This window comes from Mauremys mutica, chromosome 2 (assembly GCF_020497125.1).
Source record: "Mauremys mutica isolate MM-2020 ecotype Southern chromosome 2, ASM2049712v1, whole genome shotgun sequence".
Lineage (NCBI taxonomy): Eukaryota > Metazoa > Chordata > Testudines > Geoemydidae > Mauremys > Mauremys mutica.
Window position 1 is genome coordinate 29,480,752 of NC_059073.1, and position 144,179 is coordinate 29,624,930.

The window sequence follows — 144,179 nt, forward strand, 5'->3', positions numbered from 1 at the left end:
ATTCAATCTACCCAACTTTCCCCTGCAGTTTCAATTGATATAGTGTTCTTAATTTTCTCCCCTAAACAATTGTGTAGCAATTCTGTGTAAGTAAAAAGTTACTGGTTTAACCTTCAGGATAGCTGCATTTCATTGGTGGAAATCCCCTATATTTGTAAAGTGCTTTAGAATTTTTTAGTTTATCTGGAACAGTCTAAATGTAGGGGTGAAGGGCACAAGGCCTGAAGGAGTAAATTAGGCCGCTTACCATTAGGCTGCACCTGGAGAAACCTAGGGAGTGCTAGGGCCTAATTGCTGATGTAGTCCAGCTGAGGGAGGAGTTGGGTGGGATCTATAAAGAGAGGGAGTTGGTAGGCTGCAAGGGGGGGGGGGGCGGAAACCTGTGGTCTGACTCACTGTACAAGGGGGAAGAACAGGAAGGTGTAATGACAGACTAGGAAGCAGTCCAGGCAAGGAACAATAAGGGCTGGGAGAGTAAAAGCCCAGAGCTGCTGGCTTGAGGACTGGCTGGAAACACTTTGATGGTACCCTGCAAGCGGGGAGAACTTCTGGATGACTTAGGTGGAGGGCTAAGCCATGAATAGGAAAGTGCTGCAGCTCCAGTTGAAAGAGGCCATGGAGTGAGTGAGTAGAATAATGTAACTGTAGGAAGGGGTGTCAGAGATAATTCCCCAGATGAGCCATAAGGAGGTGCTTCCGAGCAGTGAGCAGAGCAGACACTGTCACAGTTGGATATTGTAAATGCCCTTAGACTCTTTTCACAGCGTTTCCATTCACTGGCCATATCAGTTGCTCTGTTAGACTAGTGCTGCTTCCTATGTGGCATCTCAATTACTTGAGATTTGCACGCATGGTAGCCCATTCTATATGATCCTCTGCTAAAATCTTTGTGGAAGAATATTCCTTTTGATCTACCCAGGTGTGACAAAGTGGGATTTTTCTGTAATATTTGTATGAATACTGAGGGGAAATTGAGACTGACAATGTGCTGCATGGTAAACTAGGTGCTGGGAAAAGGCTGTTTACTCTTGGGCAGGCTACAACAAAGGTGCAAATGGCATCTAGTTTTCTTGGGTTTGGGGCCCTGGTCAATGGAGGGTCCATGAAGACAATAGCAAATCCATCAGATGTTTACTTTTCTAGAATGTCTCTTTTGCTTGTGCTAATCTGCTGCTGACTTCACTATCCAATCTTCCACTTTCTGTAATGATGCTTCTTAGGTAGCAATAGTCTCTCACTTGCTGTATGGGTGTGTCATTCACTAGAATCTTGGATGTTTCCGCAGGATCATTGCAGATCACCATGGTTTTTGTCTTGTCTACATTCCACTCTAGACCATGTTCATATATAATCTCCACTAACTTCATCAGACCACCTTCTAAATAGCCAACAGCATTGTCATCTGCATAATGATTGTTGTTCATCCAGAGTAATTTTGTTTATTTACAAAAAATTACATAAAGTCCCTTTCCCTTTGGACACAGTAGAAATAAACAGCACATCCTGTAGGATAGTACTGTATTTAGCACCGCACTTCATGTTGACTCTCAGGGTATGGCTATGCTGCAGGGGGGAAAAAAAGTGGCAGTGCACCTCAGGACCCAGTCAACAGACTTGGGCTCATGGGGCTTTCGCTATCAGGCTTAAAATAGCAGTAGAGACGTTCCCTCAGGCAGAAGCCCAGGCTCTGAAACCTAGTGAGCGAGGAGGGTCTCAGAACCTGGATTTCAGCCTGAGCAGGAACATCTACACTGGTATCTTTAGCCCCATAGCACCAGACCCACAAGCCCAAGTTAGTTGACCCAGGCTCTGAAACTTGCTGCTGCATCTCCACCCCCCCCCCAATGTAGACGTATCCTCACTGACTCTCTCACAAAAGGAGATGGGAATTAGTCCCAAAAAAGTGGGGGAGAGAATACATCCATGGTAGATGGCAGCAGCATCAGTACTTCATTTCACTTCCAATTGGTAATAAAATCAGTTTCACAAAACATTGCCTCAGTCACTACTGAACTACTACATAGGTCACTATACCTCGTTTCCTGCTGCAGATGACACTGGACTGTCAAGAGCCCTGGCGCTCTCACCTGTTCTTTTCCCCCTTTGAATTCTTGCAGAATTTGCTTTATATTTATGGCATTTTCCTAAACACATACATAGTATGATTGGGTGGGAAATAGTAAAAATAAAACGCACCCTATTTCCAAGTGCACTTTTTAATATACAGTCTCTTATATCAAAGCCTTGTTTCCATATTATTAAAGCAAATAAAATGAGTAAATCTCACAGTCTGAGTAAAACAGGTGATTTCACTAAGAATAATTGGTATTCACAGACAAGATGAGCATTTTCATCCACCTAATAATGAGCAAGTTAAAAGACACCTAGTGAGTTGTCTTAACACAATTACCAAACGTAAAAGGAACTAATTACCACTTGATTCATCCAGAATACAAAATTGCATTAGCAATGGTCTGTCTACCTGATGCTATGTAGACTATGGAGCAAAGAAACTGAGCAGGTACCTGGTGATCAAACACTCTGTCCTTACTGATGGCTTTGGCAGTGGTATGCTCTCATGGTTAATGGGGGACTTTTTAATATATTCTATATAGGTGCTTAGCGCATGCTCTGTACTGACTTCCAGTAGTGCATTAAACAATGCGACTAATATCTATCATGTGTCTGTTTTCTCCTCCTGTCCCCAGGGAAAGAAGTATAGATGAATAAAAAAGAACATAAACACAAAGGGTGGGTCTACACTGCATCTGGGAGCTAGCTTCTCAGCATGGGTCCACAGCTTCTCTAGTCCACCCTCACTGTCCCAGCCTCAGAGCCCAGCTCATACCCAGCCCATATACAGAGGGACAAATTCAGACCTGGTATGAGCAAGTGTGACTCACTGAAGTCAATAGATCTGCCCCTGCTATGATATATTTGAATCTGGAACAGAGACCAACATTATTCTCTGTAAAGTAAAAAAACCTCAGCAGGGGTTGCACATCTATAAAGGAAAGCAGAATTTGAGCCTTGCAAGCACTTTTCAAAATATGCACTTTTATCTGTGATTGAGATTATTGAGCACATGTATTTAGAGGTACACAAGCAAACATGCATGCAGAAAATCAGCGTGAGAGTGAGCTACACTGGCCTTCTGCCTACTGAATTCTAAAACTTTAACTAATAATAGGGTATAATACCAGTTCCTCACTTAGGACAAAGCCTGCTTTGGTTCTTTGGGGCTTCTTTTGGAAGCAGTAGTCTAGGGTATATTTATGAGGCATGGAATAGCCAAGCATGTGGGCCCCCCTCCCAAAGGTGCTTTGTGGAAGAACACCAGAAACTGTCTGCATAACCTACAATACATGTGCACAGATGATCTAAAATTTAACAGTTCTGGGAAGTCAGGAATACATACTGAAATAAGAAGTAGGATTTTACCTCAGCTGCCAGAATGTGCTGACTACCTTCCCACAAATCACCGTGGCATTCTAAGCTAAACGCACACACACTCCTTTGAAGTCCTGGAACGTCATAGATGTGGGTCTGGATGTTGAGAGGAAATGGTGAATGTGACTGGTTGATATACTGAGTACAGATCAAAACAAATTGTGTTGCTTCACAGTCCCCACTTCTGTGGGGTTTGTTTTTTTTCCCCATCTGACCAGGCTAGGATAGTTTTAGGCTGTGACTAGATGGATTTGATAAATAAATGAATATTGTTGCATCTTTGGCCCATGTGGTTAGCACTCAGTCTTGCAGGTTTGTGGAGATGTCAATCATATGAGTCAGGCATGTTCTCAGAGTAATCTTGTTTATTTACAAAAAATTACATAAAGTCTCTTTCCCTTTGGACACAGTAGAAATAAACAGCAGGCAGTTTCCTTGCTTTGAAATCCCCAAGTATGTCACTCTAGCAATCTCTGTGTCCAAGAAGCTCTGTCTTTCAGTGTCATCTGAGGTGCCATTCACAACTACTTCTCCAGGCTTTCTGTTGGCTCTTTGCCTCTCAGGACATGTTTACGCTGGAGCTATAATTTCCAACTCCAGTAGACGTACCCATGCTAGCTTGCTAAAAATAGGAATGTGGCTGGTGTTGCATAGGCTAGCCACCCCGAGTGCAATCCCATCTGAAACCCTCCATGCATACATGGGATGGTTATCCCACCCCAACACCCAGCCAACCACAGCAATGCTGCTATTTTTAGCCTGCTAGCCTGATGAGTGCTAATGCAGGTATGTCTACCAGAGCTGGAAATTACACATCCTGCTCCAGTGTAGACTCACACTCTTATTCCCTGACTTTGCTACCAGCCAAACATCAAGGCCCAGACTATGTAGCTACGCGCTGCCATGCAACCTATCATCTTGTGTGGTCTCCACCCCATTGTTTCCAGCTGTCATTACTACATAACAGGATTTTAATTGTCAGGCTCAGAGGAAACAGCAAAGAGTCCATAGCATACCCATGGGCTTTAAGGAGGTCTACGATTGTCTTTGGATCAAAGATGCACTTGATGGTAGCCATTAGCTCCTGCCATTGTAACAACAGGCTCAAATCCTAGAGGTCAGGTCCCTATGAGCCTAATCCAAAACCCACTGAAGTCAGATAGAACCTTTCCATTTATTTCAATGGGCTCTGAATTAGGAACTATACTAATTTAACTAACCTGCCTAATTTACCCTAAACTACCAATTTTCACTAAAATCAGTACACAAAGATGTGGGCTGCTCACAGGACTTGCAGCACAGTTCTAATCCCAGTTCACTGACCCCCACTGTGGTTTTGGGAAAATGTATTTATCTTTTTGTTTCTACTTTTGCAAAATGGGGATAATATTTACATCATGGGGTGGTATTCTGCGGATTAATTGATTAATGTTTGTAAAGCTTATGTGAAGAATTTGGAGATGAAAAGCACTCCACCAGTGTTAATTATTATTAATTATTATTAATTATTGGTGTAGCTGTTGGTATGCAAAGCCTGGACCTTGGGGCTGTTCACAAGCTGTGAATTCCAGCAGGCCAGGTCTCCGGATCCTTCCAGGATAGGTTACTCCCTTTCAGGGTGTGACAGATTCCCCCATGCCACAGGGGTGCCACCGGGAACTGGAGTACTGATGAGCCCTCTGACCCATCAGCCTGGGCTTCCTCACACACTGTGCTGCAGCAACAAGCTGCAGACCCGCTCCTGGTCCTACACTTCCACTTCCAGAAGTCACACAGGCAGGGACACACCCAGCTGCAGTTACAGGCAGGCTCTCTGACCAGCCCCTGTGTGAACCAACAATAGAGAGGCTACAGCCAAGCTAACCACCGGCTCCCCAGGCATGCACCCCTCTCTGGAGTATAAAATCAAAATTATACCATCTTGTGTTGCATAGGGAACTGTACAGCGTAAACTCAGAGTTTGCCTCTCCTTCAATGTGGAGAGGAAATGCAACAGCCCCCTAAACTAATATTCCTGAACACTTCACTCCAAACTTACTGGTTTAGATTAAAACATTAAATAAATGTATTAACTACAAAAGACAGATGTTAAGGGATTATAAGTGATAGCAAATAGATCAAAGCAGATTACCTAGTAAATAAACAAAAACGCAATCTAAACTTAATACACTAGAAAGATTGGTAATTCAAATCCTATCTCACCCTGACTGATGACACAAGCAGGCTGCAGATTCTTAAGGCACAAGCTACACTTGCTTTGCAGCTTGGAATCCCCAGGTTTTTCATAAACAGGCTAGAAATCTCTTTAGCATGGATCCAGTACTTTCCCCAGTTCAGCCTTTATTCCTCAGGTGTTTTTGTGAGTCTTCTTGTGTGGGGAGTGAAGAACAATGATATTACTCCCTGCCTTATATAGCTTTAGCATATGGCAGAACCCTTTGTCCCGAACTCAGTTTGTGCAAAAAAAACCCCTGACATTCCAAGATGGAGTCCAGAGTATGGATGGTGGCCTGGTCACATGTCCTTGTATACCTTGCTGAGTCATAGCAGCCATTACTTACAGGCTGTCTGGAATGTTTACACAAAGGTTAAGTTCTTCCGGGGCCCATTTTCTTTGCTGATGGGCCATCAGCACTGTCTGGCTTCTTCATTGTTGTAGCAGAAAGGCTAGTTGTGGGTGTCACCCAAAGTAAGCACATTTGAAATACAGATATATAATAAATATTCCTAACTATATAGATACAAAAATGATACATGCATACAACTAGGATAATCATATTCAGAAAATCATAACTTTTCCAATGAAACCTCACATGACCCATCTTCTACAAAATGCATCATAATTATGCCATAATAATATCATAATAATATCACTATGAAGAATATCGGTGCAGTGTCACACAGAGTCAATGAAATTATGTCTTCTTTAAGGGGAATCTTGTCACACTCTTCATTTCCATGTTGTAGGGCCATGCCCTTCTCTCCTGGTATGGTCAGTAATCAGAAGAAATTCGTCTGCCCCATATGTTTTTGTGTATTTATCACTGAGGATTTCCTTGCATCCAGTGATGAATTTGTATTGACCAGAAGCTGTCGTCCTCTCTCTAGATCCTGGCTGTTGCCCTCTTAGTTGGGAACAGGGTTTAATAATAAGAAACAAATAATATCTTCTCTCTGCTTAGCACTTTTAGTCTTGAATTCCAAAATACTCAGCAAGAATGAATTAGGCTACTACTGAAATGTCAGCCACCTCTGGGGTGGAACAGAGATTTTTCATTTTCAAAGTGCTAAAGCATCTGTATAACAGTGCATAGCAAGAGTACACTACAGGTTAAGCTTGAAGTGGAGAATAATTCTGTATCATACACAAATACAGATGAGATCCAGCACTTTTTACCTTGTGAGGCCACGGAGATCTGAATACAGTCCATGAACTTGTTTCACATAGCATCTCATCATCAGCTAGTAACAGCTTTCCATCATTAATAATCTATTCTGGATCTGAAGCAGTGCTCTACATTTGAAAGGTTTTCTCTATTACCTGTGCCCTGAGCCTTCTAGTCCAGTGGGTGTTTGTTAGTTTATATGTTGGTTTACTTACTACATTAGAGTTGAGTTATTTAAAAGGGCCAATTTTTTTTTTTAAAAGACCTTTTACATTTAACAATGATGTGATTGCCTTGCATACTGACCATTGAAGGTGCTGAGCCAAAGCCCATTGAGTCAATGGAAGAACTTCCACTAACTTCAGAGGGAGTTGTATCAGTCCCAAAATGCCCAGTGGCATGGAAGCTTCTCTAAGCATTGAATTGGGGAAACACATATCTGAAGATTCCTCTGATCTCTTGCTATCTAAAAACCTGACCCAACTCCTATTGAAGTCGATGGGAGTCTAGTTTCCAGTGGCTTTAGTGGGTTCTAAATTAGTGGTTCTGAAGAAAACTGAGGAGAAGGTATTCTTAGGGAGTGGATGACCAATTTTTATATGATTCCATCTGGTGTGTTGGAACAATCTCAATACTATCCTAACAGGCTGCAGAGAATCATTTTTAAAACCACTATTCCCATCAGCAGAAAGAAGAGCCTCGTGGTCAGAATGATTAGACAAAGGACAAGAAGACTGAAAGGAGTAACATAATGCAGAACTCCACAACAGCAATCTGCCTAAATTGTTTTTGGTTAGGTTGAATGTGCAGAGGCCTTTGTATTGAAACCAAACTAAATCACATTATATATATAAAACCTATACCATCATAGCAAAACATTTTAGATGTTATAACAACTAAACAAACATTGCCTTGTTTGGCAGAATTTTCAAATACATATAGCTTCTTTTATATTTTTATTACAATACAAATATGTTTTGTGTTAAATTTATTGTTATGAGGAAATTAAGCTCCAAATCTGCCAGCATGGTTTTTCCATAAAGTGAAAAAACCCTCCTGTACTAGATACATGAAAACATAAAAAATCAGAAAATGAAAAAAGCAGCCTCTGCATAGCAAATTAATCCACAAAAATAAAATAATTCTTCTGTGTGAACTTAAATGGTTTGAAAGCAGAACACACCAGAAGAGGCTAGTATGCAAGCTCACAAAGAGGAAAACAGATAACGTTTAATCATCTTTATAGATACATCAGAGCTGTTCAGAAAAAAAAAATCCCAGGCCATTAACCAGAGATTTGGTCCTTGTCCTGCCTGAAATAAGAATTGCAGGATTGAGTCCTTCATTTGTAAGGGAGGATTTCCTTGGCTTTCCCCAATAACACAACCTCTTTTCAGGTGATCTGTCCCTTGGCTTTTAACATTCAGGCCAAAATTTTTTATGTTGGGTGCTGATAATTAGGTACCTAAATCCATAATTAGGCATGTGGGTTAGCAAATTTCAGCCTCAAACCTTTCCTAATCAGGGAATGTATTTTACCCTCTCTTTTTTTTCTATGGTTTAAAATATAATTTGCTAAATATATTATACCTCACTATTTACATTGGTCATTGAGACCTTTGTTTTATTATTATTAATTATTATTTTTATTATATAAAGATCCAGAGACCTCAGTTGAGACTGGGAGCCCGGCACTGTACAAATACATAGTAAGACAGTCTCCACCCCAAAGAGCTTGCATTTTAAATAGAAAAGACAGACACAGGATAGGAGGGAAAACAGAATCATACAGAAGTGAGGTGACTTGTCCAAGGTCACACACTAGCCCAGTGTCAGAGCCAGGAATAGCATCCTGGCCATTTTGTTTCTCAGTGTATCATCTCCCCTTTCTCCCCTCTAGGAGTTTCACAGAGAAAACACTCTGGGGTACTTCCAAACATAGCCAGCCAAGTAGTCAAAAATAGGAGTGCATGTGTAACCATGTGGGTCATTTATCAAGGAAGAGAGGGTGTACTGTTCATAGCAAAGGGATATTGAGCAAGTGCCAAATGCAAATAAATTTTGCAAGGCTTGTCTCAGGATTTTTTGGGAGAGTAAATAACCTGACAAAGAAAGGCCGACAGGTTGACATAATTTATCTTGATTTTTAAGAAAATGTTTGACAGTGTCTCACCGGGAGCCGATAAGGTCAAATATGATGGCATCAGTAGCAAATAGGTGAAAAGTTTTGATAATGGGCTACGTGGCAGCATAGAGAGGTGCTAATCAGTGTGCAAAGAGTCTTCTGAAAGAAGGTAACAAATGAAGTGCCTTGTGGCTCAATATTGGGACCAGTTCTGTTTAAGATTTATGCATGGAATTAGTGCTGATGTACCTTTGGCTGGATCTGAGCTGAATCACTGTGTTGTCTGATTTAGTCACTGTGCAATTGGCCCTAAGTCTAATCCCTTCCAGCGGATTAAGCTCTATCACATTAGGAGAGTAGTTAAAAAAATAAAAAATTACACCAGCCATATTTAAATTAGAAATCTGTGTACGATTACACTCCTGGCTTCTTCTGCAATATTCCGGTAGCATCACGTTAAACCAGAGTCAGTGTTGCCATGTGGCCCTTTTACACTGGCTCCTCCGGTGTAAAGGGGCTTTAAACTCTGCCCCAGGGCTTAAATTCTGCTGGAGCTGTTTGGAGCAAAGCTCCAGGAAGTACTTTCAACCCACTGGAGTGAGTGAGAGAGAGAGTGTGTGTGTGTGTGTGTGTGTGTGTGTGTACACAACATGGAGGGCTCCGGAAAATACTCTGTGAGAATTTAAGGCCTGCCTTTCCCGGTGTTGGAGGCAGTTCAAGCATGGCATAGAGCTGGGGTAGAGGTTCTTCATGTAGAGGTTATGTAGGGTGGTGTCCAGGGAAAAGGCTGCTGCCACAGTGGTCTTTGGGGCCTTGGACCCACACAAGGTCTATGCACCACTGAAGCCCTCTTCCTAGGCACCACTAAGTGTTGCTTATCGTAGGCAGTTGGGGACAGATTCAGGTAGGCCTGTGGCTGCTCTAACCTGTACTGGGGTTGAACTGGAGAAGGATTGTAGAAAATATGATCATTAGGAAACGCAGTCAGGAAGGAAAAAAACAAAACAAAAATCAGACAAAAATACCTACCACCCAGTGCCATTTCTAAAGACTGAAGAGCTGGGAAATAGACAGCACATTAAGAATTTAAGACTGGTTACTATTCCTGAAAAATTTAAGGCTTGTGGCTACTTCTTTAGTGCCGAACTGTTCAGATTGGATCCAGATAACAGTGATATTTTTATCTTTTGCCAGGAGAGTACCAAATATGTTATAAAAAAGCCCTCCACAGCAGCAATTCCACATGTCATTTTGGAAGTGTCACAGACAAACAGAATTACTGCCTGTTAGAAATATGATGTTTTCCTGGCCAGGAAAACAACAGACTGTGAGTAACAGCAATTTCAGTTAGAATATTTCTGGAATACACTGGTGCCTTCATCAAAAAGAAAGAAACAAAGAGTTTTGTGGGACATTTTTTTGAAACAAAGAAGAAACAGAACAAAAGGCTTCAGATGTTAATGTGTAGTTTCCTCTTTTGTGTTCTAGCTCAAACTTGATTAGGCTGAGCAAACATTTCTCGGACAGAAGACAAATGTTTATAATCAGGCAGAAAATGTACATTCTGGAAATAATGAGACTTTTGAAAAAGAAATTTCAAACCTGAAGATGATGTAATACATGACATTAAAAGCTGCAAAGAGTCCTGTGGCACCTTATAGACTAACAGACGTATTGGAGCATGAGCTTTCATGGGTGAATACCCACTTCGTCGGATGCAACAACATGTCATTAACATGTGTGATGATTTTTGGACTTGTAAAATGCTCAGCTTATCAATTTCAAAGCTCAAGATATTTTTCTTGTTTTATAGTGCTATTTATCCTTCGGTCTCCTAACGCTTTTATCTATAATTTTTTTCTGTTGTTAATTGGCTGTATGTCTTTGTCTTGCTAATATATGTCATGTGGTATGAACATTTCCAAAGAGGTCAGGGTCAACTTTTGAGGTGCTCAGCACCCACAACCGTGCTCTGATTTTCATAAAGTCTTGTGACTGACACTTGTTACAGAATCGGAGCTGCTCTATAATAATTGTGTATGTTGACCTGGCAACTGGGATGTTTACTGTATGAATTTATTGGTTTAGTTTTAATAGTGAGCAGAAAGGGAAGAAGATCAGCTCAAGATAAGCCTATCCTCAGCAAACACCATTGAATCTGAGGGTGAAGAATCTGGCTAGACCTCCTGCTCTGGGTACTGAAGCCCAGGAACTGACAAGAACAAAGAAACTCTGGCTGCATTATAAGGGGTGTGTGTGTGTGTGAGAGAGAGAGAGTGCTGTTTGGGGAAACCAGACTATCATAGGCACCCATTGAGATGTCTGAAAAAACTGGGGCACCATCATAGGTTGGTAGGGCTTTAGGTAAGATAGATGTGAACATAGATTGTTTGTTGTATTAAAATCCATGTTTTCGAAATGTTTTGTTCCTACTATTGAAATTAAACAATTCTTTGATTTTAAGAAGGCTATTTTGTCATGGTACAATACTGATCACAGACTCCTGCAGATAAGAATCACAGGTGCCAAATCCAGTCAGAACGGGTTGATATATGGGGTACTTTAGCCCAGGGCCCAGTTTCGGAGTTGGGGAATTATGTAATTCCACCCCAAGTTAGGTAAAGGCACAGGGCCTGTCACCTGAGGGAGTGCACTGAGAGAGACTAGAGAAGAGACAGAGATGAAGCTAGCCCTCTAACTATGACAACACTTATGACCGAATTTTCAAAAGAGCTCTGTACACCATGTGCTGAACACTTCTGAAAATCTGGCCACTTATTTAGGTGATAGCTAAGGTTTGGCCTTATTATGAATGCTGATGACTTTTGTAAATTTTGGCTGTACTGTCTTTCACAGTACCACACTGGAGGCCAAAGCTAGTGTAAATGGCTATAACAAAATTTTAGTCAGTGGTAAATTTGGATCAGTGTCTGAGAATCATGCTGGAGTTCTATGCCCTTATCTTAGGGCATGTCTACACTATGGGATTATTCTGATTTTACAGAAACCGTTTTTTTAAAACAGATTGTATAAAGTCGAGTGCACGCAGCCACACTAAGCACATTAATTCGGCGGTGTGCGTCCATGTACCGAGGCTAGCGTCTATTTCCGGAGCGTTGCACTGTGGGTAGCTATCCCACAGCTATCCCATAGTTCCCACAGTCTCCCCTGCCCATTGGAATTCTGGGTTGAAATCACAATGCCTGATGGGGCAAAAACAGTGTCGAGGGTGATTCTGGGTAAATGTCATCACTCAATCCTTCCTCCGTGAAAGCAACGGCAGACAATCATTTTGCACCCTTTTTCCCTGGATTGCCCTGGCAGACGCCATAGCATGGCAACCATGGAGCCCGTTTAGCCTTTTGTCACTGTCACCGTATGTGTACTGGATGCTGCTGACAGACGCGGTACTGCAGTGCTACACTGCAGCATTCATTTGCCTTTGCAAGGTAGCAGATACGGTTACCAGCCCTATTGCACCGTCTGCTGCTTTGGAAATTGGCGATGACGGTTACCAGTCTTTTTGTACCATCTGCTGCTGTCATGGGTGCTCCTGGCTGGCCTCACTGAGGTCGTCCGGGGGCGCATGGACAAAAATGGGAATGACTCCCCAGGTCATTCCCTTCTTTATGTTTTGTCTAAAAATAGAGTCAGTCCTGCCTAGAATATGGGGCAAGTCTACTAGAGAACCAGAGAGCACAGCCGCTCCGGTTCAGAGCCCCAGATATCCCGCAGAAATGATGAGCTGCATGCCATTCTAGGGGATGCCCCTGCAACAACCCCACCCGTTGCTTCCCTCCTCCCACACCCCTCCTGGGCTACCATGGCAGTGTCCCCACATTTGTGTGATGAAGTAATAAATAATGCAGGAATAAAAAACACTGACTTTTTAGTGAGATAAAATGAGGGGGAGGCAGCCTCCAGCTGCTATGATATTCCAGGCTGTACAGAATCTTCATTAGACTTGAAAGGGGTGGGGAGAGGAGCTCAGCCTCCAGCTGCTATGATGAGGACGGTTACCAAGCCTATTGCACTGTCTGCCTCTCCAGGAGATGAAGCTTAAAGAAGGGAATGACCGGGAGTCATTCCCATTTTTGCCCAGGCGCCCCCGGCCGATCTCACCGAGGCGAGCCAGGAGCACTCACGGGATGATGAGGACGGTTTTCAACCCTTTTGTACCATCTGCCATCAGGAAAGGAAGGGGAGGGAATGCTGCTGTTCAGCACTGCAGCACCGTGTCTACCAGCAGCATGCAGTAGACATATGGTGACATTGAAAATAGGCAAGAAATGATTTTCGTCTTCTGAAACGGAGCTCTGATAGAACCAATTTGTCTCCCCATAAAGCAATCAGATCCAGTATCTCCCGTACAGTCCATGCTGATCAGCGCTTCACGCTGGGCAAACAGGAAATGAAAGTCAAAAGTTCGCGGGGCTTTTCGTGTCTACCTGGCCAGTGCATCTGAGTTCAGATTGCTGTCCAGAGTGGTCACAATGGTGCACTATGGGATAGCGCCCGGAGGCCAATACTGTCGAATTGTGGCCACACTAACCCTAATCCGACATGGCAATACCGATTTCAGCGCTACTCCCCTCGTCGGAGTACAGATATCGGTATTAAGAGCCCTTTATATCGAAATAAAGGGCTTCATTGTGTGGATGGGTGTAGGGTTAATTCGGTTTAACACTGCTAAATTCAGTATAAACGCATAGTGTAGACCAGGCCTTAGAGCTTGTCTGCAAGGTGGGGTAATGAGCACTACAGGGATGTGATTTCTAAAGTGCACTAATGTGTTGCACATTAACTTGTCCATGTAGACCCTGCTGGTGTGCACTAACTATTCTCTACTGTGCTTTAATGTAATACTTTTCAAACAGGATCTAACTGGACCAATTAATGTACAACACATTAGTGTGCTTTAGAAATCACACCCCCATAGAGGGCATTACCCCACAGTGTATAAAAGCCCGACGTTTCTAAGAGGAGGAAGGGAGGTTCTTGTTGGACTATGTTCCAATGGATATTTTCAGCCTTATGGTCTCTGTTTGCCTTGGACCCAAGGATGCAAATAAAGGTTTGCTGTAATTAACATATTGTTTTTATTTGACTGAAATAGCAATTTTTTTTCTAGTTTTATGATGGAATACAGTTTCTCAATGGTTAGGTAAAATGTAACAAATGGCTTTATTATATCTAATTTTGCGGATCAGATAAAATATTAAGTGATTCTGCATCTGCCCATCAGTATTGCCTCCCACACTTATATCAATTATGGCAAATAGCTAGTCCCACAATGGAGAGAAATTCTCTTCATATGAGTACAGGGATAAAATAGGTAGAGGAGTTATCTTAGATCTCCACTAAGAAATATGGCCATATATTATAAAACAGGCCAGGTTTGTAGATATTCTACATTCTCATGAAAATAATATGTGTTGATTTTTTCCCTTTCTTTTATTTTTAAATCACACATGGTACTAAAATTTGTGGACACCTTAAGGGTGGAAGATATGGTAGATGCTAGAGAAGATATTGCCAGACCTCATGAGGATTTAAGGAGGATGGAGCAATGGGCAGTAGAAAGGTTGGGGCATGGAACTCTTAAAAAAGATGTACCTGGAGAATGTAATACAGTATCAAATTATTCTTCTGTAAAACTATGCTTCAGGAAGTACCACAGGAGAAAGATTTGCAATTAGTAGTCAAAGAAAGATCTTGTATAAGGTTCTAGAGTAACCAGTAATAATAATAGTAAAAAAAAAATTACCAGACATCACGAGACTCAAGTTATCCACAGTGTTTTGAGAAGAAAGAAACAGACGACATTAGACAGGTAAGCATTATCCAGCATACCAGCAAGAGAGAACCCTAACTGAACCATTGAATCCAGACTAATTGAACTATGGTATTGAGATTAGCTAGCTAGCAAATTAAGACAACACTAATAATTAGTCTCTTTGTAAAAAAAACTCTAGCTAGAATAAAAAATATATATTAGCTGGTTGAAAATAAATGCTTGACTGTTTTTTGTATATTCTAACCATCTGCAAATTGAAGAGAAGCAATCTGTCATTTTGAGGGTTTACATTGTATTGTAAAGTCACTTTAGAAGTAATTTGTCTGATTACCTTTTGCTGAATGCTGAGATGAGGATGTGGTGGTTGATTTTCTTCCTTTAACATTTTGAGTTTTGTTGAGATGAGTTTAATCAAAATTGCAAGACATTAACCAAAATTTTCTAACCTGGATGCATAAAATTTGGTATCTGAATCTACATTTAGGCACTTAAGTGGCTTGATTTTTCAGAGGTTTTGAGCAATTGTGGCTTACACTAATCCTGTAGGTGCCCAGGACCTCTGAAAAATCAGTGCCTAAATATAGATTTAGGTGCCTAAGTACCTCATCTTGAAAATTTGGGCATGTGTGTGTGTGTGTGTGTGTGTTTAAATCTTCTTAATACCCGTGGCTCTTACACTAATTTGAAAGTAAAGAAGGTTGGTTTCACCTACAAGTCTAATATGATTGATTAAACATACTAGATGGGCGCACAAAGTTAACATTACAGGACGAGTGGCTATTTATCAAATACTGCCTAGGTAACATAGATACAACACACTTACAAATTAATCAGAACATAAATGAAAAGCTCAGCACACATCCTAATTAGTGATAGTAAACTGAGATGACCTCTGATTTCTAGTGAATCAGGGTGATCTTTTCAATAAAGGATAAAATAAATTGGGTCTGATTGTGCTCTCATTTACCCAGGTACAATGCAAGATTAATTCCGCTATATGGACTCATGCTAGTTTAGAAATGGTTTGAGATCAGAACCAGGTCCATTAACTTTTTTTGCTGCCTCCAAATCAACCTGTATAAATAATTACATTCAACCAGTGTAAAGATTTATCCCTTTGGATACCTAAATAATATTGAGTATTGTCCATCCAACACTACATTCCTTTGCTTTCTATAAATGACTATTAATTCAAATAAACTGTTTACCACTGGACAGAGGAAAAAAGATACAAAGAAAAAAAGGTATCTATGGAGTCTTACACTAATAAAGGTCTAGATGCAGATATAGAACATGAAACTGAACCGTGCTTGAAATTATAACAAGAGAAAAAAACCCTAAAAGAACTACACTTGGAAACACGGAGAAATAGCAAATTAAAATTATAATGAGTGTGACAAAGTTCCTCCTCTACCTTGGAGGGTCCTGCGCTTACTGGCAGATTTGCTCACCTCAGTGATCTTCCCCACAGTCTGGATCAACTCCTCCTGTGTCTGATCAGGAGTTGGGAGGTTTGGGGGGAACCCGGGCCTGCCCTCTACTCCGGGTTCCAACCCAGGGCATTCTGTGTATTGCAGCTGTCTATAGTGCCTCCTGTAACAGCTGCATGACAGCTACAGCTCCCTGGGCTATTTCCCCATGGCCTCCTCCAAACACCTTCTTTATCCTCACCACAGGACCTTCCTCCTGGTGTCTGATAACACTTGTACTCCTTAGTCCTCCAGCAGCACACCCTCTCACTCTCAGCTCCTTGTGCCTCTTGCTCACAACTCCTCACACGCACTTCCTCTCCTCTGGCTCCCCCTTGCCTGACTGGAGTGAGCTCCTTTTTAAACCCAGGTGCCCTGATTAGCCTGCCTTGATTGGCTGCAGGTGTTCTAATCAGTCTGTCTGCCTTAATTGGTTCTAGCAGGTTCCTGATTACTCTAGTGCAGCCCCTGCTCTGGTCACTCAGGGAACAGAAAACTACTCATCCAGTGACCAGTATATTTGCCCTCTACCAGACTCCTGTACCCCACTGGTTTGGGTCTGTCACATATCCCTCCCCCCTGCTCAACGCCAAGGGGTTGGGCAGCTTGGGATGCCAGACAGTGCACACGTGACAAGCCATCAGCATTGCTGTGACGGCTCCCTGCTCTGTGTTGCACATGGAACTGGAAAGGTTGGAGGGATAACAATCACCTGGTCACCCTTGTGTTCTTCTCCTTGTTCTACTGCATCCATTGAAGAGGGGCATGGTCGGTTACGGGGACAAATCTGCACCCGAGCAAGTAGTAGTGCAATGCTTCCATGGCCCATTTTACGGCGAGGCACTCTCTCTCCACCACTGCATATTTTTGTTCCCTTGGAAGGAGTTTCCTACTGAGGTAGAGAATTGGGTGTTCCTCCTCCCCGACCTTCTGTGATAGAACGGCCCCCAACCCTACTTCTGATGCATCTGTCTGCAGGATAAATTCCTTGGTGAAATCAGGGGCTATCAGTACAGTCCTTAGGTCTGTGAATGCTTCCTCTGCTGCATCAGACCATCTTACCAGATCAGGTCCACGGGCTTTTACTAGGTCTGTCAGGGGGCTTGCCCTTATGGCAAAATGGGGGATAAATCGTCGGTAATACCCCACTACACCTAGGAATGCCCGGACTTGTTTCTTGCGACGTGGTTGGGGCCAATTTTGGATGGCCTCCAACTTGTTCACTTGGGGTTTTACCAGACCTTTTCCCACAATGTAGCCAAGATATTTGGCCTCTGTAAACCCTACAGCACACTTGGCAGGGTTTGCTGTAAGGCCAGCTCGCTTGAAGGTATCAAGGACTGCCTCCACCTTCTCTAGGTGAGTTTCCCAGTCTGGAGTATGAATGACCACATCGTCCAAGTAGGCAGCAGCATAACTGTTATGCGGGCGTAATAGCTTGTCCATGAAGCGCTGGAAAGTAGCTGGGTCCCCATGTAGTCCAAAAGGGAGGACAGTATATTGAAAAAGACCCTCTGGTGTAGAGAATGCAGTCTTTTCCTTTGCGTCTTCTGCAAGGGGAATCTGCCAGTACCCCTTTGTCAAGTCTAGAGTAGTCAAGTACCAGGCATTACCCAGATGGTCCTCTAGCTCATCTATGTGAGGTATGGGGTACGCGTCGAACTGGGATACTTCGTTTAGTCGCCGGAAGTCGTTGCAAAACCTTCTGGTGCCATCAGGTTTGGGCACCAGCACGATTGGGCTGGACCACTGACTGTGGAATTCTTCGATGATCCCCAACTCCAGCATTTTTTTTACTTCTGCTTTTATTTCCTCCCTTTTGGCCGCTGGCACCCGATAAGGCCTCATTGTTATTCTGGCCCCAGGGTTCATGACGATGTGGTGATATGTCTCGGTTGTTCAACCCGGTTTTGTCGAGAACACATCTTGGTTCCGGAAGATCATCTTAGACACCTCATTCTTCTGGTCTGGTGTTAAATCGGGAGACACCCTCACCTGTTTGGAAGGCTTGTTTTCCTGGGTTAGGTCTTTTTGGACAGTTATGCACGCCTCTTGTGCATGCCAGGGTTTCAGAAGATTGATGTGATAAATCTGTTCTTGTTTTCGGCGTCCTGGCTGCCGCACCTTGTAGGTTACTTCCTCCACGGGTTCAACCACCTCATAGGGCCCCTGCCATTGGGCCAGAAGCTTGCTTTCTGCCATGGGTACCAACACCATCACCCGATCCCCTGGTTGGAACTGTCGGACTTTTGCCTAGCGATTGTAATAAGTTCTCTGGGCCTCCTGTGCCTTTTCCAAATTTCCCGTACAATAGGGGTGACACAGGCTATCCGGTCTCGCATCTGTATTACATGTTCTATTATATTTCTCCCCTCATTGGGTTCCTCTTCCCAGATCTCTTTGGCGATATCTAGTATACCATGGGGGTGATGCCCATATAATAACTCGAAGGGGGAAAACCCAGTTGAGGCCTGAGGTACCTCCCGGATAGCAAACATAAGGTAGGGTAGTAGGATGTCCCAATCCTTCCCGTCCTGACTTACCACCTTCCTTATCATAGCCTTGAGGGTTCGGTAAAAACCTTTCTACCAATCCATCAGTCTGCGGATGGTAGACTGAAGTTCTCAGGGTATGTATATGGAATAGTGTACAGAGGTCCTTCATTAGCGTACAGAGGTCCTGCATTAGCAGTCCCCAGCTAAAACCCCTCCAATGCATCATCAGGGATCTACAACCCATCCTGGACAATGATCCCACACTTTCACAGGCCTTGGGTGGCAGGCCAGTCCTCGCCCACAGACAACCTGCCAACCTGAAGCATATTCTCACCAGTAACTGCACACCGCACCATAGTAACTCTAGCTCAGGAACCAATCCATGAAACAAATCCACTGCTATCTCGATGCCAACTCTGCCCACATATCTACACCAGTGACACCATCACGGGACCTAACCAGATCAGCCACACCATCACCGGTTCATTCACCTGCACATCCACCAATGTAATATACGCCATCATATGCCAGCAATGCCTCTCTGCTATGTACATCGGCCAAACTGGACAGTCTCTACGGAAAAGGATAAATGGACACAAATCAGATATTAGGAATGGCAATATACAAAAACCTGTAGGAGAACACTTCAACCTCCCTGGCCACACAACAGCAGATCTTAAGGTGGCCATCCTGCAGCAAAAAAACTTCAGGACCAGACTTCAAAGAGAAACTGCTGAGCTTCAGTTCATCTGCAAATTTGACACCATCTGCTCAGGATTAAACAAAGACTGTGAATGGCTTGCCAACTACAGAACCAATTTCTCCTCCCTTGGTTTTCACACCTCAACTGCTAGAAGAGGGCCTCATCCTCCCTGATTGAACTAACCTCGTTATCTCTAGCTTGCTTCTTGCTTGAATATATATACCTGCCCCTGGAAATTTCCACTACTTGCATCCGACGACGTGGGTATTCACCCACGAAAGCTCATGCTCCAAAACGTCTGTTAGTCTATAAGGTGCCACAGGATTCTTTGCTGCTTTTACAGATCCAGACTAACACGGCTACCCCTCTGATACTTGACACCATGCAAGGCACTGCATTTAGCCGTATGGAGTGGAAATCCATCAACCTCATGAAGAAACTTGCACAAATACAGACAGATATCATCTTCCTTTCCAAATGCAAACCGATGGACATCATACCAAATGGACTAAAGGTAAAAAATCCACTGCTATCTACATACTACACAGACCACAGTGAGAGATTATGCCATACTCTATCAAAGAAACTGAGGAACCACCTGATCAGCATCCTATACAGCAAACAGGAAAACATCAGAAAAGAGCTCTCCAACCTGGAGACTCTCATTAATAACCAAACTTCCATACAAATGAACTTCACTAAAATAAGACAGGAGATCTACATTACTCACTTCACCTCTTTACAAAGGAAAAAGGACTGTAAGCTGTCTAAACTCCTACCTGCCACATGGGGCCACAACCGTGGTACCCCTAACCCACCCAGCAATATTGTCAATCTAACCAACCACACACTCAGCCCAGAAGAAAAGTCTGTCCTATCTCGGGGACTCTCTTTCTGCCCTGCCACCCCCACCAACATGATACAGTTCTGCGGAGATCTGGAAGCCTACTTTCGCCGTCTCCGATTCATAGAATACTTTCAGGACAACACTGAACAGCGCACTGATACACAGTTACCCTCCCACCAACAGCACAAGAAGAAGAACTCCACATGGACTCCTCCCGAGGGTCGAAATGACAGTCTGGACCTATACATTGAATGCTTCTGCCGACGTGCACAGGCAGAAATTGTGAAAAAACAACATCGCTTGCCTCATAACCTAAGTCGTGCAGAACACAATGCCATCCTCAGCCTCAGAAACCATCCTGACATTATAATCAAAGAGGCTGATAAAGGAGGTGCTGTTGCCATCATGAACAGGTCTGACTACCAAAAGGAGGCCGCCAGACAACTCTCCAATACCAAATTCTACAGGCCACTTCCCTCAGATCCCACTGAGGAATACGCTAAGAAACTGCACCATCTACTCAGGACACTCCCTACACTAACACCGGAACAAATCAACATCCCCTTAGAGCCCCGACCAGGGTTATTCTATCTACTACCCAAGATCCACAAATCCGGAAATCCTGGATGACCCATCATCTCGGGCATTGGCACTCTCACTGAAGGACTGTCTGGATATGTGGACTCTCTACTCAGACTCTATGCCACCAGCACTCCCAGCTATCTCTGTGACACCACTGATTTCCTGAGGAAACTACAATGCATTGGTGACCTTCCAGAAAACACCATCCTAGCCACCATGGATGTAGAGGCTCTCTACACAAACATCCCACACACTGATGGAATACAAGCTGTCAGGAACAGTATCCCTGATGATGCCACAGCACAACTGGTTGCTGAGCTCTGTGCCTTTATCCTCACACACAACTATTTTAAGTTTGATGACAATATATATCTCCAGATCAGTGGCACTGCTATGGGCACCCGCATGGCACCACAATATGCCAATATTTTTATGGCCGACCTGGAACAACGCTTCCTCAGCTCCCGTCCACTCACGCCCCTTCTCTACCTACGCTACATTGATGACATCTTCATCATCTGGACCCATGGGAAGGAGACTCTGGAAAAATTCCACCACGATTTCAACAGCTTCCACCCCACCATCAACCTCAGTCTGGACCAATCTACACAGGAGGTCCACTTCCTAGACACCACGGTGCAAATAAGTGATGGTCACATCAACACCACCCTATACTGAAAACCTACCGACCGCTATGCCTACCTTCATAACTCCAGCTTCCATCCCGGGCACACCACAAGATCCATTGTCTACAGCCAAGCACTGAGGTACAACCGCATCTGCTCTAACCCCTCAGACAGAGACCAACACCTACAAAATCTCCACCAAGCATTCTCAAAACTACAGTACCCGCACAAGGAAATAAGGAAACAGATCAACAGAGCCAGACATGTACCCAGAAGCCTCCTACTGCAAGACAAACCCAAGAAAGAAACCAACAGGACTCCACTGGCCATCACATACAGTCCCCAGCTAAAGCCCCTCCAATGCATCATCAGGGATCTACAACCCATCCTGGACAATGATCCCACACTTTCACAGGCCTTGGGTGGCAGGCCAGTCCTCGCCCACAGACAACCTGCCAACCTGAAGCATATTCTCACCAGTAACTGCACACTGCACCATAGTAACTCTAGCTCAGGAACCAATCCATGCAACAAACCTTGATGCCAACTCTGCCCACATATCTACACCAGCGACACCATCACAGGACCTAACCAGATCAGCCACACCATCACCGGTTCATTCACCTGCACGTCCACCAATGTAATATACGCCATCATATGCCAGCAATGCCCCTCTGCTATGTACATCGGCCAAACTGGACAGTCTCTACGGAAAAGGATAAATGGACACAAATCAGATATTAGGAATGGCAATATACAAAAACCTGTAGGAGAACACTTCAACCTCCCTGGCCACACAACAGCAGATCTTAAGGTGGCCATCCTGCAGCAAAAAAACTTCAGGACCAGACTTCAAAGAGAAACTGCTGAGCTTCAGTTCATCTGCAAATTTGACACCATCAGCTCAGGATTAAACAAAGACTGTGAATGGCTTGCCAACTACAAAACCAGTTACTCCTCTCTTCGTTTTCACACCTCAGCTGCTAGAAGAGGGCCTCATCCTCCCTGATTGAACTTGCCCTCTACCAGACTCCTGTACCCCACTGGTTTGGGTCTGTCACATGAGTTATAAATTATAGGCAGGTCCCTATCAAATATATAAAAATAGGTTATTCTTTACCTCTCCCCAAACTCTGTGCCAAGAATTGAAGATGCTATTCCTCTATTGCTTCAACAGTAAAAATCCACAGCTTGGATGAAGGATGACTGAATCTTCAAGCTAAGTACTCATCCTTTTAGTATGTTTACCAGATGAGCCTGAGACTCTGCTTCCACTACTAGTAAAGATTCCTCCTATACCACCCAATTGTCTTTCCTTTTCCCTGGTGCATTCTGTCTCCTCTTTTGTTTATGCTAGTCATCCACTATATATGGCCTATAATGGAACAATTCAAGGCTATTTGTTCTAGACTTTGCTGATGAGATCGCTCTTATCAATGAAGATGCCAACGGACTACAAAAATGCACAAACCAAGTAAAAGAAGTAATGGAGAAGATAGGTTTGAGATACAATGCAAAGAAATGTAAAGTCATGTTAATGGGGATTACAGGGACAGAAATCAAAATTGAAGAAGAGAAACTGGAGAAGGTGGACAATTTTATGTATCTTGGAAGTACCATCATCCACGATGGTACTAGTTCCAAGGAAATAAGAAGAATCGGGAAGGCAAATGCTGCATTTGGAAGACTCAAAAAACACCTGCATCTCAAAAACATCTCCCTCAAGACAAAACAGAATTCATACAAGGCAATTGTTATCGCCCTCACAACATATAGTAGTGAGACATGGCAACTTACCATGAAAGATACACAAAAGCTGGATGCATTTCATCACAAATGTCTGAGAAGAATATTGGCAATAACATATATAGATAGGAAGATGAATGAAGAAATCAGAAAAATGACTGGACAAGGCACTCTCTCACAAATAATCTACAAAAGAAGACATCAGTGACTGGGACATGTGCTGAGAATGGAAAAAGAACATTTACCAAATACTGCCCTTGAATGGAAGCCAGAAAATACAAGAAGAAAGAGAGGAAGACTATGAATAACATGGAAACACACAGTTCTGAATGACATCAAGCGCCTCAACATTAAATGGGAAGATCTAGAGAAGGGCAGTTTACAGGCAAGGATGGCAAATGTGGGTAGCACAATGTGCAGCAAAACATGGGATGAACTAAGATCTAAGGTAAAGTCAGGAAAACTTCTAGAATGTGAATCTTGTGGGTTTTCTTGGCAACAAGCATGTGGACAGCATAACATTTTTGACACATTCCTCTAAAACTCATCATAAGACTTACATATTTTTCTATCACTCAAAACCAAACCAAAACAAAACATAAACACTGGGCACCCAAAGTACGTGAGCATTAGCCATATGTTTATGAGTGGCCCAAAACTGGAACTTCCCTTCAAATTTCAAGTTTGGAGAACAGGAGGAGGGCCAGATGCAGTTCCTCAAATCTGAAATGTCTTTATCATTTTGTTTTTAATTTAGGTCAAAAATTGGCAGAAATCTATTTTGGATTCTGGCACATAAGTGTAAGAAATTTTGTGCAACCTGCTTATTCTGTGAGATTTTTTTTATTATTTTCAGCCAAAATCTCATAACTGCTTTCTTGAAATGTGGCTTTTTTCTGGTAGATAATGCAGAAATTTAAAAATGATGTGAAGTCTGAAGAATGTATAAATTATTCTGTAGCAAAGGATGTGTTTATTGATAGGTATTTGTATAACACTCATCACATTGGCATCTGAAATAAATATGAGGAATTCCAAAATGTATTGTATACAGCAGGTATCGGCAACCTTTGACACACGGCCCGTCAGGGAAGCGACGTGGGCTGAGAGATGTGCTGGCCACTGCTTCCCGCAGCCCCCATTGACCAGGAACAGTGAACTGCAGCCAGTGGGAGCTGCCATTGGCCGAACCTGCGGATGCTGCAGGTAAACAAACCGTCCTGGCCCACCAGCGGATTTCCCTGACGGGCCGCATGCCAAAGGTTGCCGATCCCTGGTATACAGCATCATAGTAATAATAGTCCATAATGATGGAAAGAGGAAACATATTTTACACCAGAAGCATAAGGAGGCAGAGTTAAGGATGAGTTTCCAACTTTAATTCTACTTCTGAGCTGTAAATTCCATATGGAAATTAGATTAATCTTATACTTAGTGTTAAATTTCCACACTAAAGTTTGTAATTGACTATGAAATCATTTAAATGATGAAACTGGGTTAGACTATTACATTATATCTAATTAAAATATGACTGCTGCTATTCTAATTTATTTTACTAAATAGTACAAGTTTCAAGATTTATTTCATTGTCTTACATTTATAGTATGCTGGTAATACATGTGATATTTTTAGGAAGCTATCTGCTTTTTATAAAAATCGTCAACTGCCTAGACTACATATAGACCAGTGGTTTAACAGAACAGATGCTCAATGAGATGATAACAGCTTCTTAATTTCATATATTTCCAAGCATACAAAAATGACATAATAGCCTTGCGATCTCCTGTAACTGCAGAAATAATTGAGAAGTACAGTGAGCTGTTCGCCAAAGATTTGGACACTGACAAATAAGCCCTTCATGAGTTTGTGAGTTCATTGCCATTCACCCATTAAGTTGAACCACTGGGAAATTCAAACTGCTCATAAGCACAGGAGGTAGTGGAACTGCTAGGCTTATTTGGTCACGTTCAGAATGAGATCATGCGGCATGATCTCACTCTGAACGTGATTATTTTTGGTTTGGGTGTGACTTAAGGCTTGAAAGTCAGGAAGACAGAAAAAAGAAAGGGTTGAGAAGCATGAACTGGGAATTTGAAAGTAGAAACATAACAAGACAAAATGCTCAACCTGACTGGCTGTATATTGGTATCCCCTAAATGCCTTTCTGATCCAGAAGAGAGTCTAACAAGACTTCCAAAGGGTCCTGCACTATAACATCACAATACATGACATTGATAAGAAATGCACCACAGAAAGGTTTGGAATCATGTTGATAATAGGCCCCGCATCTAAGGGCTTGTCTATACATGGACTTGTTCCTGTTTAACTCCATGTGTGGACACTCTTATTCTGGTTCATATGGTTTAACAAATACACTTCAAATTCTGGAATACAAGTGCCATGTTCTCATTTAGCTTACCCCATGAGAGCAGACAAAAAGAAGCTAGGTGCTTGCTACATTTTTGGGGGTGGGGTGGGGGTGGGGGGATAATCCTTGCAAAAATGGGATCACCTCAATGTACTGGACACTGTGACTGAGTCTGATCACCACAAAGTGAGCTATGTTTGGCTGGCCTGACAGTCGGTAGATAGGCAGGTAGGGGTGGGTGGAGGGTGTGCGAGTGTGTGTGTGTGTGTGTGTGAGAGAGAGAGAGAGAGAGAGAGAGTGTGCAATTGTCATAGGGCTGAGTAAGATGGAATTTGTTGCTGTTATAATTAAGCCTTAATGGATAAACCCATGTGTAACAAGACTAATATTGAACAGATGTCAGCTGATGGTTGAACACTGCACCCCCTGAAGTAATAAGGTTTGCTGACTTGCGCTGTCTAGCATTAGGAAATTGTCCTGGCAAGGCCAGCCTGGTCAGATACATTAGATTTCATTAAGACTGAACATGTGGAGATTTTTTGGTATTTTCCCTTCCAAAAAGCACCGTTGAGACCGGGTTCTGATACACAAAGGAAATTACAGCACATTATGGTCTCTGTTATGGCTACCTTGTTTGGGAGTGCTGCTGAGGAAGAATGCCCAAGTGTCTCATTTGTCACATGCCCCATTAGTGGCTGGTTCACAAAAAGGATATTTATCTGTTTAGAAACCTATAAGGCTCCCATCACCATAATATCTGGCATCTCATAACCTTTAACGTATTTATGCTCAAAGCACCCCTCCGAGGTAGGAAAGTACTATCATCCCCATTACAGATGGGGAATTGAGGCTCAGAGGCCCAGATCCACAAAGGTCTTTAGGCTCCTAACTTCCCATAAAATCAATGGGAGTTAGAAGTTAAGAGCCTAAAGACCTTTGCGGATCTGGGCTGGAGAGACTGAGTTCCAGAGCCTCAAACGTGTTTAGGTTTATCCTAGTTCACTTCCAAAGTGAATTAAGATAAACTGAATGAAGGCCACTTTAATTTTGAATAAGTGTGACACAGGGTTTTAATGTGATTTAACTATTCCACTTCAAATTAGCACTGGTAGTTAATTCAAATGAATTTTCCTGCATATCCCCTTATAGACAAGCCCTTGAGGAAGGAAATGGCATTGGCACCAGCTCTGTACACCTCAGAGGATTTGACCAGAGTAGGCATGTAACCCCTCCTTTCCCCATGCACCAGTTCTGTGGGCAAAACAGAAATTATGTAGGTATAGCTAGTGCCACACCTCAGTGCACTCTCCCCAGTGCTCAGTAAGTATTGTACCTTTCATAGACAAAAGTCTTCTTCCCTCAACATGGATCAGGTGCTGGAGGGGTTTTCCCTTCTTGCACACCACTTCTTGGCAGAAACCACAATTTGGCCCTGTGTAGTTTTTACCTGCTCTGGTTGTAGTGGAGATGAGCTATGCAATGTTAATGTTTTGTAGCCTTGAGCATTATGGAAACCCTGCACATTTGTGAATAATAAAGAAAAGCAATTCTCCTTTGCTAGTGGCTTTCATAATTGCCTATTGAGACTCCTGTAGGGGAATGAAGGGAACCTAGGGCAAGATCTACACAGAGCTCTCTGTTCTCTGCTGCGAACCAGACAGAAATCTTTCATTTCAGACATCAGTCACCACAGACTGCTGTGATTCCTCCAAAGCCACATAACCTCATAATGTACGGACATTAGCACAGATCAGTTCAATTAATACAGATAGGTTTGCTTCTGTTGGCAAACTACCATCCAAAGAGAGATTTCATTGACTTACTTTGTGATGATGCTTAGCCCTTTTTTCCTGAGAAGTTATAACTTGTCACTTAGGGATGATGTTATGGTTACACCAAACATTAATTAATTTAATTCCATTAGCTTAATAATAGCATGCAACAGGTGTGGCAGCATAGCCTTTTAACTTTCTTCCTTGTTTTTACATTGGTGTTTCAATTGGTTTGGGTTATTTTTAAGTACACTACAGGTGGGATTTCTTAGTGTCTTGGGCCTCAATCCTGAAAATACCTAAGCACCTGCATAAATTTGGTCACATGAGTAGTCCCATTTACATCAATGGGACGCCTTCAATGAGTAAGTATATGAGGATGGGGGTGGTGTGTTTGTCCCTTTTTGAATGGCTAAGGAGGTGAGCAGTTGACTTCTGCAGGTGCTGGAGTTTTGAGAACCAGAGCAAAATCAGGAGGGAAGGGATAGGAGTTAACCCAGGGTTAGGATCTAGCGCGGTAGGAGAAATACAGGCAGAACAATAATGCTGGCCAAGCAGTGGGATGAATCTATGTTCTGGGATGAACTGAAAGCTAGTGAGATGAGCCTAAGACTTGAAGCCCAGAAGATTTTTCTGCTCCCTAGAAGCAAGACCTCACCAAAGGCTCTTAAGCAAACTAAGCAGTCATGGGATAATAGGGAAGGCCATCTCATTGATCAGCAACTGGTTAAAAGAGTTACAAAGGGATCTCACAAAACAGGGTGACTGGGCAAGAAAATCAGACAAAATTCAGTGTTGATAAATGCAAAGTCATGAACATTGGAAAATGTAATTCCAACTACACATACAAAATGGTCGAGTCTAAATTCACTGTTACCACTCAAGAAAGAGAGCTTGAAGTAGTTCAAGGACAGTTCTCTGAAAACATCCGCTCAAAGTGTAGTGACAGTCAAAAAAGCTGATGATGTTAGGAATCATTAGGAAAGGGATAGATAATAAGACAGTAAATATCAAAATGCCACTATATAAATCCATGGTACATCCACACATTGAATATTGCATTCAGTTCTGGTTGTCCCATATAAAAAATATATATTAGAAATGGAAAAGGTACATAGAAGGGCAACAAAAATGTTATGGTTATGGAACAACTTCTGTATGAGAAAAGATTAAAAAGACTGGGACTTTTCAGCTTGGAAAAGAGACGACTAAAGGAGAATATGATAGAGGTCTATAAAATCATGAATGGTATGGAGAAAGTGAATAAGGAAGTGTTATTTATCCTTTCACATAACACAAGCACGAGGGGCCACCTGACATTAATAGGCAGCAGGTTTAAAATAAACCAAAGAAAGTACTTCTTCACACATTGCACAGTTAACCTGTGGAACTCATTGCCAGGAAATTTTGTCATTCCTTTTGAAGCATCTGGCATTGGCCACAGTCAGAAGACAGGTTACTGGGCTAGATGGATCTTTGGCCTGACCCAGTATGGCCATTCTTAAGTTCTTATGTTGACACTAGAGCTGTCAAGTGATTAAAAAAATGAATTGTGATTAATCGTACTGTTAAACACTAATAGAATACCATTTCTTTAAATATTTTGGATGTTTTCTACATTTTCAAATATACTGATTTCAATTATAACACAGAATATGAAGTGTACAGTGCTCACTTTATATTTATTTTTATTACAAATGTTTGCACTGTGAAAAACAAAAGAAATAGTATTTTTCACTTCACCTAATAAAAGTACTGTAGTGCAATCTCTTTATCGTGAAAGTTGAACTTTAAGTTGGCCTTAAAGTATTTCTACGAACTGCTTAGCCAGCCCTGATTTGCAATCATTATCTTGTTTCCAGAATTGACATAATGAACCCTCTGGCACTTGCATAATAGCTAATTAAAATAAAAAGATAAATGAGAGGGTTTCTTACATTTTTAATTAAAAAGCTACAAATATAATTATTTTTGCAGCCATGACAAAATATGGCAAAACACTTTGTATTTTACATTTCACAGTCTTGCTGGAATAATTAATTTTGAAAATAAAACTTCCATTAGGGGAAAGGGGATACACTGCATTATTAGTCTTGTAATATAAACAGAGCACTCGGTTGTTATAGCGATGAAATAATGTTTTGGGGGGAGATATTCAGGGAGGTGAATTAATAATTTGATTCTGTCAGGAACTGGACCAGGCAGGATTTAGATTTAAAAAAAAACAAACACCAGTTCAAATTTACTACTCTTGGCAATGAAAATGTAAAGGTTACTCTGTATCTCCTTTGGGGTACGTCTACTCTGTATCTCCTTTGGGATACCCGGATCGGCGGGTAGTGATCGATCGATCAGGGATCAATTTATCTCGTGTAGTGTAGACGTGATAAATCAATCCCCGATCGCTTTCCCCTCGACTGCTGAACTCCAGCTCGGCGAGCGGTGGAAGCAAAGTCGATGGGGGAGCAGCGGCCGTCGATCCCTCACCATGAGAACGCGAAGTAAGTGATTCTAAGTCAATCTAAGATATGTCAACTTCAGCTACGCTATTCTTGTAGCTGAAGTTGTGTATCTTAGATTGATTCCTTCCCCATCCCCCCAGTTTAGACCAGGCCTTGCAATTTAAAAGTTGATCAAATTAGAGCTCAAAAGACATTCAAATCACATTGAATTATTTTCTGCTACTTCCTGGTATAGCCAAAATTTTTACATGATGGCCATTTATTTTTAGAAGAAACATAATTTTATATCATTCCCATTCTTTATATGGGCCGTGGTTCCAGTTTACAGAGGCACAGAATGGGCTGAAAGTTGTTAATTGTTTCACAGAGTGATTTTTAAAATGCTTGTGTTCTGTTTTGAAAATTTTGGCTGGATTTAGTCAAAATACAGTTGGCAAATAGACAGAGTTCCTTGTTGGGAGTGGTGCAGAACCATATACTCACAGGATGGGTAATAATCCTTCAGGCACAATCCCTCATCCGGCCTCCCCATACACAAGGTTGGGTTGTTCATGTTGTGTCATCCATTTTGAGCACCCAGCCAGCTCTGCAGGCCAATGGAAAGGTAAAATCTGGCCTCTTTCCACTCTTTTGGGGTAGGTTGCTCCTCTTGGGAACAAGAAGAGAACAATCTCTGGGCATCATAAAGCACAGGGATTACTTTTCTGTGTCTAGTCTTTGTGCAGGATGAACAATGAGAGCAAGACTATCTGTAACCTCCCCTTTGTCCCCCATACCTGTACTATGTCTGGCCCTATAACATTCTGATTTCCCCTTTTATGTCCTGCTCAGGTGTCTGACTTAATAACTTGTCTGCCAAGACAATAGGCAGAGCAATTAATTCTCCACAGTGGCTTTTTTGTAGCTAATCAACATTCAAAATGACTGGAATTTTATAATCTACTAAAATTAAATTAGTTTATTTAATACCTGCTCCACATTCAAAGTGGAAAGGAATCCCCTTTAGGCTTGATGCAGCTAGCATATTGTTAATTTGTTTTTAAAAGCCATCAAAATGACTAAAGAAGACCTTTCTCAGGGAGGGAAGTCTATGTTGCCCTGTTGGGCCCTAAAAGCTCTTTTTTGGTAAACACAAGATGACCATGCAATTAAGGAATAACTTACTTTTATGGTGTGAATGTGTAACAGCAAGATAAACATTACATTATATTTAAATTAGAACATAAATATAGCTATGCATAATTCAACAGGAAGTTGCTCTTGTAGTCAGATTAGAAAGAGGGTGATTGCCCCTTGATGATAGTCTTTCCAAGTGCTAATATTACGTCGCTGTAATGAAGTCAGTCTTTGCATAGGATTTATTTTGCATCCTGGTGACCAGATGTCCCGATTTTATAGGGACAGTCCCGATTTATGGGTCTCTTTCTTATATAGGCTACTGTTACCCCCCCACTCCCATCCTGATTTTTTACATTTGCTGTCTGGTCACCCTAATCCTGGACAGGGAAAAGGTATTTATCATCCTTTTTAGGCACATGTGTAGTGGATAGGGTTTGAATCCCTCCCATGTATAACTGGATTGTTAACCTTATTGGCTCATCACATACATATTCAGAGCCTGCCATCAGCAAGGCAATGACAAAATTATATCACACATTGCTTCCATACCACAACAATCCCATCCCCCCTTCCCACACACAAACACCAACAAGGTAGATCTAAATGTCTTTTATCTTAGGTATTTCTAATGTACTTTCTAGATGCTTTCTTTGCATGAGCGTATCCACCCAACAGGCATTTTTATTGCCTCATTTGCTCTATATAAATAACCTGCCCTAAAGCTGGACACATTTAACTCTATCTGTGGCAGAAGTATATAGCAAAGGTCTGTCTTTTTATGGCTCAGCACTCAAACAGCTGAGAAGCAGATAAAACATACTTCATTTGTTCAGTAATTCATTTCAGTCCTTGCCAGATTGATTTCCATGGGTTTGTTTGCTTCTTTCTACACCCTCCTTCATAATAATTCTAACTAGAATGATTTATTAACTTGATGTCAAATTATTTGTTACCTTAATAGATTAACTTCAGGAGATTTTTTCCCCAGGTGGGGTGTTGCTTTTCAGTAATGAACGAATAGGGTCAGAACTGTTGGGCACTTTTCTGATTCCCTGTGCTAAATTTTTGCTTTCCTAGAGGCATTCTGAGTAGACATAAATAAGATGGCAAATAACTGTTACACAGAATAGCCCCAGAATACTTTCTCTCCCAGTAGGCACTCTGAACAGGATAACTAGATTTAAAACCTGCCTCATGACACCAACTCTGGGGTTTCTCACTATCTAGAACAGGGGTCGGCAACTTTTCAGAAGCGGTGTGCCGAGTCTTCATTTATTCACTCTCATTTAAGGTTTCGCGTGCCAGTAATACATTTTAATGCTTTAGAAAGTCTCTTTCTATAAGTCTATAATATATAACTAAACTATTGTTGTATGTAAAGTAAATAAGGTTTTTAAAATTTTTAAGAAGCTTCATTTAAAATTAAATTAAAATTAAATTAAAATCCAGGACCCGGGCAGTGTGAGTGCCACTGAAAATCAGCTCACGTGCTGCCTTTGGCACCCATGCCGTAAGTTGCCTATCCCTGATCTAAAACAGTACAAAGTGGCTCACAGAGCTGAAATTTCCAAGAAATTAGCATCGGCTAGATGTCTGCTATCTACAAATGGAGAATAACATTGGTAACACTATAATAATATATGCTACTTTCTGAGAATAATAAACTGTCTTGTACAAGATCCCAGTGGTGCCCAGGCAATAGTGTTGACTCGGCACCTAAATCAGGATATTAACATCATCATGCTGGGCACATATTGAGACAAGTCTTTAGGTGACACGCTTCTGTTACACTGTTAATGTGATTTACCCAGATGCCTTTGGCACAATTCCTAGACCCTCTAAGTGGTGGTTTTTGTCATGTGTGACAGAGAGTGGAGCAAGAGAAACTTAGGGTCACTGCTTAGTGAAGCATGTAAACCAAAATCATTAGACCTACCAAGCCTGTTGGTAACATTTAGCATTGTGGCAGATACTGACACTGTCTGAGCTGCGCTCTTCCTAACAGTGACAGTGAGAAAACAAGGTAGGCAGTCAGATACGACAGTCAGTGTGATGGCATCAAAAATACATAGAGAAACAAAGTGCTTTTGGGTGTGTGATGGAAATAATGTGTTAAGTAAGCCTGGATAGCTCAGTCAGATGAGTATCATATGCTTAATCTGAAAACCTGGAGGTCTAAACCCAAACAAGGGGGTAAACACCAGGGAAAGAGAAAAGCTTTTTAAGCTAAACTTAAAGGACAATGTTGGCACAAGCTCAACAGGGTGTAAACTGTCCATGAATAAATTTCGGCTGGAAATTAGAAAGTTTCCAACTGTCAGAAGTGTGAGGTTCTTCCCATAGGAGTAATGGAGACAAATGAAGGAACTAGTTATAAGATGGAGCTTGTCTGCTAGCAAGGAATTGAAATAGTGTAAGTTGAAATGGTGGTATCTGGTGTAACTGTGTGTTTGTTGGAGCTGGTTTAAGTGTATATCATTCAAATTTTCAGTGACATTTTTCATTTTTTCAACAAAAACTGTCAATACAGACTTTTTCAAAATATATTAAATTGTTTTGAAATATTTAGTTTAAGTGGGGAAATAACTTTATTTTTCCCTTTTGTACTTTCTCCCCTCTTTTCTCCCCACACCCCAAAAAAGGGGTATGGGAGGAGAGAGAGTCAAAAAGGTGGGGGGGGTGTCTTTTTTTTTTTTTTAACACACACACCTTTTTTTACCAATAGTAAAAAAGTTTAAAAGTGAGAGTGGATTCCCTCACCCCAACCACAAAAACAAACACCACCACCTGCTGGAAATTTGTTTTTAAATGTTTTATCAAAATGCATAAAATTTTTATCAAACTGAATTTTTTCATCAGTGTTTTCCTTTTGTTCCGAATGGAATTCTCCATTAAAAAACAATTTCAACTAGCTCTAGTGTTCAGTAGGAGCTAGAGTGAGACCACAACTTATTTCACTTTAGCCACCAGATGATAATGATTCTTGCTAATATTGACCGGGGCTATGTTTGAACTGGTGATCTAGAAGTAAAGCCTTTCTCTGACCAATCCAGTCCCTGCACAGGTCTTAAGTGTCTAATTCCCATCAGCAAAGACTGCTGTGTGGAAGTGTTGTGAATCAGGGCTTCCTCCATCAGTTCTAGAAACACGCTGTGAGAAGCACAAGCCATTTTTAGGGGCTGTGCTGGCTGCTTTCCATTCCATTCTGTCACACTCCACACACACAGAGGCACTCACACACACATGCAGAGGGGAGGTTGTGAGTACTCTGCTCTCCAAAACAACCCAGAATACTTGTCTCCACTGGGGGCTACTGTCTGAGTCTCTGCCAGCTTCTCCAGGTCTAGATCCTGGTATGAATATACTTCTTGGAATAAATGATGTAGAGGACAGATACCTTAGTACCTAAGATGATGAACTCTGATCCGTTCCACTTAATGAAACCCTTGTCCTCTGCTGACAGAACACACTGTGGTTTTGATACCTTGTATTTAGCCAAGCCTTTGAATATGTAAACACCATCTTAGTTCTCAATGGAAAGAAGTCAGTTTATCTCTGGGAGTGGCGGTTTGCAGAGCTTTGGCTCTGACAATATTTTTTTGTAAATATTTGGTTGCTGTGTGCAGGCTCCAAATGGCAGATATTCTTAACGGCCAGGACTGAACTGCTTCCCCTTTTCTGTGGTTAAATTGGCTATAGAGCCTCTCACTCCAGGTATTAACAATCAGAGCTTGGATGTATTTGGGATGGAGTGAGGGAATGTTATAAATGAATTAGTATGTTCAGATGACCTGATTTATTTATTTCTTTCTAAACTGATTTGGAAAATCAATCCCCACCCTGGCACTGTAAATAGATATAGCTAATAGACATAGCATCATTAGCATACCTAGCATAAGTATTTTGCTTACTGCATAGTCAGGGTATAATGTTAGTAACTCAGATTTCTTTTGGGTAGGAAAGACATTGTATGTGCAGAAGTTTCCCTTCCCAATGTTTCTAGCCCTTGCCTGGGTGTGCAGTTGGTGTCAGTGTTTTTTGAGCTGTTTAAATTTAACTATATGCCTGCAGTTAATAAGTGGGATCACACTTGATAAACTGGGGAGTTGGTCTCCCTGTGGGCTGGGTGAATAAATGGATGCTAAACCATATATTCTCCATATTTCAGCGGGTCCTTTATTCCATGATCTGCATTGTTCTGAGTATATTTGCGGCCACCATAAACCTTCCACTTGTCTGAAATGGCTCTGGATAGGGAAAGAGGAGGATGGGGTGAGTTTTCTGAACCTTCAGTTGTGCTGTTTGGTTTTGATATTTTGGGAGATATGCTTTCTAAAGATGCAATTTTCAGACGTGACCACTGATTTTGGGTGCCTCATTTTCTGGAGACCCATCTTGAGACTGGTTAGGCCTGATTTTCAGAGGCACAGAGCACCCAAAGGTTCCGTTGACATCACTTGGTATTTTGGGTGCTCTGTACTTTTTCTGAAAATCCAGCTCAAAGTGTTTCAGGTTGGGCACCCAAAGACTGAGGCATCCGTAATCAACGGTCACTTCTGAAAATTTTCTCCAGAGTAGTTTGAGCTGGGGACTGTAGCACCTCATGCAGTGGCGAGTTTAGAAGCAAGTGTGTATGATTTGCCCCCATTCTGTAGGTTAGGTGTGAGCACACTAATTGAACCCATTCCATAAAATCTTATCAATCTCAGTTAGATTTCCATGTTCAGAGCAGCAACAGAATCAGATCCTATGTGTATTTAATTAATTGTTAGTTAGCTATGTCGGAAAAGTGCCCATCCATTGCTCTGGGTGCTTTCACAATAATTAATATAACGTACTGGAGCTTTGAGCTCCCCTTTTTCATTCAGTCCTCAGCTATTAATGGCATCCCAGACTTGCTCACTCTGGAGAGAACATAGTGTGGATATAAAACACAAACCTGTCTGAAAGATCTGGTGTGGGGTTTTTATTTCATTATGAAAAAAACAAGGCAGATCTCAGGAACCAGAATAAAAAATGTCTGGGAGTTTTTGTTTTGTTTTTAAAGACGTTAAAGTTTGGTAGCTTGGATTCCCCGCCCGGTTATTTCATTTACATTTGTTGTTTATAAAAGCGGTATGATCAAATGAGCCTTCAGTTTATTCTTACCCTCATTTTGTCAGTCTAGTTTGTCTTGTGAGTTCATATTTCTGTCCAGGCCAGAATCTCCTGCTCGACATGAAGAGAGGAAAAATAAATGCCAGAGGGCTGAAAAGGTCTTGGCAGCATTTTAGTCTGTTGATATATTTTTGTTTTCTTATAGCTGTTTTGACCGTAGTTTGAGGATTTCCTGTTTGCGAGCTATTTTATCTGATCCATGCACCTGATTGAAGCATTCCAGTTCAGTCAGTGCTCTCACATTACACAAAAATGCTTTGAAGAGTTTCCATGTAAAATCAATGTCAACGGTACGTTGGCCATCCTGAACTGGGATCTTCTTATCTGAATTAGAGGGAGTGTATGTATGTTTTGGCATGAGCCTCTTTAAAAGAACATTCCTTAATGAAGCAGCCAGATTTTCTCTCTCTCTCTCTTTCTCTTCTCTTCCTTCCTTGTTTAGGTAAACACAGCGTTTATGACTTAGGAAGCAAAAGTACTACATATTGAAGCCCTTTATATGTCCACAAGGTGTGAGCAGCTTCACATTAATAAGAAAGCTGCCTTGGAGAAGCTGCTTTGAATTCATTCTGCACCTGTCATTATTCCCAATCCCCACTGAACAGAGATTATTTATTAAATTATGAGTGAGTATAGTGAATCCCCAGATTCACAATCCTGGAGCGTCCAATGCTCTGTGTATCTGTAGAGAAGATGTAATAGTAGTGCAAGTTTCTCTACCACTGTGTTGTCACAGAGGCTCCACAGTGATCTGCAAGGGACCACCTTAGAGTTGAGCAGAGGTAGTTCGTTTTCCATGGGCACAGACAATCTTTGGTCTCTACACAGAAACTGCCAACAAGAGTGTCATTGAGTACAAAGTGTGATCCCATATTTATACTGATAACATAATGTCTGATGGCTGTCGGATTATAATGACTTTCAGCCACTTCCATTTGGCTGAATTGAAATTGGTGGCCTGGAGGTGAACATTGGTACTGCACAAAACAGATAGGCCGGTGAATAAATACCCTGTTACCAATCCCATTAGCTATCCAGGGTTTATTAATATTATTTTATATCCCAACTAATAATTTATGCATTAAGGAAAAAGGTGAGTCCCTTTCTCTTTTTCCTAAGCTTGGAGCAGTCCCTGAGTGCCAGAAGGGGAAGAACTCCAGTGCTTAATCATACTTGTATGACATTGATTATATAACTTGGATTGTGTGTGCTGCAACATTTTGTTTTGCAGTCATTAAATGGATGCTCTATTAAGAATTGCCTGATGTGACAACAGGTTTTCTCTTTAGGTGTGTACATGTTACACGGCGTAATGAGAAAGGACTTTGATTACTTAGCAAGTTTTTCTAACTGGGATAATCCAGCTCTGCTGTAAGAGCATAAGTGTTAAATTTAAAACGGTCCTTTTAAAAGTTTCTAATGGCCATACTTTGGTGCTATAGCTAAGCCTCTGAGGTTTGAAAACAAGGGACTGCCATAAGGGCATCATGTTATCATCAACATGTCAGAACTCGTTATGACTGGATTGCAGCAGTGTCTAGAGGCCCCAGCTTGGAAGGAGGGGCAGGGGCGGGGGGCATTGCGCTAGGCGCTATTGCAGTCCTGCCCCAAACAGCTTATGGTCTTATGCCAAGATATAACAGCGAGGATGGAATGAATAGGCAGGAGAGGGTGAAGAGGAAACTGTGAAACAAGCAAGTGGTGTTCAGTAAGTAGTAGTGATTGCTTCCATCAGTCTCACCACAATCAACTGGCAGGGTTCCATAGCCATCAAAATAGAGGGGAACTTTGAGGAGCGATTTGGAGTGACCTTATCACCTGCCATAAGTGTTCTGTGAAAAATTGCTGATAGCTAAAGGAAGGACAACTTCAGCCTAGCTCACAAGTGTCCTGCACGTGCATCCCACAGAGGAATGTAGGCTACTCTTTGACTGGCAATTTGGTACTGTAAACTGCGTCGCCTAGCTTACCGCCGCTAGGGGCGATGGTGAGCTACTCTTTCCCTGGCCGGCTTGAGCCCCACCCCGGTCTCAGGAGAATCAGTGGCAGGGGGAACACCGGCGAACGTCTGCGGCATGCCCCTCAGGCAGGGGAGCGCCGGCAAGAGCCTGTAGCGTGCCCCTCAGGCAGGGGAGAGGGGAGCGCCGGCAAGAGCCTGTAGCGCGCCCCTCAGGCAGGGGAGCGCCGGCGAGAGCCTGTGGCGCGCCCCTCAGGCAGGGGAGCGCCGGCGAGAGTCTGTAGTGCCCCTCGGGCAGGGGAGCGCCGGCGAGAGCCTGTAGCGCGCCCCTCGGGCAGGGGAGCGCTGGCAAGAGTCTGTAGCGCGCCCCTCAGGCAGGGGAGCGCCGGCGAGAGTCTGTAGCGCTGTTGGGACCCGGTTCCTGTGGCTGACTGGCCGGGTAGGGGAACGCAGGCCCACCCTACACCTCTGCGTTCCAGCCCAGGGCCCTGGCGGGGGCGAGACGAGGGTCCCGCCACTGGGTTAGCGGGGTTCTTTCCGCAACATAGACTCACCGCCGTGTCGTTCAGTCCCTGGGCTACTTCCTACCCGATTACGTGTCCCCCTGGTCCCTCCAGTTCGCCCTGGTAGACCGCTGCTGGCAGCTCAAGCTCTCCCCCCGGCGCAGGCTCTTCCAGTTCCTCGGGGTACTCGGCGGCAGGCAGTCCTGGTAGGCCCAGTCCTTCCTCCAGCTCAGGTTTCCCCTGGTCCAGGGCCTCCCCTGGGGTGGCAGCAGGGTCCGAAGGGAGCAGCGTGCAGTCTGCATCTGCCTCCCTCCCTGGTGCTGCTCTGACTGAGCTAAGGGCCCTGCCCTTTGTACTTCCTGTTCCACCCCTCCCCTTCCGGGGGGTGGAGAAAGCTTGGCCTGGCCCCGCCCACTCAGGTTGAGAGAGTGGCTTTTTACCCTCAGGCTCGGAGGGAAGCCACCCTGGCTCCCTACATACCCCACCCCTCAAATCCAGCTCCCGAACCCCGGAGCTGGCATCCTCAGCCTCCCCCAGGCGGGATAGAAAGTCCGCATTGGCGTTGTCCCATCCCGCCCGGTGGCGAATCGTAAAGGCGTAGGGCTGTAGAGTGAGGTACCATCGCTGAAGCCGGGGATTCGCGTCCTTCATCTTATTGAGCCATTTCAGGGGTGCATGATCCGTAATCAGTGTAAAGGGGGCCCCAAGGAGGTAGTAGCGGAGGGCGTCCACCGCCCACTTAACTGCCAGGGCCTCTTTCTCAAGGACGGAGTAGTTCCGCTCCCTGGGGAACCGCTTCTGGCTAAGATAGACAATAGGGTGTTCCTCCCCGTCCACTTCCTGTGAGAGGACCGCCCCAAGCCCCACGCCGGAGGCATCGGTCTGAACGATGAAGTCACGATGAAAGTCCGGGCTGAAGAGTACTGGCTCGCTACACAGGCGGGCTTTGACAGTTTGAAAGGCCTCCTCGCAGTCGTCAGACCAGCACACTTGGCGGGGGCTATTTTTAGTCAGGAGGTCCGTCAGAGGGGCCATAATGGTTGCAAAGTAGGGTACGAACCGCCGGTAGTAACCAGCTAAGCCCAAAAACTGCCGCACCTGTCTCTTCGTGGTCGGCGCCTGACATTCCTGGAGTGCTTGGACCTTCCCGACGAGGGGCCGTACCAGTCCTCGACCCAAGGTGTACCCCAGGTAAGTGGTTTCCTCCCGTCCGATTTGGCATTTTTTTGGATTGGCTGTGAGGCCGGCGGCGCGGAGGTCCCGGAGGACAGCCGCTACCTGGTTGAGATGTTCCTCCCAGTTGCTGCCATAGATGACCACATCATCCAGGTAGGCTGCGGCGTACTTAGTGTGTGGTTGCAGAACCCGATCCATCAAACGCTGGAAGGTTGCCGGGGCCCCATGGAGGCCGAACGGCATCCGGGTGAAATGGTAGAGCCCGGAAGGGGTGGCAAACGTGGTCTTCTCCTTGGATCGGGGTTCCAAGGGGATCTGCCAGTACCCCTTAGTGAGATCCAACGTGGTGATATAACGGGCTTCCCCAAGTCGGTCAAGGAGCTCGTCCACGCGGGGCATTGGATAGGCATCAAACTTTGAAACGGCATTGACCCTCCGGAAGTCAATGCAAAACCGCCGGCTCCCATCTGGCTTGGGGACAAGGACGACAGGGCTCCGCCACTCGCTCTGGGAGCGCTCAGTAACACCCAGCTCCAACATTGCCTGGACTTCCTCCTCCACGGCCTCCCGCATTCGCCTAGGCAATGGCCGGGTCGTCCCCCGGACCACCACCCCTGGGTCGGTCTGGATCGCATGGTAGGTGAGTGTAGTCCGCCCGGGTTTCGTGGTGAAGGTCTTGGGGAACGCTTTCACTAAACAGGCAGCCTGTTCTTGCTGCTCAGTGGTGAGCATCTCTGCTAGCTGGGGCCCACCACTTTCAGACTCCTCGGGGGGGTTGTGGCCCCAGGTCCGGTTCGGGAGGGTACGGGGCAATTAGTAGTCCTTCCCGTTCCCTCCAGGGTTTCAACAGGTTTACATGATAAATCTGCTTTTCCTTTCGGCGGCCAGGTTGCCGGATTTCGTAAGTGACCGGCCCCACCCGGCGAAGGACTTCGTACGGGCCCTGCCAGCGGGCAAAAAGTTTTGATTCCTCCGAGGGGAGTAGGAGGAGGACGCAATCCCCTGGTACAAATGTTCGGGCCTGGGCGCCCCGATTATATTGCTGCTCCTGGGCTCTCTGGGCTGTGTTTAAGTTCTCCCGAGCAAGCTCACCCGCCCGGGCGAGCCGCCCCTGTAGTTGTAAGACATACTGCAGGAGGCCCTGTGGTGCGGACGGTGTGCGTTCCCAAGTTTCTCTTAGGAAGTCCATCACGCCGCGGGGTCGTCGCCCATAGAGGAGCTCAAATGGAGAGAACTTCGTGGAAGCCTGCGGAACTTCCCGAATTGCCAGTAGTAAAGGGGGGAGTAGTTGGTCCCACTGGTGGAGGTCCTGGGTGGGGAAGCGTCGCAACATTCCCTTCAGGGTCCGGTTAAAACGTTCGACCAACCCATCAGTCTGGGGATGGTAGACCGAGGTCTGCAGTTTCTTAATCCCTAGCAGAGCACACACCTGACGGAACAGCTTAGAGGTAAAGTTGGTTCCTTGGTCAGTGAGTATCTCCCGAGGGAGGCCCACCCTGGCAAAGATCTTCACGAGCTCCGCCGCAATAGTGCGGGCGGTGATACTCCTTAAGGGGACGGCCTCGGGGAAGCGGGTGGCGTAGTCCATCACGACAAGAATATATTGATGGCCCGCCTGACTTTTTGGGAAGGGCCCGACCAGGTCCATCGCTACCCGCTCAAATGGAACGCCCACGATTGGTAAGGGGACCAGAGGGGCCTTCCGGACCCCCGCTGGCGCAGCGTGTTGGCAGTCCGGGCATGACATACAATAATCCTTTACCTCGCGGTAAATACCGGGCCAGAAGAACTTGGCCAGGACCCTAGCTGCGGTCTTCTCTGGGCCTAAATGGCCTGCGGCCGGGATGTCATGGGCCAGCTTCAGGACAGCCCGCCGATGAATGCGGGGAACCACAAGTTGGGTCCGGACCTCTTGGGTTTGAGGGTCTCGCTCCACGCGGTAGAGCCGATCGTGGCTGAGTTCAAACCTAGGCCATTGGATAGCCCGTTGGGCCTCCACGACGTCCCCCTCCACCCGTGCCAGCTGTTCGTAGGCAAACCGGAGTGTAGGGTCCTCCCTTTGGTCTCGGCTAAAGTCCACAATGTCCTCAGGGGGGCCCCCCGTCCCCCGGCCGTCCTGCCCGGGCATGAGAAACGGGGCAGCGCTGGGGTCGGCCCGCGCACTGGGGTCTGTGTCGGGTTCCGAGGAAGCTCCCTCAAATGCTTCTTCCGGGGATAAGGATCGGAGCACTTCGACGAAATCTGGCCAGTCCCGGCCCAGAATAACCGGGTAGGCCAGAGATGGGGCCACTGCCACGCTCATTAACTGGGTTGCTCCGTTCACTGTGATAGGGACCTGAACCGTGGGGTACGGTCTCACGTCCCCATGTATACACTGGATCCGAACCTCCCCAATGATCCGCTCGGCATCTGGAAGGAGCGCCTGGCGAACAAGAGTCTGTCCACAGCCCGAATCGATTAGACCCACCACGTGGGTCCCGGCGACGTCCATGGGAGCTGTCAACTTGGCCGCGGAAGGCAGGCGGGCTCGGCGCTCCCCAGTGTACACCCGGCCAAAGTCACACTCCATCGCCGTACAATCTCGTTGCAGATGGCCGTACTCGCCACACCGAAAACAAGGTCCTACCTCTGGGCGCCCTGACCGCGTGGGGGCACCAGGGAGGCCGCGGGGTTGGACAGGTCCTGGGGGTCGGGTCCAGCGTCCAGAGCCCGTAGGCGGCGGAGCCTCTGGGCGTCGGGAAAAAGAGGTCCCGCCGCCCTCTGGCCATCGAGCAGGGGGTGGTGTCTCAGCCTTGGAGTTGGACCCCCTTTCCCGTTTCTGAGTGCCCGGTCCCGAATTTGGGGGCCGGGCGGCCGGCCCTATAGGGGCCTCGGCCTCTAGAAAGTCCTCCATAAGCGTGACGGCCGCGCTCAGAGTTTGAGGTCGGTGCCGTAACACCCACTCCCTTCCTGGAGTCGGGAGGATGTGCACGAATTGCTTGAGGACGATCTGTTCCGTCACGTCAGCCGCAGTTCTACGCTTGGGCTGTAGCCATCGGCCAGCTGCATCCTTTAATTCCTGGGCCACGGCCCGGGGCCGGGCACCCGGAGGGTAAAGCTTTCCCCGAAACCGTCGTCGAAAGGTCTCCGGGGTGATGTCGAAAGCATCCAAGATGGCCGCCTTCACTCGAGCGTAAACCCGGGCCTCATCGTCTGGGAGCCCCCGGTAAGCCTTCTGAGCGGGCCCCGTCAAATAGGGGGCGAGGAGGGTCGCCCACTGGTCCGGTGCCCACCCGGCCACTGCCGCCACTCGCTCAAAGGTCACCAGATAAGCCTCTGGGTCATCCTCAGGCCCCATCTTGGCCAGACGGATTGGTGGAGCGGGGGGGGGAGGCGAAGCTGCCCCCCCTGGTGGAACCCCACCGGGGCTTGGCCACAGGGTGGCCAGTTGCTGGAAGCATTGGGTTTGTTGTTCACGGTGTTGGACCCCCAAGGTTTGAAGTAACTGCTGCTGGTGGGTTCCCAGCTGCTGCATGAGTTGCTGCTGCTGCTGACTCTCGGCCAGGAACTTGATAAGCCTCTCGATCTCCATCTTCCACCTAGGGGCGTCAAACGCCTCGTGGCCCTAATCCCTTCCGGCAGGGATAGGGTCAGGTCCCTGGTCAGGTGCCACTTGTAAACTGCGTCGCCTAGCTTACCGCCGCTAGGGGCGATGGTGAGCTACTCTGTCCCTGGCCGGCTTGAGCCCCACCCCGGTCTCGGGAGAATCAGTGGCAGGGGCACGCCGGCGAGAGCCTGTAGCGCGCCCCTCGGGCAGGGGAGCGCCGGCGAGAGCCTGTAGCGCACCCCTCGGGCAGGGGAGCGCCGGCGAGAGCCTGTAGCACACCCCTCGGGCAGGGGAGCGCCAGCGAGAGTCTGTAGCGCTGTTGGGACCCGGTTCCTGCGGCTGACTGGCCGGGTAGGGGAACGCAGGCCCACCCTACACCACTGCGTTCCAGCCCAGGGCCCTGGCGGGGGCGAGACAAGGGTCCCGCCACTGGGTTAGCGGGGTTCTTTCCGCAACATAGACTCACCGCCGTGTCGTTCAGTCCCTGGGCTACTTCCTACCCGATTACGCGTCCCCCTGGTCCCTCCAGTTCGTCCGGGTAGACCGCTGCTGGCAGCTCAAGCTCTCCCCCCGGCGCAGGCTCTTCCAGTTCCTCGGGGTACTCGGCGGCAGGCAGTCCTGGTAGGCCCAGTCCTTCCTCCAGCTCAGGTTTCCCCTGGTCCAGGGCCTCCCCTGGGGTGGCAGCAGGGTCCGAAGGGAGCAGCGTGCAGTCTGCATCTGCATCTGCCTCCCTCCCTGGTGCTGCTCTGACTGAGCTAAGGGCCCCGCCCTTTGTACTTCCTGTTCCACCCCTCCCCTTCCGGGGGGTGGAGCAAGCTTGGCCTGGCCCCGCCCACTCAGGTTGAGAGAGTGGCTTTTTACCCTCAGGCTTGGAGGGAAGCCACCCTGGCTCCGTACAGGTACATACATGACTTATTGCCAGGCTTACAATGTACATTACCACCTCCTCCCACAAAGCCTGGAACTCTCATAAAAACTCTATGCTTTGCAAACTATCTAGGTAGGCCAATGTGCCAGTCTGCAGAGGGAGAAAGAGGCAGAAAACTCTGTGATTTATAATATTGAAAAATAGTACGTGCTTCAGAAGCTGCTGTTAGTGATCATGGGGAAGGGGGGACAATAATTTTGCAAAGCACGGCAAATGAAGAATGACATGTTTTCTTTTAAAAGAGGAGCTTCCATACACAAAACGCTTCCATACACAATCATGTTTGCAGATGTTTTTACTGTTACCTGTCTCAGGGCAGATTTTGTTCTCTCAGAGAAAATTTTAAGACTTCAAAATCCTAATTACAGGTGAATCACTTAGGACCTGTACTAACTTATGCCATATTCCTTCACCATGAAGACCTGCACAGAAATACTTTTGCTCAAAAAGGCACCCAATTAGGGTGACATCCTGTTCCAGAAGAACTCTGACTGGCAAAGGCAACAAAATAATATGTCTGCTGCCAGGCCCTTCGCAGTAACTAACTTTAAGCACTTAAAAGTAAAGTTAAATAATTCAGTGTGCATCCATCCAGTCTGTGGCATATTAATTTCTACTGCAGTTCAATAGCACCTCATCTCACAGGCAATAAGACACTTGTCTGGGTTTTTTATGTTTTCAAATAGAAGGACAAAATACAGAGTTTCATGTTTTTCTTTATTGTTTGCACAGTACAAGGTTCCCTTGTTGGCACAGGCTTTCTTGGGATATTTCCAGTATTTTCTGATTTTGGCGGGGTTGGAAACACCACAAAAATAGCCTCCCTCGTGGTATCTCTGCTGTACAATGAAACCAGGAAATGCAGAAGTTTGCAAAATAATCCTTAAAGAAGTTAATTGAGCTTTTAGAAAGCCTATTTTATTTTAAATAAAAATCCTTGTTTTTGACAAAGGTTTAGCATGCTTCTAATTTATTCAAATCAGCTCACCTATTCATAAATTCAATTTATCTTTACATTGGATCATAGGTGCTTGAACAATTTTTATAGTGGGGGTGCTGAGAGCCTTTGAATCAAACTATGCACGCTGTATATAATGGAAACCACTTCAAGCCACGGGATGGGCCAGTAACCTCAGCTTCAGCACCTATGCCTTGGATTAAAAAATCCACTTCACCTACACTTTCAAGCCAGTGGTATCTGAAACACTGCAGTTATTTCCGATTCTCTGTGTTAACTGTAAGTCAATAATGACTCTTCAATGGCACTCACTGTATTTACAAAAATGGATATAGTAATAATTAATAAAATAGGGAGGAGGCGTGGAGTAAGGGTGCTAAGAAAACAGTCCCTTTATTTTGAAATACAATGTTGGCAACCATAGGTCACATTGGCAAATCCAAATGCTACTCAATGCATGAAGTAAACTAGCAATAAAAGAGAGAGAGATTTTGTTTTCATGACTTCCAGTTATAGTGTCAGCCCTGATTCTGCAACACTTACACATATTCTTAACTTTACTGCTAAAAGTAGTCACATTGATTTCACTGGGGTTACTCGCCATGGTAAAGCAGGGTTCAGGTATAAGCATTTACAGGATCAGGGCCTTATCTGTTACATGTAAGTATGATCACTACAAAATACCCAGAAATGTAATTTTCAAGATGACTGGTACCTTTAAGGAAATATTAAAGTAAATGATCAGATTAGGTAGAAATTAAAAATGACCCCAGATCCAAAAAGTCTGAATTTTTGGGATTTTGGATTGGATTCAGACCCAAACTTTATAGCATAGGCACAAAGAACCCTGTCCAAACTGCTCTAGTGTTACCATTTATATTTTTAGGAGCTGGGTGAAACCTTGCTATAGGTTGAGTTGAAACCTTGTCAAACTGATGTGTGAACAAGCCCTTCATTGAAGATAGTTGTAAGTGAGGTAAAGGGGCTGCACCTAAAACAGAGCCTAATAGAGTCTGCCCCAAAACTAGCACCACGTGGGTAGGTGGTTCCACTGGGTATCGTGATCTGGGGGTGAAGGGGAGGGAGAACACACCAAAACTGAGAGACACAGGAAAAAAGCAAGAAAGCCAAGCAGTAGCCAGTGACCACACACTGACCCTGCAAAAAGCTAGAGAGAGCTTTTGGATTGGGGCATTGACTAAAGAGGCTTGGGGCTACAAGCTAAGGAATTGATTCTTTTGTTCCATTTGGAGGAGCAGGACTCTGTACATTCCTTGTGAATAAAGAAGATTGCATCAAAGGGAGAATCAGACTCCATCAATTTCTGCTTCCAACTGGAACATTCTCAGACCCTGAAATTTGACTAGCCACTTGGGTCAAAAAGGGGCAACAATATTTACTTATTTATTACATTGATTACATCTGATTCATCAAGCGTGGATATGTTGATGTCAGATTATTTGTATTTTTCCCTTGCTGTGACAGAGCATTGGCTTATATAATTTAAAGTAGTACATTCACTAGCAGTGAATCCCCACTCCAGTGGTGAAACTCTTCTGGATTCACTGTATCACTTCCAAGGTGGTGTTGCTTCCAAGGAGTAATGATCTCCATGATGAGGAATAGACATGAAGCAGAGTAGGTACCCTAGTAAATGTCTGTCCTTATTAATGAGCAGGCAGCAAGCCCTTGTGGTACTCAAAATGTCACTCCAAACACAGGAGTAAAATACTACTTTCACAGTTAATTTTTATGAGGACATGTACACTGTTTCTTTAAACCTATAACAGAAAGTCAAGTAGTAGGGGGCTTCGGAAATATTCCAGGCAGAACCTCTGCAGTGAAACAGGGAGAAAGACGCTTTAGGGATAATGCTGTGTACCTTATTCTAATATGGCGTCTTGTTCTATGTTAGAAGAAATCTCCTCTTTAAGTGATATTTTTATATTTTTACCATGACAATCTTGACTTCCACTTTCTTAGATTAAATACTTTGTTCACTAAAAATAATTTCAAATAAAAATAAAATAAAAATTGGTATTGTAATTTCTCTGACATTCTGGTTATCCATGCACTTGTATGGAAAAAAGAATATTAGTCATGTGAAAATACTGTTGTCTGGTAGCTAGCAGGGGCGGCTCTTGACATTTTGCCGCCCCAAGCACAGCATCATGCCGCGGGGGGCGCTCTGCCGCTCGCCGATCCCGCGGCTCCGGTGGACCTCCTGCAGGCGTGCCTGTGGAGGGTCCGCTGGTCCTGCGGCTCCAGCGAAGCCACGGGACCAGCGGACCCTCCACAGGCGTGCCGCCAAAGGCACCCTGCCTGCCGCCCTCCCGGCGACCAGCAGAGCACCCCCCGCGGCATGCCGCCCCAAGCATGCGCTTGGCGTGCTGGGGCCTGGAGCCGCCCCTGGTAGCTAGGAATATTCTCCCAAATAATCTGCCTCTGGCTCAAATTCAAAAGACAATACTTGCACAGTTTATTGTGTAGTCACATTTTTAACTCCAGAGCTTGGTTTTCACTGACCAAGTTGAGATCTTAAACTGACTTTCAGTGAAGATAAGAGGAGAGAAATACAGCCCTTTTAGCTGATCTTTTCTCTGCTGATTGGGAAAAGGCCAAGGCAAAGGCCTTTAACATAAATTCCAGGAAATGGTTAGGAAGTTTAAGTGCACAATTGTTTAAGGGTACATTAATAATCACAGAATGGTACATATGCCAGGTCTAGGACTGATGAAGCAGAGTAAACCTAGAAATACTGTGAGATTGAGTGGCTGTTATTAATGTAGTAAGCTAGGTAGCTATCTATGCTCTGCTACTTGAGACCTCATATATGGATACAATAAATTGTGCAACATAGAACATGCACCAAAATGTCTGTTATCTTCACGGTGTCTCATGAAATGGCCATTGGTGGTTTTATGGATTCTAATAACTGTTCCTGAATTTTGGCCAGAGACTATTTAGGACCAAACTCATAAAAGTTCATTAATATTTCAGCTGAGTAGGCACTAGAATATTTGGCAGGTGGGAAGGGGGGCATTTGTGCTTGGACAGGATCTCCATGAGATATTAAATGGGAGGTGTTCTGTGGTTATTTTATTGCAGCCAGTGGCCAGTACGTGTTTTGCTCAGTCTAAAAAAAAATATTCCATAGTATATATCATTTTTATTCATTTCAGTCTTCCTCCAGCCAATGGCAGCCGAATGAGTCCAAGCAAAGCTTTCTCACAGCATTGCAATGGCAGCTAGGCTGTCTGCAGATTGAGATACAGTAGGTTAACAGCGATGAGACAGTCTTTCATCCTTCCCTCCATGTGGCTTTCCCCACTTGTATGTTTCAATCTCCTGGAATAGTGACTCTCCTGACTGGTATGTAAAACCTTAAAGAAAGTCATTGTTTCTTCTGTAATTCTGAATCCCAACTGGGGGTGCTGGAAATTAAACTTGCAGTTTCTAAAACTGTGGTAAGATCTAGGAGCCTAGCAACTGAGACTTTTCAAATGGGTTTACCAGATTTGTATGTTATTTAATAGCTTGTGTCTTGAAAGCCATTAAATTTACATCATACTTTATCAAATTACAAACAGTAATGGTCCAAAGTTACTGTTTTGCAAGAGGCCACAGACTTCGTTTTGGATACAATTTATCTATACATTCTTTTGTTAGTTTTGATTAAAAATCCTATTCAGAATACTACACTCAGTCTGGTGATTTAGCACTACAACTTTTCTTCTTCTTCAAAAGAGTTATCTCAGCAGCTGAGTAATGCTTTCTTTGTAGGAAGTTCTTTTGCATTATTTTGTTCGTTATACCCCATCTCATTTTCTGCAGTCCTTGGAAACTTATTGAAGCAGCAATATGATATTAGACCCTTAAACAATGTCACCAAGAACATTGTATTTATAGTAGTGCTGTCCGATGTGCAAAAGCATGACCATGAAAATGATTCATGCTGCCTATTAAAGGCTAATTTAAATACTAGAATAGTGTTTTACCACTCAGTTGCTATAAATTATTGCATCTACCGTAGTTTGGGTCTAAATCTAACCAGTGTTTCCAATGTCCCAACAAAATCCATCCCCAAATAATTTATAGAGAGAGAGAGAGAGAGAGAAAGAGAAAGAGAGAGTCATAATAGACAGATCTTTTTTTTATTTTACCTATATGAGTAATAATCTTTCATACATTTTAATATAATCCTAATGAAATCTAAAAAATAAATTTCATAGTTCATCTGCTGTTTTACTGCAGAGACTGTGGAGTAGTATATTAAAATGTATTTCTTTCTCTCGCTGTTACTCCTTTTATCTTCTCAATCAAGTAAATCAAACTTAGACTTCTAATTTATTAACAGAAACTCTCACCCAGACATAATCTGCTTGATGAGCAGACTTCTCTCTCTGTGTGTTATGGGGACATAAATTACACTATCACTAGGGGGAAAAGGCTTTTGACAAAATGTTACAACAGGTTATGATTGTTCAAAAATATAATGTTTCATTTGGAAAACAGAGATATAAAATGATTAGTTTATTAATTATAATCAGCATTATTCATAGTACCCTGCTTAAATGTTTTCTGATACAAAACAATTGAACATTACCTGATGTACTTTTGATTTGTATGCCACAAAAACCTGTTGCTTAGAGGGTTTTTTTTAGTTAAAATGCATATATGTTTATAATATATGCATATTATATATATATATATACACACATATGCACTAATCATATGAATATTGCACATTTTAAATAGATTAGAACCATTTAAGAAACGTTCTTTCCTTTGGGCCCAATCCTGCACTGTGGAAGACAAGGGGATTTTTGCCATTGACTTAAATGGAAATGGCAGTAGGCCCTTATTTGTTTGTGCATGGGAATAAACTTTGGCTGATGTTAGACTAGTTTAGGGCCCTATCCTCTAGGTGCTGAACACCTCCTGTAAAGTTTGGAGACCTCTCCACTCCAACTCCAATCACAGCGGACGATACTCTGCATCTTAAGAACAAGGCCTCAAGATATTTTGGTTGATTATCTAACAAGAATGTCACTGAGTATAATTTCTGATAGGGATTCTTGAATTGGCCTTTCCACGGAATTTTCAACGTCTCACTTGTAATCCTCAGCAACCTCATCTAAGTATCTGTCAACAGAGAAACTTCATTCCCATGCCCTCCATCCCACTGGATGTCTCCTTTTCTGCAGTTTGACCACAATATCCTAGTTAGTAACACAAGAACATAACAACAATGTAAGAACTGATGTGGGGTTGTTGTTGGTTTTTGGGGTTTTTTGTACCTTGTGGTCTCCACACTGGAATGAATATTACCATACAACAAGAATAATGTTGAAATGTACATTTTATTGGTGCAGAAATCCATCCTGTCTTTATCTTATTTCATTTCTCTACTATGCCTGGCATTATTTAACCAATCACATGATACAGTTTTTAACCAGTACTTTAAAACATCAAGGACCCTATTTTCAAGAAATCAGCACCAACAGTCAAGACCAGATTTCCAAAAGAGCTCAGATGAGCTATGTCCTGATCTCTTGAAAATCTGGCTACACCTTTTACAATGGGAACTGCTCAGTTCTGAGCACTTCTGAAAGATCTCACCTTTATTAAAGTGCCTAAATGGGAGCAGAGCTCTCTTGAAAATCTGGCCCTGACTGTGAGTGCTGACGACTTGAACACTTGGTTCTTGAGGTCTTTTGAAAAATCTGGCCCCACCGGGCCATTTTCTCATCTGTTTGTTACATTAATTTGTAGGCTTGGAAGGATTGATTTTTATCAGTAAGTGCTGATAAATGTCAATTTCACTGTAGAAACAAACAGATTAAAATATTTTCATCTGTAATAATCAAAATTTGCCGATAGGCAAAGTAAGAAAGATGCTACTTGAAAACTTATCAGAGTTTGATTTAAGGATCTTGACTCTGTATATTTTGACATGGGATGCTGACAGTTTGTGTTTTAACCATTATAAAGCTTTATTTTTTGAATCTCAACATCTATTGTCATCAAACAATTGTCTGATTCCCTCCAATGACTAACTCCCCTCTATAATTTCCTGCAACTGTGAAAATTTAAATTGATTAAAAACCAAAACCCCACAATACTTAAAACCCATAATTCTGCACAACTGTGAAAAATTAAAGCAATAAAAATAAAAAATGCTGAAAAATAAACCTATATTATTTGTCAAAATTATTACAAAATGAAATTTGAACTGTGCCAAGCCTAATTATTTGTAACATATAAAATGGGAATGTCACCAATGACTTTGTCAGCAGCGGCATTGGGCCCACGCTATTTGAACAGTTATGTTTTTCAATGTTTCTATTGTCTTTTCTGTAGCTTTTGAAAAGCCACTCTGCCATAATCAGGATAACTGCTGTCTAGTGCTTCATACTGACATGGTAACCTTCACCTGCCTGCAGAATGTAACAGATACCAGTGTAGGCCTTTCTTATTCTTGGTGTCAGTGTAAAGCACTCTTCATGAGCTGTCAAACTGAGATTACACTGCGATGAGAAACTCAAGTGAAAAACATGCTATCTGCTGTCAATACCTCCAAAGGAAGTTTCTGTTCCTCTCTCCCATATATGGCAGAGACTCATACTATATCTCAGATGGCTGTCAGATTGTCAATGACCGTGATAAGGTTTTCAGTTATCCCAGCTGGAGAGGCTTAAAAGTGAGTAGGAATTGCAGTGGGAAGCAGCTGCTCATATTTCTGTGATAAGCAGCCCCATAGGAAGATTTTTGCTCAATTTCTGTGCCTTGCATTATTTAACTTACCACCTGATGTTCCTGTCATGCAGTAAATCCAAAAAAATACTATTTGCTGAGGTTTTCACTGTTCCAATTTATGCAGAGACATAAGACAGTTTCCCACGTCTCTTAAGCATTTAAGATTACATGAGGGAACCTTATTGTGATATTTTTGATGGTTTCTCTTCCATTCAGTGGAGTTCCAGCTGAGCTTTTAACTTTTACTTAAGACTTTGTTGCTACAATCTGATTAGGATCAAAGGTATATCAGCAAAATATCTCCACAGACAAGTCCCTGCAGGTTGATAATAATCAGGTACACATGAAACAATAACAATGACAAAATCAGTGTAACAACAAATAATTGACCTAATGGTCACAGGTGGTATTAATTGATTATTAGCATGATACATTTACATCACACTTATAAAAATAACAAGTTAAAAGACAAGCAAGTTTCTCACAAAGAGAAGCCAACTTAGATAAAAACAATTCAGACAAATATCATTTGCAGAATCTCTGTGCAGGTGCAGCTAACGAATTTATAGGGTTCACACCCATATCATTTTACAGTATTACTGCAATTCTACATACCCTAGATTAAAAAGAGAGAAAATACAGTTCTGTGTATTTTAGAAGATCAGATTTTAAGTTATGATTTGATCAGTTACATATTTTTCAGGAATAATTAAAATTAACCAATCCAGAATTTCAGTTTGTGAGGCAATGTAAATGAATGAGGATTGGACAGTGTCCCAGTGACTGTTCTGAGTCAAACTGTGATACGTTTACTCCTGCTGAATAGTGACTTACTCCACAAGTAGCCTCATTAATATTCCTGGTGTGAGGTGCTATTCCCAGTGGCTCAGAGTATCACAATCTGACTCTTTGTACCACAGTTTCCCATCTGTAAAATGGGGATGGTAATGCCTTCCTAACTAATGGGGGGGAGGTTTGAAGATCAGTTACTATGAAAGTTCCCTTCCAAACTAAGACCTGTTCTGTGACTCCCCAAGAATCCTGCCCCTAAACATAAGCATGTGAAATGTTGCAGTTGAAACCATAATTAATCATGAAGTTTCAAAAATCAAATGATAGTTCTAAATGAAGTATACACATTTTAAAACACCCGCAGTTTAATGTGATGGATGAACCTGTCTTGCTGACAATTGGTTTTCTGCACAAGGCTGTATTGGAGATATACATAGTCTAAAGTTCCCTGTAAATGATGTATGATTGCAATTCCTCATTTTATCACCACCACCAGCATCAAAAAGAAACCTGGCTTGCAGAGAAATGAGGACATCTGCAACTCATATTGGATGCTTCTTCTTCAGAGACAACTCAAACCTACTGAGTTCTTGGCTAGCAAAAGTCAGTTGCAGACTCTAGGCACAGGGAAGTTCACCTCTTTGTCTTGCAATGATCCAATAAGTGCTACATAGTCAACAGATCTTGGAGAAAGGAGTTAGTGATCCACCACTTTTCCCTCCTGTGAGTCATCAGGGAAATATGTCCTGCAACTGGGTCTGAAGTTCCCCCTAGACTTGTGAGTTCCTGATGACTCCCAACCACTTCCTTAGTCTTATGAAATTATAGAAAAATCCAGTAACATGCCTGAACGCTGTCCATGTTGACATTGCTGTTGCCAATAGAGCTGGTTGAAAAATACAAAGTGTTTTTCATAGGACATTTTTTTTGTGGGGGAAATGTTTTCATTGACATTAAAATTGTCCCAACAAAAAAAAATTATGAAAAATTATTTTTGGTTTTAAAAAATGAGGTTTTGATTAAAAAAATTGTTATCAACAATCATATATTTACATTGAAGAGTGTTCAGCTTTCAGTTTACAGTTTTTCAACAAACAAACTTGAAAATGAATTTTTTTGGTGTACATTTTCATTTGTGATAAAAGGCATTTTTGTTTGTTCAGATTACTTTTTGACTTTCCCAGTTCTAGTAATCAAGTCTTGGTGATTTTTTTCAAGGTTTCAGTTTTCTCCAAAAAAGAACTCCCTCAGCTTCGTCTTTCAATAACTGATGTTTGGTTGGAGTAAGGATGGACTGAGGAGGAGCAGAGAACTATTAGCTAGGGTTTATTACTACAGTCTCAAGAGTTCCTTTCTGCGCTGTGCTCCAGCAGGAAACCCCAGTGAAGAATCTAGCCACTTAAACTGTGAACTGTGTTGCAGGATTTGGCCCGAAATGTTTATTGCAAGTGCATATGTTACAATACTTAAGCTAATATTAACATCAGAATAGGATGTTGTCATAAATATAAGGGAAGGGTAATAACCTTTATGTATGCAGTAATATAAAATCCCTCTTGGCCAGAGGTACAGAATCACTTACCTGTAAGGGGTTAATCAGTTCAATTAACCTAGTTGGCACCTGACCAGAAGGACCAATGGGGAAAGAAGATACTTTCAAATCGGGGGGTGGGGGTGGGAAGAAGGTTTTGTTTGTGCTCTCTTGTGTGTGCCCTCTTGGACAGAGAGGGGAACCAGGACAGGAAAAAAAAATCTCCTAAAAAGATCCTGAAATGATACATCTAAAATTACAGAAACTGTAATAGCAAGGAAATGCATTAGATTATCTTTTGTTTTAGCTTGTGAATTTTCCCTATGCTAAGAGGTAATTTTATTCCTGTTTTGTAAATGGGAAGCAGAATCAGAGGGGAATCCTCTGGGTTTAAAATCTTTTTATTTACCCTGTAAAGTTATCTTCCATCCTGATTTTGCAGGTGTGATTCTTTACTTTTTTTAAATAAAATTCTTCTTTTTAAGAACCTGATTGATTTTAAATCATAGAATCATAGAATCATAGAATTCAAGATCAGAAGGGACCATTATGATCATCTAGTCTGACCTCCTGCAAGATGCAGGCCACATAAGCCGATCCACCCACTCCTTAAGCAAGCGATCCCTGCCCCATGCTTCGGAGGAAGGCGAAAAACCTCCAGGGCCACTGCCAATCTACCCTGGAGGAAAATTCCTTCCCGACCCCAAATATGGCGGTCAGCTGAACCCCGAGCATGCGGGCAAGACTCTCCAGCCATACCCTCTGGAAAAAGGCTAACAATATCCTATCATTGACCCATTGTACTAATTACCAGTGTGGCACTTAATCCTATCATACCATCTCCTCCATAAACTTATCTAGCTTAATCTTAAAGTCATGGAGGTCCTTCGCCCCCACTGTTTCCTTTGATAGGCTGTTCCAGAATTGCACTCCTCTGATGGTTAGAAACCTTCGTCTAATTTCAAGCCTAAATTTCCTGACTGACAATTTATATCCGTTTGTCCTCGTGTCCACATTAGCACTGAGCTGAAATAATTCCTCTCCTTCCCTGGTATTTATCCCTCTGATATATTTAAAGAGTGCAATCATATCTCCTCTTATCCTTCTTTTGGTTAAGGAAAACAAACCGAGCTCCTCAAGTCTCCTTTCATACGACAGGCTTTCCATTCCTCGGATCATTCTAGTGGCCCTTCTTTGTACCCATTCCAGTTTGAATTCATCCTTCTTAAACATGGGAGACCAAAACTGCACACAATACTCCAAATGAGGTCTTACCAACGCCTTATATAACGGGACTAGCACCTCCTTATCCCTACTAGAAATACCTCGCCTAATGCATCCCAAGACCGCATTAGCTTTTTTAATGGCCCTAAAAAGCAGGGATTTGGTCTGTGCTCATTCTGTTAACCTATTGGTTGGTATATTATTCTCAAGCCCCACACCAGAAAAGGGAGTGAAGGGGCTTTGGGGATATTTGGGGAGGATAGGGCTCCAAGTGGCCCCTCCCTGAATGTTTGTTTAAATCACTTGGTGGTGGTGGCAATACCGTCCAAGGACAAGGAAAGGAATTTGTGCCTTGGGGAAAATTTTAACCTAAGATGGTGGAATATAAGCTTAGGGGGTCTTTCATGCGGGTCCCCACATCTGTACCCCACAGTTCAGAGTGGGGAGGGAACCCTGACAGATGTGTTTGAAAAATAGCCAGAAGACATGCTCTCCATTAATGCTGCACACCAATCTTTAGCCGGCTGTCTGCTGTGTTCCTAATGCCAGTGCATATCATAGATCATTCCCTGATTTATCTGAATTTCCTAAGGAAGGTTCTCTTAGTAGACTGATTCTTTGAGAAATGTTGTGACAATAACCTGATTGCTCTGTGTCACTCTTTAAAATAATCTTTGCTTTTGTTATGCAAGAGATTCCTGACTTGAACATAGTTCTTCACATTGTTTAAATTTAATCCACTGTTGCTCATTGGAGATATAGATAAAAGAAGGTGAAGATTGTTATCTCCTATATTTTAGTAACAGCCTTTCTCTCTGCATATAACAATTCTGTCTTCTTGGTTACAAAACTGTACATTCAGTGTATTAAAGATTGCTGCTGAGTGTTTGCAGTCATGTGGCGTCTGCTATAGTTGTTGTTAGTCTCTTCCTGGGCTTGTTGAATTGGTGACTATACCTGCTGAGTCTTTGCCTGGGCTTGTCATATCCCTTGTCCTTTTTGTCTGGGCTTGTTGCAAGTGTAGTTGTGTGTCTGGATTGGTGTCTTTAATCTTTTGCTGTGTATAAAGTAAAACAAGCGTCAGTGGCCCCAGGAAGAATTCAAGCCATGAACTAGGACATGCTTTACGATTGCTTTTTAAAACTAAAGATTTATTCTAGTTCATTAACATCCAAACTGGTTAGCAAAGGTAACAACCGGAACTGCAGAAATTGAGAAAATTTCCAAATTATGGGGAATAACACTGTTGAAAGGATAAAATGAGAACAGTTTTATTATTCTGTCCAGGAAAACAATATAGAAAATAAGAAGTATCTTGTATCTCTATCTACAACAGCAGTCCATAACATTAAATGGTTGACATCCCAGAAAGAATGGTAATGCAGAGCTAACAGTGTAATAGGTTATTAATGTATTAGCATTCTCTCCCTCATTCTCAATGTTTGTGGTTACAGTTCTCGATACTCTACCTTAGGGCTCACATCTCATCAGGGTATGATGTCTCTTGATTAATAATTGTGTTGCCCTGTAACATAGTCTGGGATTTTTCAATGTGAGGTTTTGTACTCTGTTGTGTTAAAATGAGCTTAAGGAGTCCGGCTATTTAGTAATACCATAGTTCTTACAGTGTTCAGTGAAATGATTCCCAGCAACATATTCATTTTTGTGAGTAGTTATATTTTTGTAACCATTCTCTAGCTTGTTTTGGAGCTGTTCAAGGTCGGAGACAATAAGAAGGGAAAGTGGAGAAGAAAAAAAGTAAAGGTGGAGAAATACGAATAGAAAACTGGATACTTCTGTGAAATAGAGATCAGACACACTTTGCATTTTAGGGCTATATTTCCCACTCAGAATTCTGAAACTGCCACAAAGCACTCAGCATTGCTCTGGTGGTTTATGATACCATCCAAAATCCTCGATGGAATATAGTCCATTATTCACAGTTACCTTTTATTCTCCATGTATGTCACCTTTCTCCAGTCTCAAGCTATTTTATGTACATTTGATTGCTTGAATTAATTGGCAACATATATCAGCACTACAACACTCCCTGTCCTAGCCAGCCTAAGAAGTTTGGGATCAAAATTCTGAGCTCTGTGAGTCAGCAATTTGCCCCATCTAAAAATTCACTTTTTAACTTAATTTCTATTTCTACGTAAGCATAAAACAGTCACAAGTTTGTTACAGTACAGAGCCACAAGCTACAATTCAGGCACAACCTAGTGGTGTCAAATGAATCAAGCAGTCTGCTGCTCTCCGTGCTCTTCAGAGTGTCATCGTTAGGTGATAATAGTAGGGATAAAATCAACAAAATGTATGATTTTATTAGTGCATCCCAACAAAAGATCTACTCTAGGAATTATTTTGGGGAAGTTCTGTGGCTTGTGTGATACAAGAGGTCAGACTAGATGATCGCAGTGGTCCCGTCTGGCCTTGGAATCTATGAACAAGGACCAAAGTTCTGTTGGTATCTAATATCAGTACCTGTTAGTGTAATGCCAACAGACCCTTGTCATCAGTGGGCAGGATTGAACTTGGGAACTCTGAAGCTTAGTCTATGAGCCTCTACCACATGAGCTAAAAGCCACATGGCTCTCAGCCAAGGCTGTAGCAAACTCAACAATCTTCAGATGCCACTAGAGGGGGACAAAGCACCACACCAAGCAGGCATGGGTTACATTAGAACACAGAACTCCAGTTTAGTGGGAATCTCAGCAAAGCACAGTATGATTATTACCACTCAAAATAATAGGTATTGTTATTATGATGGGCTAATATTACTGTAATGGCGTATGAGCAATTCAGTATATATTGTGAGTTTTATTTTTGTATTGTACATTTTAACTACGTTCCATATCAAGAGGCTGGAAGATCAGAGGGAGATATAGTTCAACAGTTTATTATGGTGCAGCAGTAGCTGTGGCATAGTAAAAATTGTGTTACAGAGGTCAGTTTTAACAGGCACTTTAAACTTTTATTTTGTAAAAATCTCATTGAAATGGCAAATATCAAAACATAGAACTCTGAGCATGATTTTCATGGTGGTTTGATGAAAAATAAATTGATTCAAGAATAGTAATAAGAGTTCAAATACCATCTATTTTCATGTTCTTTTCACTGGGTTGTCTCTTTTCTTTGTACCTCTTTGCAGGAAATGTAAAATGTTGAGATCTGTCCTTTGGCCAGACAGTTACTCTTCATGTGCTGATTCCTAGAATATCAGTTATACTAATATTTATTATATGTATTACCATAGTGCCTAGCATCCCAACTCATGGACCCAGGCTGCCATTGTGCTACGTGTTGTACAAACACAGAACAAAAAGATAGCCCCGGCCATAAAGAGCTTGCAATCAAGCAAAAGACAAGAGACAACAGACAGGCAAGTACAAAGAAACAATGAGATAATATTGGTCAATACACCACCAGCCTCACCGTTGTCAATTTTTTGTAGGCACCACGGCAAATGAAAGTTTTTAAGGAGGAATTTGAGTCAGAATTGACATCAGCATTTTTTGTCTATATAGTACATTTTAGAACTTTATATCCGTAACAGAAAATATGTGGCCTCAACAGTGTTAGGGCAGAATAACTTCCCAAATACATGTATGCAGTGTTGTTGTAGCCGTGTTGGTCCCAGGATTTTAGAGAGACAAGGTGGATGAGGTAATGTCTTTTATTGCACCAACTTCTGTTGGTGAGAGACACCCCAACAGAAGTTGGTCTGATAAAAGATATTACCTCACTCACTATGTTTTCCCAAATACATGGAACATGGGACTGTCAGATGTGCTGATCCATTGGTATAATTGATATTAAAGCATATGAGCTCACTGTTAAGATTTTGCATTAGACTGCAAGTTTGATGAAGTTGAGGTATAGTATTCCTTTTTGGTATCTGTTGGAGATGGAGGTGAAAGCCATATGAAGGGCTGGAGTGTGTTATTAATAGTGTTGTAAGAAATATGAAGATGGAATGGAATGCACACTTATTTCCCTTAAGTTCCTATTTCATTTTCTTAACACTTGAAGTGTGCAAGGCACGGCATAGACATAGGAAGATAGTCCCTGCCCTGGAAATGCTCACAGCCTAAAAGGCAAAAGAAGATGAATTTGCAAATTTGACACCATCAAATTAGGCCTGAATAAAGACTGGGAGTGGCTGGGTCACTACAAAAAATAATTTCCCCTCACACCTTCTTGTCAACTGTTGGGAATGGGCCACATCCACCCTGATTGAATTTGCCTCATTAGCACTGTCCCCCACACTTGGTAAGGCAACTCCCATCTTTTCATGTGCTGTATATTTATACCTACCTACTGTATTTTTCACTCTATGCATCTGATGAAGTGAGTTATAGTGCACAAAAGCTCATGCCCAAATAAATGTGTTAGTCTCTAAGGTGCCACAAGGACTCCTCATTGTTTTTTCTGAGCTAAGTGATCAGGGTGGCACATACCATATTAGTCCCACTTTCTGGATGGCAGCCCCCCGCCACCATTTGAAGAATGGCAGCACTGCCTGGTGTGCATGTCCAGAGCTTAGGGGGGGATTCTATGCCCCTGTTGTAGTATGGCCCCCTCACAGATCCCTTAAAGGCAAAATTTAGCCAATAAAGTGTAAGACTTACTTCCTGTATCACACTAACAATGGAACTGCTTGAGCAAGTGAAATGAATGACTTGTTTTTCAGGCATTAACAGATCGTAACATTTATAAGATTACTTATGCTTATTGCATACCAGAACCAGTACTGCTTCAGCCATCTTGGCTTCTATTGTTTTTCAAATTGAACACACTCTTTTACTGTGTATGTAAGAAAATATCTGTTCTGGTCAACAGTTCAGTTTACCTTTCATTTAAAAAATAGCTAAGGCAAGGTGCCAGGCACTCCTGTGACAGCCTGAGTGCCTTCAATGCCTGTTGGAGCCAGGGGGTGTCAAGGGCATTCAGCACCTTCCAGGATGGTGTCCCAAGTCACTGAAACAAATGCAAAGGGTTACATTCAGGGTCAGCGTGTGAGTTTGCAACGCTCTGCCTTTAGCACATTTAGGTCTATAAACCCAGGAATGGATTGCACTCCTCTCTAGAGAGGTTTTTTTCATCTGTGACAGAGACTATACTATGTCTAATATTCTGCAGTTTAATATTTAATGATGATCTTCATTTAATAATTAATCCAAGTATAATTGAAGACAAGTTACTTGCAAGTTAAAAAATATTCATCACCATTGGCTTAACTGTTTCACACCACCTCGTGTGAGGGATCCAAAAAGAAAGGAACAGTTTGTTACCGAATTCTGCCCTTGATTACATATGCACATTCCCAATGACCCTTATGCAAAGTGAATCTGAAGGTAGAATTTTAGCCCTTAGACCAAGCTCTTCAGGGCAGGGACACTGGAGAAAGGTAAAGTGCCATGCATGTTTGTGGCATGGTAAAAACAAAAATATTGGTGGAACGTGAGGTGGCACTGAATGTTATCCTGATGTTAGTACAAAAACTAAAAAGAGGGTCTGTTCAGTCACTGGATTGTGGGTACTCACAAGCCCATAAGAGCTGCTATACTGGGTGAGACCATGGTGCATCTTTCCAGTATCCTGTCTCCAACAGTGGCTTGTCCCAGAGCTTCAAGGGAAATGTAAAGAACAGGTCAATTTGGAGTGATCAGCTGCTGTCTTCTACACCCAGCTTCTAATAGTCAGGTTTAATGTTGTCCCAAGCATGGGTTTGTTTCCCTGACCATCTTGGCTAATAGCCATCGATGGACCTATCCTCTGTGAACTCATCCAGTCTTTTTTTGAACTCAGTTCTACTTTTGGCCAATACAGCACAGGTTAATTGTGTGTTCTGTGATAAAGTACTTCCTCTTGTTTGTATTAAACCTGCTGCCCAGTGACCGCTAGCTTTTGCATTGTGTGAAAGGGAAAATAACACTTTTCTATTCATTCTTACACACCCTTCATGATTTTATAGACCTCTATCATGTCCCTCCTTAGTCATCTCTTTTGTAAACTCTACAGCACTAATCTTTTTAGTCTCTCCTAGCATGGTAGCCATTCTATACCCTTGATCATCTCTGTGGCCACTCTCTGAATTTTTTCCATTTCCATTGGATACTTTTTTTAAAAGAAGTGGTGACCAGAACTAGACACAATATTGAAGATGTGCGTGCACCAGGCATTTATATAGTGGCATTATGATATTTTCTGTCTTATTTTCTGTTGCTTTCCTAATAGTCCTTAACATACTGTTTGCCTTTTTGACTGCTGCTGTGTATTGAGAGGAAGTTTTCAGAGAACTATCCATGGTGACCCCAAGATCTTTTTCTTTAGTGGTAACAGCTAATTTAGAACCCATCATTGTATATGTATAGTTTGGTTTATTTTTTTCTATATGAATTTCTTTGCACTTCTTTCATCTGCTATTTTGTTGCCCAGTCAGCCAAGTTTGTGAGTTCTCTAACTCCTCACAGACGGGCTTTGGCTTAACTATCTTGAATAATTTTGTATCATTTGCAAACTTTGCCACTGCACTGTTCACCTCCTTTTCCAGATCATTTATGAATATGAACAGCACAAGTCCCGGTACAGCTCCTTGGGAGACCCTGCTATTCACTTCTCCATTGTGAAAACTGATCACTTATTCTTACTCTTTGTTTTCTATCTTTTTAACTAGTTACAGATCCCTGACAGGGCCTTTCCTCTTATCCCATGGCTACCTAATTTCCTGAAGAGCTTTTGGTGAGGGATCTTGTCAAAGGCTTTCTGAAAATCCAACAATACTGTATCGACTGGATCATCCTTATCCACATGCTGGTTGATTCCCTCAAATAATTCTAATAGATCAGTGAGGCATCACTTCCCTTTATGAAAGCTGTGTTGACTCTTCCCCAACAAATCGTGTCTATCTATTTGTCTGATAATTTTGTTCTTTACTATAGTTTCTATCAATTTGCCGGGTACTGAAGTTAGGCTTACTGGCCTGTAATTGCCAGGATTTCCTCTGGAGCCCTTTTTAAAAATGGTGTTACATTAGCTACCATCCTGTCACCTGATACAGAGGCTGATTTCATGAATAGGGTACATACCACAGTTAGTTCTCTAATTTCATATCTGAGTGACTTCAGAACTCTTGGGTGAATACCATCTGGTCCTGGTGACTTGTTACTGTTCAATTTATCTTTCTTAGTAGTGGTAAGTCTACCAGGAAAGTGGATGGAGAGATGGAAAGGGTGAGATTCACATGGGGGTGCATAGGTAAGTGTGAGATTCACCAGGGAGGTGTAGGTACATAACTGCTATTTTAGGCACCTAAGTCCAATATTTAGGCACCACTGGTATTTGCAAAAACCATGCTTGGTTGCCTCCTAACCATGTATTACTCAAAGTCCCTTGGTGCCTATATTTCCACTGTTAAAGCCCCAAGGCCCATAAATCCATAAAACTATGCTCAGCACCACAGTTCTGACACCACCAAGGAGCTCAGCACCTAATTCACCCTAAGCCCCAGCAGAATTCACACCCTACATGTTCTCCCACCTGTTTTGCCCTTTGGGGCCCAATCTGGGAGGTGTTCTCTGAGCATGTCTAAATCCACACAAAAAGGAGGAGGGGGAGAAAGTCATGGTTCTCCCTGTGTTACTTTTAGTCGCACGCTCCCAGGATGTGGGAGACTGTGGGAAACACAGGGCTAGCTTTAGGCATTTTATCACTTAGAGTGGAAAAAAAATTTGGTGCTGCCCCTTCCGTCCCAAATGACCAAGGGAGGAAAAGCAAAACCCTCCCTCCAAAAACCCAATTTGGCACCCCAAAGGGCATTGATTTGTTGCCCCCAGAAGTTGATGCCCAGGTCAGCCCCCAGTCTGCCTGCCCCTGAGGCTGGCCCTGCAGACCCAGCTTCAATCTTCCTTCCTGCCTCATGTGGGGAAGGCATTTGAATTGGGCTCTCCCCCTCCCTGTGTATAAATACTTAAATAATCATTGGGCCAAAGAGAGTGAGAGAGATTCTGACTCTGTAGCCCAGTGGTTAGGCTGGGAGGTGGGATGCCCAGGTTCCAGTCCCTGCTCCAGTGACTATTTATACACAGTGGAACAGCTCTAACAGGTGAAAAAGAGAGAGAGAGAGAAACCTCCTGTCAAGTACCCCATAGCCTAGTGCTCTCCTCTGCATTTCCTATTGGCTAGCTTAGGTGACTCCTTGTTCAGCATGTTTTTGTGAATCCCATTGTTAGATGCCTAACTCTCCCATATATGGTATAGGAAGCCTAATTTGGATTGTGAATTCCACTGGGTGCCAGCGCACCTAAAATCATAGATTATTAGGGTTGGAAGGGACCTCAGGAGATCATCTAGTCCAATCCCCTGCTCAAAGGAAGACCTATCCCCAAATGGTCCCCTCAAGGGCTGAACTCATAATCCTGGGTTTAGTAGACCAATGCTCAAACCACTGAGCTATCCCTCCCCCTAAATTAGCTACTGCAATGCTGAGTGTTACAACACATAGGTCCCCCTTGTGAATTCCAGTGAAGATGGTCTACAACAGTCACACAGCCATTCCCAGAGGCTTCTCAAACTGGCTGGGAGATATGCTGGTTCAGTGCCAACCTCAAGCAGCCTGTGCCAGCGGGGTTCCTATGGAGTGGAGTTTAGATTTGTTGTCTTCTCACAGCACATCCCTGCCCCAGGGTGAACTCCCTCTCTCCTAGCATAGGTGCTGTTATGGATTATCAGAAATATCGGTAAGTGTCATTGAGTGGTACATTTGCCACCTTAGGTATATATTACAGTATCCATGGTATCTTCCTGTGTTCAGGGTCTGTGGAAGTGTCAGGTGTTGAGTTTTAATGGCATCCACTGTATTTGAGTGAATCCTCCTAAAACAGGCTGGGAGATGTTATGTCCGTTGAAAATGCAGGGGATGTGTTTCATGAAAGGTTATTAAAATCTTTTGCAAATAGGGTCAGATTTTCAAATGCTCAGCAGCCAAAACTGTGGGCTCAATTTTCAAAAGTGCTCAGCACCCAGCAGCTTCCATTGTAACATTTGTGGCCAGATGTTCACCCTTTTGAAAATCTGACCCTGACTGTGGATTCTGATGACCTCTCTTGAAAACACTGGCCTTGATGTTAACAGTGGAGTTATGGGGGCTTCATATGGTCAGCAAAGGCTACCTGCTGTTATGGACTAGGACATAAGTGGTCAGACTTAGTGGTTGCTCACAGGTAGCCAGCCATCTACCTAGTCATTCAAACAACTTCATGTGCCGCCTTCTGGCTTAAATAATGAGTCTTAGCCAATCAGAGGGGCTGGATGGTCTTCTCCATTCAGGAGCTTCATGGGTGGTTCCTTTGGAGAGCTAAGGTCCATTCTAAGCCACACTCCCTGCTGATACCAGCGAGCTATTGAGTGATGGCTATGGTCTGCAGACTGCCTGGGGACTCTTGCAGAGCCAGCTTTGAGACCTGTGATTCCTTATCCTAATGGGGACACTGGCAGGATAAGGGCCCTGGGTTGTATTTTATTTGTGAAGTGCCATGCACACTTCTGGTGCTGCACAACTGGATTGTGCCACAGTTTGACTCAGTTGTATAAGACAAATAAATGTTATCAATTGATACATGTTTTTAAAGAAAGACTACAGTTGATTGTCAGTCAGTGCCAATTATTAGGTAACTTAACAAAACTTTAAAAGAATCAAAGCACCTGATTTCCTCCATATCTGCTGAGTTAGTCCAATATCAGAGCTGGCCAGTCTTAAAACACAATGAGAATAAATACTTCAGGAATAAATTAAAGATCAGTGGGAATGGATGTTAAATGCTTCTCATTAATCTGCCAGGGAAGCAAGATTAAAATAATTACAGTTTAAAATCTTGCACAGGTTTTCATTAAACTCCATCTAGACTTTTCAATAAAGGTTTACTGCTCAATGACAATTGTTAGAGATGCCATCTATTGAAGCGGATGTATTATCCATATTTTATAGCAATGTAAAAGAAAATATAATACATTAGTTAATTGCAGCCAAAAGTTAATATCTGATATTCTGGGCCAGAGTATTGATTAGATGCCACACATGGCAGCCCTATGTGACTATGGAGAGATGGGTTCCTCTAACTTGAGCTGGACATGGGAAACAATGCATCGCTCTGGTATACTAAAGGCATGACTGTTACTTGCTCTGTGTGGGCTACTGCTTCATCAGTCTGTATGAGGAGGAGAGGAGGCTCTGTGAAGCTGCTGTTCCTTCCCTGTTCAGGTGGTGGAGAGAGGTGGGGAATGAGGGCAGCTATTGCTCTGTCCACCCGGAGTCCTGGCCAGTGGAGCAGGACTAATGTGGAGGGAGAAGTAATAAGCAGCTGGTATAGTTTAAGAACAGATGACTTTCCTTCTGGAGCAAAGGGGAGAGCAGGGAGGGAAATGTGTCTTTCAGGGTCTACTAAATTTCCACCAATGGCAGCGGCCCTTGCAGAAGGCAGAGATAGTATTCCTAGTGGATATAAATCTGCACTATCGAATCTTGACCTTTTGCATGAATGAAAAAAGACTAAAAAACAACAGTTCCACTTCCTGGAGAATAAAGCAGGATAGATGGGAAGTAAAGGGATTTGCATGCCTTGAACATTACAAAGCACTGCTCCACACTCTCTGCACGTCACCATGGAGGAGGTAGGTGGGGGCCATGATTAATATGTTTGCAATGCGACCCATGTTGGCTAGAGCTTGTTGGAAATTTTGTCAGAAAATGTCAGTTTGTCAAACTGATAATGTCTCGTGCAAACAATATGGGTTCAATGAAATGTTGTCAAACCAGAGGCAATTTTCCAATGGAACTCTGCCTGCCAAGCCGGCTTCTGTTGGAAACTTCTCTGGTTCCCTGCCAGGTCAACTGGCGGGCTGCTAGGTAACTCAGACTTCTAGGATCTGCTGCTCTAGGGCCAGGGCTTCCAGGGTTTCCAGGAATGTCAAAATTTATCATGAACCAGAAACAAAGGTTCCGACTTTCTGAGTTAGAATCATAGAATCACAGAATATTAGGGTTGGAAGAGACCTCAGGAGGTCATCTAGTCCAATCCCCTGCTCAAAGTAGGACCAACACCAACTAAAACATCCCAGCCAGGGCTTTGTCAAGCCTGGCCTTAAAAACCTCTAAGGATGAAGATTCCACCACCTCCCTAGCTAACCCATTCCAGTGCTTCACCGCCCTCCTAGTGAAACCGTGTTTCCTAATATCCAACCTAGACCTCCCCCACTGCAACTTGAGACCTTTGCTTCTTGTTCTGTCATCTGCCACCACTGAGAACAGCCTAGATCCCAAGGGGGTGCTCAACCCCTGCTCTGCCCCAGACCCCACACCCACTCCACCTCTTCTTCCAAGCCCTCACTCTGCCCCGCCTCTTCCTACCCCATTCTGGCCCCACCCCTGCCTCTTCTTGCCTCCGCTCTGCATCCTCCCCCCCAGCGCCTCCTGCACACCAGTGAACAGCTGATCACTGGCGGGCGGGCGAGAGGCACTGAGGGGGGGAGGCGGAGGAGCTGATCTTCATGGCCTGCCAGTGGGCAGGAGGTGCTGGGGGAAAGGGGGCAAAACTGATTTGCGTGGCTGCCATTGGGTGCTGAGCACTCACTATTATTTTTCCGTGGGTGCTCCAGCCACAGAGTCGGCGCCTGTGACCAGAAATCCCGTTTTGACCTACTCTAGTGTTGATCCAAACCTTCGTGGAGCATACAGTAAGTAATAGTTGCTACTCAAACTGGTGGCTGTAAAATGGCTGCATGACTACTCCATACCCCAAGTTCTGGATCAAAGCGTAGGATTCTACTCAGTATGCAGGTCCTCCATGCAAAGTCCATTTACTTCTGCCTTGCACAGGGATTAAAGGCATGCAATGCTTTATTAAAATCTGTAGTAGCAAACCCCACAGGAGAAGTCTGAGGAAGACTCTAGCAGTGAAACAGGGAGAGAGTAGCTTAAGAGATTCTGATCCTGATTCTGACAAATAACTTTATTTAGTGCTAGAATAGAGCAGCTCTGTGAGTCTTTTCCATTGTCACACGACCCAAGAGATGAGCACTTGTGTATAATTTTATTGCTTATGAACCCAACAGATTTACCATGTGTTTTCTCAGGCTGATGAAAATGGAAGGGGTTGGTAAGTCTTGTGAAGATCTTCTCAGATCTCTTCTGTATTGTTTAGATAATTTGTTTCTCATTTAATTTTCCTTTATTCATGTTGAGATGATTTCCTTGATGTAATATCTTTTTTATAAAATGTGACATTTAAAAGTAATTTGAAATTCAGGGTTACTAAAAACAAGAATTTAAATCTCTCAGAAGTTTGACACCAATAATTATTGTACTGAACTAACTAAGTAGAATCAGAAATACATTAAGATCCTTGTACAGGACTATTGTTTTCATTTAAAACCAATAATTTTTATAAGGACAGTACTGTGTTCACATAGAACATTAAATCACACATATACTGGTCCTGCTGTCATTTTTAATTATAACCTGTCGGAGAGTCTCTATTGTCTTTTCCCATTTTAAATGTGATATGTGTTATATTTCTGTAATGTTGTACTTGATTGTTACAATAAAATATAATTTAAAAATAAGGATCACAGACGTTATAGTTGGGAAATCCCTATTAGATGGTCTAATTCATCCCCGCTGCCAGCTTTGGATTGTATCCCCCGGCACATGCATATAAATTAACATTTTTCCAGAAACCAGCCACAACAGAGATCCACCAAAACTTTCAAGTTTAGCGCTTTTATCTTTAAAAGCACAGGATTTGTCTTTAATGTCTCTTTATTTTTAAATAAAATTAAAAAATCATTATGTAGTGAGAAAAGACATTGTTGGTGCCATTTTTTTAAATAGAAGAGTTATAATTATTTCTATAGCACATCTCTGTGCGTGAGCTTTACCCATAAATAAAAAGAGCAGGTCATATAAGTTGTTTGTTGCATATTTTAACAACTAAGTATTGTGTATAACAATTTTTTTAGTCCTGTATGTTAGACCAGAGTTGACATTCAGGGCCAGATTCTAATCTCAAGTATCAGAGGGGTAGCCGTGTTAGTCTGGATCTGTAAAAGCAGCAAAGAATCCTGTGGCACCTTATAGACTAACAGACGTTTTGGAGCATGAGCTTTCGTGGGTGAATACCCACTTCATCGGATGCAAAACAGCCTCAGAAACCATCCTGACATTATAATCAAAGAGGCTGATAAAGGAGGTGCTGTTGTCATCATGAACAGGTCTGACTACCAAAAGGAGGCCGCCAGACAACTCTCCAATACCAAATTCTACAGGCCACTTCCCTCAGATCGCACTGAGGAATACACTAAGAAACTGCACCATCTACTCAGGACACTCCCTACACTTATACCGGAACAAATCAACATACCCTTAGAGCCCCGACCAGGGTTATTCTATCTACTACCCAAGATCCACAAACCCGGAAATCCTGGATGCCCCATCATCTCGGGCATTGGCACTCTCACTGAAGGACTGTCTGGATATGTGGACTCTCTACTCAGACCCTATGCCACCAGCACTCCCAGCTATCTCCATGACACCACTGATTTCCTGAGGAAACTACAATGCATTGGTGACCTTCCAGAAAACACCATCCTAGCCACCATGGATGTAGAGGCTCTCTACACAAACATCCCACACACAGATAGAATACAAGCTGTCAGGATCAGTATCCCTGATGATGCCACTTGCATCCGACGAAGTGGGTATTCACCCACGAAAGCTCATGCTCCAAAACGTCTGTTAGTCTATAAGGTGTCACAGGATTCTTTGCTGATTCTAATCTCAGTTACTCTGGTGTACATCTGCCATAATTTTGCTGAAGTCATCAGAATTACACTGGATTTACTCCAGTAAATTTTGATTTGGGATCAAAATCTAGCCCTAATTTCTTTGTCTCAAATAAAACAACCAAAAACATAGATGATATAAAAGGGAAATATGGTATTTGATACAAGTATGGTACCAGAAGCATTCGTGGAATTAGAATCTACATAAAGAATATTTACACTCACGCATGTTTTAATCCCAGCGACAAAATTTTATATAACAATCAGTGGGTTGGGTTTTTTTTTCCCTTTGTGAATGTGGAAAGCAACATGTGTCACAAGATGGAGTAAGAAAGAACATCCTATTCCACAGACTTTAAGTCATTTTTTGTATACTGTGGATCATCAAAATCAAGTTTATGATCTATCCCTGCTAAATCCAAACAGCTGAACTCAATTTCACCATGTTATGGGGACTGGAATTCTCTGTCAGCATCTACCACATTTCAAGCCCCTTAATCGTAGTCTTATATGATGGCTACTCCCACAGTAAAAGTTCTAATACTCTTTCAGAGCCTCAAGCTAATTGTTACTATATGTCAAACATATGTAACCTCAATCCTTATTTACTAGTTTTATTTGATTGCACTAAGTATACTTAATCCCTTGTTTGCTACTCCGTTTTATTGTAAGTGGATCTTTCTTGTTAACAAAATACTCCTTAAAACATTTTTTGGAGGTAAAACTTGTATTAAAGCATGTTTTCAAACAGCACAGTTTTGAAAATCAAGTCTCTGTTGAATTGGATCATTCATACAATGAATAGGGATAATGCAACAACAAAAGATAATTTGTTTAAAGTTCTTTTCCAAATATCCATATCTATCTATTTCCAAGGTATAGTATGTAAGACTTAGCATAGTCAGTGTCCGGATGCTGCTTCCTTGAGCTTCACTAGGTATTCCAAAGGGAAGTTTGGGATTTGTCTGGGAGGCCTACATCAAGGAGAAGCATATACCACTTCCTGTTGGAATGGATGCTGGGCATGCAAGGTGAAAGATGGAGTCTGAGTACTCCCTTACCCGAAGTATTCAAAAGGTGGGTGAATGAGGTGGAGTGGAACTGTGGCATGGATCCTTTCCATACTCAGTAGCCCACTGAGATCTGGATCTGGAACCCAAAAGATGGAACTTGTTCTAAAGATCTATACCCAACCAAACTCTTGACTTGCACCCCTCAGGTCTGAGGATGTTCCGCTTTGGAATCTAGATTCATGGACATTTCTGCTTTGATTCACGTTTACTACTTGTGTACCTGTTGCCAATAGTGTATAGATAATGCTACAGACTTCGTACAACAGGCATGTCAAACAATAACTATCTCCATTGGAGGTGGGGTTGTAATGTTAAAACAGACTTTAAAAAAATTACATTGGAGTCAAATAAAGATTAAAACATTTCATAACAAAGGCTTCAAATGCAGAAGTTAAATAACTACATCTTTTCACAACTCAACCTTTGTGGGGGCTACAAAACGATAAGATACACATCAACATTTTCTTGTCCTGGTGAACATTCACAGCATATTGGAATTCAAAATTCATCCCAAAGATGCAGAGTTTACAAAACAAACATATACAATATGGTCTTGGTGCTAATGAATGACCTGCCCCAAACATGATAAAAACATATCATATTTTGTTTCCTGAAGTTACCACACCTCTTTCATTCTACTCTTTTGCTGTTAAATTAATAGGTTTTAAGGCAAGAAGGAACCATTGTGATCATCGAGTTTGACTTCATGCATGGACCAAAGAATCTCACCCAATAATTTTGCATGAAGTTCTGTCTGACCTATAGCATTTCTTTTAACAAAGCTATCCAGTCTTGATTTAAAGATTTCAAGTGATAGAGAATCCACCACATCGTTAGGTACATGACTGTACTACAGGCATGATCACTGTGTAATATTCAGACATTCTAACTATGTAGTATCTTGTATAGCCCTCAGCACAGTAGTGTTAGAGCATCTGTAACCCATATACCCGGAACTATGCTAGTTTGACAAGAAGGATGTCACTTCAGGAGACTAGGCTTTGAAGCTTGGTCTATACTTTAAACTTATATCAGCATAGCTATGTCAGGCAGGAGTGTGAACAATCCCACACCTTGGACTGATACTGCTGTACTTATCTAGATAATTGGGCTTGATGGCCATGGAGGCCAGTCTCAAGCAGAAAATATATGCATTTCCGACAAAACCCTGGATGCAGATGCAGCTACACCAACAGAAGAGTGCTTCTGCCACCATCACTAACATCACTCAGGGAGGTAGTGTTGCTACCTAGGCATAAGAACTCCTTTAGTCAATGTAGGCTGCACCTGTGGTAGGGGACTATGCTCGCATAGTTATGCAAATGTGGGTTCTGTAGAGTAGGTTTAGCCTTTGTTTCTATAAACAGATTAAAACATACTTTCAGTCTAAAATGACACTTTTAAACTTGAGTAAAGCAAGAAAGAACAAAAGTAATCTCACCATGAAAGCAGAGAAGGTGGATGGCTCCTATGTTATAGGTTGCAACAACTGTCTATAAGTGGCTCCTGAACTCTACGCAGAGGAAGAGGTCTAGGAAATATAAAGCTTGAATGAATAGAAAAACAAAAGATGTCACAATTTCCCAGCTGTATGCACCACAGCAATCCTGATGTTTGCACATTGCATCATTGCTATCTTGCAGTTTTGCTGCACAATGAAAGGTAAAGGCCAAGACTTTCAAAAGTACTAAGCACCCAACATCCTGGCTGTCCTCTCACCAGAGATAATATCTGGTATAATGACATGCACTCTACCATTGGCCATTCGAACTACATTGCAAAGGATGTATGATGACCAATGTGAGCACTAATTTCAAATTCTGCTTACAGCTGTTCTGTACATGGCAAGATATGGCCCATAGCAATGCCATAATATCACATCCCTGCTTCTCAGATTGCATTATTTAAGGGCCTGATCCTGGGAATAGCCTCACGAAGATTATTTATGCAAGTTAGGGCTGTAGGGTGGGGCTCTAACTCTGCAGACATGGAGGGATACGGTTTGTATGAGAGACACTACAAAAAATAAAATTGCACTAAATCTATCATTTTGTTTAAAGAAGTGAAGTGTCCATCGGTTCTGGAATTAACTCTCTGGAAAGCAGCAGCTGGCTGTCACAGTCAGAAGAGTGAGAGGAGGGATGAGAGAGGCACTGAAGTGGTGGGCAAGTTACAGCAAAGGGAGTCATCTAACGATCAGTGTGTCTGCAAGAATGAGTTTTATACCACTGAGCCTCCAATTTTGATTAAAAGTCAGAGCTGCATATACTTCCTGCTTAGGAGGGGTCTCCACAGCCATCAAGCTCTGTTCTCTGCACAACTACAGTGGTTCCATTAGCTTACCTCTCAAAATGTTAAAGCTGATTTCTGCTTGAGTACATCTTCTGATGGTCCCTTGGCTAATCCCCTAGGTAAATTATTCCATTGCCTCATTGACCTCACTGGTAGGAATATTGTTTCCTGATGTCTAGGCTTTTTATTATTATCATTCTAGCTTTTGTTCGCCGATGATTGCCCTGAATAGCTCTCCTCCTCCCTTTTATTTAATACACCTCAGTTAGTTTTGATTGACAGTTTCTCTGCCACTCTGCTGCTTCTCCTCTGTGCACCTGATCCTTTCAGTGGCTTCTTGTAGAGTGGAGGAAATCACAGGGTTTGAGGAATCTGAAATACATTGCTGTCTGTATATATACATCGCTCCCAACCTCGCTGCCAGGAAGGCCATGGGATAGACCTTCCAATTTTCAGTGCAGGCACTCACATGCTCTAATCCAGTAGTCACGCCCCCAACATCCTCCTCTACGCCAGCCTATTCTTGACCCCTCCACAGTGACTGAGGCTGAGGAGCCCCCTTGTATGGGTGTTCCACTTATTCGATCACAAAGGGACACCATAGATCTTAAGTGCCATGGAGAGCTTTGTGTGAGCCCTTCACACGAGTGCCTTTCACCCACAGAGCATGCACTGCAATCCTTTCATCATTTATGTAGCTAGCCAGTTTAATGTTCCCTTCTACAGATGAGTCCTTGTACCAAACACAGTATTCTCATTTTGGGCTTACGGATGTTGTAAAGAGAACACCTTATCTCCATTGTCTACAAGGAAGAACACAGCAACGTTTGCTTTGTAGCGTCTGCAACCACTTTACAATGCCTGTGCTTTCCACAATACTCCTCTTGAGACACTTTTCTTCCTTATATGTTTCAGGTAAGTATGATTTTTTTTCCAAGAGGTCTCATCCTCCTTCCACTGAGCTCAATGACAAACTCCCTGGTTTATCCATGGGACTACACTACAGAATACTGTTCAAGCTGAATATTAGATCCTCTAATGAGGGTCGATTAGAATGGGAATTAGTCTCCATGGGGAGTAATAGAAATTCTCCTTCAGTAGTGTCATTTAAAATTAGAATGGTTAAAGTACTTAGCATATAATAATCATACTTAGCAGTTATATTTGGGTTGTGCTTCGATATGGTTTACAAACATTAATCCCTCCCTGAGATGTAGATAATTGTTGTGGTCTATTCAGGCAAATCTAAAGCCCCCTGCAAAGTGTTTTTTTGGGGGGAGAGGCACTAAGCTGCAAGACAGTGTGATCCTCCTCCTTCTGTTACCCCAAATTCAGATTCTGTGCCAGCTGGGGTAGTGGCAGTTCAGTTCAAGGGCAAGGAGAATTCTTTATGAAGAAATATACTGGACTAGAGTATGGAGTTTCTGTTAAATAAGAAAAGGTGGACCCCAGCCACGGTCACAATGTAGGAGAAGATTTTCTGATTCCCCAAAGTTTCTGTCAGCCCAGCAGCTTAAACTCCACACCATTCTAACATTTCAACCTGGCCTTGTTAGAATGGAGACCCCTGCAACTGTGGATTTAGCAACATCTCTTTCATTATTCAAAGCAGCCTGGTAAATAATATTATCCCCATTTTACATATGTGGAAATGGGGAGACAGAGAAGTGAATTGATTACATCTGCACATCAAGTCAATGACGGGACTGGACTCAAACGTTATCAGTGTACTGCTTATTCCACATTGCTATAGAGATAGCTGGCCTGGAGAGAGCCAGTCTTTCATAGACCGAGATGATCAGTCCATTGATAGCTAGGTAGAGTGGGGACAGTAGTGTAAAAAAAAGTCAAGTGAACCAAAAGTGCCCTGAACCAGGTAAGAGAGTGGAATAAAATCTGGTATAAAATTTCCCCAAAGCCAAGAAGTGCAAACAACTAATAAAACCTGAAAGAAAGTAATTTTCAACTAGAAGATCCTGTGGGCAGAGAGAATTCTCAGGGGCACCTTGCAGGATAATAGAAGTGAAATGGACCTTTATTTTACTTTGGCTTCTGACCTAAGACTTGGGTTCTTTTTGGTCTCTCTCTTCCTCAAAGTACAGAAGAGAGAGAGAGAAAAGATAGAAGCATATTTCTGCACAGACAAGCAAATGGATTAGATATAAGGTATGTAAGGATGTAAGAATGTATTTGATCTGCAGGGCTGGCCCTAGACCAAATGGCAGCCCAGGCGAGGAGCATCTTCAGTGCCTCCCTCCATTTGTTAAATTTTTAATACCTTATTTTTATTGCATTTGTAACCCATTTCACAACTTTGATGCACAATTTGCATGCATGATTTAGCCCTGTCATGCAAGACGATAAATTTGCTCACTAGGATCTGTAAATCTGTATTTATTCATACCATGTATAAGCAAATAAAAAAAATTGTTTCCGCTAAGAAACTTTTCAATTTTAAGACTAACTGAAATGTACTAACATCAAGAAACTGAACTGTGCATTAACATTGGATGGACCAGTATTAAGTAGTGTTACAGTAGGTGACAGCCTTTATGCCGGCAGGAAATCTAGATGATTCTCTGTCACTTTCCTCACATTTCCATTCTTCATCTTCAGATAAATCTGCTCATTTCTTAGTACTAGGACTTCCATCATTTACCTTTTGCGCCTCAATTTCTTCTGCACTTGGACGATCATTACTGCCTAAAGCCCGGTCTATGTTGGTCTGTTTCAGCTATTTTCCCAACAAATTTGGCCCTTGCTACAAATTAGATTGGAATTAAGCTTTTTGCTTTCTATACTGAGATCCTAAAGCTTCTTCCGAACCATCTTTTATTTTCTACGTGGGAAAACAGACAGTATTAGGGAGAGTAAAAGTCTATGTTCCTCAGTCTTAGAAAGTCATCAAACATTACGTGTTAAGCATGGCAAAAGAAGTAACAGTATTTCTTTGATACTGTTGCATAGATGGGGTTTGATAGATATCTTTGGAGTCTCATTAAAGATGTCCACTATTAGTCACCACTTACACTCTTCAAGTCTTAAAACACAAGTACACTTTCACAATTAAACAAGGTTTATAATATTGCAGCTGGGTCTTACTTCACTTCAGTTCATTCTTATATCTCACTGACTGACTGTCGACACCCCACCCCTTATATACCCGCGATGGCATGGCTGACAACATTCTAGGAGGTTCAAAGATAATGTAGTTCTCAGAAAGTCTGGAAGGTTCCACGAGATTCTACAAAGATCCAGAACATTGTAGGAGGTTAGTGAAAAATGAATCCACATATAGAATACCTGAAATATTTTACTTCAAACATTCTGTTTTCCCTTTTGTAGCTAACAACAAAACCTGCACCCCAAGCCCAACGCCCACCAAGCCTGGCACCCCAGGCAGTCGCCTGGGTTGCCTGCCTCTAAATCCAGCCCTGTCCATCTGTATATGCACCTGGATGTACTGTGTGTAAATACATACATATATATATATATATATCTTGGGTGGGGGGGGGGGGAAATCATGTCTTTATCCTTCTTAAATAAACAGCGCTCTTTGCTCCTGCAATCAAAGGTAATATGTTTTTGTAAAGCGAGGAATAAAGTCACATTATTTTCACATGTGGGACCTAGGGTTGCCAACTGCCTAATCACACAAACCCAAACATTCTTGTCCTCCCCATACTCCACCCCTTCTCCGAGGCCCTGCATCTGCTCACGCCATCCCCTGTCCCTCTGTCACTCACTCTCCCCCCACTCTCACTTTCACTGAGCTGGGGCAGGGAGTTGGGGTTTGGGAAAGGATGCAGGCTCTGGGGTGGGGCCAAGGGGTTCAGAGTGTGGGAGGGGACTCTGGAGTAGGGGTTGGGGTGCAGGAGGGGGTGCGGGCTCTGGGAGAGAGTTTGGGTGTGGGAGGAGGATCAGGGCTGGGGCATGGGGTTTGGGTGCAGGAGGGGGGTGGGCTCTGGGAGAGAGTTTGGGTGTGGGAGGAGGATCAGGGCTGGGGCATGGGGTTTGGGTGCAGGAGGTGGGTGGGCTCTGGGAGAGAGTTTGGCTGTGGGAGGGGGATCAGGGCTGGGGCATGGGGTTTGGGTGCAGGAGGGGGGTGGGCTCTGGGAGAGAGTTTGGGTGTGGGAGGGGGATCAGGGCTGCAGCATGGGGTTTGGGTGCAGGAGAGAGTGCAGGGTGAGGGCTCTGGGAGGGAGTTTGGGTGTGGGAGGGGGATCAGGGCTGCAGCATGGGGTTTGGGTGCAGGAGGGGGGTGGGCTCTGGGAGAGAGTTTGGGTGTGGGAGGGGGATCAGGGCTGCGGCATGGGGTTTGGGTGCAGGAGAGAGTGCAGGGTGAGGGCTCTGGGAGGGAGTTTGGATGCAGGAAGGGGCTCAGGGCTGGGGCAGGGGGTTGGAGTGTGGGACAGGGTGCAGGCTCTGGGAGGGAGTTTGGGTGTGAGAAGGAGATTAGGGCTGGGGCAGAGGGTTGGGGTGTGGGAGGGGATGAGGGGTGTGGGCTCTGGCTGGGTGGCACTTACTTTGGGCAGCTCCCAGAAGCAACTGGCATGTCCGGCTCCTAGGCTCAGGGGTGGGTAGGTGGCTCTACGTGCTGCCCCTGCCTGCAGGCCCCCCTTACCCCCCTCCCCCGCAGCTCCCATTGGCAGAAGTTCCCAGCCGATAGGAGCTGTAGAGTTGGTGCTTGGGGCAGGGGCAGTGCACAGAGACCCCCTGGCTGCCCCTGTGCCTAGGAGCCAGAGGGACATGCTGGTCTCTTCCATGAACTGCGCGGAGCCAAGGCAGGTAGGGAGCCTGCCTTAGCCCAGCCTATTAAAATCTCCTGGATTGGTTTCAGTAGCTACCGGGAGATGGATTCTGATTCTAGGAGACTTCTGGCCAATCCATGAGAGGTGGCAACCCTAGCTGGGAACTCACACCATGACCCAGCACTTACAGTTACCAAGTGGTACGTATCCATATCTCATGGTTTCCAGGGGCATCTTGATAAAAGTCCTGTGCTTGAGCCAATGTGCTGCAAAGAGGACCATAGCAATGAACACAATCCTTGCTGATACCACACACAAATCTTCCATCATGCAGAGAAGATCAGCCAGGAAGGCTGGACTGGAGGATGACAAATCCCTTCCAGCCATATGTGCTAGGATGGATTACTCCTCCAGCTTGCCAGTTATGCTGAAAAGTGAATCATTACAGAGGGGAAGGAAAGTCCTGTTTATAGGAAAATTAGTGGCTTTCTTTTGGGTGTGAACATGACCGCCAATCACCTGATATCATTTGAAGAGAAAAATGACAGCTCTCATGCAAAATAATGAAGGAGATGAAGGTGATCCATGGATTGAGGGAAGAAACCATGGCACTACATTGAAGGAGGGAGACATGATCACTTATGTGTGAATGAAAGAGGAAAGGAAGAGAAACTGACTGAGGTAAGAGCTTCTGTCGGGAAAATAATTACAGAAGAAGTACCTGACAACAGAATGGGATTTTGTTACATTTTATATAGTTTCAAAGTCATTGGGAGTGTGATTTTTTTCCCCTTTACAATATGGAAACCTGGCTTAGTTAGATACAGGTCATAGTCAGGTCATAGTGTCTATACAACTGAATCTGAGCTAAATGAAGAAATTTACATTCATATGGGTTATTGCAGTTTGACAAAGTTCATGTCTAGATTAGAAAAAATGGTCATGTTTTAAAACATGCTAGCTAATAAGTTTTAGCTCACTTGATTTTAATAGGACTTTGAACCTAATGTAGTCATGTTTAAAAATGTATTAGCTGTTCATGATCAACTCTTGGAGTGCCTTAGGGTTGACCACATCCAACCACTGTGATTTAAAACATGAACATTTTTCCGAAACTAGGCATGATCTAATAGAGGAGGACAAATCAGTCCAAACTAATGGATGTGAGATGCAAAGCTCAAATTAATGAGTAGGAAATTATTGTTTTCTAAGAACAATAGAATGTATGTTGAACAAGATGGCATAATCCATGGCAGATAGGAACAGTAGTGGATGGAGTAGCAATACTTGGTCTGAACTACAACCATGTCTTTGATCACAGACCCAAAATTCTCGGAGACAGCTGACTGACCTCTCCTTAGCAATGAATTTACTTGTGTGAGTTTTATCTGTACATGGTGAGGGGTGAGGTGCATGAGAGTTTGTTAGCAGTAACAAGTCATGCTAATTTTGATGTGAACTGTTAATCAGTCCATTTCACCCAGTGTGCCAGAGTTCTTAGAAAGAGCCTTTATCCTCTGAGGCCTTTGTGACATACAGTAAAAACTAAATTTGCCTCTTGGAAATGAGCACATAATTTTTAAGAAAGCAAACTGCAGGATTAAAAAGAACACAATAGCAAAGCCATGCTCTGCCAGGATCATCTCAGCCACTTAATCACTTCTTTGCAATGAGCAGCTGCCAGTATGCTAAAGTAGACTCTATACTTTACGATGAATTTGTCTGACATCCTGTCAGGTAAATCACTGGATTTAACTTGTTTTATCCTGTGTGTTGTTTCTTCCCTGGAGGTCTGGATGGCTCCAGGGATTGTTAATGGAATAGACTTTCAGCCCTGTAAATCTTTGGTCTGTATCCATTTTTAAGGATGAGCAAAATCCTGTTCATCTACCTGTACATTTCCAATGCACATATTGTTAAGAACAGCCAAAAGAAGCCATTTGCAGTGCACGACAAAACATTTCACTAGTCCTACAATTCTGCAAGCTATTCAGGGCTTTAGCTGTCTTAATTCAGTACCTAGTGGGCACAAGTGTTCATATCACAAGTCCATCAAAACTAATTGGAGCTCTTGTGGTAGCATCACCCTTCCTACCTGTGACCTCAGACTGGGCCAGCATTTCACCTAAAGAGTTAATGCCTCTAGATTAGGTTCAAAGCAAATTAATAGAGCAGTGTGGAGAAGCTGCCATTGCTTCTGTTAGATGTACTTACCTGTTTAGTGCATAAATAGTTGACTTTGTTCTCCAAGGCAGACCATTTAAAAAGCAGCAAATTCACTTAACATTAAAAAAAATCCCACAATATTTTTCTTTGCCAAAAAGCTAATGTTTAAAGCTGCTTGTTATGTGAGGGGTTTATGGTGTTTGTCAAAAATCCTGATTATTGAAATTAAACACTTTTTAGCATCCTGGTAACTATGGCAAATGCATTTTACCCCTATGCAATACCGAGCACCAATTATAGAATTATGATTAACAAGAATGGGAAAAATATGAAATGAACTGGAATGTTTTCCTGCTTCTGTGAGATTAACAACTGCACGTTTGAAGGAAGATGGACCAAATAGGATGACCAATAATTTTTCTATCAGTTCTATAACAATAGTATTTGTATTTATTATAAACAACAAGTTAGGTTAATGCAGATACCAAAGGGATGAATATGGTATAAATAATAAAAATCTAGATAAACTAAACTAATTTAGCTTAAGTTGATAAATACCTTTATGAAACAATAACATAGAATTTAGTAGCAATTAAAGCAGTGAACCAATAATTAAACTCATAATTTTGATCACTTATTTTCGATAGACAATTTTAAAAAGAGTTGTGTTAAGATTTCTCCTAAAATCTATATAATTCAATAGAAAATGATCTCCTTGCAATAGAAATTTTAAGCAATTCTATAGAATTTAGTGGAACGTTATTTCTCTACTCTAAAACTCTATAGGTTTGCTTTAAAAATGTTTAGAAAATATTGTTCTATAGGACTTTTCCATAGGGGCAGGTAGGTAGCTAGATACTGTCTTATTTAAGTGGAATTCCTTAATCTTGTATAGAGTATCAACTATTTTCTCTTTTAGGGCTGGATACAAAGCCCCCCAGCAAAGACACTGACTTTGGATCAATCCCGTCCAGTTAATAGGCCAAATCTAGCAGTCTTTCCTCTGTCAATATTCTCACTGAAGCCATTAGATGTTTTACTCGACTAACAGCGGCAGGATTTGTCTCTCTGTAAGTAAATGATTTGTGCTGTCTACAATTCTATCTATCTTTAAAAGATTAACTCAGTTACGAACAGCCTCAGCATCTTACTGTTGACCTCAACAGCAGTAATAGTGTTCAATACCTCTCAGCACCAAGCCATAAATAGTTAAAGGCAGGCAGTGTTGGATAAAATAGAGTTTTGCTCCTAATATAAAGCTGTGTTTTGTTTTGTTTTGTTTTGTTTTGTTTTGTTTTTTAATGTTAGTTATCTGGGCAGTCAAACTGCAAGAAATAAAAATAGCTCCGTATGCAATATTTATTGATAGGGACATCAGAGCATGTGTTGTTGAGTTTAAATTAGCCTTTAAGAAATTACTACTTTACTTATAAGGGAGCATGCTGCAGGATTAGAAAGAACACAATACCAAAGCCAGGCTCTGCCTCAGGACCATCTCAGCCACTCCTCTTTGTATAAGTGGCTGCCTATATCCTAAAGGAGGCTCTGCTCTTTATGATAAAAGACCCAAGCGCCCTGTCAGTAAGTACATCACACAAGCAGAAGAACTCGTTTTCTGGTAAATATTTAATTTCTCATTCTCAAAAAGATAATCCATGTAAGATTTTCCACAGCTTGCTGGGAAGAAAGTTCTGTGCTATTAATAATGCAGATGGTACCTTGTAATATACAGCACCTGGGGACATCCTGGCGTCTGAAGCATTTGTTTAAATATATAGCCAGCTCCGATATAGCAGGGTTCCCAGTCTCTCTGAGATGAATAATCTTTGCCCATTTCACTGAGCTAAGAGAAGTGCATAGTCGCAGTTACACAAACTGGTAATATTGTTCATATTGAATCAGATCCTGCAGGATTTGTCTCGCAAAAAACTCCCATTGACTTCAATTGAAACTTTATCTAAGTACTGCAGGATTGGGTGCTTATTTGGCATGGAGATTATGTTTGGCAGAGAGAAAAGGGGTGTCTAAATGACCTGAAATGCAAAATGTAACTGTAGTAGCAACCACGTGCATTTTGCATTGGAGGGATTTTTACACATTGATTTTTGAATTAGAGGATGGTAATATAATCAATGCCAGTCAACATGGGTTTATGGAGAATAGATCCTGTCTAACTTGATATCTTTTTTCAATGAGATTACCAGTGTGGCTGATAAAAATATTAGTGTTTATATAATAGTCTTCTGTAAGGAATTTGACATGGTACCTCATGACATTTTGATTTTAAAAATACTATATATATAAGATTAAATGGATTAAATGGATTAAAAGCTGACTAACTGATAGGTCTCAAAATGTAGTGTAAATGGAGAATCATCATCAAATGGATGTGTTTTTAGTGGGGTCCTGCAGAGATAGGTTCTTGGCCTTATGCTCTTTAACAGTTTTATTAACAATCTGGAAGAAAACATAAAATCATCACTGATAAAGTTTGCAGATGACACATAAATTGGGGGAGTGATGAATAATGAAGAGGACTGCTCACCGCTAAAGAGCCATCTGCATTGTTTGGTAAACTGGGCTCAAGCAATCAATATGTGTTTTAATATGGCCAAAATGTATACCTCTGGGAATAAAGGGTGTAGCCCATACTTACAAGATAGGGTCTCCATCTTGGGAAGCAGTGATTCTGAAAAAGCACTGGGAATCGTGGTGGATAATCAGCTGAGCTCCCAGTGTGATGCTATGGCCAAAAGGGCTAATGTAATGCTTGGATGGTTAGAAAGGTTATTTTACCTCTGTATTTGGCACTGGTGCAACCATTGCTGGTGTCCACAGTTCAAGAAGGATGTTGATCAATTGGAGAGGTTTTGGAGAAGAGCTACAGAAATGATTGAAGGATTAAAAACCTGCTTTATAGTGATAGATTCAAAGAGATCAGTCTATTTGACTTAACAAAGAGCAGGTTAAGAGAGGACTTGATTACAGTCTGTAAGAATCTACCTGTGGGCTCTTCTATCTAGCATATAAAGGTATTACATGATCTAATAGCTGGAAGGTAAAGACTGGAAATAAGGTGTGATTTTTTTGACAGTGAGGGTAATTAACCAATGGAACAACTTACCAAGGGTCATAGACAGTGCTCCATCATCATGAGCAATTTCTAAATCAAGACAGAGTTTTTCTAAAAGATAGACCCTAGGAATTATTTTGTGGAAGTTCTATGGTCGGTGTTATAGAGAAAATCAAACTAGATTATCACAATGGTCCCTTCTTGCCTTGGGATCTATGAATCTTGGCAGTCTAGCAAATTAGTTGGGAAGCGTCTGACGAGCCAAACAAGTGGCCCAGAGAGAAAGGAGAGAATGAGGGATGGGACTGGGGGACTCTGTGCTACTTCTTCATTTTAATAATTCTTAAGTGAAAACTAATCTTTCCTCTGGCTTTTTAGTTGAGAGGAGTTTCCAGTTTCATTGTGGATGTGGTGATGATGGGAGATATTTTCAAAAGTTTATGTTTCTAAACCAGGCACTTCCACACACAACAACAGGGGCAAATGATGTTTGTGCCCACTGGACCATTTTCAGAAGAAGGCATAACTGAGGATCCAGGGAGTTATAGCTGCCAGGAAGAGCATGTCAGAAGTTGGCTTGGCATATGTATTCACCTATCTGATGCATACAGGTGCCCAATTTTGTGGCACAGAAAATGTATCTCCTATTCAAATCCATGCTTGGACCATAGATTCCATCTGCTAATGTCTCTACTGAATAGAGCTGGTAATTTTCCCCCTAAATAAATGGTTTTTCAACAGAAAATACCTTTTGGACTTTTAATGAAAATTTTCACAGAAAGCAGTGGCCCCAGAAAGAAAAATAGTAACAGTTGTCAGTTTGCTTGCATTTTCTCCCAGCTGCTGGGCCATAAGCTGCATTTTCATATGATTGCAACTTCTCATGTCTAAGCATCTTTGACACCCCTCCCTTTGGGGCTTAAGAGCATACACAGATGATGGCATTTGCACATATTACTGGAACATAGTCATATGTTCCCATTCAACAAGGGCCTGATCCCTATGAGGAGCTGAGTAATCCTTAAGTTCCCTGTAAATTCAGTGGAAGTTGAGGGTTAGTAATATTAATTGTTGTGCTTTGTTCTAATTTTTTTTACTTAATTTTAATTTTTTCCCTTTTGGAATCTTTCATTTTCAAGTCATCTCTGAAGCCTCAGTCTGGCTGTGAGAAATGGTTGAACTCCAATTTAATCTTTCATTATTTATTAACAGAATCAAATCCAGGACAATTAGATCCTCCTGATTTTGATTTGTTTTAATATTAAGAGAATGTTTGACATGACACAAGTAGCGGAGGAAATATTTCAAGCCTCGGTTGCAGCACCACTGGAGAACTGGAGATGAACATCAAAGTTAGTGGGAAAAGAAAATCTAAACCAATCGTTCTTTACATGCATGGGATTTATATATATAATTCCATTGTGTACAGTGAAAGAAAGAATGTGAAAAGAAAATCAAGGAATGACAACTTTTCAAAACCTGAGTATTTACATTGTCAGTTATATCAAGGAGTTTTTCTTGTTTTGTTTTGATAGCAGGGGACACCACACAAATTGCTTTCATGCTTTAATAAAAAGGAAGGGTGGTTCAATGTTTAGGTTATCAAATCAGAACTTGGGAGACCTGGGTTTGATTCCTTGCTCTGTTACAGACTTCCTATGCACCTTGTGCAAGTCTGCTAGCCTCCCTGTCCCTCCTTAGTTGTTACCGGAGGATTTAAGCCCAATTCTATCAAGTCAATGTTATTACTTAAAATCACTGCTTTTAATTTAAACCTATATTCTGATATTAAAGGTTGTGGCCTGCCTTATGGATTTTCCAGAGAAAAGCCGCTGACCAAAGCCAACTAACTTTCTCCTTGAAGGACCTGGATACAGCAAAATAGAATGTATTTAGAATTGAAGGATTACAATAAAAAAGGAGAGAGAGAGGCAAGAATCAAATAAACCATAAAGGTTACAGATACAATGTAAAGGAAGCAGCGCAAGAAATAAAGACACAGTATTACAATTACAATTTTAATTAATTCTACATGTACAACAATATAACCATACAATTATTCACTTAACACTCTATACTTTATAACAATGTATCAGTTCAAATACATAGAACAGGGGTAGACAACCTATGGCACGGGTACCAAAGGCAGCATGCAAGCTGATTCTCAGTGGCACTCACACTGCCCAGGTCCTGGCCACGGGTCTGGGGGGCTCTGCATTTTAATTTAATTTAAAATGAAGCTTCTTAAACATTTTAAAAACCTTATGTACTTTACATATAACAATAGTTTAGTTCTATATTATAGACTTATAGAAAGAGACCTTCTAAAACATTAAAATGTATTACTGGCACGCGTAACCTTAAATTAGAGTGAATAAATGAAGACTCGGCACACCACTTCTGAAAGGTTGCCGACCCCTGACATAGAACAATATATTAATTAACACTTAATACTAAACATCCAATAAGTACTGATCAGGCAGTTATCAGATGGGTAGGGAGATCTCACTCAAACCACAGGCATTCAGCTTTATTTACAGACAAGAGCCATATACTCTAGGAGTAAAAAGATAAAAAGGGAAGATTACATTTACAAAAACTTCCTCAGTTCCCTCTGAGATCGTCTATGGTCCTTCTGATCTGTCACAGCTCATGATCGGTGTTCAGAGAGCATTTTCTGGTGGTGATCTGTGTGCTGCTGCTTGCCGAGTTGCTCACTGCTGGCTCCTCCTGAGGTAAAGTGTCCCCTCAGGAAAGAGAGATGGAAGCCTGTTCACCATTGCTGCTGGGCTGCTGCGAAGGCCTGCTGGCAGGGTGCCAGGAGCTGCTGTTGCTGCTGCTGTTGCAGTGGCTGGCTTCCAAGCAGTTCTTCAGCTTTTCAGGTGGCATCTCTTGCACAGGTATCTTCTCATAGGTGTTTGGCAGCACTCCGCTCTCTTGCTGGTCCCTATCCCTACAGAGCTTTAGCCTGCCGATTACTGCCTTTATATAGTTTTAGCTCATTAGCTATTAATTTATTATCAGAATTCAGCCAGTTTTAGGGATTTGCATATTCTGTTTTATGTCATGTGTACTGACATGTGACATTCCAATTTAGCCAATCAGCTTCCAGAGATTAGCATATGTTAATTATTAATTAGCATATGCTAATTAGCAGGCCTGTCGATTAATCACAGTTAACTCACGCAATAAACTCAAAAAGATTAATTACAGTTTTACTTGTACTGTTAAATAATAGAATACCAATTGAAATTTATTAAATATTTTGGATATTTTTCTACATTTTCATATATACTGTATTCTGTGTTGTTATTGAAAGCAAAGTATACATTATTTTTTATTACAAATATTTCCGCTGTAAAAATGATAAACAAAAGAAATAGTATTTTTCAATTTACCTCATTCAAGTACTGTAGTGCAATGTCTTTGACGTGAAAGTGCAATTTACAAATGTAGATTTTTTTGTTATGTAACTGCACTCAAAAACAAAACAATGTAAAACTTCAGAGCCTACAAGTCCACTCAGTCCTACTTCTTGTTCAGCTTATAGCTAAGACAAACAAGTTTGTTTACATTTACAGGAGATAATGCTGCCTGCTTCTTATTTATAATATCATCAGAAAGTGAGAACAGGCATTTGCATGGCACTTTTGTAACTGGCATTGCAAGGTATTTACATGCCAGATATGCTAAACATTCATATGCTCCTTCATGCTCCAGCCACCATTTCAGAGGACATGCTTCCATGCTGATGATGCTCGTTAAAAAATAATGCGTTAATTAAATTTGTGACAGAACTCCTTGGGGGAGAATTTTATGTCCCCTGCTCTGTTTTGCCCGCATTCTGCCATATATTTCATGTTATAGCAGTCTCGGATGATGACCCAGCACATGTTCGTTTTAAGAACACTTTCACTGCAGATTTGACAAAACACAAAGAAGGTACCAATGTGAGTTTTCTAAAAATAGCTATAGCACTCAACCCAAGGATTAAGAATCTGAGGTGCTTTCCAAAATCTGAGAGGGATGAGGTGTGGAGCATGCTTTCAGAAGTCTTTAAAGAGCAACACTCCAGTGCAGAAACTACAGAACCTGAACCACCAAAAAAGAAAATCAAGCTTCTGCTGGTGGATTCTGACTCTTATAATGAAAATGAACATGCATTGGTCTGCACTGTTGGATTGTTATCGAGCAGAATCATCATCAGTATGGAAGCATGTCCCCTGGAATGGTGGTTGAAGCATGAGGGGACGTATGTATCTTTAGCACATCTGGTATGTAAATACCTTGCCACGCCAGCTACCACAGTGCCATGAGAATGCCTGTTCTCCCTTTCAGGTGCCCAGACCTAAAGTGTGCACTGTGCTTAATAGATATAAGATAGGGACTGATCCTGCAAACCCTTACTCACGAAGTGGTCTTTACTCACCTAACTTTTATAGGATCACTTGGCTGGGTTTGCAGGGTTGGAGTCCAAGTAAAAATATAACAAAGTGGAAATGCAAAGAAAGGGAATGGATAACTGCATTAAGAAAATGACCTTGCTTGGGTCTTTAGTATACCTGCCATTGACAATAGCTTCAATGTCCCCTTCCCATCTTTTATCCTCTCCTATCTCTATGTCTTTTTCCATGTTTCCTCTATGAAGTACCCTCTGTTTTCCAGTCACCACGCTCTGCTCATTTGTATCCTTCCTGAACATAAATGCAACCACTTGGGGAATAAGAGGGATTTTTTCCCTCAGCTTTTTGCTTCCCAGTAATGATCCTTTCAGATGTTACCCAGGTGCCCTCACTAATTCCATAGTTGCTGCTCCTGTGCTCTTCTACAATTGTGGCCACCAGTAATTAGGAGGTTAGGCAGCTGGATGGCATAAGAGTACAAGTAGTGGGGAACTGGCTGTAGAGGTAGCTAAATTCCAAGACTACCTCCAGCCTTTCTTGGGGTTACAGGCCAACAGGAGCAGCCTGAGTTATTCCCCTCCATACATGTCAAAAGTGAGCAACAACATGATCTTATTATGGTAGTCTGTAATCATTTATTCCTCTCTATGCCTTTCTAAAATTAGTTTGTAAGCTCTTTGGAACAGAGACCAAATATTGACCCCATTAAATTCAATGGTAGCTTTGCAGTTGACTTCAATGGAGTTTGGATTTCACTGTGCTCTTTAAAGCATCTAGCACTGTGACATTCTGTGGTTCAATTCAGACCAGTAAGGGGTTGTGTTACCACCTGCCCTGCAACCCTGGGTGTCTTAAATGCTATGATGCTGTGGCTCACAGCCCTGACACCAACAGGCCACATAGAAGCATGAAGGTCACCACCGTCCAGTTTCTTTTTGCAGCGTGACCACAATCCTGTCCCAGTCCTAAATTTTCCCTGAGGTATCCAGCCCTCACACTGAACACTCACAGAAGTTACTGAGTTTGCTGCTCTTTTAAAGAGTAAGTACACTACAGCTTATTATCTGGACTAAACACACCCTTCCCATCAAACACATCACTAATTGGTTTATAGTAACAGTAGAACAAATTTATTAAACAAGAAGTTATAGGATTAATTTATATCAAGGATAAGGAATAAAGATAGAGTCACATGCAAACAAAAGTAAAATATACTTCTAAGACTAAAACTTAATTTTAGCAAGTTACAGTCCTGGCTTAAAGCAGGTTTCTCACCTAAACTGAATTTTCAGAGAGTTCAACCCCCTTGGTTGAAGGTTCCAACGTTCTGTGATTTCAGGAGCTCTGGCCCTTTGAATCCGCCAAGTGCAGTAAACCTTTGAAATTCTATGAAAAGTAAGCCCAGACAAAGCTTCTCTCTCCTGCTGGGGTATAGATGCAATGCTGTCTTTTCAAAGTTCAAGAGGCAGGGAGATTTACTGGTAGTGCAATCTTATCCCCCAGCTGATTAGTAGGTAAAAGGGGCTTCCATTGTTTTGATTCCACACTTCTTAATTTACACTGAAGACGGGTAAATAGCTGCCTTCCCTCCTGTCTAATGTATCTCCCTGTGTTTGATCACAGACTTTAAAGCATCATATCAATGAGAATCCATAATACTTCATATAGTGTTAATGTGTATATTTTACAACTATATTAATCACCAGTGTGTCACAGGCTTTCATAAAAGACCACACTTTTATAAGTTGATCCAATTGCTTATCATTTGTGGTTCAGACCTGCTGTCTTTATAGATAACTCACTAGTTTGATGGTTTTGTTTACCTGTTATGTTAATATATATTCATTATCTCTGCCTGACAACCAGGCTGGTCAAACAAGCAAACAAAAATTCCTGTGTCAAAGGCAGACTGTGCTTATGCATTGCTTGCCAAACATATTTTCATAACATAATTCTAGCACATATTTATAACTCTTTATGCACACACCATACATACCTCATGCAAAACGGGGACAAAATTAGAAAAGCCAAGGCACAAATAAGAGAAAACTAGCTAGGGACATAATGGATAACAAGAAAACACTTTACAAATGTATTAGAAGCAGGAAGAAGACCAAAGACAGGGTAGGACTATTTCTAAATGACAACAACAACAACAAACTGCAGCAATGCCCAAAGTGTTAAATGCTTTTTTTTTTTTGGTTAAGTTTTCAGCAAAAAAATATTAGCAGTAATCGGACAATTAACATAGTGAAGATCAGTGTAAATGGGGTAGAACCTGAGGCTAAAATAGGGAAAGAACAAGTGAAGAATTACTTAGACAAGTTAAATGTCTTCAAATCAGCAGGGCCTCATGAAATACATCCTAGAATACTTAAGGAACTAGCTGAAGAAATGTTGAGCCATTAACAAATATCTTCCAGAACTTGTGGAGGATATGAGTGATCCCAGAGGACTGGAAAAGACAAATATAGTATCTATCTATAAAAAGGAGACTAAAGACAACTCAGGGAATTATAGACCAGTCAGCTTAACCTCAGTACCCAGAAAGATAATGGAGCAAAAAATCAAACATGTTGTAAGCACCTAGAAAATAATAAGGTGATAAGTAACAGTGTTGTAAGCAAGACACAAGAAATAATTCTTCCACTTTACTTAGCACTGATAAGGCCTCAACTAGAGTAGTGTTTCCAGTTTTGGGCACAACTCTTTGAGAAAGATGTTGACAAATTGGAGAGAGTACAGAAGGGAGCAAGAAAAATGATTAAAGGTCTTGAAAACATGAGGAAAGATTGAAAAATCTGGGTTTGTTGAGTCTGGAGAAAAGACTGAGGAGGGACATAATAACAGTCTTCAAGTATGTGAAAGGTTGTTATAAAGAGGAGGATGATAAATTGTTCTCCATAACCACAGAGGACAGGACAAGAAGCAATGGGCTTAAATTGCAGCAAGGGAGATTTAGGTTAGACATTAAGAAAAGTTTTCTAACTGTCAGGATAGTTAAGCAGTGGAACAAATTACTTAGGGAGGTTGTGGAAGATCCATCATTGGAGATTTTTAAGAACAGGTTAGACAAACACCTGTCAAGGATGATCTAGATTATACGGCGTCCTGCCTCAGTGCAGGAGAATGAACAAAATGACCTACCAAAGTCCCTTCTAGTCCTACATTTCTGTGATTTCTCTGAAGTAGTATTAATAATCAGTGAGTTATTTGTTTTCCAATGATATATTACATGCTATCTTTTGGGCATACATCATGACAACAGTGTGTTAGATGCAATGAGTATGTCAGGCCCGACAAGAGTTGCTGGCAGACAGAAGTGAAACACCAGTGAGCCTCTGAGTCATAAGCAGGTTTCTGGGTGCTGCATAAACAATGTTAAGGAAGGTTTTTCTTTTCTTTGTTTATCAACAGTTCTGTTTGTTTTATTTTTAAAGGAAGACTAAGCTGTATAGGGTTCATGAAAGGAGTATATTTTGCAGACCTGATCCAGCACCACTGAAAATGAAATAGACACACCCACTGACTTTAATGGACATTAGGTTGGACCCTGAATCTAAGCTGGCCAGAAACAAAACATATGAGAGATCCACAGCTGATATGACAACGATAAATAAGCGAACAAAATACTCCTGAAACACAGTAGTAATAAATGGAAAGGAAAAATTTCATACATAACTACTCAGGTGTATCCGGGCTTGCGTACACTTACATCACTGCAGTGGCACAGCTGCGCTGCTGTAGCGCTTAGTGAAGATGCTACCTACGCTGACGGGAGAACTTCTTCCATTGGCGGAGATATCCCTCCTCTCTAAAAGCTGTCTTGATGGGAGAAGCCTTCCTGTTGACATAGCACTGTCTACACTGGGACTTCGGTTGGTATAACTATATCACTCCGGGGTGGAGACGGGGTGATTTTCCACACACCCTGAGTGATGTAATTATACCAACATGTTTCTAGTGTAGTCCATGGCTTAGAGTTAAGAAGCAGGCAGTAACTCTGGCACTTGGTTAAATTGTTTCCTTCTAATCTGAAAAGGCAACTGAAGCAATTTGGAATGTTGAGATGTTAATCTTTTCTTATTGTCTCTATGCCTACTTACGTAAACACTCTCTCTTAAGCCAAGAGATCTCTAATTATACTGCAATACCAAGAACCAAAATATATAAAATGGAAGATGTGTTAGAACATCATCATGCTTTTAAATGTGCTTATTTAAATGTAATTAATGTGCCAATCCCAGGCTCTAAGCGCCTTACAATAATATAAAGCAAATATACTAAAATATTAAGGCTCTCGTATCAACCCACCTCTTTTGTACATCTCTGAGCAGCAGAAGTGTTTGTCATAAGTTACCTACTATGGAGAATGTTAGGATTCATACTTATTTAAAAGTGTCACATTTATATTATTTTAGTATGAGGTATGTGGGAGGCAGAATATGTGGGCAGAAATGAGATAGTGATTTGAAACCTAAGGACCAAGTGAGGGCCCATTGAGTTGCTGGGAACAACCCCAATATGTTCCCCCAAATTTAGCAATTGGAGGAGAATGAGTTGGAGACTTGCCAGGTGGAGGTGGTTTTCTCCTTGCTTACTGCAGATGGGTAGCAGTGAGATCAGATTGGGAGAACATTGGACTCCATGGCTTATGAAAAGGAAGCCTGAACTGGGATATGAATTCAGACTTTCTGGGGCTTGAAAAGGACAGTGGGCAGTGGATAGATGAGCAGTACCAAAGTTTCTTCATAGATTTTTATTATAATTAAAAAATTACAAGTTTATTAATTCAGTCTGGAGTGGAGTTATGGTTAAAGGGAATTTCTGCAGTGGCCTTCAAAGAACACGTATCATACCTGAGACAGGGTTCTGGTAATGAGGGAGCAGAGAGGGGGGTTCCCCGAGGTAAAATTTCCAAGTGAGGTGCTTGGTGGGGTCAGAAGGTATCTGAGATCAGGTTGCAGGAAACTTGGGATCATGACACCTACATATATTACACTTGCTTATTCTTCACTATATATAGTTCAGTAACTCACAAGTATGTATGACTTGGAGCCATACCCAAAGGCCATTGAAGTCAACAGGAGCCTTTGCATTGACTTCAGTGGACTATGGATTAGGTCCATGGAGCAGACTGTTGGATGTTTCAGAGAGTACAACAGATGATTCATGGATTAATTTTTCTTTCAGTATGTTGCTCTAAATCTGGCAGTCAAAATAACTTCTAACCAAATTTGCTTTTTCACTATGCTTGGAGGACGTTAATTTAATTCAATCATCATCCTACCACATAAAATTTGTAGTGTTACTATAATTCTATCATAAACAAATGTTCTCTATTGATAATTAAAAGTAGGAATGATGATCTAGGACTCTAGAGCAGGGATCGGCAACCTTTGGCACGAGGCCTGTCAGGGAAATCCACTGGCAGACCGGGATGGTTTGTTTACCTGCAGTGTCCACAGGCTGAGGGATGTGCTAGCTGCCGCTTCCCGCAGCCCCCTTTGGCCTGGAACGGTGAACCGTGGCCAGTGGGAACTGCGATCGGCCAAACCTGCATACGCTGAAGGTAAACAAACCGTCCCGGCCCGCCAGCAGATTTCCCTGACAGGCCATGTGTGCCAAAGGTTGCCGATCCCTGATCTAGAAGCTAGTACACTGGACTGAAACTCAGAAGATCCTCTGTGACTTTGGGCAAGTCTCTTAATCTACTTTGTGCTTCAGTTCCTCATCTGTAAAATGGTGATAATACTTTCCAACCTCACGTAAGTGTTGTGAGGATAAAAATCCAGTAATGGTTGTGAGAAACTCCTAGACTATGGTGATAAGTACCTCGATGGAAGAAACTTAATTTTCCTACTAGAATAAGGACAACATTTATCTTTTGTAATGTCAGAGGTGTCAAACAAGAAATAAGCGACAGAGTCCTGTGGCACCTTATAGAATAACAGACGTATTAGAGCATAAGCTTTCATGGGTGAATACCCACTTCGTCACATGTATGCCACAGGACTCTGTTGCTTTTTACAGATGCAGACTAACATAGCTACCCTCTCATACTAAACAAGAAATAGTACATTATTGAAGCAAGTAGGTCCTTTCTTAGTTTCCTTGAATCTGAATTGTTTTTTGCATTAATGGAAAGACCATCTAAAGAACATATTCCACGCACTGCTGGTGGTCAATTATTTATCAGATGCAATTGCTCTTTCATCTGTTTTAATGTTACATGCAATTTGTTCATTCACTTCTCTGCAGGTGAAATTATACCCTGCTTCTTGAATTTTTCTAGTTGTTCACAAAGTTTATGGCACTAGATAAGCCTCATAGAGAAATTTAGGTCTGATCTTTTTAACTACTCTTTAAGTGTTTTATTGTAAAGGAGAGCTGGGGAAAAAAATTTCAACCAAAACTTTTTTCAGCAAAACATTTGTTGACACCAAAACATTTCAAGTATCAGAGGGGTAGCCGTGTTAGTCTGTATCTGTAAAAAGCAACAGAGAGTCCTGTGGCACCTTATAGACTAACAGACGTATTAGAGCATAAGCTTTCATGGGTGAATACCCACTTGGTTCTGACGAAAGCTTATGCTCCAATACATCTGTTAGTCTATAAGGTGCCACAGGACTCTTTGTCGCTTTTTACAAAACATTTCATGAATTTATGCCAATTTCACTGAATTGCCTCACTCTGAAACAATCAAACAAACCCTGAAACTAAAACAAAAAAATCTGAAAAAAATGTAAAACATTTTTTGACATTTTGATTTTCTGATTTGAAATGACTTTTTGATTCAAAATTGTCTTTAATTTTATTTTAAAATATGAAAACACTTCAAAAAATGCACTACATCAAAATAAAATGTTTAGTTTCAGATCAAACAAAATTGTTCATTTGATCTGAAATTATTTTTATTTTTTACTTTTTGATTTGTCAAAAATTCTGGAAAAAATTATTTTCATTTTAACCCATATTCTCTTTTTGGAATTGCCAGAGAACCAAAAAACCAATTGTTTGTCCAGCTCTATTGTTATGCCTTTCACTGGCCCCAGTCCACATCAAAAGCAGATGCAATTTTTTCTTTTATTTTCACCACCTGATGTAACATGTGGTGCATGGTACTCCAATACAACTTTCTCTCAAGCCATGTTTGCCAGTTAGTGAAGGACTATTTCTTTCCAAAACAATTAATGGTAACAACAAACAGCAGACTTCACCTGAGGGTATCCTTAAACCTCTATTTCCTTCTTTTCAATATTACATCAGTTTCTTTTTATTTAACAGATGCTATTTTTTGTTTGTAAATTTCTTCAGAAACTGAATACTGCAGCACCTGTAGCAATTTCCATCTCATTTCCACTATTTAAACTACTATGGAATATTTGAATCCCACTTATTCTGTGGTATAAACAATTCTGAAACATGGAATTAATTGCAAGCGATTCCATTATGGACAGGCTCAGATTCTGTAAAGGACCTTTCCATATCCACAGAGTTGCAGTGGTGCTCCACATAGTCTGGCAAAATACCCTCTTTTGCTGAATTCTTTTCTCTCTTGTGGTGCACAATGAGCACTAAACACCTTTCATACCTCAGCTTCTGCACTTCAGTTATTGTATAAATATTACTCTGGTTAATAAGATGTTTCCAAACAATGGAAAAACAGTTTTCCCCTCTTCCCCCAATTTACTGTTATCTTCTTGGGCATAATGATTCCAGTCTTTCTTGCCTACGGACCAAGCCTCCCGTAGTCATATGATAGGAAGGCAGTGGTGCTCTCTTGACTTGCCAGATGTTTCTCTTGGTGGACTCAGTCACACAGTCCTTCCATAATAAGTTCCTTAGTCTGTGAACAATGCTTTCTTCTCTCTTAGTTCAGGATTTCTGATTCCAAATGCAAAATGGTTCCTGGGGGACTCCCTCAGACAGCTACTGAAATGGCAGATTGTGGGCAGCCAGAAAGTTTCCTTTATGAGAGTTATATCTTTCAGCAAGGACTTTGGGGTTGGGGTACATAGTGTTTTTTTAAACACGTCAGACAAATCCTCATATTCACCCTGTTTTTGAGGTTAAACAAACACAAGCCTTCCAAGACAACAAGGGTCTCACTTTGAACTAGTAAGGAAAATTACTCAATTAGTCAAAAAAAATTACGTAAGCAAAAATTATTGGACTGAGTACAAGATTAACTGGGTGGAGTTCTATGGCCTGTGTTATACAGATCAGACTAGATGATTTAATGGTCCCTTCTGACCTTACTATGAATCTATGAAAATGTTTTTTTCTTTCAACTCTCTTTAGTGTCACTGTTGCAGCTTTTTTACATACACAATCTTCACCTTTCTCTCTTTATTTTTAATTTCTTCTTCTTTTTAACCAGAGACCTCTTCCTCACTGCTACTTCACCAATCACTTGGCTGTTTCCAATGATATCACCCAAAGGATCCCATCCTTGTCTCCAGTGATTTTCTTGTTAACTCTCCCAAGCCCCAGGCAGCCATTTGTGCCTTCTCATTTATCTGCAAAAACTTTATTTAGACCGGAATAATAAACAAGTGAGTGCAGAGAGGGGGCATCATTGTTTATAAACCACATCCAGCCCAACATTGTCCTGAAGTCCATCTCCAACCAACTCCAGCTGCCACCGTTTCCAACTCTTGTCCTGTGCCACACAAAATGTCCCAGACCTTAAAGACTCAGCAAACCACACACAGTCACTGCCGTTCTTGAAGTTCAATGCTGTACAGAAATCAAAAGATTCTTATATATTCCAACTGCTTTAATGAATGCAGGGCACATGGCCATAAGGTGTCACTCCAATATGGGATTCATTTTGTTTTCCAAATTACACCTAGCCATTAGAACTTCTGAAAATTTTAGGAAGAGAACTCAAATCTCCAGAAAAGATTTATTATTTCACTAAGACTCAAATGGAGCCAACAATCCATTGGCACTTAAAAAAGAAACAACAACCAAAAAAACATGGAATCCATTAGAAAAAGAGTTTTCCAGGGAGGTGTGAATGAATGACTGTGACAGTCTCCTTTGGAGTTTCTAGCTGATGAGGGCTCCTTTCTGCTTAATTCCCAGGTCATATTTTCCTGTATGTGTGCACAGACGAAGTTGGTATGGTGCATCGCTGCACTGATCTGTCAACATACCTTAGCCCTGATCTGTAAAGTAAATCAGACTTTATATTTATTCAGTCACTGGGTTGGATCTCCTCTGACTTACAGAACTACCTCTTGGGCAAAACTATGTCAGATTTGTGCTGTGGTTTGGGTCTATAAATTCACACCAACATTTGTTTTTATCAGAATTAGATCAGTCCTGGCCGTTCAACTTTCCCCTTACAAATGTAATCCCTGTGACAGGATAAGTGTTTTTATTTCCACTGAAAATGACTCAGAAATCTTTTCTGAAGAGATGGGCCTGAACCAAAATAGATTCCAAACAGCTTCTACCCTGCTCACCTTACAGAAACTAAAAATAATAGGCTCTTTGTTTATTTTCAATATGTCAAATTTAAAAGTGACCTACAAAAGAAATAAAAAGGGGCTGCTTCATGCCGGTTTTTGCTTTGTATAAAGATTTGTAAAGTGATATATTTTTAAAAAGGGGTCTTGCCTTATCTTATTTTTAATGAAACACTCTATGGACATCTGGGGAAATGGCAATATCATGACATGTAGTGAAACCTGATTATTTGCAAGAGGAAGCAATATCAATGCAGATGGTTTAAAATGCTGGTTTTACTGTTTGTTAGAACATATGTGACTCAAAGGCCTGAATAAACATTTGGGAGAAAAGATGGCTTTGCTAAATAGTGAATGCTCCTGTTCTTCAATCCGTTCTTCTTAAAGACTGAGGAAGCTCAATATGTGTCTGAGACCCCTTCCCCCACAATAAAAAGCTCAGAACTTCTATCAGGCCTTATATTTTCCTCTGAAGGGGTGATCTCTTAACCTCACTTTAGAAGCTAAAACAGGGCTTAAAAATGCAATGGTCAAGAGTCATCAGTTTCAAGCATTAGCTTCAGGGCTGGCCCATAGGTTTTTTGTGACTGCCTCAATGTCCAGCCAACAGTGTGTTAATAACACTGTGGCTGGTGAGTTTGGTGCCAGCAGCGTAGGGTCCTTGGCTGTGCAGGCTCAGTAATGCAACATACAGTAAGTAGCATAGATATAAGGCCATCTTTTTTTAGCTTCATCATTGACACTTAGGAAGTTTGCTGCTCATAGGTCTCATCCATAAAAACTGAGCTCTGAGCTAAACCTTGTCCCCTGGGCCAATCCTGAGTAAAAACCACACCTATTCCCTTGGCTATTGCACCTTCTGCACCTGTGTGTGCATGGGGGAAATTGTGACAGTCTCTTCAGCCACTGAGCTAGCTGATCTTCCAAATGTCATAGGTAGGCTGCCTTCGCAGGATCCCATCTAAGGGATGAACTTCTTTCCCATAACTGCCTCATGTTTCCAATTAGTTCGTTCTTGCTGGTGGGATACTCTCTGAGGAGCCAAGAGTATTGCCTGCATAGCCTATGACTCTTCTACTATTCTGTTCCACTGGTATTACAGCACAGCTCTCCTCCCTTTCTCATTGGCAACCACTTATATAGTCCCAGTGGTCATCATGACTGTGAATAGGAGAGGCGATGTTTTAGATGGGAAGCCAGCTCAAGGGTATTTGCCATGGATCATGCCTCACTACAAGACAACATTCCCTTGAGAGTCTGACCCTGAGCCTAGAGAAGCAAAGTAATTTACAAGTAAGACTAAAAATCCAGGCTGATGGTCTTGCCTTAACACTGAGTATTAGTATTTTGAAAAAAGAAATAATATACTTTTTTTCTTTCTCAACAGAATGAAAAAGCCCAAATATATAGTCCAGGATTTTCATTCCTAATTGAATTTCTGTGCTTTGTGGGTTTAAAAGTTACAGATTTAAAACTTTAAACTTGGGTTCCTTTTTGGAGCTGAGGGGTGATTTTATTGCTAACACAACGTTCTTAGTTAAAAATCATCCATTAGGTCTTACCTGTGAGAATCTTATGTGGCAATTTGAACAATTAGTTTAATAACAGAGAGCTTATTTTTGAATGTGATATTGTTTTCTGAGATGGAGTCCAAGTGAAAGGAGCTTCCTTTGGTTCAGGCTAACACCTTGGAAAGAAATGTGCTAAATATTCCATTGACATTGATGAGAGTACATACATATTAGGCTTGCATAAAGTCAGCCAACTATTAAAAATGTAAGTGGCCTAGCAAATTGAGAACCGCACTCCTATTGTGAGCCCTTAGTTAAATCCCATGCGTATCTGTTCAAAATTTATCTCAGTGTGCTAATTTGTGTGGCTATGCCTAGGATAGGTAACAATGAAACATATATGCAGAGCATCTCATAAGCCCTGCAGTACTTCTGCATATTGTTTAAGTGTACTTGTAATGTGCTTTACACATTTAAAATATTCATATTATTTGTTAAGCATGGATGGTATACTCAGTGCTTGTGATGAAGTCAGTGTAGTTTAGCAGTTTATGAATAGGTTCAGAGAGTTTTCCTTAGGCTGGTATTCATCTGAAGGCAGCTTTCCTTTGGAGGAAAGCTCTGACCCTGCCCATTTTAGGACTGGTCCCTTAAGGGCAGTGAAGCCATTTGCTACCCTTTCATATAAGCACTTCTGAGAAGCCCAGGGCCCACTCTAGTTATGGAAGGAGTCATACTGGGGGAGCTCCATTATTGATACATTCTGTTCCTCAGACGTTGAGACATTCTAATGTCCAAGGTCAGGCTATTGTTATTCAGAGGGCAGAGAAGAGTGTGTTTCTTTTTTGCCTGAGCTATAGGCTGTCCATTCAAATGTCTTAGTGTCTCTTACCCAAGTCAAAAGCATGGACATTTATAGTTTTAAATCCTGCACTTTTTGAGGTAGTGTCAACATTTTATAAAACAGCTATTGAACACACCCCACATCTTTTCCCTTCCTAATCTCAGAAGGGAGCCACAAGCGCTATACAGAGCACCCAAATAAAGAGAGCCCCTCTCCTGAAGAGTTTTACAGGTAAACACTCGGAGGACTGGACATACTGGGAAATCCAGATGTTTACAGGGTGGTGGCTTGGCTGAGTCAAATCTTAAATCTTATTACTAAATGCATGTTACTAACTTTAGTCTGTGTGGCTCAATACATTCTCCTTAGTTACCTTTGTATTTTTTACCATTATGTTGTAGTGAATGCAGTGCTCATGAAAGAGGCCAAATTAACAGCCCTGGTGATGAACAGTTCTCTGTTTATTCACAGATTGGGTACAGAATGTGAAGAAACAGTGCAGCTTCCTCACATTCTCTTCCCAGCCTGACTGGGAGGGGACCAGAGTTCTATTATATTATGCCATTGTAGTAAAATCAGTGTTAGAGGGGAATCAGCCTGCCAAATGTATACAGTTTATATTTATGTAATCCCATTGACTTCAGTGTAGTTACTCCTGATTTTTCATTAATGTAAGTGAGGAAAATCATGTAGGAAGACTGTCCTGCACTTGATATGTATATAGTTGGGAGGGACATGCACATGCTGGGGAGAATACAATCTAGATATACACTAGTGTAAATGAGATCAGAATCTATCCCATAGATATCTATGGAGTGACTCCAGATTTACACTAGTGCCAATGTGAGGAGAATTTGGCATTTGGATAATTTAAACTGGTCTTTGTTCCATAAAGGGCTCAAATCTATCTTATAAATTTCAGTTATTTTTAAAAATGCTTCCAAAACAAAGTGCAACTAATTGTTTGTAACTTCCCAAACACCCTTCAGGGCTGTGTTCTGGAGTAAAACGCTTTACATAGGGAGGTATCACAGGAGCTGCCATTCATTAATTTTTAAAACCGATGCTTCACTGAGCAACATATTTAATTACACCTAAACCTGTTGTGCTTAAACAAGAGAGATTTTTACTAGAGTAAGCATAAAGAAAAATTCATTGCAACAATTAGCCTGAGTTGCTAGGTACTGTATAGTTTATCAAACAGTAGAGTAGCTTTTCCAAGGCAAATTAATTTAAGTGCTAATCATAAAAAGCATTGGAACAAAGGTGCCAAAGCTTAAGATCACTGTGTGCAGTGACTGCTTACAAAACTGTATGAGACTTTTCATTGTAGAAGGCCCGATCCTACTCCCACTGAAACAAATGGGAGTGGGATCAGGCCCACAGACCATATGCACAGACCATATCCACATGACAAACTGTCTGTATTATAAATGGGCAAACAAAGAATAGTTTCTCCTTAGTTTCAAAATATAACTCACGGGGTGTCAAATATATCACTAATCACTCACAGAACCAAAAGCCACAAGCCTTAGACACACTGTGTAGCATGTAAGTTGAGCCAAGATTGGTATTCAGGGGCCTGATTCTGCTTTTACTTACACTGGTTGTACCCCTGCATGACTTTATTGACTTCACTAGAATTACTACAGATTAACACTGGTGTAAGTGAAAGTTCAACAAAGCCCAGGTGAAAGACTAGTGTACGAAAGAGCTGCACCACTTATCCTCTCCTATTCCACTTTGTTTCTCAAAATAGACTTCCCAGAGGAAAGTCACACACGAAAAACTATTTTTTAATATGAAAATTCTGTCTTTAATGAATGAATGCCAGCAAATTCAGAGTAAGGTTGTGCTTAACGTGACAGTGTGGCTAGATGTCACAGCTTTATGCAAATCATCCAGTATACGAAGACTTCTCCAGCGTTGAGTAATAACAGAGTGGGTTCAAAGCAGTTTCATCCTTTACTCTGAATGTTATGATTTTGGTTTGATTCTTAGGGTTAATTTGCTCTCCAGTAGGTGGGTTCTCATCCCTTGGGAAATCACTCACATTCCTCTTGTGCGTTCATGATTCAAAACACAGTATGATGCACAAGGAATATTTGAAGAAACCTTAAAGATAATTTAGCCCAGCTTTTAAGAATGGATAGTCGGGTAATTAAAGCACTAGATTGGTACTGAGAAGATCTGGGTTTTATTCCCTGCTCTGCCACAGACTTCATATGTGACTTTGAACTTTGATTTCAATGGGAGTTGGATGCCTACAAACATTTGAGGATCTGAACCTTAATCTCTCTGTACCTTAATTCCCTACCTGCAAAATGGGAGTAATAGTACTTCCTCACTCCCATCCTTTATTTGGATGATAAACTCTTTGAGATGGGGTTTATGTCTCTCTCTCTGTTTGTACAGCACCTTGCACAATGGGGCCCAATTGTAATTGGTGCTTCCAGATGCCACTGAAATACAAAAAAAATAAAAATAAAGGTTTTCTATAGAGCTATAAAATGATAAATGTGCACCTTCTGCTTTAAAATTCACACAAAAAAAATAAATAAAAATCATTAGAAACCAGCCAAAATGCTACTCCTCACCCCTTGCTTATTTAATTAAAAAATTAAAACAATATTTATGGGAAAAGATTTATTTATGTCAAATTTGTAGGACACAGTAACTGCTACAGAGAGTGACAAAGCTGAGGGGGGAGGCAGGGGGATCTTTATAGAAAGAAAGAAAGAAAGAAAGAAAGAAAGAAAGAAAGAAAGAAAGAAAGAAAGAAAGAAAGAAAGAAAATAAGCCTTCTTCCAGGACAACATTCTATCAGTTTTTTCAACAGAAAAATTGTACTGTCTGGCAAAATGTGTGAGGTTTTACCCATGACAAAAACCTCCATTATTTTGGGTACATGTGGGGAAATATTGCCTTGAACCAAATTCTTAGTTTCTCTTAAATTTTTGTGAAGTTATCTGTTTTCCTAAGCAATAATTCATAAAGGGCAAAATAGTAATTTCATGCCTTCTAAGAGCCCAGATACCATGGTGATGGGTGCAGTATATGCTTCTAGATAGGATGGAATATCGGAATCGAGTATGCTCTCAGAACGGCAAGAGTCAGAAAAAGGAAACCAAGTTTTCTAGTTACGTGATTGCTGGTCAGATCTTTGTAAATTGGAGGGAGGAAAACATAAGGATGTTATCTGATATTCTGACAGCTGTCCCGTGGGTTATCAGGTTCTGATGGGGCAGTAATGAATGGTCGACAGCAAAGTTAAACTAACCTACCTTTGTACAGGCAGAAAAGGAAGATCCATTGCCCTCTTTCTCATTCTCCCAATCTTTTGCCCTCTCTGCAAAACACCATTAAATACAAATAGGAAAGTTAAAAAAAAAAAAAAAAGATGTGAAGGCTGCCAAGAGAGTTACCATGGTTTTAAAAGGATTTGAACCAAACAAAGCCCGAAAGAAATCAAAGGAAGAGAAAACATTAAGCAGACTAGGGAATGATCAGTAATATGGTATGTTTCTATGGCTGAGTTCCAGGCTGTTGAAAACCACAGACCCCAGTGGTGCTCCCGTTCAAGTCCGTGGAAAAGTCCCATTGAGTTCAATAGCCCAGGATTGGGCCCTCTGATTGGAAGTGGATTACTATGATTGTTTTAGTTGGCCTGGGTTTTTGTTTTTATGTTTCCAGTGGCTAGATATAAAATGGCTTTCTAACAATAAATGCAGTATACTACTATAGCAGCAGCAACATTCCTCTTTATTGAAGGTGGCGTCAAAATATTCACAGTCCAAAGATAATTACCCTTTTCTACCTACAATTACAGTATTTAATTTTGTGATGTAATGCAGCATGTTCAGGTTATGCCACATTCCACAATGTCATGCAGGGTGTCTATGGAAGGAGATATAAGCTAATCGGCCATGTGTATTAAAGTAGTGTCTGTGTCATTTGTAAATCCAGAGTACTGGATACTTCTTTATTAAGAAATAAGCAGATTAATCACAGAAAGATGTCATAGATAGAAAAGAGCTGGGCATTTAAACCAGGTCCATGACTGGGGCTTGTAAGTGCTATTGGAATATAAATAATAACAAAAATATAATAAATGTACTCAGGCAAGCAGGTCTCGACCATAGAAATTATTATTCATCATACAACAAGAACAAACATATAACAGAGAGTGTTCCAACCTCCAAATGCCTCTTCCTACCTGTTTTGTGATCTATGTGGCACCTGTGGAAGAACTAATTTGCATATAGCAATTAATTCCGCAAAAAAATTTGCAATAGTGGCCGGCCCTCAAGGAATGGTCAGCCAGTGAAAGTTGGTTCTAATGATGCAATGTTTGCAACATAATACCTGGTAGGTATAGCTGTTTGGAATCACACTTCAATATGACATCAAATATTGACAACATTGGCAGTTAAAGGGTCAGTTGAATTTGTTGGAATTAATCTCTTATTCTTAGTATAGGTCACTGTTTTTTATTTGGCTCACGTCTGGACTCTAAAGGCCCAGTTCCTGATTCTGTTGTTGCAGCTTTGCACTGGCATCTCAGCACAAAGATTGTTTAACTAATGAGTGATGGATTCACTCTTTGCTGGAGAACCCTCTGCTAGAACCATCATATTGACTCATGCATGATCTTGAACCCAGCTACTGACACAGGAGCCTTGAGTTAGGTCAAAGGAGCGTGGCAACCCCAGGATGCTAGGCACTGTTGGCAGCTGGTGTAATTCAAAGCAGCCTTTAGGCTTCTCTAATTTGTGCCAGGAACTGGACTGGTGCAGAACCATCCTTGATTAGTGGTGGAGAGAGACAAAGGGCTCCTTTGCACCCCCTGTTCAGCTGCATCCCATGGTCCTTGGGTGCATCTGAGATTATAGCCCTAACCACACTAGAGGGTTTGTTGTCATTTTTTTTTATTTTACTACTTGTCTTCCTATGGCCAAAATGTAATTTGTCTTTTTCAAAAAGTTCACATTGCTTTGAATAAAATATTACCACTGTTTTATTTGCTTTAGCCATAAATGTGGTTTGACTCGACAAAGTTACAATTATATTGATGGAAAAGATTAATGGAAATTTTAATCAAAATGTATCCTTATAAATATATAAAATTATTCTCTGTCAAGTACACTGTTGATGCTCCAGCCACTAGGCTAACCGGTAGAATAATTTGAAGTTAGAATAATTTTGGCCATTGGACAGCTCTAGTCCTTTTCAGCTAATTCAATAAAAATATATCACAAGGCACAAGGAAAATCTTAATAAAATTGTCAGAATTGTGGTTCAGGAGTTCATACAAAGTCTCCCCTCTAGTTTATCCATTTATATTACACCAGGCACTGTATTTCATACCCAAAGTTACCCGAAAACAGCATTTAATGGAGATATACTGAAACACTGTATATTATACTTTGCTTCCTGTTGTTTTTGTTTAAGGTGTATTAAGATGATAAAGATAATTGAGGTGTTGAAAATGTAATATTATATTTGATCCAGAGAGAAAAGATGGTCATTAAGACATCTCATAAAAATATGATCACACGATGGTATTTAAACTCTATCTTTGCACTATAAGGCAAACATTTTAGGCAAAAAAATCTACTGAAATTTACAGGTGTTAGATTAGCAGGAGAAAGGTTCTCCGATTGCATTAAGGGAAAAGTAGAAACATAGGAGCCACTGCTAAATGGTGCTGAGCACTTCCCACGGAAGCCAGGGACTTTGCTTTGTGACATCCTGGTTAAAAGAAGAGAGAATATATCGGTGTAGCCATTGAAGATTAGTTTTCCACCTGGCACTGTTGAGAATTGAAGATTCTGTTTCGTGTGAGCAAAGATTTTCAAATCATAAATCATTCCATTATCCTTTTAACAAGTCACAATTGAGACCAGGCTTACTTGTCTGCACCTCTGATTTTGATAAGAATGTCTTATGTGAAGATTAAACAAATGTTCTATCAGACATCCCTGATGATATAATTGTAAGATGAGTTTTCAGTGGCTCGACTCCTGGAAACTTGAATGTACTGAACCTTTTTTATTGAATATCTCCCATTGCAGCGCAGATGATCTCTGTACTGAAAACTTTAATGAAATTCAAGATGTGCATGCAAGGCTGAACAGCCTGGAGTGAATTCAGTTGTGCAAGAAAGGGTTATGAGGAGGGAGGACGAGAATGAATTAACAGTGCATTTATATTATATCATTCTCAGTAGGAAGAGAATATTTTTAATTGACTTATATAAGACAAACAAAGTAAGGATAACAGTCTTATTTGTTGAAAATAAATGGTGTATAATATCTTTGTCTGCTTATAACATGTATTTATACATTTTATGCAAGCACTTATGGTTACAATAATCTCTGTTCCTGCATCTTTGGCATAACAGAACCAGCCAGCTTTTTACAACATGCTGGGTGGTACTGTGATAATCATCAGGGTGTGCTTTCTCACTCCTGAAAACATTAAAGGCATGAGACCGTGCTGACTTTTCCACCCTGTGCAATCCACTGATTCCCCTGGGGTGTGAGTCTGCAAAGAATTTGACTATTGGGAATCAGTTCTGTCTCCATTTTAAACAAGCAAATCCAAAAGGGTGTATGTATACCTTTGTGTGTTCTAATAGCACAATTTATACATTCTTTTAGTAGATGTGATTGTGAGCAGGATATTTGATATTTGTGCTTCTCACAACTGGAAAATATTTAACCCATATTTTTGGCCATATATTTGTTTCGTAGGTATTTCTTTTCTGTTCTATGCATGCATCTAATTTGCCCATCCAGAATGACCTTCCTAGAAGTTTCTTTAACAGACATACCATAAACTACTCTAGTACCAGTAATTAGCATGGCCCTAGCATAATTTTGCCAATGTCTACTTATTCATCCCTGTCTCTTTTTAGGCGATCCCCCATCTGCATCACCAGGGATGTTGGTCTTGACACGTTGTTTGTCTACTTCTTCCACAGGCATTGCCATGCATTCCTCCATGTAACACCTGTGACATTGCACTCTATATGATTTTATGAAAATATGCTAATGAGTGTGAATATAATGTAACCGGAATATGCTTCATGCAAAAGGTCTCTTGTAAGGTATGATTACAATATTTATAATCTACTGAGTGTGGTCATCCAATTTGTAAGTTCATACTTCCACATTTCCCCTTTGCAGTGGCTACATTTCCACAGTCTACTGGGATGTTGTAGGAGCTATTATGGACTAGTGCCTTAAAAGTATGGTAGAGCCTTTAATTGTTATCAAGACCAAAGGAGCATCTAATCTAAATCGGCCTTTAACATTGTACAATATGTTGAAAGTGAAAACAGTATAATTTTTATGGTGCTCAATGATATATTCTCATTCAGATCAACCTTTCTTTAATACAGCTAAGAGAAGATACATATTTGGTGTTCTCTTCTGGTGTCCCTTGATCATTTGTACAGCTACTTTGATGTTAAATCTACCACCCGCACTTGTATATTTCCTCTTTCTTTCTTCCCCCATCCTGTCCCCTGCCAATCTCATTGTTTCCCTTTACTTTGATAATTCCATGAATAAATTCCATGACAGAGAAACTCACTGAACATGCTAAGAAGAAATATTAATAATAGAATGCAGATGCATGAATATTACATCAGTTTTGTACATTTGCATAGTGCCCTGAGGATACCTTTATTTGTACTAGATGGTGTCTCATGGATAGTTCTAGTTCTTGATTATACAGTAGGACTGTGATGTAGAGATGAGTGACTGTATCCAAAGATAACTGCAAAGAGACCCTGTAAAACACATAAAAATGTGCCCTTAGGGTGCCATAAACTTTCAGAACTAAATTCTGGTGTCAGATAGTCATGTATAACTCCCAATGATGTCAAAGGAAGTTTCGTGAATATATCTCAAGACCCGATGTAGCTGAGGCCCTTATTACAGAAGGGGATAAAGTTTCAGCGAAACCACAAACTGGAGCCATTCATCAATGGAACAATCTAAGAACTTCATCAAGGCACCTTCCTGCACAACTGCCTGGTCAGCAATATCCAGTCACTCAGCCATCAGATGGACTGATTGTTCTTGATTACTGTATAATAAGTCTTCGTTGTACCCAGAGATTTATTCCATAGATCAGAGGAGATAAGAATTGGGCTTGAAATACTCTACACTCCTTGAATTCCCAATGGCCAACATAGACCTTCATCATTCTAAGGATATATACATCTAGGCCCAAACAGTTTACTGTGAGAGGTCCTCTTCAGCTGAGACTTCATAAGTCAAAATCCTGTCTGCTTTGCTTGGGCAATAATGATCCTATGACATTTCTTCTCCTGTGCCTTTCCCCCTGCTATTGCACAATGTACTCTCCATTGTTTGTCTGCTTATTGCTCTTCACCCCAGAAGTGATGCATGTTGGAGATGCGTATGTATAGACAGGAATTTGTGAAGCATTTGGGGATTGTTCAAAGTATGCTATATATCGATAATGTAAATATACATTATATAATCAAGTATGGGTTAAACATTGCTAACATCGCAGTGGGAACAGATAGTTCCTCTGCTTTGGGAATCTATCCAGACAGGCAGTATTATATCACCTGGACTTAGGAAGAAAGTGCTAGTAAACTGCAGGGCTGAATGTACTCCTTTCCCAGCCTATCATGAGCTTCCTCCTGCACATGGCCGCACACTAGCTGAGCCTCCTCTTTCAGTCTGTTTGAGCATGAGAGAGAGATCCTGTTTTACTAGTCAGATGAGGGTAACGGGCTTCCTATATCTTGCCCAACCTCACTCCCTTATGCCCCAGAATGGCAGAAGGAAAGATCTGGTTCCACAAGTTTCTGGACCAATTGTAGAAACTATACCAGAATCTGTGGGTAGGATTGCCAATTTTGGTTGGAAATATTCCTGGAGGTTTCATCACATGACATAATCTTTAATTAAAGATTAATCTTTAATTCCTGGAGACTCCAGGACAATCTAGGATGGTTGGCAACCCTATCTGTGGGTGAGCAAACTGCTTTAGTACTGGCAGCAATTCCTTGCTGAGCAGCATGTGCAGTCAATGCATTTTACTAATCGTCTGTTTATTCCCACATTCTTTGGGTGTTGAGACTTTGTCATGAGACAGGACAGATGGCAGTGACATCAGCACCTGGAATTGAGAGAGAAGTCAATAGTGCAGCATTATGGGTTAGATTTTCCCTCCAACCCCCCTTCTTTTAGCTGTGCTGGTAGTCACTGCAGCTAGTGATACTGAACTGTAGCCTGCGTGCTGGCTTTCTTAAAGAAACCCATGATTTTTAGTAACACTGTGCCTGAGAATCAATATCATTTGTTAATTTATCTTACTTTTGAGATTCTTTTATTATTGAACATAAAAAGAGAGGGCTTTAATATAACTATCCATACAAAAATGTTTAAATTATATAGTTTAATGGAAGTGAACAATGAAATTCTATAAACACAAGCCCCAGATGGCATGTAGAACAGAAAAGGAGACTGTTACCTGAAACAGTTTTCTACATTTTTCATCTCTTTTTGTTTAATTCATATTTACCAGGCGTCTGTTTTAAGCAATGAATGACATTGCCATAGATGTAACATGCTTTTGAGTATTTCTGTTTCAAGACAATTTATAAAACATGTTTCAGTTTTGAAGTCATGGGAAAAATATTTCTGATGAAAAGAAATAGATGCATTTACCAATCTAGTTTAACTTCATAGGGCTGGCTGATATCACTGAGAAAAAGCCAGTGTGAACAAGGGAGTCACCCAGAAATTATTCAGAAACCTGAATATACAAATTCCCTTTTGAGTTCTGAAGTCTATAACTAAGAATCTGATGTGACACTTTCACATTAAGGCACCTAGGCAGTTTATATTAATATGCAAACTGTTTATTCAATTGAATATACTAGATATATACCAGGGGTCGGCAACCTTTCAGAAGTGGTGTGCCGAGTCTTCATTTATTCACTCTAATTTAAGGTTTCGCATGCCAGTAATACATTTTAACGTTTTTAGAGGGTCTCTTTCTATAAGTCTATAATATATAACTAAACTATTGTTGTATGTAAAGTAAAGAAATGTTTAAGAAGCTTCATTTAAAAATTAAATTAAAATGCAGAGCCCCCTGGACCGATGTGGCCAGGACCTGGGCAGTGTGAGTGCCACTGAAAATCAGCTCGCGTGCCGCCTTCGGCACCCATGCCATAGGTTGCCTACCCCTGATATATACCTTGTTCTGTTTATACAGGCCATCATTTTTCTATGATGTATAAGTATTTTGCAGTTGTATCACAATTTACTATTGCCAGGTGCGGTCACTCTGTGCTGATCATAAAATTTGCTGACCTTATGCTTCAATAAATGAAGTGCTTGTATATCTACTTTAAGTGTTTGTTTTGCTTTGTCTGAAATCTGAATAAATTGTAAGTAAGGTGTTAGAGTGAATTAAAAGTTAAGAAAAACAATCATATTGGGTTTTTTGGTTGGTTGGTTTTTTTGGAGAAAATACAAATGGTAATATCTAAAAGTGTGCTCACAGGTTTGATCAAATAGGTCTGTTTATTTTCAGTCATTTTGAACCCCATCTTTTCCTTTTCCTTTCACTGTATCTTTAATTCTACATTTTAATCTGTTAAAATGTTTGTATCTAAAACTAACCTTATACTAATTTTTTCAGTGGCATTGCTTGTCATCTTATTTTACAACTGTCTGCATAAACCAGATTTGCATTTGACTTGGTCCTTTTAAAAGATGTCTGCTAGTGTTCCTCCTCATTTACTGTATCTTCATTTTCATATGCTAAACCCAGGGTTGTGAGTTCAATCCTTGAGGGGGCCACTTAGGGATCTGGGGCAAAAATCAGTACTTGGTCCTGCTAGTGAAGGCAGGGGGCTGGACTCGATGACCTTTCAAGGTCCCTTCCAGTTCTAGGAGATTGGTATATCTCCAATTATTATTATTATTTTATTTAAGCAGAGAAGAACCAGTTGAAACTTGCATGTTAATAGGTTAGTCTTTTTTTTTTTAAGTTCTTCCTTAAATAGGTGTTCATCCAATGTACACTGATATCTTATAGCAGCAAAAATATATAACTTGGATTTCTTTTGCAGGTCACCTGATATCTACAGTACCACTGGATACTAGGAATAGGATTTTACTTTTCTCCAGTATAACTGGCTTAGTCTGGCATGCTGTTTCAGAACAGCATATGCTTCTTGTTGCTGACAACCTTTTTTTTCTTTATCAGTTAGGCTGCTCATCCATGATGTGAAAATTCCCATCATGCTCAAGTCCATTATACAAATGAGATGTGGGGGCACAGGGAAATTCTTTGTTCCTCTTTTTGTATGTGCAGTTAGTAGGCAGTAATGTAGACACGGTGAACTTACTGGAGTTGGAAGTAATGGTGTGAGATTGCTCACACCATTACTTTAGAGGGAAATTGAGTCGTTGCTGTCTGCACTGAATTCTTCAGACTCTCTTGTCTGTTTGACTCCTTAATAATGATAGTGAATATGTAACTTTGCAAAGACGACCTCTCCAGCTAGGGGTTATGCCAAAGCACCACTTACATAGGACTAGGATTGTGCCTTGGAGGAGCCTATATACTTGCTGTATATTTCAGTGTACTAATTATGAGCTGCCCCTGGAGCATTAACATTTTTAAACTGGCACTTGGTGGCAGAAGCTGTGATTTAATCATATTTCCATTTTCCCTGCACTACAAATTAAGAGCCTGATCTGGTTTCCATTTAAGTCATCATGAGTTTTTTCATTTACTTAAATGGGAGCAGGTTTGGGCCATCAAGTTTTAGGTCATTAGTAAAAGCTCTAACTTAGGTACCAGTGTTCTGCCATGAAGTTTGGAAGCTACAGCTAACTTAGACCTTGCACAGGTGAGCATCTTTAAAAAGTAACACTGCTATTCATGTCAGCATGCTATCATCAGTCTTCCCACTTGTTCCTATAGAAATAACATTTTGCCAGTTAACATGAAACCTGCCACGTTAGTAAAACACAAATAAAGGGAAATGTCCATGATGATATCAAAATTGCAGTTACTCTGCATGGCCAAATGATTGCTACTTCAGTCCTTTTTGTGTTAGTGAATTAACTGCCACAGTTCTGATTGTTGTCAATAGGACTCTTTCCACTGGTGTAATTTATTATTGTTGTTATTATTTATTTGTATTTTGGTAATGTCTATGAGACCTAGTTGTGCAAAGGCCCCATTCTGCTAGGTGCTGTGCAAAGACAGAACAAAAAATGATCCATGCCCAAAAGAGCTTACAATGTTATCACATGAACCCTGTAAATGCCAGTGGTGAAAGGATGAATCTACCATATAATAATTTGCCTGTGTACACATTAAATATATAACACTTTACTTCCAACAACACTTCTAAAGAATCAGCCTGGATTTTATATCTTGATATGACAATAATTGTAGAGGTTTTAAATCCTTATATTTGTTCCAAATATGATTTAAAAAATCTGAATAGGAATAATGATCAGATCCAACTCAAAATGAAATCAGTGGGAATCTGAGACTACAGTTTTCTTTCATTAAGTGTTAATTGACAGTGTCTCCTCAGTCCCTAACCAGTTAAGTGAATGAAATGGAAAAGGCCATGATGAGGGCACAGACAATGCATAGGAGCTGTATTTGAGAAGCTGCAATGCAGAGATGTCTGGCATAAATGGTAGGAATGCTCCCATTTAGAAATACACTGTCATTTGAAGCATGGATACTTCTAGGAACTCATCAAAACAAAGGTAACTCTCTCTTTCTGTCATTGCCAAAAGAGGGTTAAGAACATATCAACTGGGTCAGAAAAGTTTTAGCTAGCTTTGCTTCATCCTCCTTGTCTCCATGAATGTAGGTCACATACGTATGGCTTGGTGTATCAGATATCAAAGTCGTTGAAAAATGGGATGACCCTTTCATTAAAAAGCCATCCCATTTTTCATTGAAATACAGAAATTTCATGAACATTTAGAATATTGTTGTTTCTGCTATACTTTTTTCAGAATTTTGCATTTCACTGGGGAAAAAATAGGACCAAATGTTTATGATCATTTTTGTGAACATTTCAACCTTTTTTTCATTTAACGTGGTCAAAAATATTATTAAAAATTTCCACCCATCTTTAATCAAATATATTTATTACATATTTACTTTTCTAAACACACTCCAGTTGGCTGAGACAATACCAAAGTGTTAGATCAGGGGTAGGCAACCTATGGCACAGGTGCCGAAGATGGCACGCGAGCTGATTTTCAGTGGCACTCACACTGCCCGGATCCTGGCCACTGGTCTGGGGGGCTCTGCATTTTAATTTAGTTTTAAATGAAGCTTCTTAACATTTTAAAAATCTTATTTACTTTACATACAATAATAGTTTAGTTATATATTATAGACTTATAGAAAGAGATCTTCTAAAAATGTTAAAATGTATTTTACTGGCACTCGAAACCTTAAATTAGAGTGAATAAATGAAGACTCGGCACACCACATCTGAAAGGTTGCCGACCCCTGAGTTAGATGGTGGGGTTAAAATAGAACCACTTTTGATATATCAACATTAGAATAACTGTAGAACTGGGAGGGTGTGGGGAGTACTGCAAGGGAGGAGCCAGGGAATGTAGTAGGGGTTCTTGAAGGGAGAGAGGTAAAACCTGAGTACATATTCAAACCCACAGATATGTATTATGGTTCCAAATGCTATGCAATGCAGGTGCCCAGCTTCTTAGCAACATAGGTCACTGTGTGCTCTGATCTGAATACTCACGGCATAGACAGAGACTGGGAATTGGACTCTCCTTCTATTTAAAGCCCTCCATGGGACTGGCCCTCTGTGGGACTGAAATATCACAATATACCAATCCCAAGCATTCGAAAATCATGAGCCAGTCCCCAGAACATCATGAGATTGACTTTAAAATTATGAGATTTAAAAAATAATAATATGGAGTTCTTTTTATTTGCCATCTGATTTTTAAACCTTTAAGGTTCACTTTTTCAAGTTTATCTCTGCAACCATGAGGGCTATAAACTTACTGTTTTTGTTCATTTTTTATGAGAGCACAGATTCTGGTATAGTCACTGGCCTCCAAGATCTGTGGCTTTAAGAAAACAACAAAGATGATGAGATTCAGGATAGACCTGGCAATACGTATTATTGATCCTTCTGCCACCTTGACCTCCCACTACATGCTATCAGTTATTTCTATTTTGAAATACTTGGGTGATGCTCAGAGACCATGGGGGACGGAGGCATACAAGTACCTACACTGATAAGGACAAAATCTTGCCCTATTAAATCCTATGGAAGTTTGGTCATTGACACCAATGGGGCCAGGATTTCAACTTTAAATGGAAAGGCAACTCTGACAACTTGTGTAGTGCCATGGATAGCATTTGAAGAATTTATTTTAAAGAGGATAAATTTGTTATACATAATGATAAGATGTAAGTTCAAGTGGTTGCTCATTATAAAAGTTGTGAGTAAAAGTATTTCAAGAAACAGAAATCTTGAAATCTTAATATGCCTTACCTGGCTATCATTTCCTTGCCATCCATTCCGAATATGTAAATGGTTTAGCAGATTGGAAACACAATTGATTTGGGGGAGAGGATAATGTGTAAAAAGAATCTTTATCTTACTTTGTAGAAGATACCATGTGTTTCGGCATGCTGAATAGTCAGTGCTTTTCTATCAAAATAGTTAAGCTTAAAAATACTTTCCTTTTTATTTATTTTTTTGCCTGTTTGATATAGCTTGTGAATGTAGATTTTGATTCATTGAAAAAAGACTCATGTAGGTGTAAATGTAATGCAATTTCACTGCAGAACTTGGACACAAGAGTTGAGTGGATGCTACATATTTGATTCAAGGCACAAAGTCCATAACTGTTGCCAGTAGCTGAGCAACCTAAATGTGTGGGCACCAGTTTCTGAAGTTTCCAGTTTTCCTTTTGTTGATCCTTGAAAGTTGCCCCTCTGTGCTTGTACCAACTACTGATTCTAACAGCTTTCCTGACCCCTGCTGGCACTGATGTCAGAGGAGAAAGACAAAGGTTTGTCAAGAGGAAGAGGATGAAAAAAATAAGAAAATTAAGATTACATTCCATGCAGTGTTGCATTAAAAGAGAGGCCTTTCATTGTCTGCAGCTTGGTGTTTCAGTTGCAAGCAAGTAGAGATTAATGGTTACTTTGTAGTGTTCTGAGTTTAAAGCCATTGCAGGGGCTGAATTGGGTAGTAGGAGACCACAGATGTGGTGGCGAGAAAGTGTGTTGATTGCCTGAGGAATAATGTAAATGCTGAGCTGTATTACTCAAAATATGGATGTACAGAATGTTATACATCTGTGCTTCAGCCTTTGTTACAGGCAGGCTGAAGTCAGGAGAATGCTGCACTTTAACAGCTGAAATTCCTGTGTTACCAACAGATGTAAGTACAGCTGCTCACAGAACATTGTTCACAGCTGTTCACAGAACACCTGTGTTAAAATCAGTGCTAATGTAGGAGCTGCTATGTGGGTGGGGCAGATCCTGGACAAAGTGAGTGTGGAAAAAAAATCAGGGTTGGGAGAAGACCACTTTCTGTTCCCAGAAGGACCGATCATGTGGTTAACAGGTTCAATCTGCTCATATCCTGATATAGTAGTACAGCCACACGACTTTGTGGTACGGAAGCAGCCCCACAAATTACAACCACATTCCTGCAACCCATAACTCCATATTGCTGTATTATGTAATGTTTCAAGTTCGTACCATCCCCTTAATCTATGCATGCAGCTCCCTTTGGCATCAGTGAGAATTGCATGTGACCTGAATCTCAGAGGAGAAAGTCAAATACTCCTTCTTAAAATAAAGTAATGGCTTTATTGGGATCAGTGCCTTTTGGGCAGTTCAGCAATAGGAATTAGAACAGCTCCCTTGCATGGGCTTCCTAAGAGATTGATCACTAATTCTGCTTTGTTATAATAGAAAGGAGGAAGAAGAGGTTCTTTCTTACATCTTATTAGTAGGGTTTCATATTTTTAAGAGACTGATCCTCACAGAGGGAACAAAGGTTTGTCAGTTGGACCTCCACAAGGACCATTAGCCTGTCAGTACTCTCTTTCCTCTCAGTTCTCCCCAAGCATGCTCACCACTGCTTCCATCCATTCTTCCTCCCCCTTTCTGCCTGAGAACTCGCCTAAAGCCTCTCTTCTCTCTTCCAATCTCTTTTCTCCACTGTATCTTTAGTCTTGCAGTGAGGAAGCTCCTCCAGAGGTTATTCTTTGCCTCCCTGGCTACTACAATGTGGTCTTCATGGTGAAACACACTGCAGAGCTAGAGGAGCCACACTCAGCACCCACCCATGCCGTTGTCTTCCCCTTCCTTTGCAGTAGACTTGTACAGCACTACAACTAGCAACAGGGACTCACTGACCAAATGGAACAGCACCACAATTTTCTGCACTGGTTCATGCAGGTTCTTAGTCATCAGATAACTTATCTGTGGTCTTCACATAGACTAGTGGAACAGTTGTCTGGAACTGGCTCATCAAGTTACAAATACAAATGCCTTATTGGGGGAAGGAAACTAGCACAGAAGATGTTGCAACATCCACTAATTGAGGATGTCATACAATAATGATAACAACAAATAGTGTTTTGCATTTGTACATCAAAGGAGCTATCATTCAAGGATTTCAAAATGCTTACAAACATCTTTAATTAACCAACAGAACACCCCTCTGAAGCAAGAATTTTTTTATTCTCACCTTGCAGATGGCACTAAGAGGTTAAGGCAAACATTTTAAAGCTTGGAAGCCTGAAGCTAAGTACCTAAATCCATATTTGGGCATCTAAATAAGTGGCCTAATTCGCAGAGGATCAGAGTACCCAGAGCTTCCATTACCTACAAATTTAGATGCCTGAATATGGATTTAGGTACCTAATTTCAGGCTTCCAAGCTTGAAAATGTTTGCCTGAATGATTTGTGCAAAGTCACACAAAAATTAAGTAGTAGAGCTGGGAACAAAACCCAGGTCTCCTGATTCCCAGTCTCATCAACTAACTGCTGGCTTAAGTTACTTCCCATATGACTCACTTTTTAAATTATGTTTAATGTACATATTATATCAAAATTAGCAAAAAATCTACCTCTTCTCAATAAAATTTATCCCTGAGCTTTAAATGACTATTTACAATGCACATTTTTTCCTTAAAACAATTTAAAGTGTAATCAAGAATGTTTCTTCTGAAAGACTAAAAATACTCTAAAATTTGACAATTTGGTTTCAATTTCTGAAGAGGATAATATTGAACCAAAATCTACTCTGTTACATTAATGCAAAATCCAGAGTAACTCCATTGCAGTATCCGACATGCATCCGATGAAGTGGGTATTCATCACGAAAGCTTATGCTCCAATACGTCTGTTAGTCTATAAGGTGCCACAGGACCTTTTGTCGCTTTTTACAGATTCAGACTAACAAGGCTACCACTCTGATACTTGATTCCATTGCAGTAGTTATAATTGTGAGCAGAATTTGGCCTGATAATGTGATATTTTTGGTACAACTGTGGCTATATTTCTCCTTTGTTATGATTTGGGAAAAAAAGTTGAAAAATGGAAAGAGAGAATGTCATCTGCAAAACCATAGTTCAGCCTGATATTTTGGGCAAGAAGTGATTTTTGTTAATATTCTAATTGAAATTAAACCAAAAAAACATTGTTAGAGAAAAATATCATATATTCAATTCAACCCACTGATTTTTTTTACAGTAGTCAAAATTATAGGGTGATCATAAAACCATGGGAAGAGTCATTCACATAACAGCAGGAAGGACAAAAGAAGAACCCAAGCAAGGGGAGCTGAATTTTTCAGATGAAAAAAATATTCATTGAACTGTGCCCTTTTTTTCAAACATGGAACTTAATGGGAAAAAACTTGATATTTTAAATGTTTTCCTTTTATTTTATTTTATTTTTTAAATTTGTGGCAGAAACTTTAAATAGACAAAGTTGTTTGGCTGTCCTGGAAAAATCTGCCTGCTTGTTTCCTCTCTCGTTTTTTAATGCTATTGTTATTGTATTGCTGCTGTGAAGCTTTTGATTGGTTAGATTTTTTTCAAAATAAGAACATGTCAAATTTGGAATTGTTTTATTTAAAAAATGCTAAGTTCCCTTTTGGAAATTTTCCAGTTTCAACATCAAAGTTTTTGATTTTGAAAAATTCCACAGAGAATTCAGAAAATGAAAAGTTGGACTGTTGGTAGACATAAAGGCATGGAAAACACTTCACAATTTGCTGGACTTTCTGCTAAACTTTCTCCGATTTTTCAACCAGTTCTACTAAAACCTTGTTTTGCCAAGCCAACTGGGCCTGAGTCAAAGAATAAAATAGAAAGATCGTAACAAAATATGTCCACAAATTGACATTTTCAAGCAGTTTTGGAAGGAGCGATCATTTCATGTTTATCCCTGATTTATTATTCTGGACCATAAGAATTGGCTAAAGCCCCAATCCTGCACCTGGCTACCCAGGGGCAGACGTCTGAGCCGGTGAGGAGCCATACTGAAGGCAAAGGGGCACTACATAGGTTCAGGTGTCCAACTGCTTGGAGTAAATTGCTGGATTGGGGCTTAGATTAGAACTAATTGAGACTACTCATGCATAAAGATATTTGTGTGTGTAAGTGTTTGCAGGATCATGACCACTTAGAACCTGGCCTTCCAGTTGATTCCTCACCAAGCCCCACTGATTTCAGTCAATAAGCCAAACTCAGTAGGTCTAGTTATGTATAAAGTTACTGACTTGTGTAAGTAATTGCAAAATCTCAGCCAACATGTGCAAGTGAAAGGAGGCAGGGAATAAACTGAGTCATACAGAACTAGTAAGGAATGTGTCAGAGGTTTTAAATATTTTAATAGACTCTTACATTATCCCTCCAGGAAAGTGAAGAGGGATCATCAAGAACTAATGGGATTAAGTTTGAGTCTGCTCCAGGTGCACCAATGGGGAGTTTTGCCCTTGATTTACATGGTAACAGGAGCAGGGTCTTTTAATTTCTGAAATTAAATCCTCTAAATTGTATCTGTCAGTAGAATAAAGATCTGGGAGATGCTTGACCCCGAGTATTGAATGCCTGTGGTGCTCCATTTGCATGTCAAAGAAGCTGAGACACAGCAATTAAAACATTCTGTATGGAGAATCTTGGGCTTCCCCCCACTTGGGTGATACACTCATTTCTTGCTCAAGATAGCATCCTAGGGAGATGTGCAAAGAAGGCTTATCCCTCAGGTGGGAGGGATAGCTCAGTGGTTTGAGCATTGGCCTGCTAAACCCACCATTGTGAATTTAATCCTTGAGGGGGCCACTTAGGGATCTGGGGCAAAAATGTGTCTGGGGAGTGGTCCTGCTTTGAGCAGGGAGTTGGACTAGATGATCTCCTGAGGTCCCTTCCAACCCAGATAATCTATAATCGCCTTTATTTTTTTAGCCAGAAGTTAGGGAAAGTTCTGTATGAACCCAAGGATGTGTTAAGTAGAAAAGGTGAAATCTGTGATGAAAGAAAACAGTGCCAATATGGAGTGGTGATTTGAAAAAAAGTCAAGGTATTTTATGTTGGATAGAACATCAGGTGTTCTGATAAGTAAATGAAAAGACAATTAACAATCTTCTCATATACGACAGAGAAAGGGGAAAGTTTGGGAGTCCCCATATGACTTTCTAGTGTATATCTCTTTTTCCATTCTTAAATAGCTATTTCTCACTTGTTGCATGGCCCCAACTCAGCACTTTAAAGCCAATGGGACTGAAGTTAAGCATGTGCTTGTGTTACGCTGAATCAAGGCCTAAGTGCACTTGTTGTTGTTGAGCTGGTGATGCTTTATTTTCACAAGCCTGCCCGTAATGGAAATTTTGTATCCCAGTGTGATGTTAAAAACAAAGGGTAGATTAAAATTAATAAGTATCAGAAACACAGAGTTTGACTCTCTGCTGCTTTGCCTATTGTAAATTCATTTGCACATGTGCATTTAAAGTAGAAATCTCCACTCACTCACACAAGTAGTAGCATTTCACACACCCCTTTTGCATTCACTTTGCTCAAGCTTAACAGATCACTTAAAGTGCAAGGCAGTGCAGAATCCGGCCTAATGACTTTACCAGGATACAGAATTTTGCAGGTGAATCACTGTGATTCTTGTGTAAATTGGGTCTTCAGATACATGGGTGAAAATTAGGGTGACCATGGGAAAACAGGACACCCCTGAAACAGCCCAATCTGCTCACTCCTCCACACAGGGCTGGCCCAAGCCCTTCCTGCCTCCCACCCACATGAGGCCTCACTGAGGTCCCCCTCTCCCTGGGGCCATCCCCAGCCCTGCGCTGGGCTCTACCTGTGCACGGGGCCAACCTGAGGTCCCCCTCACAACTGGCACCCGGGACCGGCCCAAGCCCACCCACCGCCCACCTATGCCCAGAGCTGGGGGTCCGAGCCACACATGAGACCACCCAAGGCTCCCCTTGTCTCCCTGCATGTAGGGCAGACTGGCTGGCCTGCTAGGGGTCCTACCCCACTTTTTTGACAAAACTGGGCATTTGTCCCAGTTGGCAAGAGCAAATGGGACAAATGCCAAGTTTTGTCAAAAAAGTCAGGACAGCTGGGACAGGGCCTAAAAAGGGGACTGTCCTGGCCAAAATGGGACATACGGTCACCCTAGTCAAAATGCACTTCCAGTGTTGCTCCATAGGCATTTGCTGATGTTCGGTCTCTGCACTTTAAAGGTGTGCCATCTTCTGCAGCGCCAAAGGCGTTAACAATTTAGTCCTGACATTTCCCCTTCCAAATAGAGAGACTAGAATTTTACAAAAAGATTCATACTTCTTCTCATTCATCCTTATGCTGTCCATTATCATCCCCAGATAATGCAGATTCTAACAGGCATACAAGAGTTTCTACGGTGTAAAAATTAGTCAAGTGGTGGTCTCCAAATTTAAATTTTGTTGAATCCCAATTTTACCTTAAAAAGGCATTTGTTCCAACCGGTATCAATCAATTGCTCATTCTCAAATCATTAAGTTTTAGTTGAGGATGTTTGCATCCTACCATATGACGTTAGCACACAGTGAGCTGTAAGACGTCTACAGAGCTGGACCCTAAGATGACTTCAGTTCAACTTTGCTGAGTTACTTCAGCTGAGGAGCTGGCACACAGGTTTTAGTTTCTAAACATCTTGTGAAAGCCTGTATGTCATTAATCACTTGCAACATGCTCTATGTAAAAGCATAATCTTTCTTATCAGAGGCAATAAAACTACATGGAGAGTATAATTGTTCCATTTAAGATGAAGAAAAGATACATTTGAAATTAGATGATTAGCAGGCGGCCACTACCACACTGCTCTTTTCTGTACACAAACTCTTACATAGTAGTTAGAATCAGAATTACATGGGGGGTGGTATAATGTGACTGCAGATTTTTCAGCCCTTCCAAAGAAGTTTGAGTGTGGGAAACTGAAAACAATTTCTTTACTACAGACATAAACAATGATCTGAAAGTTTGTTACGCTCACTTCAAGCAAAGGGTCAGCTGCACTCTTAGGAAATCCCAAAGGAGTGCTCTATAAAACACCTGTTCAGTGCTCAGGGAATTAACCTTACAACATGTAATGCTAACACAAGAAGGTTTCCTGTCTAGCAGCTGGCAGCCAGACACTAGAGTGGACTTGTCCAATTAGCAGAGTCCCCTTACTTGCTATGTGTTGGATTCACCACTCTAACCCAACTGAGACTCAACCTGGGATCTGTGTTCATCTCAGCCAATAGCTAATACAAGGTGAGCCAAAAAGAAACCTCTCCCATGACCAAGCCAGCAGAAGCTGGGCTAAGATTGTCTGAGTTATGTTTAGGATCTATGGGTGTTAATATGCTGAGCACCTCTAGCAAGGTGCTAAATACCCTCAACTCCTGATGATGCAACATTATTCTCAGGCAGATGCAATTATAAGGATTTTTACCACAACAAAAACCTGTCAATTCATAAAAATTATAGTGTATCCACTTAACAATATCCCTTACAAATATTTAGATACTGAAATCAAGAGAAAAATAGTACATTTTAAAAAATCCACGAGTACATCCAATCCAGGCATCAGAATTAAGGTTGTTTTGGTGTGATGGCTCATGAGTTTCTTAATCTTTTCCTGAAAATGAAAGCTAAACCAATACAAGTATTTGTGGCTAGAAAATGGGATGTCCAAGGTAAAGGACAGACTGCAACTGAAGGTAGGAGACTATGCGCCTTTTAATATAGTCATAAATGCCAGATACCAAGGCTACATAGCTCTCTCCTTCAGCAACTCCATTTACAGTTACAGACAGGAGGCAGCTGGCCTTGCATCACCACCAAGAGGACCTCATTAACAAATGTGGTAACAAGGTCAGCTATGTGGTATATTGTTACAATTGACTCAGTTTTTTCCAGTGTCCTATTAATGCATTAGCTGAAGAGGAAAATAGAGGAAAGAAGTGCTCCTGTTTCAGCAGAAACATGGGAAACATCTGGCAGAAAATGAAGGACATCTACAGCTCCCTCCCTTTAAGATCCCCAATTAAAATGTTACACAAATATCATAGGGCTGAGAGCATTTATTCAAGGCTGGTCTTGTAAAAAATAAATGCTGACAGGCAAAAAAAAAGTCAAACCCTCTCATATTATGAATACCTGTAAAAAAACACTGCCTAACTAATGGAATGGCGTCTTTAGTTGGGTGTCAACAGCTGGGTCACTAAATATGCTGGTACTCCCTATCGAGATCAAGAAATGAGTGGCAGCCTCAATTCTGGTAGGCAAAAGGGTCATTCTGAGATAATGGAATTAAGATGGTCTTAAAGACCTCTCTATCACGGGACTTATGGAGAAATTATTAACTTTATCCAACAGGAACAACTGGAAAAGATACAGCCGTATCTGCTTGCCTATGAAAGACCTACATGGCCCAGCAGTTTGATTATGGTTCTGTAATCCTCCCATCAAATTCGTATTTCATATTATAAACTCCTCTCTTGTTTTTAAACAAACTCTCTTGTTTTCAATACTACTGAGTACTGGTATGTATGTATAACCATTGCTACATCTATCAAGCTCTCTGTACTTATTTTGGGTGTGTATATAGAGGTATAGATATACATTTATGTGAATATATAGATATAGCAAGACACACACTGCATCTCGATGAGTAAAGATATATTTGTATATACAATGGTTGTACACTTTTTTATACTTATAAACAGCCAAATAGGGTTTCTTTAGTTTTATTACTGTATAGTTATGAACCAAGAGAAATAGAAATGCTGACAGAACCAAATTATGGGGTTGCTAAGCAGCTACAAAAGATAATCAGCATTTAATTACCTTCATTTGTGAATATTAATCTATCTCAGTAAATATTATGCAATTATTATAAATGTATTGTTCTCCTTCCTACAGTTAGAGGACACACAATGCCTGGCTAGTTTAATGAACTATCTTATACATAAATGGCTTTTAAAAATGCACAGTCAGTATCTCCTTATAAGACATCACTGACCTCCTTAAGTACAAGGTTTATTATTGTAACTCGGTGCTGGACAAATAGCCTAATACTGTCCTTAGCCAATTAAACTTTGCTTATAATAGGTTTCCCCTGAAGGGTCTCTGAAAAAGCTGAGATACTGTAAGTGGCCATTTTAACAAGACATTTGAGCTGTTTCCAATGTCTCTTTCTCTCATCTGCTTTTTTAAAAAGATATGTGCTCTCTGTCTCTTTCACTGTCACATGCACACAAAGAATCTTGGGACCGCTCAATATTCTACTCTCATCTTTTATGCTGTTTTTATTAATACTAACAAGATTTTAGAATTGAAATTTGTAAAGGAAAGCACCAGAAGCTTTTTTAGTATTTCAGAATCAGACAATCTAGTGTCAAAAAGCAACTCTACCATTTTCCTTTCAAGTTCTGTCCCTACATTTTAGCACAAGATAAAATCAAATGCTTCGGGAATGAAATCAAAGCTAACTAGTACCTAAAACAGGATCAGTGAAGAAAGAGCAAACAAACAGCCAAACAAAAAAGAAAACCGCCAATGATATTTTCTGTTAATGTGCATCATTATTTCTGTAGGCAGGGCATATGCAGCAGAGAGCATTTGATCACATATACAGGGCCATATTTACATATAGGCAACTCAAAAGGTCTTCAATCTGAGTCTTTATATTTCAAAGGAAACTTTAATATTCAGATGATGGGTGTTGAGGGTGCCCCTCTCAACAATGACACATGGTGGTGGTACCAGTTGTCTAACTTTCTCACATAAGAGTACTTGAACATCAGTCCAATTCATTACCCTAGCGGAAAGGTCTGCGATAGTTTCAAGCTCTATGTGCAAAAAGGATTCTCCTCCATATCAGAAATAATTTATTTCATTAAATTTATATTAGTTTCTTATTTATATTCAATAGTTTACCACTTTAACCAAACACCACTTTTTTATTGGCAAGTTTTTATTTTGACCCTGCTGCAATTCTCATCACTGTTAAACTGCTTTTGTCCAGCTTCAAATCACATCGCTATTTCTTGCTACTGTTCATTTAGCATGCACTCCTTGAAAAGGACCACGTTGTCACATATTACCACATTTGTAGTTTGGTTTGTTTAGCTACTTTGTTGTTCATGGGCTTGAATAGTTTTTCTACCAGATATTAAATTTGACCACATATTTTGTTTGGCTTTTATGATGATTTGTCCAGGCATATCACAAAGGATCTCAGAATAATTCGGAGAGAAGATCAGGATGATTCTAGAATAACATTCTTTTATTATGTCTGGTTCTTTTATAGGAAATTCTGCCTTTGGGAGTGTGACACACAGTACCTCAAAATGGCACTGTATAACCTCCATATTCTTCATTCATATGTGGTTGGCATATTTCACACAAAGCATGCCAGGTAAGACATCATATGAAAGGTCATGAGCTGCTGAAACCCATTGTTCTGTCCAAATTTGTATATCATTAGTGTGTATGAAGTTATGAGATTTCGCTGTATGGCTGTTACTGAAATATGCTGTAAATTTGCTAGTGACATACAAAGGACTCCCCACCCAGGAGGGTGTTCAGCGACCATTAATCAGCAAGGGAGTTGTAATCAAGGGATTTACAATTCAATGACAGTTGCGCAAGCACCACACAATGGGGACTGCTCGACCCTATGACTCAGCACAAGACCACACCAGGGGATTGCTCAACCCAGTGACTTGCCATGCCCACTAGGACATGTCTGGGCAAGTGTCTTATAAGCACATGGACTAAGTATATAAAATAGGGCACAGTAACAGCAGGCCTTTGCCTTTCTCCTCCCCCACGTTTGCTGGAGGCAACAGGAATGCTGAGAGGACAATGGTCATCTGAGGAGACTGGTCCAGGTTTAAGGAAAAGCCTGTGCATTAAGAACTGTAACATCCAGTGGCGTGAGAAAATTGCTGATCTAAATACTGCCTAGTGTAATAAGGTTTAAGATTTAGATTGTGTGTTTTTCTTTTATTTTCTTTGGTAACTTTCTCTGATTTTTATGCCTACCACTTATAACCACTTAAAAGCTATCTTTCTGTGGTTAATAAATCTGTTTGATACTTTATCTAAAACAGTGTGTTTTGGTTGAAGTGCTAGGGAAATCTCAGCCCAGTTACAAAGGCTTGTGCATGCCCTCTCCACATTGAGGAAGGGGCAGACTAGGTAATAAACTTACCCTGGTCAGCCTTCTGACCAGGGCAAGACGGTACAGCTCTGGGGTGTAAAGCAGGGGAGCATGGGGGAATTGGCTGGAGCCTCTCTATTGTTAGTTCATGAGTGGCTGGGAGAAGCATTCATGTAATTCAGTTGGGTGTATCCCTGCCTGTGGATGTCTGTGTAAGTGCAGTACCTGCTAGAGGTTTGCCGCTTGTCATAGCATCACATTGTGAGAGGGAGCCCAGCTTGGAGGGACAGCAGGCTTAGAAGTACTCCAGATCCAGGTTGCACCACAGGGATCCTGTCTTTGGGGGGATTAGCTAGACAACACTAATCTTGCAGTCCGATATTGGTGTTCACTTAGATTGGTCAGCTCAGACACTAGACCAAGACTGTAGTATAGATGAATCCAGCACCATTAGTTGTTCCCTTTATGGAAAAGTTGTTCCCTTTATGGAATTTTCAATTAAAAAAAACAACACAAAGTTAAACAAATTACAATGTGCAAGACATTTAAATTAACATAGCAATTATTATTACTTAGATCAGGACAAAGGGATAAAAATGTACATATCTACTGCTTTATGCATTAAGCTTCTGTTACTTTTTCTTTTTTCTTTATTATATTTTGACTCAAGAAAGGCTAATGAATGGTCCTAAGATCACTGTAGTAACTATAACGTAATCTTAAAAAATTGTTTTAGTAATGACATCACTATATTATATCAGAACTGTATTACTGCAGCTGTGCTGCATACCCTCCTCCCCCCATTTTGTCAGCAGTATAATTTTCTCCATGAAATCTATTGGAAGAGTTTCTTAAGAAGTTTAATAATCAAAAGAGCACTTTGCAGGCAATATGTATACAAGTGGTTTAATTCCTTACTGTACCCACTAATAGTGGTAGATAAAAGGTAGATAAAAGTAGGAATCTAAATTACATATCTCATTGTCAGAAAAAGTTTGGGAAGAAATGTGGCAGACTATTAGAAATACAATCTATTCATTATATCTGTGATTTTCCAGAATTAAAATCTGAAACCATTTTTATTGGGAACCAGAGCCTCTATGTAAAGCAGGTTTAGCTAAACCATAGTGAATGCTGCAAATGTTGCCAATCATCACCTAACCTCTCCCACGTAACTTTTGTTTCTTTCCATTAATTAGAAAAATACTGGAGCAATATATACTAAGGTCTTTCCTTAGTTCTGAACACAAAGACTTATCCCTCAATAGTTTGTATCCTGGTATTAGTAGTTGAATTAAATCTTCCAGTGAGCACCAATAAATGGATCTATAAGTAGCAAAACATGTAATACTCAGAAAACGAAAATCAAATTCAACCACAGATCTCAACACAATGTCACAAAAATTGCTATAGAATTTTACTAGGAATGGGACCAATATGGTTCTGTAGCAAATGGTCTAAAACGTAGAGCATTGATTCAATGAGGCCAGGATTTCACCCACAGAATGTAGCATGGAATCTTTTCTATAGATTTTTTTTAAATGATCTTATTGAATTTAACAGAAAATTTTATTCCTGCTGTAGAATTCCATAGGCTGGTTGAAAAATTCTACATAAATGTTTTCGTTCTTTTTTTAATTCTATAGGCCTTTCAGAATGGATGTTCCCACTATTTAGTTGTGTGGACAACATACGTCTGAAGTTAGGAGAAAGCTTAGTACTGTTTTGCACTGCATCTGTCTTCCTTCTTCAATATGTATTGCTTTCTATTTCTTCAGTTTTTCAGGTGTGTTGGCATCCTATGCCTCTTCAGATTTTTTTAAATTTATTTTTCTGAAATGATTTCTTGTTTACTTTCTAAAATTTCTCATCTCATCTTTGGAAGTGGCTTGCATTTCATTCTAGTGTTATAAGTGACTCAGGAGGTTATGTTGTACTAATTTGTTTTGTCCTCTCACAGCATGTGTCTTCTAAAACCTATGTATAAAGGTCACATTTGACTTAGCTAGTACAAATGCATGCACAGCAGAGGACTATGAGGACAACTTTTTCAAATCATTTAATATTTTCCTTTCTAGCTTATATTTGTTAATGTAGTGAAGTGAATTTACCACTGTTCTGTGTACACCCCTAAATACTGGGAGCCCGGAAGACAGGATTTAAATTTTTCTACTGATTCTGTCTCCAGTATGTTTAAAATACATATAATATCTGTGTATAATATGGTATTATTGTTTATTCTATAGCAGTCTCAATTGTAAGCATCACAGAAAACACTATTGGTACTTGGCCTGAGTATATCATATCATATGGTATCAGGGTAAGGAAGGACATGGGTCATTGATATAAGATTTTGTGGTTACTCAGTGTATATGCGCTTGTGGCATAAAATATGTTATTATTTTAATAATTAATTCATTTATGTTTGTAGAGGTTGCTGCAGAAGTGGGATTTCAGGAGCAATTAGAATGAGATGAAGGTGGAAGAGTGACCAATCGATTTTGGAGGAAGGGTTTCAAGCATAAAGGTGAATGGACAAAGAAGCAGATGTTTGTGGGTGAACCTGGAAAGGACATTAAGGCTGGTATGACTGGCAGAGCAGCGATTTGGATTGGGGTATGTGTGCATGCATATGAAAGGAACTAGGTCAGGGGAGATTGTGTGGTTTAAGACCTTGAAAACAAGGACAAGAGTCTGAACTTGATGTGCAGCAAAGTAGGGACTAAAAAGAAGCCGACTCATAATGTGTTTGGTGGGATGAAGGGCGGGAGGTGACATAGTGAAAGCAATAGGTGGGAAAGATGATTTTGGGAGCAACAGTTTGGAATAACTGAAGGGAGTGAAGTTAGAATGAAAAAAATTCTAGGAGGCCTCAGTGAGACTATTCACTTAACTTAGTTACAAGGTTCTTCTTGTAACTTAGTTACAAGGTCCCTATGTTGACTTTCCTACAAGCATGAGGTGCATTATCACATCTATACAAAGAACACAAGGTATCTGTCTGCTCCTGCTATCTCCATTGAACCAGTAGCCAAACAATTTGTAAATCAGGAGTCTGCAAGGTGGTAAGAAAACACCAGACCAGTAGGTTGCAACAGGAAAGAGCATGTGAGAGGTTTGGAGTTGCCTGTAATAGTTTATGAATGCTGTATCTTGACTGGGTTATTGTTTTGTGTACAGTATGCATATATTCACGATCATGTTTGTCAGAAAATATACTCAGGAAGGGGCTTGAGTCTTTGATTCCTCCCTGGGGGGGAGGGATAGCTCAGTGGTTTGAGCATAGGCCTGCTAAACTCAGGATTATGAGTTCAATCCTTGAGGGGTCACTTAGGGGTCTGGGGCAAAAATCAGTACTTGGTCCTGTTAATGAAGGCAGGGGGCTGGACTCAATGACCTTTCAAGGTCCCTTCCAGTTCTAGGAGATAGGTATGTCTCCATTTATTATTATAGTCACACCTCCTGGTAAACACTTGGGGTACAATGAAGAGACAGTCACTTTGATCCCCATGCTTGGCCACCAACTTAGCCTACCAGACACATTTTTCCCAGGAGGGTTCAATTTCTATGAGGTCGGAAGTTCCAAAGCCTCAGTGGTGTTAAAAGACACAGATGCTCTCTCAAGGAGCTCACATGGTTAAGGGGAGACCGAGGCAGAGAATGTTGGAGAGGAGATTGAGCCTCAGGCTTCAGAGGCTGGGTAAAATAGGTCTGCCTAAGTCTTTAGTTAACAAAATTATGAGTATAGATTGTTCAACCCTTTTCTCATATGCTGTGCTCAGTTCCTATTGTTAAGGTTAAACAATACTTTGTTTTTAAGAATACTGGTGGGGGTCACTAATGCTCAGAGCTCCCAAAGAGAAGAACTGCATGTAGCCAAGCTCAGTCAGACCTGAGCAATCACAGTTGGTTCACAGGTGCTGTAGCCCAGGGACCCAGACTAAGAATTGCAGGGATGTAATCAGGAAGGCCAAAGCACAATTGGAGTTGCAGCTAGCAAGTGATGTAAAGAATAACAAGAAGGGTTTCTACAGGTATGTTAGCAACAAGAAGAAAGTCAGGGAAAGTATAGGACCCTTACTGAATGGGGGAGACAACCTAGTGACAGATGATGTGGAAAAAGCTGAAGTACTCAATACTTTTTTTGCCTCGGTCTTCACAGACAAGGTCAGCTCCCAGAATGCTGCACTGGGCAGCACAGTTTGAGAAGGAGGTGAGCAGCCCTCAGTGGTGAAAGAACAGATTAAGGACTATTTAGAAAAGCTCGAAATGCACAAGTCCATGGGGCCAGATGCAATGCATCCAAGGGTGCTGAGGGAGTTGGCTGATGTGATTGCAGAGTCATTGGCCATTATCTCTGAACACTCGTGGTGATCGGGGGCGGTCCCAGATGATTGGAAAAAGGCACTTATAGTGCCCATCTTTTAAAAAGGGAAGAAGGAGAATCTGGGAACTACAGACTGGTTAGCCTCACCTCAGTCCCTGGAAAAATCATTGAGCAGGTCCTCAAGGAATCAATTTTGAAGCACTTGGAGGAGAGGAAGGTGATCAGGAACAGTCAACATAGATGCACCAAGGGCAAGTCATGCCTGACCAACCTGATTGCCTTCTAGGATGCGGAAAGCGGTGGACATGATATATCTGGACTTTAGCAAAGCTTTTGATCTGGTCTCCCACAGTATTTTTGCCAGCAAGTTAAAAAAGTATGGATTGGATGAATGGACTAAAAGGTGGATAGAAAGCTGGCTAGATCGTCGGGCTCAATGGGTAGTGATCAATGGCTCCATGTCTAGTTGGCAGCCGGTATCAAGCGGAGTGCCCAAGGGGTCTGTTCTGGAGTCGGTTTTGTTCAACATCTTCCTTATGATCTGGATGATAGGATGGATTGCATCCTCAGCAAGTTTGCAGATGACACTAAGCTGTGGGGAGAGGTAGATATGCTGGAGGGTAGGGATAGGGTCCAGAGTGACCTAGAAAAATTGGAGGATTGGGCCAAAAGAAATCTGATGATGTTCAACAAGGAGAAGGGTCCTGCACTTAGGACGGAAGAATCCCATGCACTGCTACAGGCTGGGGACTGACTGGCTAAGCGGCAGTTCTTCAGAAAAGGACCCGGGGATTACAGAAGACGAGAAGCTGGATATGAGTCAACAATGTGCCCTTGTTGCCAAGAAGGCTAATGGCATATTGGGCTGCATTAGTAGGAGCATTGCCAGCAGATGAAGGGAAGTGATTATTTGCCACATCTGGAGTATTGCATCTAGTTTTGGGCCCCTCACTACAGAAAGGATGTGGACAAATTGGAGAGAGTCCAGCAGAGGGTAACGAAAATTTTTAGGGGGCTGGGGCACATGACTTATGAGGAGAGGCTGAGGGAACTGGGCTTATTTACTCTGCAGAAGAGAAGAGGGGGGGGAATTGAGGGCAACCTTCAACTACCCGAAGGGGGGTTCCAAAGAGGATGGAGCTATGCTGTTCAAAGTGGTGGCAGATGACAGAACAAAAAGCAATGGTCTCAAGTTGTGGTGGGGGAGGTCTAGGTTGGATATTAGGAAAAACTATTTCACTAGGAGAGGGGTGAAGCACTGGAATGGGTTACCTAGGAAAGTGGTGGAATCTCCATTCTTAGAGGTTTTTACAGCCTGACTTGACAAAGCCCTGGCTGGAATGATTTAGTTGGGAATTGATCCTGCTTTGAGTAGGGGGTTGGACTAGATGACCTCTTCAGATCTCTTCCAATGCTAATCTTCTATGATTCTATGAATTCTACCCGAGAGAGATGGCTTAAGGCCTAAGGCCTGGAAGGAATGTACTCAATAAGAAACCAGTAGAGGACACAAGGTGCAACTAGCCCTGAACCTGTGACATGTATGTAATTTACACCTTTGTCCTTATTCTTATAATAGTTGTACTTATCTCTAACCACTCCTTTTATACAAGGCACCTCCTGTTCTGTCTAATCAAGCAGTCGATCTATATTGCAAACTTTTGCATAGTCATCACTCTTCTACCTTTTCAAACACACTTTATTGAAATTGATATCTAATCATCTGAAATAAACTACATTTAGCAATGACCCAGAGCAGAACTCTTTTATCTTTACTCTGTGTGTGTTCGTGTATTGTGGGAACAGGCTCTGGCAGAGAGAAATGCTTTAGGTAAGAAATCTGAAGAACCATCTAATTATATAGTAAATTATTCTATTTTATTTGACAGAAATTCCCTCTCTGTTCTAAAATATCCTCATTTTACTTTAACTGTTTGTTTCATCTGCAAATTAGCATATCAGTTTCTTTCTTTTTTTTTTTATTTGTAGTCACAATAAATAAAGTAAAATGAACCAGGGAGATGATTGAAGCTGAAACCAAAACAAACTCAAATCAGTAACAGATTAATTGTGTGTCCAATGTTCAGGGCAACACACAGCAGAAAGATGAAGTCTATGGGAGTTGCAAGGTTCATCACCTGTGCAAATCAGGCTGCTTGGTTAGTTATACATCTGACTACATTAGGAACTTATGAGGTCTCCATTACTGAAGTGTCTGAGAATCTTTAATGTAGTTAGGTGCCTTCACATGAATGTAATTGTCTTCCTTTAGGCACTCAAGTTTGCAAATTTTGGCCTACATGGTTTTTTTTATCCTGAAGAATCCCAAAATGATTAACAAACTATATATGGTGATGATTTCATCTTCCTCTGAAATGCAGCCACTGCTAGGATGAATACAGCATCCATTTAATATTGCACAACAACACTGTGCTATGGTTTAAGGACTTGATCCCAAGCCCATTGAAATCAATGGAACTACTCAAAACTAAGCAACTTTAAGTGCTTTGCTGGATTGGGGCCAAAGGGCCAGATTTACAAAGGAATTTAGTAGAGCTGCTTGGGAATTTTTTGATTAAATTTTTTTTATTAGAAAATGCCAATTTTTAACAAACCTAAACTTTTCATAGAAACATAATGGTTTTGACTAAACTTTCATGGGGAAGGTTACTCAGGTTCAGCATAGACCTGAAATGCAACTCTGTCCTATAGTAGCCAATAACCCAGTAGTTAGGGCATTCAAGATGGAGGTAAAAGAGCCTGGTTTGAATCCCTGCTCTGAAAGTTAAAGGGAGTTGTGTACTTAAATCACTTCAGTTTCTTTGTAAATCCTAATAGGTGCTTATATGCACCTCAGTACCTTTCATACTTCTGGTCCAAAGTGCTCAGCACCTTGCAGGAATGAACCGTATGGCCCCATATCTTCCTTCCAACCTCTGCTAGTCTTCAAATTTTCTATTGCTTTTAGGAGGCTCCTCTTTGTTACTTCCATTTTCTCCCTGTTTAATTTTTTCCCCTTTCCTTTGACCTTTCCCCCTCCCCCATGTTACAATATTTGATGTTGCTTTACAGGCACAGATTTTGAACAGCTGTTATGGAAAGCTGGATTTTCCTTTCTCTTCACACATAATACATATTATAGATACAATAATTGTTCCTCGTCGAGAAAGAAAAAGGTTTGTCTAAAAGTCTGCAAACACACACAACTATTTTGATGAAACTAAGGATGCCTTATGGTTTTGGGTCAATATAATAATAGCCTCATGATTTTAGAAGCTTTGAATGCAAAGTTAGGTGAAATTAGACAGTTATGGCTCAGAACTGCTTTGAGATTTGGAAGTTCTTCTCTCCTAAAAATCGAAGTGAAAGTTAAGAGGTGCAAATTCATATAGTGCTGAACAGAATAAATTGCCTGCAGCCATGTAAAAAGAGGCTTTCAAACCAAATGTGTTATAGGCTGTATCTTTGCTAGGAAAAAAAGATGTGTTCTTCACTCTTGTTAGCTAACACATGGTAACTAACATGAGGTAAAATCCTGGTGAAGATAAGGCGGCACTTGGCAGAACCCACTCAGGTTAAAGTTGCAAGTGAGTTACGATTATAATCCCTTTTTCCACATGTACATTATTTTTTAAACACTCAGTGAGGGTGGAATAAAACCATTAGGCACACACTGTTCTAGATAGAGCTACAGTGAAAATAACCGAGGCTGCAGTCTTGGCATGGGCATAGTCCTCAGTAATGGTAGCTCATTGTTTGGAGGGGAAAAGGGGGGAGGGGTTGATTTAACAAAGATGGGTCCATTTAAAAAAAACAGAAATGAGCAAGCGCAGCAGAAAATATCCTTAAGTCTATTGGCGTCCACTTAAACATCAATGCACTGAATTTGAGTGCACAGCTGTTATGGGCCTGAATCAGTAGCTTTTATAGGAGTTGCCTCATTAACGTCTAATGAAGCCAGCAGAGTTTGTAACCTGTAATATCTGATCACCTTTAGATTTTCATGTTCTTTCTCCTGTTAATTTGGGGGATTTTTAAAGATAAAACCTTATAATACATGCATTAAGTCCAATCTCCCCCAATGCACATCAGTCATATTTTTTATTTTTTCTTCATTCAGTGTAAATCTTAATTTGCAGTTGGCATCATTAACAAACTGACGCATACTGTACCAAAGTAATTACCTTTACCACTCTGTTTGTAGTATTCCTTATACTTAGAATGGTAAATACCTCAAATACACCAGTAAATTGTACTACTGCAGGTGGGGAACATCCATGTTAATGGCCCCACTGTATTACTCTTTGTTATTAATGTATACCATAAAATACACAGGATATGCATGGTGACTGAGTTAACGTTACTGGAATTTCCTGATTTTTTTGAATGCTTGATCATACATCCTTGAAATTATAGATGGGGAGTGATGGGGGGAGTTAGGGAATGGCTTAGCTCCATTTCTGACTCGAGGGGAAGCCAGGGGAGGGAAGAGGAGCTGAGGAACTAATTGGGGGAGAAAAAGTAACCTCAATTGACAGGTGAAGGGGCACTAAAATAGCACCATTAATTTCAAAATCAATAAAAATGATATTTAAAAATGTTCCTAGATATGTGCCATAACTGAAAAATATGGTATTTGGGAGTATGACAGAGGATCTAAGGTCTGTCAATACTGTATATTTTATGGCAGGGATGGCCAAACTGCAGCTTGTGACCCAAATGTAGCTCTTTTACAGTTAAAGGGCAATTCGCGGAGACACTCCCCCCCAATATCTCCACCTACCAGACTGGGGCTGGGGGAGTTCAGGACTTCTGCCCTGCAGCAGGGTGGTGGGGCTAGGGGCTTCTGTCTGTAGAGAGGGAGGTCTCGGGGCTTCAGCCCCATGGGAGGTGCCTGCCAGGACTTAGGGCTTCAGCGGGTACAGTGCTGAAGACTCGAGCCCCAGCAGTCGCGCCTAGCTCTCAAACTTAGGAAGATTATTGTATGCATCTTTGAGGGTCAGTAAGTTTGGCCACCCCTGTTTTATGATAAGAGAAATTAATTAAAGAAATTTAATAAGGGGCACATCCAAATTGTCACTGTGTTCAGCAGGCATGTAGACTGGGTCTATCGAGCTGGAAGACATAAGCTGATTCCTATACAAAGGAACAACTGTACAAATCAACAGCTAATCACTATACTTAAAGAAATGAAAATCATTGGGACTTGTGACATACCAGCCCTGGAGACAGGAAGGGTGAACAAAACCCCCAGAGATAATTAGGAGGCAATATTCATGGGACCTTACACTCCAATGGGACTGCTGATCACAGACTCATCTGTGTAAATGTTAATGAAATATCACTGTGACCGGTTAATGGCCTCTAACACTTGGGAGATGCACGGATGGCCAAGAGAAGAATATCCAGACAAGTAGACAGACTCTGAGGAGGAGACTTGAAAAACAAATCCCTGGGTCACACAACTGAGGAATAGGTTTCTAGAGAAAAAGTGATGGTGACAGTTTGGTCAGAGAGGATTACTTTCAAGGTATTTCACTTTTTTTTCTCTGTAACTAAACTGAATATGTCAAGCAAACCGTTTCTTTTGTTTTAATTTGATTTTCTGCCTGCTTTTAATACATTTTGGTGGTTTTTTTAAGATTACTGTTGTCTGCATACTGTCCCCCACATGTCCCCCACAGGCAATAGAACCCCATAACCTCACAGAGAAGGTGTGGAGAGAGAAAGTTTCTGGAACCTACACTTACCATTCACTGTCGGTCAAGGAGAAAGAGCAGAGCTCCTAGCTCTCAAACTTAGGAAGATTATTGTATGCATCTTTGAGGGTCAGTAAGTTTGGCCACCCCTGTTTTATGATAAGAGAAATTAATTAAAGAAATTTAATAAGGGGCACATCCAAATTGTCACTGTGTTCAGCAGGCATGTAGACTGGGTCTATCGAGCTGGAAGACATAAGCTGATTCCTATACAAAGGAACAACTGTACAAATCAACAGCTAATCACTATACTTAAAGAAATGAAAATCATTGGGACTTGTGACATACCAGCCCTGGAGACAGGAAGGGTGAACAAAACCCCCAGAGATAATTAGGAGGCAATATTCATGGGACCTTACACTCCAATGGGACTGCTGATCACAGACTCATCTGTGTAAATGTTAATGAAATATCACTGTGACCGGTTAATGGCCTCTAACACTTGGGAGATGCACGGATGGCCAAGAGAAGAATATCCAGACAAGTAGACAGACTCTGAGGAGGAGACTTGAAAAACAAATCCCTGGGTCACACAACTGAGGAATAGGTTTCTAGAGAAAAAGTGATGGTGACAGTTTGGTCAGAGAGGATTACTTTCAAGGTATTTCACTTTTTTTTCTCTGTAACTAAACTGAATATGTCAAGCAAACCGTTTCTTTTGTTTTAATTTGATTTTCTGCCTGCTTTTAATACATTTTGGTGGTTTTTTTTAAGATTACTGTTGTCTGCATACTATCCCCCACATGTCCCCCACAGGCAATAGAACCCCATAACCTCACAGAGAAGGTGTGGAGAGAGAAAGTTTCTGGAACCTACACTTACCATTCACTGTCGGTCAAGGAGAAAGAGCAGAGCTGTCCTATCTCACTGAGTTGTGTTGCCATCAGGCTGAAGCAGGTGAACCCAAGAGAAGAAGCTGAAAGACCAGTGAGGAGACTAGAGAAGGCCTTGGTACTGGCCACAAAGAAGGAAGTTTAATTAGAAGCTAAGTTTCCACGTAAGAACTTGGAAGATTTGGGTTCTATTCTTGGCTCTGCTGCAGCCTTAGGCAAATCACTTAATCTATCTTGGCCTCATTTCTTCATCTATTAAATGGGGATAATACCACTCTACCCTCAAATACTCTGTTGATAAAGGTCATATAAATACATGGATAGACATGTGAGGATTGGGGTATGTTCTTGGCACCTGTTTGTGGTGACCTGCCTAACTCATTCTTGACTTCATCATTTTTCTGTAAAGTAACCATCTCAAACCATACCCTGATAAAGCCTTATGTCAGCTATGCTGTGTTATACTATATCTGCTTATCTGTCTATAGACATGAAGAAAGCTATACAGATAGACTTCCTGATTATGGAAAGCCTGTTTTTGCCTAACATATTAGATACAATGTTCCAGGCCAGGATCAGAGCCTCCTCTGATTATTTGCCATGCAAGGGATGGTGAGCCAAGTTAAATCTACCTATGGGCTGGCTGGCCTTTCTAAAAACTGTCTTTTTAATTTCATGAATCAGTACACTTTGTTCATGTTTGTACCATCCCCTTTACCACACTCTCTTCTCCTTTTCTGTATGTGCATGCACAGGATATCAAGATATTTCCCACTGCTCTTTCACTAAATGTTTTTGGCATTTTATTAATTTCCCTGGCATTCGATTACGTTTTGTTGGCATTTCATTGTGACAATTTAAAATGGGTACATGTGAAAAAGCAAAATATCAGACTGGAGTTAATACATTAGGAGCTGAATTAATGTTCCCTCAGTCCCCTGCCAGTGTTACCAACTCTCATGATTTTCTCATGAGTCTCATGATTTTTATTGTTTTCCTTAAAGCCCCAGCTCCTGAGGTCAAGTGGCTATGTGATGATTTCAGTCTTCATTCTTAAAGAAAAAATATGTTTCTAGCCCTTGTGGCTGTGGGAAAACCTTCAAAATGTGACCCCAGTGCACCATGAAGTCTCAAAAAATAGAAGACAGATAAAAGGAACACTATATCTATTATTTTTACATTAGCTTGTGAGTTTAAAGCCAATCTCATTACTTTTGGTGAGCCTGCAGGGGTAAAAGTGAGCCAGTACAGGTCGGTACGGTATACCAGTAAGAAGCCTGTACCTGCCCGTACGCAGCCCATGTTAAAGCACTGCCGAGGCAACACTTTAACGTCCCTGCCCCTTTTGCCTCCGCCTTGGGCCCTTTTAAATTGCTGCCGGAGCCCCAGATGGCAGGGGCCAGGCAGCATGGATGGGCTGGCTGGGGGACACTGACCCTCCCAGCCGTGCCTCTTCCACCTGAGGCCACGACCCTTCCACCCGAGGCCCCACCCCTTCCGAGGGCCAGAGCCAGCTCCTGTACTGGCAAGAATGTATTATTACTTTCACCCCGTGAGCCTGATTCATGATTTTTGAACATTTGGAGTTGTCAATACTGCTTTTCTATGGCAGGGGACCCATCTATGCAGAGTAGAACTTCATAGCTGTCATTCCTCCTCCCCACCTGCCCCCATTCCCACTTTTTGTGTCCCTGCACTGGGGTCAGCCATATGACTAGGAACTAAAGGACTGCTTCCTTCTAGGACAGTCAGTTGCTGTCTCTCCAAGGCCAGGAGCTGGGCAGGAGGAATTCTGGCTGAGTGAGAACTCCTTCCCAGGATGTCAGAAGGAGGAGAACCCCCTTTGCACCCTCTCCAGAATGTCTGAGGACTCTAAGAGTTGCATCTGATGGATGAGCACACTGGTGTCAAGATAAGCCCATTACTATGAACAGGAACAATCAGAGGCTCCAGAACCGGGGGAGGGGGGCCAGGGAGGCCTTGGTCTCTCCACTTTTTAAAGTGAGAGGGCCATGGCTGCCCACTTTTTAACAGTGTAGTTTGGGGGTAGGGGGCCACGTTACCCCCCCCCCCCAAACCACAAGCCGTGAGCAGATGCAGAGGGGCACAGGTAGGGGCTGTGCTTCACAGCGGGGGAGCTACCTCACTGTGAAATGTAGCCCCTGCCCATGGTGCCAGCCTGTTCCCAGTGCAGGCCCCTCTCAGCGGTCCCACCCCTACTCCTCCTCTTCCCCTAAGGCCTCACCCCCTGGCCAGGCTGGAAGCCGGAGCTAGGCCATCATAAGAGCTGCCCAGGGACCTTACACCACTGTGGGGAGCCCTAGACCCTCCACCTGCCCTGGGCAGGAGGCTGGGGTGCCCAAGAGCAGCCCCTGGCCCATGTCCCCACTTCCTTGGGCAGGCCACCAAGGGCATGTGGATGGTCTGGGGCAAGGATGGTGGAGCCTTCCTAAAACTGGGGGGGCCAGGAGTCCAAGCCCCTCCATGGCCCCGCCCTGCCTCTTCCACCCAAGGCCCCACCCTGACCATCCTCTTCCACCTGAGGCCCTGCCCCGGCGAAGCCAGAAGCTGGAGTGGGTTGAGAGCCATGGACCCTCCACCTTCCTGGGATGGGGGGGCCAAGAGCAGTCCCTGGCCCATGTCCCTGTCCTGTGGGCCCCCTGCCCAGAGTAGGAGGGTCCATAGATCCCCACAGCTGCCCACCTGGCTCTTACCCTGACCTGGCTCTGGCTGGGGGGCTGCAGCCTTGCCATGGTAAGAGCCACATAGGCAGTGTGGGCTCTCTCCATCTGCCCTGGGCAGGGGGCCTGTGGTGATGGACATGGGCTGGGGGCTGCTCTCAGCTCCCCACCTCAGGCAGGTGGAGGGTCCATGGCATGGCGCCATACTGCTACCTGGGCTCCTCAACTGGGCTTCAGCTGCTGACCTGGCTGAGGGGTCGGGGCCTCAGGGGAATAGGTGGGGCAGGGGGGGGGGCCTGTGGTGAAAAGTGGACAGGACAGGCCTGGCCACTTTCAAAAAGTGAGAGAGCCATGGTCCCCTGGCCCCACTATTCCGGTGCCCTGATCTGGTGCCATCCATTGTGTTCCAGGCTCTCTGGGCAGCTCTTACCATAGCCTGGCTCCAGCTTCTGGCCTGGACAGGGGGCAGGACCTCGGGGGAAAATGAGGAGCAGGGAATGTGGGCATGGATGGGGCAGGGCCTCAGAGGAAGAGGAGGAGCAGGGGCAGGGCCACGGAGGGGATGGGGCCTCATGGCCCCACCCCACCCCATCCCACCCCATTTCTACCAAGGTTCTGGTAATCCTGGGAACTATTTACAGCAATGAGGTAACAAAACTTCCTACTATTGTCTGGCTACAGCCTGAGACTGCCCCGTCCTGGGTACTTTGATTCTGCCCCCAACATGAAATGTGTCATAGGAAACCAAAGATTGTATCTAGAGTGTACAAGAACTGTGGCATCTCTACACTTCCTGAAGGGCTTCCTCTATAGCACACCAAAAACACAGAGCAACCCATTATCTACTCATTCCCAACTGTTGTGGCAAACACTCTGTGGCCATAGCATTGGGCATTCAAAATCCACTAAGTGGACTCAGCACTCCCTCGGAGTGCATAGGAGCTAATACATAGGAAGCAATAGGAGATGTAGAAACGTGTCACCAAGAAAGCTCTAAACCAATGACAAACTGCGGTCTCACATCTGTTCCTGAAGCTGATTCCCCACATGGGATAATTTTGTAATGTTATTTTAGAACTTTAGGATGCAGGTTTGACAGAATTGCCCAAATACCATACTTTACCATCAGAATGATACAACACTGAAATACAAGTAGCACAGAATTTCATGACATTATACAGCGGGTGGGTACTGTTAAGCATTTGAGAGATGCTGAAGTGTGCCAACCTATTGAATTCAGTAATGACAATAGCAACAGTACATCTATGGATAGGACCTTGACAAAGAACCCCTAAAAGAGAACAAAGTTTCTTGTGGCTTAAAAAAAGTCCTGCTACACAAAAGGACAATGGTTCAAATAAAAATATATTGGATGAAAAAATAGGCTGTATATTGGATGTGATATTCTGAAATGTCAATCTGCTCTGAAATCGCTAAATCCATTCATCACCTTAAAAGAGGTCAGTTTGTCAAACTTTAGAACATTTTACATTTATTTTTAGCTTAGAGCAAATAATGATTTACGACTTTACTGTTTATTCCCTATCTTGACACCCAGTCAGCTATACAAGGGATGGGTTTTATGTTAAAGTTTTTATATATAAAATAATAGCAAATGTCAAAGGACCTGATAATTCAGAGATTTCCCGCTCCCCTCCTATCCCTTTTAAATGGTTTCTTTTTTCAATTTTAGCTGTCGTGAATAAAGCATCTGTGATAGTATTCAGGGCAGAGTTGAGAAAAACTTCCTGAGAGAAAAGTTTAAAACTCAAAATGCAGTATATTTTGGAACCTACTTGTGGCCTCTTGTTTTTTCCTATTGACTTCAATTCATTTTAATTTTTAAGCTTTTTTATTATGTTATTAAAATCAGAGCATGCATAGAATAAAGTTTGCTGTCTGCTCTCGTTCAGAAAAAAATGAAAGCACAGCTTGTACTGAATGATAGAGCTGTGCTTTAATGTCCAGCCATGTGGTTTCTTCATGGAAAACTAATGAGTTAAAGATGAAATTCCTCTTCTAGTTTGCATATATCTCCTTGCAAGGATTCTGCTCAGCAGAAGTATAATTGAAGGGTCTTTACAACTGAATCTTGTTCTTTTTAATCCTAACATCATAAGCTACAAATATTTTCCATCCCTCAAAAAATGTATATATTCAGATCTAGACCTGCTCAGTCACGGATGTTGTAGAAATAAAATAAACATTTTCCAAACACCATGAGCCTGAAATTTCTTGATTCCATGTGGAAATAAAACAGGCTACAATTTTTGAGGCTTCCTTTAAGAAAAAAAATACTAATATCATATGGTCTGCAGAATTATTCAAGTCCTTGTATATTAGGGACTTGATCCTGCTTCTGATAGAAAAACTATCAGTGACATAAATGGTGCTGGATCAAGCCCTAGATGGGGAGTGGAATACTCATCCTGCTCTGAACAGAATTTTCAGCCACTGACTCTCATTCGGATCTCAATTTCACTTGTTTTACACCATTCTTCCATTTCAACTGAGACGTTATTCACAGATGCTGAAGGAGATATTTTGTCAGTGGAATTTTCTTTTTTGCTTAAGTACCTAAGTGTAAGCAAATTTTTATTACCTATACATTACTCTGCATTCTAATACCATGATTAATGCCTGTTTAGCCTAGGGAGCAGGGTGTGGACATCTTTGTAAAACTATCTATCTCATTCCCCAATATGAGAGGCTTTATTTTGTTCTGTTTTAACAAAGGGATCACTGGCTATCATCACTTTAAAAATATGTGTGTTTTTTTCTATGGAGAAAAGCAGTTAACGTAGATTTGAAGCAGAAGTTTGTAATGGTAGGGTGATGATTTGGAGAATCTGTCTATGTACAACTTATGAATTCTGTTTGAGATTATGAACTGTTCATGTGTATCAGTGTCACACCACGAACTCCATTATGAAGGTGGGGCTTGCTGCCCTTTCTGTTGTCCTTTTACCTCCATGTTGGACTGAAATTCCAAGGGATGTTGGCATAGGACTAACAACAGAAGGTCATTAAACTTTAATGGCCCTCTATTTGCATGGGAGCCACCTTGAACAAAGCGTTGACTACATCCCATAAGAACCATTCTGCCCAGGTGGCCAGCAATGGATCACCTGGTGAGGGATTTGGATCACCTAATGAGGCTGAATAGGTCACCTGACAAAGGGGATGGGAAGTCATAAAAGAGCGGGTCTCTCACCAGCCATTTTGAAAAGAAAGGAGAAGTAGAAGAAGTTGAATCTAGGACAGGAGAATGAAAGGTCACTGACTGCAGAGGTCAGAGTGAGGGAGAGACTCCATGATGCTGAAGAGAAGCAATGTGCAGGAGGGGGAGCCGGGATTCCACTCTGCCACAAGCCAAAGAACTCTTCAGAATAGTCAGGAAGCAGAGGCAAGGAAATGTGTTCAGATGTGTTTATTATTTTGTCTAGATCTGCGTATTTCTTGTGCTAAGTTAAGAGTAATTTGCTTTAGAATACTATGCAATTCTACCTGTGTGTCTGTTGGCTTTTGCTGTCATGTGCCCCCGAAGAGTTAAACTGTAAACCCATAATATCTGGATTGTTAGCGCTCTGAGAGAGTGTGTGCTTAAGCTACAGAGGACTTTGAGGGGACAACAATAGTGCCAGGGGCTGGGCAGTCTCTGTGACTCTCCAAAGAGGTGCTAAACAGAGGATCTGCACCTGAAACTGTGCCTAGAGACCCCAGCCATGGGCAGTGACTGGACTCTGTTTAGACTCATGGAACTTAAAATACACAGGGCCCAGTTATGTGGACCTCGAACTCAATAGCCTGGTGAATGTCCTGCCTGGAGGGCGAGGGGAGGCTCTACCAGTGTGTGTGTGACAAGCAGTATTAATTATTGTTAATATTATTTGTATTACAGTAACATCTACAGATTTAGTTAGGTTGTAAGCTCTTAGGGAGAGGGACCATCTCCTTGTTCTGTTTATAGAGCTTCTCACACAGAGGGAGATCCTAGACACTTCTGCAACACAAATAATAATAAAGATTACAACTGAGATTGGGATGCCATCATAGTTGTATACCCTATACAAATGCATAGTAACAGGCAGTCCTTGCTCAGAAGAGCTTAACACCTAACTGGAATAAAGAATAAAAAAATAACTGGAATGACATCTTGTTTTACTAGTAGTATTCTGAATGACTTGGTGAAAGTAATCCATTGATAGATTTCTTCTGCAGAAAAGTAACATCATATGTAACCAGTGACATTTTGATCCCATAATCAGTAGTTTATAACAGATTATGCTGTCAGAGTAATTTTAACAACCCTGTAAAGATGTCACCTTGGTAAACTGTAACACACAGACAGTGTCTCTTGTTCCCATTAGGCTGCTTCATTCAGTTCCTGCCAACAGCTGATGTTCACAAGCTACCCTTCCTCCTTTGTAGCTTGCATAAATTCACCATTAGCCTCAAAGAGTTAAGGCTTCTTTACAGGGGGAATTTTACCAACATAATTATATCAGTATAATTATATTGCTATAGTTATACTGTATAACTCCCCATAATGGACCGTCTTATTCTGGACTAAGAGTGCATATTCCTGGTTTAGTTTATACAGCGCTCTTATTCCAAATCAAGTGTCCATCTAGGGAGTGATCTCTGACTGCAAGTCTATCCTCATGTCAAATTTCAAGTTGCTACTCCAAACTGTTGAGGAACCAAAGCTATTTTTTAAACAACTCTTTTTTTAGTAACCCCATTCTTGCAAATGAGGCAGAGATCACACACAGAAAGTTTCAGACTGGCTGCCTAAATCCATGAGCAGATTGGACAAATGACCAGGGAGGAGTATAAAAATATTGCTCAGGCATGCAGGAGTGAAATCAGGAAGGCCAAATCACACTTGGAGTTGAAGCTAGTAAGAGATGTTAAGAGTAACAAGAAGGGTTTCTTCAGGTATGTTAGCAACAAGAAGAAGGTCAAGGTAAGTGTGGGCCCCTTACTGAATGAGGGAGGCAAGTGACAGAGGATGTGGAAAAAGGTAATGTGCTCAGTGCTTTTATTGTCTCTCTCTCTTCACGAAAAAGGTCAGCTCCCAGACTACTGCACTGGGCAGCACAGCATGGGGAGGAGGTGACCAGCCCTCTGTGGAGAAAGAAGTGATTCGGGACTATTTAGAAAAGCTGGACGAGCACAAGTCCATGGGGCCGGATGTGCTGCATCCGAGAGTCCTAAAGGAATTAGCGGATGTGATTGCAGAGCCATTGGCCCTCATCTTTGAAAACTCATGGTGATTGGGGGAGGTCCCAGGTGACTGGAAAAAGGCTAATGTAGTTCCCACCTTTAAAAAAAGGGAAGAAGGAGGATCCGGGGAACTACAGGCCAGTTAGTCTCACCTCAGTCCTGGAAAAATCATGGACCAGGTCCTCAAGGAATCAATTCTGATGCACTTAGAGGAGAGGAAAGTGATCAGGAACAGTCAGCATGGATTCACCAAGGTCTAGTCATGCCTGACTAACCTAATTGCCTTCTATAATGAGATAAACTGGCTTTGTGGATGAGGGGAAAGCAGTGGACATGTTATTCCTTGACTTTAGCAAAGCTTTTGATACAGTCTCCCACAGTATTCTTGCTGGCAAGTTAAAGAAGTATGGGCTGGGTGAATGGACAATAAGGTGTATAGAACGCTGGCTAGATTGTTGGGCTCAATGGGTAGTGATCAATGGCTTCATGTCTCGTTGGCAGCTGGTATCAAGTGGAGTGCCCCAAGGGCCGGTTTTGTTCAATATCTTCATAATGATTTGTAGGATGGCATGGACTGCACCCTCAGCAAGTTTGCAGATGACACTAAACTGGGAGAAGTGGTAGATACGCTGGAGGGTAGAGA